This window comes from Caloenas nicobarica, chromosome 3 (assembly GCF_036013445.1).
Source record: "Caloenas nicobarica isolate bCalNic1 chromosome 3, bCalNic1.hap1, whole genome shotgun sequence".
NCBI classification, from domain to species: domain Eukaryota; kingdom Metazoa; phylum Chordata; class Aves; order Columbiformes; family Columbidae; genus Caloenas; species Caloenas nicobarica.
This window is the reverse complement of record NC_088247.1, coordinates 105,434,305-105,578,483: the sequence shown is the minus strand read 5'-3', so window position 1 is coordinate 105,578,483 and position 144,179 is coordinate 105,434,305. Positions and strand designations below refer to the sequence as shown.

Genomic DNA, 144,179 nt, shown 5'->3' with positions numbered 1-144,179 from the left:
ATGTATCAAACTCTGCCTGGGGTGATGAAAAACGAGTCAAGAGCTTATGGGTAAAAATAAAGGGACAGGGTAACAAGGGGGACATGTGGTGGGTGTTTACTACAGGCCACCTGATCAGGAAGAGGAAGTCGATGAGGAGTTCTACAGACAGCTGGAAGTAGCCTCACCATCACAGGCCCTGGTTGTCATGGGAGACCCCAAGCACCCTGGTATCTGCTGGGAAGACAACACAGCTAAGCACACACAGTCCAGGAGGTTCCTGCAGGGCACTGATGATAACTTTTTGACACAGGTGGTGGAGGATCCAACACGGAGAGCTGGGCTGCTGGGCCTTGTCCTAACAATATCTTTAATAACTTCATCAATGATCGGATTGAGAGGATTGAGTGCATCCTCAGTAAGCTTGCAGATGTCTTGTATCAGGAATAGTGTGCCCAGCGGGACTAGGGAAGTGATTGACCCAGTGTACTCAGCACTGGTGAGGCCCCACCTTGAACCCTGTGTTGAGTTTTGGGCCCCTCACTACAGGAAAGACATTGAGGTGCTGGAGAGAGTTCAGAGAAGGGCAACGAAGCTGGTGAGGGGTCTGGAGCACAAGTCTGATGAGGAGCGGCTGAGGGAACTGGGGCTGTTCAGCCTGGAGAAAAGGAGGCTGAGGGGAGACCAGATCGCTGTCTACAACTACCTGAAAGGAGGTTGGAGCGTGGAGGGTGTTGGTCTCTTCTCCCTTGTTGATGGACAAGAGCTTGACCGTGAATCAGCAATGTGCTCTTGTGGCCAAGAAGACCAAGGGTATCCTGGGGCGCATTAGGAATAGTGTGACCAGTAGGCCTAGGCAGGTTATCTCCCCTCCCTGCTCTGCCCTGGTGAAGCCACAACTGGAGCACTGTGTCCAGTTCTGGGCTCCTCAGTTTAAGAAGGATAAGGAATTACTGGAGAGAGTCCAGCGGAGGTCTACAAAGTTGATAAGGTGTATGGAACTTCTTTCTTATGAGGAAAAGCTGAAAGAGCCAGGTCTATTCAGCCTGGAGAAGAGAAGGCTGAGAGGGGATCTTACTTATGCTTATAAATATCTCAAGGGTGGGTGTCAAGAGGATGGGACCAGACTCTTTTCAGTGGTGCCCAATGACAGGATGAGGGGCAACCGACTCAGACTGAAACACAGGAGGTTCCACCTAAACATGAGGAGAAACTTCTTTACTTTGAGGGTGCCAGCGCACTGGAACAGGCTGCCCAGGGAGGTTGTGGAGTCTCCTTCTCTGCAGACATTCAAAACCCACCTGGATGCCATCCTGTGTTATCTGCTCTGGGTGAACCTGTGTTAGCAGGTGGGTTGGACTGGATGATCTCCAGAGGTCCCTTCCAACCCCAACCACTCTGTGATTCTGTGTTGACTCCCTTGAGGGACGGGGGGCCTTGCAGAGGGATCTGGATAGACTGGAGCATTTGGCAACGATGTATGGGCTGAAGTGTAACAAACCCAAATGCCGGGTTTTGCCCCTGGGAGGGGTTAACAGCAGGCACAAGTCTAAATGGGGAGAGGAGTGGCTGGAGAGCAGCCCTGCGGAAAGGGATCTGGGGTGCTGGGGGGCAGCAGTTTAAGAGAATCCAGCAGTGTGCCTGGGTCCTGAGAGGGCAAACCATGTCCTGGGGATATGAAACACAGCCTGAGCAGCCAGCCAAAAGAGGGGATTGTCCTGTGGGGTCTCGAGGTGGCATGGCCTCACCCGAAGCACTGCGTGCCGGGCTGGGCCACACCATCAGACAAGGACGTGAAGGTCGTTGAATGTGTCCAGAGGAGAGCAACAGCTCCCACTGGTTCCAGCCCTGCTGCTTCTGCCAGGCAGCAGCAGCCCTAGTCCTGACACCAGCCTGGTGGGGGGCAGCTCAAAAGCCCTGAGTATGTGCAGGTTCAGAGCCTTAAACATCAGCACCAACAGCTGCAAAATCTTCTCCCCTTGTCATGGCACCAGCCATTCCCAAGGCTCTCATGGGTTGCTCGAGGTTAGTCAGGATTTTCAATCTTGATGGTTTGATCCCAGCTCTTCATGATGAGTCGTCGTTCTTTTCCTCCACCAGGAAGGGCTTGGTCACGTCAAAGCTCGCTCATTGCTGCTGACAGCTTTGCTGTTGGGGACATGACTCTCCAGCAGCCCATGAACCCCACTGGTGCCCAGTGCCCTGACCTCTGCAAGTGGGATCTGCTCTGTGCACAGGGACCCCCTGTCCCCCAGACGGCCGTGGCAGCACCCCCAGCTGCCTCCAGTGCCGGGAACCCAGAGCAAGCGGAAACCACAGCCCAGCAAATACAAGAAAAAGACAGAGAGCTCAGGTCTGGAAAAACATAAATATATTTATTTACAAAAAAACCCCAACTAAATATAACAAACCCAAAAACTCCCTCTAGGAAAGCCCACCCCAGCCCACCCAGCCACGCAACATCAACAGCAACTATCAATCTACTTCCATCTCTTCGTCCATCAATAAATCTACCGCCATATCTTCTTCCATCTGTACATCCATGTCCATCTCTTCATCCATATCTATATCCACCTCCATCTCTTCATCTATATCTATATCCACCTCCGTCATTCCCTCTATCTTCACCCCCACATCGACCTCCATTGCTTCCTCCGTTATCACCTCCACTCTCAACTTCTTCATCTCCTCTTCCACGAGCCCGAATATGGCTCTGCAGCCCTGAACACAAGATGGTGTATCCTAAGGGAAAAGCAAAGCAGAAAAGTACATTGATCCTGCCCTGGCCGGCCCAGCAGATCTGTGGGATGGGGGTCTCAGCACACCTGCCCCCTCTTGTCTCCCGAGAAGAGCCATGGGGCAATGGGGCCTCTGGGTATGTCCCCAGCAGGAATGCCCTGGACACTGGGCAGCTCCTGGGCCACCAGCACCCATGAGCCAGCACCCACAGGACAGCACCTGCAGCTGGAAGATCCTCTGCTTCAGCAGCTTTGGGAGCGGCGCGTTCTTGCGAATCTGCTACAAAACTCCCTCTAGTAATGCGTACCCCACCCCACCAAGCCCCGCAACATCACCAGCACTGCAACTACTCATCAACTTCCATTTCTTCATCCATCAATAAATCCAGCTCCATCTCTTCGTCCACATCTATATCCACCTCCATTGCTTCCTCTGTCTTCACCTCCACTTTCATCTTCTTTATCTCCCCTTCCACGAACCCAGCAGCCGGCTCTGCAGACTGGTACACAAGGTGGTGTATCCTAAGGAAAAAGCCAGGCAGAACAGTGCATTAGTCCTGCACTGGCCAGTCCAGCAGACGAATGGGATGGGGGTCTTGGCACTCCTGTCCCCTCTTGCTACCCTGGAAGAGCCATCGGGCGATGGGGCCTCTGGGCGTGTCCCCAGCAGGAGCTCCCTGGAAGCTGGGCAGCTCCTGGGCCACCAGCACCCATGAGTCATCATGCACAGGACAGCACCTGCAGCTGGAGGATCCTCCTCTCCCGTGCACCTCGGCAGCTTCAGGAGCAGCACGTTCTTGCGGATCTGCTGGAGGAGAGAGGGCAGGGTTGAGCAGGCATTTCCCAGCCCTGTGCAGGGGTCCTGGGCACAGACCATGGCCTGGCACCTGCATTGGTGCCCAGAAGCTCCTTACCCTGCACAGGTGGCTCTTTGGCTCCATGGTGGGCTGCCCTGGCTCCAGCCTGGAAAGTGGTAGCAGAGGCACCGGTTCAAGTTCCAGGCAACACCAGCTGCTCCCGTCGAGCATCCCTCCAGCAGGAGCCGGGTGCACCCCGGGCTCCCCTGGGGATGTGTTCCCCCAGGCAGGGATGCTCAATTTCAGCAGGGGACCAGCAGGCCACAAGGGCTTCTCCCAGCCCGTGGCCTTGCAGGGGTGGGTGGAGAGGATGAGCCAAGCTCCCGGTGCCCCGAGCTCCCCAGAGTGGGGTCCGCACCCCATGCTATCCCCACAGCAAGTGCTCCAGCCTGCCTGGGCAATGAGGATGCCCACCAGCATGGAGCGGGCCTGTACCTCCAGCAGCAGAAGTGTTCTCTTCCTCCGGATCTTCATGATGCCAACATGGTGGCAGCAGCGAGATTGCACTGAGGCACTGGGAGCAGGCGAGAAGGTCTGGGCCGCACATCTGAGGCACTGGGAGCAGAGGAGAAGGGCTGCATTGTGCTCGTCGATGGGCACCAGCAGTAGCAGCTGGAACATGGACCAGGACCTGTGTGACATGGGAGCTTTGGTGCCTGGCCAGGTCCCTTCCAGCAGGAACAGCCCAAGGGTGTTTGCAGGGTCATGCCTTCAGAAGACCCCAGCTCCTGTTTTCAGGGAGGGACAGACTGCAGTGGGGGCTCCGGTAAAGCGGCTTCCAGCTGGGTGTGGAAAGGCCTTTGACAGGTCATCAATCCCTGGCAACGTTTCAGGAAAGCATCCTCTGTTGGGGTTCACTTTGCTGCACAGCAGCTCAGGTGCTGCCTCAGACCATCCCTGGGGCTGCCCAGGAAAGCTTCATGAGGCCACAGCCCATGTTTTCTATCCATAAGGCTGCTCATCTCTGCCACTGAGAGCCACACCATATGCACACATCTCAGGCCACTTTCTGCACAAGCGTTTGCCCCTTTGGTTTTAAAATCAGGAGTTTTCCCTCTCTACAGCCTCACGGGATTGGGGGTGATGGGCCCAAGGACACTTTGGGCCCAGCTGTAGGGATGCCCATATTTTCTGCACTCCTTGGCCGGTAAAATGGTTCCCCTTCTTTCTCTTTGGTGTCAGAGGAACACCAAACCCAGGAATCAGCACACTCTGCATGTTTTTTTGCCACAGTTGTCTCATCTGCATGTCTCCAAGGCCAGGCCTGCATCCTGAGAGCACATCCAAGGCAACAAGGACACTCTCTAAGTTAGAGCATTGAAGCACTTGAGTAAATTTGCCAAATTACAAATGGTCTCCATGGTTTAGGGTGTGCAGCGCCACTTGTCTTCTCATCTGGTCTTGTATTCTTTTGTTGAGAAGTTGACCTAGCAATATGAAAATGTAAGCTCTTGTTAGCAAGCTTCAGTCATTTACATCTTAATTTCTGACAAATGAAAGTCCCTGCCTGATTATTCAAGCTATGCAACTATTTAATGAAATAAAAAAGTGTATGAATTCTAGAAAACTTAAATGTATGTGGATTATTTTTACAAAAGAAAGAATATTTAAAGTTATTTCACTTTCCTTTGTCCACATTAGCTCTATCTTCAGCTACACCAATACTTTCGTGATTTAATCATTAGGTCAGTGACTTCCTTTAGGCACACTGTAGTTCTCAGCTCATTTCAGTATAAGGTTGAGAAGAGTCAAATACCTGAAACATAGGTGCACAATAAAGATTTGGAGCAAACCTGTCCTGCCACATGGCCACCCTGCTCTGCTGCTGTGGGGCACTGATGGGGGCACTGATGGGGGCACCGACCAAGGGCAGGGGAGTCAGCTCTTCTTCTCGCTCTACCCCAAAGCCGCTTTGCCTGCAGATTGCGGGGAGCTGGAAGTCCCTCCAGCCGGGCTCCGGGCAGGGTCTTTCCTGCTCCCTGGGGTTCTTGCACTACAATTAGTGTGGTGTGATCAAGTGGACTATAGGTTGAAACCGAGGTGGGAGAGAACAGTGTTTTTAAGGAATAGGAGAGTTTCCTGACCTCCTATTTACAATCTCCGCAGGAAAATCTCCTGGGGAGAAACCCCTGGGCCCAGCACAGGAGTCTGAGCAACCCCTGTTTGTAGGGCTGCTGCCATTTTCTGCATTCCTGGGCCAGTAAAATGGGTCCCTTCTTGCTCTCCAGGGTCAGGGGAACACTAAACCCAGGAATTAGCAGCTCTCTGCAGTTTTGCAGGACTCTGAGCAATCCCCATTCTTCAGCCTTAGAAACCCAATGTCGGGCAGTGGGGGCTGAGCAGCCAGTTCAGAGCAGGTTCTGCAGGAACTGAACCTTGTCAATTGAAGCTCCTGCGGCTTTGCTGGATGAGCCTGGTATCCCCGGCTCTGTGGTGGAGTGGAGGGTCTGACCCTTGTCTCAGCCCCTTGGCCAGCAAGGCCTGCTGCGGTGGCAATGAAACTGTCACCTGGCCCATCCCTGTGCCCGGGCTGTTGTGATTCTTGCAGGCAGGATACTCGAAGGACTCCAGAAGGGTCCCAGCTCCTTAGGGGAGGAAAAGGTTAAAAACAAACAAACAAAAAACCAAAGAATAAAACCAAGCACTCATCTCCTGAGTCCACAAGAGGTTTGGGCATTCCCCAGAAGACAGAACTTGGACTCGGCTGCCTGTGAGCCAAGAGAGTTCTGAGCTGGCTCGTCTTTGGCTTTGGGGCCCTCAGAAAGCTGAGGGAACATGAGGCCAAGGCCTGGGCAAGGCAAAGGGGCAGCAGGGGAGGTTGGGGTGTCCCCCAGAACACACAGATTCATCTTCATCCCCCGAAAAGCCAAGTTTGCTGATGATAGACACTGGGAGGGGCTGTTGACTCTCTTGAGGGCCTTGCAGAGGGATCTGGATAGACTGGAGCATTTGGCAATGATGTATGGGCTGAAGTGTAACAAGCCCAAATGCCAGGTTTTGCCCCTGGAAGGGGGTAACAGCAGGCACAAGTCTAAATGGGGAGAGGAGTGGCTGGAGAGCAGCCCTGCAGAAAGGGATCTGGGGTGCTGGGGGGCAGCAGTTTAAGAGAATCCAGCAGTGTGCCCGGCCCCCAAGAGGGCAAACCGTGTCCTGGGGCCATCAAAACCAGCCCAACCAGCTGGCCAAGAGAGAGGATTGTCCCACTGGGTCTTGGGTTGGTGTGGCCTCACTGGAGCACTGTGTGCCAGGCTGGGCCCCACCATTTAAGCAGGACGTGAAGGTCCTTGAATGTGTCCAGAGGAGGGCAACTGCTCTGGTGAAGGTCTGGAAGGCACAGTCACTTCTGGTCAGTCCTGAAGTGATCGTGCAGTTGGACTCAATGATCGTATACATCCCTTCCAACTGAACTATTCGATTCTATTCACCCATGGAGATGTCTCCACAGTGTGATCCCATCTTTCAGAGGTCTCCAACTGAGCCAACTTTCATTTGGCTAAAGAAAAGCCTTTTAATTCTAGTTTCCCTTAATTTCCTCCCTTTCTTTATATTCTGAGTTCACACTAAGATAAGCATTTGCTTACCGCTGGCGTGACAGCCAGCCAGGACACATGGCAGGGGAGAAGACCACTGTCGCGGTTCCTTTGGACCTCTCAAATTTACAGGACAACGTACCCTGTGATTTAAACTTTATTTCATGAGCTCATTCAGAAGTATGACAAACAATCAGGACATACAGAGGCTCAGTCCCCTTTTCCCAGACTAGACCCTGACCTGAATGCATTTACCATTCAAGTCCTAAGGTTTCAGAACTCTTAATTTATGCACCTATGAGCAAAAAACACATAACATACCCAGCCAACAGTGCTCATTCTTCATCCTCTGTCACGCTGTGGGCGTCCCCTGTATCACATGGGGAAGCAGAAAAGCCTCAGCAGCTCAGCTGCTGCTGCAGCCACTGCAACAGCTTTTTGGGAAAGGTGATGTTTTATACTCTCCAGCTTAGAGGTTTGCTCTATACAACTAAACACAACAAACTACAACACTGCCTCTTCTAATGTAAACCCCACCCTCCCAAGCCCCAGACCTCCATCAGCCCTGGGAAAAGGCAACAGCACAAACCTTTGACTGACAAGCAGCCCCTCCCTGAGCAGAGCTGGGGATTCCTGAGCTGGGTCAGTGGCAGCAGCTGCTTCAGGCTGGGGTTCATCTTTATGGTCACAAGATTTGTCACAGCCCTGGGACATGCTGGACACAGTGGGACTCTGCCACCAGCGTGAAGTCCCAGCTGGAGATGGGAGCTGGGCACTACACAATCACCCACCTCAGCCTGGCAACAGGTAGCCCCCTCCTCTCTGCACGCAGTGGGTGGGGAGCATGTGCATGTCCTGCTGCTGGTAGGTCCATCTCCATTCCCATCTTCAGCTAGCTGTCCACCTCCATCTCTTCCTCCATCTTCTTCTCCACTTCCATCTTCTCCATCTCCACTTCCACAACCCCAGCAGCTGGATCTGCAGAGCCCAGCATGAGCTGGAGTATCCTAAGGCAAAAGCCTGTAGTAATGCGTACCCCACCCCACCAAGTCCCCAACATCACCAGCGCTGCAACTACTCATCAACTTCCATTTCTTCATCCATCAAAAAATCCAGCTCCATCTCTTTGTCCATGTCTATATCCACCTCCATTGCTTCCTCTGTCTTCACCTCCACATCGACCTCCATTGCTTCCTCCATTATCAACTCCACTTTCACCTTCTTTATCTCCCCATCCATGAACCCAGCAGCTGGCTCTGCAGCCTGGAACACAAGGTGGGGTATCCTAAGGCAAAAGCCAAGCAGAAAAGTACATTGATCCTGCCCTGGCCGGCCCGGCAGATCTGTGGGATGGGGGTCTCAGCACACCTGCCCCTCTTGCCACCCGGGAAGAGCCATGGGGCAATGGGGCCTCTGGGCATGTCCCCAGCAGGAATGCCCTGGAAGCTGGGCAGCTCCTGGGCCACCAGCACCCATGAACCAGCACCCACAGGACAGCACCTGCAGATGGAAGATCCTCTGCTTCAGCAGCTTTGGGAGCAGCGTGTTCTTGTGGATCTGCTAGAGCAGGGAGTGCAGGGCTGAGCAGCCATGTCTCTCCCCTGTGGTTGGTCCCGGGCACAGACCCCAGCCTCCTGCCTGCCTTGGTGCCCAGGATGTTTGACTCTGCGCTGCTCTGCAGGCAGGGCTGGGCTGCTCAGGCTCCAGCCTGGAAAGGGGCAGAGGATGTACCAACTCAGGCTCCAGGCAACACCAGCTGCTGCCGGCGAGCATCCCTGCAGCACGAGGCCAGGGCACCCCGGGCTCCCCTGGGGATGTTTCACCCCAGGCAGGGATGCTTGATTTCAGCAGGGGACCAGCAGCCCACAAGGGCTTCTCCCAGCCTGTGGCCTTGCAGGGGTGGGTGGAGAGGATGAGCCAAGCTCCCGGTGCCCCGAACTCCCCAGAGCGGGGTCCCCACCCCATGCCATCCCCACGGTGCCTTCTTCAGCCTGCCTGGGCGGTGGGGGTGCCCACTGCCATGGAGCAGGGCTGTACCTCCAGCAGCAGAAGTGTTCTCTTCCTCCGGATCTTTATGATGCCAACGTGGTGGCAGCAGCAAGATTGCACTGAGGCACTGGGAGCAGGCGAGAAGGTCTGGGCCGCACATCTGAGGCACCGGGAGCAGAGGAGAAGGGCTGCATTGTGCTCGTCGATGGGCACCAGCAGTAGCAGCTGGAACATGGAGCAGGACCTGTGTGATATGGGAGCTTTGGTGCCTGGCCAGGTCCCTTCCAGCAGGAACAGCCCAAGGGTGTTTGCAGGGTCATGCCTTCAGAAGACCCCAGCTCCTGTTTTCAGGGAGGGACAGACTGCAGTGGGGGCTCCGGTAAAGCGGCTTTCAGCTGGGTGTGGAAAGGCCTTTGACAGGTCATCAATCCCTGGCAACATTTCAGGAAAGCATCCTCTGTTGGGGTTCACTTTGCTGCACAGCAGCTCAGGTGCTGCCTCAGACCATCCCTGGGGCTGCCCAGGAAAGCTTCATGAGGCCACAGCCCATGTTTTCTATCCATAAGGCTGCTCATCTCTGCCACTGGGAGCCGCACCATATGCACACATCTCAGGCCACTTTCTGCACAAGCGTTTGCCCCTTTGGTTTTAAAATCAGGAGTTTTCCCTCTCTGCAGCCTCACGGGATTGGGGGTGATGGGCCCAAGGACACTTTGGGCCCAGCTGTAGGGATGCCCATATTTTCTGCATTCCTTGGCTGGTAAAATGGGTCCTCTTCTTGCAAACTCCTGCAGGAGCCAAGCAGGAGATGGATGGAGGGACGTCACCATGTGTGTCTGAAATTGGAGAAAAATGAGGAGCAGATCTGCATGTACATAGACCCTTGGGATCCAGGAGTGCAGGAGAAGAGTTCAGAGAGCAGTGCCCGGCACAGGGGCAATGCCAAAAAGCCACACTGGCTGTGCGGCACAGATAAGCCCTGAATCCTCCCTTCTCTGAGGAGCAGCCCCACAGGCTGGGACATGCAGGGGTCCCTGGCACGGGGCTGTGCTCACCCACAGATGCGGTGCAACCCCTGTAGTTCGATGCCGTCTGCCTCCTTGTATGTGGCCATATTTTCCCCTAACTTGAGGACGCAGTCTGGGAAGCCTTGGCAAACGTTGGCACAGGTGGTGCCCGATGCCAGCAGCCCGGCCAGGTGCCCTGCCAAGCCACCAAGGGGGTCGGTGTGAGCACCCAGACCTTTGAGGACAGAACCCACCTCATTCCCGGAGTGACATGAGTACCCCGGGGCTGCCACAGTGCCGGTGCCACCCAGGCACGGTGAGCTCCCTCTTCTGTGCAGGGCACACTGTCAGAGACTGGAAAGAATTATGTCTCAAACATTGTGCCAAAACCGGTTCCTCCCGCCTCAGGAGATGGGTCACTCAGGCTAAGGCGATAAGGGTAACTGTAATTTCCGTACCAACAACAAGCTAAGGGGCACAAAGGCCCTTAGCCTTACTCCAGCCCTTGACTGTGCCCAGCCCTACCTGCGTTTCCAGAGAGCCCGAAAGACCCGCTCTGCCAGGGCAGGGAGCAGATGCGGGGGCAATTGGGGTGCCCGCTCCCAGCCTGCCCTGGCTGCTCACCCGTACCCAGCACCTGCACCCCTGGCCTGGGGAGCCAGCAGGGACAGGTGGGGGGACACGGCCAGCTCAGCACGGGCAGCCAGGACCCACCGGGGAGAGACACACGGCACCGACACAGCGAGGAGGGAGGGGACGGACCCCGCATCGCCCCCCACCTGGACACCCACCCCAAAGGCCACTGGGGAGGTGGCCCCTCCCCAGCCTAGCCATCCCCAAATCCCATCCCGAGCACCCCAGCACCCACCCAGGCAGCCTTACCCAGGACAAGGAGCAGCATGGCCAGGCCTGGCTGCTGCCACATCCCACTGCTGGGTCCGCCAGCCCCAGGCTCCAGCCCCGCTGCTGCTGGTGCCGCTGCCCGTAGCCTCATGGCCGGCAGTGCTCCCCGCCCGCCTCCGTGGGGAGGACACCCGACCTGGCGCCTTTCAGGTAGTTGTAGACAGTGATAAGGTCTCCCCTCAGCCTGCTTTTCTCCAGGCTGAACAGCCCCAGTTCCCTCACCGCTCCTCATCAGACTTGTGCTCCAGGCCCCTCACCAGCTTCGTTGCCCTTCTCTGAACTCTCTCCAGCACCTCAATGTCTTTCCTGTAGTGAGGGGCCCAAAACTCAACACAGGGTTCAAGGTGGGGCCTCACCAGTGCTGAGTACAGGGGGACAATCGCTTCCCTAGTCCTGCTGGCCACACTATTCCTGATACAAGCCAGGATGCCCTTGGCCTTTTTGGCCACCTGGGCACACTGCTGGCTCACGTTCAGCTGCTGTCAGTCAACATCCCCAGATCCTTTCCCACCAAGCGGCTTTCCAGCCACTCTTCCCTGAGACGGTAGCGCTGCCTGGGGTTGTTGTGACCCAAGTGCAGGACCCAGCACTTGGCCTTGTTGAATCTCATACAATTGGCCTCAACCCATTGATCCAGCCGGTCCAGATCCCTCTGTATGGCCTTCCTACCCTCCAGCAGATCAACACTGCCACCCAACTTGGTGTCATCTGCAAACTTAATGAGGGTGCACTCAATCCCCTCATCCAGATCATTGGAAAGTTTTTAAAGATATTATTAGGACAAGGCCCAGCAGCCCAGCTCTCCGTGTTGGATCCTCCACCACCTGTGTCAAAAAGTTATCATCAGTGCCCTGCAGGAACCTCCTGGGCTGTGTGTGCTTAGCTGTGTTGTCTTCCCAGCAGACACCAGGGTGCTTGGGGTCCCCCATGACAACCAGGGCCTGTGATGGTGAGGCTGCTTCCAGCTGTCTGTAGAACTCCTCATCGACTTCCTCTTCCTGATCAGGTGGCCTGTAGTAAACACCCACCACATGTCCCCCTTGTTACCCTGTCCCTTTATTTTTACCCATAAGCTTTTGACTCGTTTTTAATCTGTAGTAAACACTCACAACATGTCACCCTTGTTACCCTGTCCATTAATTTTTACCCAAAAGCTCTTGACTCATTTTTAATCTGTAGTAAACACCCACCACATGTCCCCCTTGTTACCCTGTCCATTAATTTTTACCCATAAGCTCTTGACTCGTTTTTCATCACCCCAGGCAGGGTGTGATACATTCAAATTGCTCTCTGCCACAAAGAGCAATTGCTCCACCTTGCCTTGCTGGTCTGTGTTTCCTAAAAAGTGCAGAGCCTCCCATGACAGCGTCCCAATCATGTGAGCTGTCCCACCATGTGTCTGTAATTGCAAAGAGATCATGGCCCTGCAACCGCACACAGATCTCTAATTCCTCCTCTTTGTTCCCCATGCTGCATGCGTTGGTGCACAGAGAAGTGATCAGGCATGTGGGTTTCCAATGAGGTGTGTAGAAGGATTCACCACAGCATTACACACCCTGGAGGTGGTTGGCCTTCTGGTTCTCACCTTGGGCGGCAGCTCAGGAACATCTGTTGCTGCTCTGGTGGGCCTGGCTTATTCCTCAGTTGGATGTGGTGGCGTGAGCGTTGCCACTTTGGACACAGTCCCCAAGCCCTTCAGTTTAAAGCCCACCTCACCAGGTTGGCCAGCCTGCTGCCAAATATTCCCTTGCTGCTTCTTCTAGACAGGTGAATCACACCCCTCCCTGGACAGGTTACAGTCCTCAAAGAATGTCACATTGTCACAAAAGCCAAAAGCCTCAGGATGTCACCAGCCACAAAGCCAGGAGTTAATGTGCATTATACATCTATTTCTGGCTGCCCCGTTTCCTCTGACTAGTAGAATGGAGGAAAAGATGACTTGGGCACCAGTTATATTCACTTGCAGCCCCAGGGCTTGATATCTTCCTTGATTCTACCCAGATTCCGCTTGCGGTGTCATTCATGCATACCGGGAAGAGTAGCTGTGCTGTGCAGATGCAGAGGGAGATCAGAGACTGGAAAGGGATGACCATTAACTGTGAGGTGAACTTCAGCTACTGCCTGAACCGGCTGGAGAAGAACCTTTCTGAGGGGTGAGGATGGCTGCCAGGCATGATGGGATGGTTGGGAAGAACCTCTTAAGGCAACATGGGAGAATAATTGGTTGGGATTATGAATTTGGTGGAGGGGGCAGATTAGTACACCCATAAGCACCATTAAGGGGTGTCGTCCCCATCCCCTGCTGCCCAGCCCGCTCTGGAGTGCCCGTGTCACAGAGGTGTGATGTCACGGCCCGTGTTCCAGCTGCAACGCTGGTGCCCGGCAACGAGCACAACGCAGCCCCTTCTCCCCACGTCGCAGCACGGCCCGTCTTTTCTTGTCCTCTTGCTTTCTTCTCTTTTGCCCTATTCCCAATCCAGCCCTTTTCTCCTGCTCCCACTTCCTTGGCTACTCAACCCAACTCTTTTCACTAGATCCCACCACCTCAGCCCCATCTTGCGACTGCTGTTGTGCTTCTAAATTGCAAAGGTCCGGAGGAAGAGCACACTTCAGCTACTGCAGGTACAGCCCCGCTCCATGGCAGTGGGCAGCCCCACCACCCAGGCAGGCTGAAGAAGGCACCGTGGGGATGGCATGGGACAGGGACCCCGCTCTGGGGAGCTTCGGGGGCACCGGGAGCTTGGCTCATCCTCTCTACCCACCCCTGCAAAGCCACAGGCTGGGAGAAGCCCTTGTGGGCTGCTGGTCCCCTGCTGAAATCGACCATCCCTGCCTGGGGAGACACATCCCCAGGCGAGCCCAGGGTGCCCTGGTCTCGTGCTGCAGGGATGCTCTCCGGGAGCAGCTGGTGTTGCCTGGAGCCTGAGCTGGTACATCCTCTGCCCCTTTCCAGGCTGGAGCCAGGGCAGCCCAGCCCTGCCTGCAGAGCAGCGCAGAGCCAAAAAGCCACCTGTGCAGGGTAAGGAGCTTCTGGGCACTGAGGCAGGCTGGGGACTGGGGTCTGTGCCCAGGATCCCCCAACAGGGCAGGGACATGGCTGCCTACCCCTGCCTTCTGTGCTCAAGTTGATCCGCAAGATCCGCAAGAATGCTCCCACTCCCAATGTTGCTGAGGCACATGGGAGCACAGGATCTTCCATCTGCAGGCCCTGTCCTGTGGGTGCTGGTGGCCCAGGAGCTGCCAAGCCTCCAGGCCACTCCTGCTGGGGACATGCCCAGAGGCCCCATTGCCCCACGGCTCTTCCCGGGTGGCAGGAGGGGGCAGGGGTGCCGAGACCCCCATCCCACAGATCTGCTGGGCTGGCCAGGGCAGGACAAATGCACTTTTCTGATTGGCTTTTGCCTTAGGATACACCACCTTGTGTTCAGGGCTGCAGAGCCATATTCAGGGTCGTGGAAGAGGAGATGAAGAAGGTGAGAGTGGAGGTGATAGCGGAGGAAGCAATGGAGGTCGATGTGGAGGTGAAGAGAGAGGAAATGATGGAGGTGGATATAACTATGGATGAAGAGATGGAGGTGGATATAGATATGGATGAAGAGATGGACGTGGATGTACAGTTGGAAGAAGAAATGGAGGTGGATTTATTGATGGACGAAGAGATGGAAGTAGATTGAGAGTTGCAGGGCTGGGTGGGATGGGGTGGGCTTTACTAGAGGGTGGTTTTGGGTTTGTTATATTTAGTTGGTTTCTTTTCTGTAAATAAATATATTTATGTTTTTCCAGACCTGAGCTCTCTGTCTTTTTCTTGTATTTGCTGGGCTGTGGTTTCCGCTTGCTCTGGTTTCCCGGCACTGGAGGCAGCTGGGGGTGCTGCCACGGCCGTCTGGGGGACAGGGGGTCCCTGTGCACAGAGCAGATCCCACTTGCAGAGGTCAGGGCACTGGGCACCAGTGGGGTTCATGGGCTGCTGGAGAGTCATGTCCCCAACAGCAAAGCTGTCACCAGCAACAACTGAGCTCTGATGTGACCAAGCCCTGCATTGACGCTGTCAGAGTAAACAGAGAAGGACTCATGGGCAACGTGTCTGTTGGAGCTCACCTTGGGCATAGTGGTCGTGAAATGATTGAGTTTTCTATTCTTGGAGAAGTTAGAAGAGTGGTCAGCAGAACTGCTACTTTGGACTTCTGAAGGGCAGACGTTGACCTGTTGGCAGAGTCCCTTGAGAGGCAGACCCGAAGGACAAGGGATTCCAGGAACGCTGGTCTCTCTTCAAGAAGGTAATCTTAGAGGCACAGGAGCAGGCTGTCCCCATGGGCCGAAAGGCGAGCTTGCAAGGATAAAGAGCCGCCTGGCTGAAGAGAGAGCTGCGGCTGGAAGTTAGGAATAAACGGAGAATTTATAACCTTTGGAGGGAGAGGCAGGCCACTCAAGAGGAATACAAGAATGCTGCAAAGTTATGCACAGAGAAAATCAGAAGGGCCATAGACCAACTAGAGCTGAGCCTGGCCACCGCACTGAAAGGCAACACAAAATGTTTCCATAAACATCTCAGCAACAAAAGGAGGGCTAAGGAGAATTTCCATTCCCTGATGCACGTGGGGGGAAACATAGTGACAGAGGATGAGGGAAAGGCTGAGGTACTAAATGCCTTCTTTGCCTCAGTCTTTAATAGTCAGAACAGTTGTGCTTCAGGTACCCAACTCCCTGAGCTGGAAGAAAGGGATGGGGAGCAGAGTGAAGCTCCAATAATCCAAGGGGAAATGGTTAGTGACCTGATACCCCACTTAAACACCCACAAGTCTATGGTGTCAGATGGGATACATCCTAGGGTGCCAAGGGAGCTGATGAAGGTGATCACTAAGCCACTTTCCATTACCTATCAGCAAGCCTTGTGTGATGCCCATCTACAAGAAGGGCTGGAAGGAGGATCCGGGGAATTACAGGCCAGCCAGTCTGACCCCTGTGCCAGGCAAGGTCATGGAGCAGATCACCCTGAGTGCCATCACAGGACACATACAAGACAAACAAGCCATCAGGCCCAGTCAACACGAGTTTATGAAAGGCAGGTCTTTCTTGACCAACCTGATCTCCTCCTGTGACAAGGTGACCCACCTAGTAGATGAGGGAAAGGCTGTGGATGGTGTGTGCTTAGACTTTGACACCGTATCCCACAGCATTCTCCTGGAGAAGCTGGCAGCTCATGGCCTGGATGGGTGCACTCTGCGATGGATAAAGAACTGGACGGCCGAGCCCAAATAGTGGTGGTGAACACAGACAACTCCAGTTGGCGGCCAGTCATGAGTGGTGTTCCACAGGGCTGAGTATTGGGGCCAGGTCTGTTTAATCTCTTTATCAATGATCTGGATTAGGGGATTGAGTGGACCTTTACTAAGTTTGCAGATGACACCAAGTTGGGTGGGAGTGTTGATCTGCTGGAAAGTAGGAAGCCTCTACGGAGGGATCCTGACAGACAGGATCTTTGGGCTGAGGCCAACTGTATGCCGTTTAACAAGGCCAAGTGCCAGGTCCTGCACTTGGGTCACAACAATCTCAGGCAGCGCTGCAGGCTCGGGGAAGAGTGGCTGGAAAGCTGCCTGGCAGAGAGGGATCTGGGGGTGTTGGTTGACAGCGGCTGAACATGAGCCAGCAATGTGCCCAAGTGGCCAAAAAGGCCAAGGGCATCCTGGCTTGTATCAGCAATAGTGTGGCCAGCAGGACTAGAGAAGTGATTTTCCCCCTCTACTCAGCACTGGTGAGGCCCCACCTTGAATCATGGGAAAGGCATTGAGGTATTAGAGAGAGTTCACAGGAGGATGACGAAGTATGTGAGGGCTCTGCAGCACAAGTCTGATGAGAAGCGGCTGAGGAACTGAGGCCGTTTAGCCTGGAGAAAAGAAGGCTGAGGGGAGACCTGATCGCTGTCTACAACTACCTGAAAGGAGGTTGTAGCGTGGAGGGTGTTGGTCTCTTCTCCCAAGTAGCAAGTGATAGGACGAGAGGAAATGGCCTCAAGTTGCACCAGGGGATTTCAGATTGGGTATTACGAAAATCTTTCTCACAGAGAGGGTGGTGAAGCACTGGAACAGGCTGCCCAGGGAAGTGGTGTAGTCACCATCCCTGGAGGTGTTTACAAGGCATTTAAATGAGGTTCTTAGGGACATGGTTTAGTGCTAGAGTTAGGTTATGGTTGGACTCGATGATCCTGAGGGTCTCTTCCAACCAAAATTATTCTAAATTCTATGATTCTATATCCCCTTTTCTTCCACCAGTGTCTTTATTTATTTTATTTTCTGACTATCTGCTTCCCTTTGTGGATGAAGGGAAAACAAGGACTGCCAATCATTACTTGGTGTCTTTTATGTCTGAGATATTTTCATGGATCCAGGCTATTTGCTCCCTTTTGAGCTGCCAAGGGAACAACCCTTTAACAATTAGTGTAAAAGGTGAGGGTTGATTGAGTTCCAGTGTAACAGTTTAGTTCTTAATCTTATCAGTGACGCTGAAGGCCATAATCCATTAGTAAAAGGGAATTTAATAGCAGAGACAAGGAGATCACTTATGGATATCACATGTCTGTTGGGAAATTACTGTGAAAGGTGCTTTATTGCAGAGGATTCGAGACTTACAGAGGTGATGGAACAGGCTGAATGCAGTGTGGTACTGCAAGTGCTGGAAGAAGGACTGAGACAGCACAGAGTTGCTCGCCCTCTGCTTTTCTAGCAAAGCTTTGCTGCTACGTAGAAGACGTTTGTGCATGAGTACTAGACAGGAACTAGGAGATACGGTGGTAGTTTCATGTTACCAAATAGGAAGCATAGCAGTAAACATTAAATCTCTTTTCTGTGAGTGTAACTGATAAAGACTCAAACTTGTTCCAAGCAGAACCTAATCTAATTACTAGTCATCTTCTCATCAAAAAGATACTAATTGAAGAGGCTGGAAGAGACTACGAAAGAGGAGATTAATCTGCAGCGATAAGAAACTAAAGGTCAATATGACTAAGTATAATAGAGCCTCTCCTAAAAATGGCAATACAGTTGTTCAGCGAACAGCTACTGCACGTGACCATCATTCCCCCATTTTTGGAGTTTCCCATCATGTTTCATTGAACTAGGTGCAGCGCCACGGACTGAACTTGGCAGCTTCCCTACTCAAGAACATTTGCACTTACCTTCCAGACTTCCAAGCGTAGAGGTCCCAGATTGGGCTTGTTTTAGAAAGCTACGTCATGACTCTAATTGCATGTATTCTGATGAAATTTGTATGTTAGTGCAGCAGAATCACACCTGCAAAAATTCAGGACCATCTGATGTTTAGAATTACAGTTTTCACTGGGGGCTCCCTGGGATTTTTGCCTTTCTTGTTCAGGAAGGAACTCGTGTTGCATTTAACAAAAACCTACCTAATATCCATTTTTTCTACTTTGTGTTATTTCTTATGCTTCTTAATCAAGCAGAAACCAACCCCCAGTGGGTCTGAAAGACAAATAATTGCTTTAAGTGTACAAAGCAGTTGTCTGCCTTGAGATGAACATTCTAGACAAATGCTGTGTTTTAAAAGATCCCTGGGTTGCAGGCTTAATATGAAGCAGTTCTCAGCAGAACGTATTTTACTGGCTTTCCGAGTAACAGTCTAACCATAAGTCTAGATCTCCTGAATATTCCCAGTGTAAAAGATCGATTAAAGAACAGACAGTTTGATGTTTGCCATCTGTCTTTTAGCAAGCATTTCTCTTTCTCCTCCTCAGTTGGAAAATTCCTGCTGAGTTCTGAATGGCGGAGACCTTGAGGAGCCTTTGATTTGGTAAAATATAACAGACATTTTTATTTTTTCTTTTTGTTTACATTTCTAGCAAAATCGTGCTAAGCCTTTCTTCCTAACTGCCTTCCCCAGCCGGCCTACAATAGTTATTTGACTTCCAAAAGTCAACATTTATTGCAGGGAAAAGAGCATAGAAGTGGGACATCCATTTTAGCAGTGATCAGGAAGAGCTAACATCTACAATGAGGCCTGTATGTTATCTACCTTAAAGTATCTGATGGTGTTTAGGAGCACTTTAGCCATTAAATTTTGTTTTCTGCTATTGCAGACATCATTTTTCATAAAACATTTCAGACTCCACCTCACAGACAGTCCAGCTTTTTGCTCTCATTCTTCCTAGTGGAAGACTGCTCAAATTGTTGATTACTTTAACAGCTAGGAACCTTCTCAGTGTATTCATAGGCAATAAACACTCATTTGCTCTTGGGCCAGCACTATACTCTTTAGATTAAATGTAGCTTTTTTCCCCCTGATCTTCATCGCTCTGATCCATGCATACACACCAGTCCTATGGAATCCAGTCTCATCTATTTAAACACGATGCAGCCTAGAAGTATAAGAGCATCCTAAGTCCAGGCAGTCCCTGGGATTCATAACCCCTATGGCTGTGAAATAATGAACTCCCGAGCTTCATCTCTTATCACCTACACGCTTCCAGTGTATGTGAGACCTGGGCATCCCCACTGGCAGCTTGTAATTATTCAATACTCAAATGATAAAATCCAGACACTTGTCTCCTCATTCATTTTCAGCTGATTACCCATCTCTCTCTATTTATAGATTTGTTTTGTTATTAGGCTGAAGCCCATAGCATAAGTTTAAACAAACTGCCATCAAGGTGACAGTTTCTGTATTGCATTGGCCCCCTTAAACTTTAGCACTTGATCATAGGTGGGAGAATTTGCTTCATGGAATTAATACACACAGTATTAATCACTGGTGTAGTGCTCCATCTTCTTCATGACCAGAAATGTGGATGTCCAGGGATGCTCTATGCTTGCAAAAATTTCAATTCAGAACAAAAATAATGTTTTGTAATACCAAACCAGGGAAAATTGTGACTGGGCCACCATGAGTCCAATCTTTGTGAACTGCCATCAGAATAAACTGCATTTTTTTTAATCTGACTCACGAGTTGAATCAGGAAAGCCTAATTTCAGGAAGACTAAACTTTGACAAATGTAACATTTTCTTACTTGAGGGTAAGCACAACGCAGGTGTGATCCACAGATAGCTCCTACAAAGTGCACAGCGTGCTGCATGTTCAGCCGGCTGGTTCATCCTGCAGCACAGACCCTGTTCTGGCAAGAGTTCTCACCAAGCTGAGCTCAAATAGCACATTCTCACCTGGAGCACTGTGTGCAGTTCTGGGCGCCACAGTATGAAAAAGATATTAAACTACTAGAGAGTGTCCAGAAGAGGGCTACACAGTTGCTGAAGGGTTTGGAGAGGAAGCCGTATGAGGAGCAGTTAAAGTCACTTGGTTTGTTCAGCCTGAAGAAGAGGAGACTGAGGGGAGACCTCATGGTGGCTGCAGCTTCCTCACAAGGGGAGGAGGAGGAGCAGGCGCTGATCTCTTCTCTTTAGCGACCAATGACAGAACCCAAGGGAACATCAGGAAGGTGTGCGAGGTGAGGTTCAGGTTGGACATGAGGAAAAGGTTCTTCACCCAGAGGGTGGTGGAGCACTGGAACAGGCTCCCCAGGGAGGTGTCACGGCCCCAAGCCTGACAGTGTTCAAGAAGAGACTGGACAACACCCTCAGACACATGGTGTGAACTGTGGGGTTGTCCTGTGCAGGGACAGGAGTTGGACTTGATGATCCCTGTGGGTCTCTTCCAGCTCAGGACATTCTATGATTTTATGATCTTGTTATGTCTAAGACCCACCGACAGTTCTCAGGTGATGCTGACAGGTCTTTCCTTCTGCTGGAAAAAACTCAAAATCATCCAGGGCTGTCCCCAGATTGTTCTGTTCTCCTGGATAGTGACAAGATGGATAACAAGTGTTTAAGGTGTGAGTTTTGTCTTTTAGTAGTGCGAGGCACAGAGAGACAAATTTAATGGTTGAGATGGAAGTCAGAATACACGGTTTGTAAGGATAATGAAAGAACCAAGTTCACATCTTTTGCTTGGGAAATGTCTTTTTTCCCTATTCTCATTCTCAACAGAAGTTGGATCTATCATTTTTATTCATATGTGAGGAAGAAAGGAAACCCAGAAAATTTTATCCAGAAAGGTGAACATTCCTCTTCTAATAATATTTCACATTGGAGAATTATCTCCCTAATTTAGTGCATACCAATTATCTAATGTGAAAAACTCAAAAGGCAGCACACTGAAATTACATAAAATAAATATTAATCTGTGATTTCTTGCCTGAGTTTGTTCTGTTACTTTCCCCAACCCAGCCCACAAAAAAAGCAGCTATTTGATTTCTATGTTATACACTGGCTGTTGTTCGTCAGCAGGAAAAATTCAGAGTACTAAAAATGTTTATTGCTTTGGGAGCAATAATAAAATGTGTGCTTGTCTTCAGATTAGCTATCACTGTTTTTTCCTGCAGAGACTGAGAGAAATATGGAGAGGTGAAATTCCATGTTGCTATGTATAAAATAGTCTTTAAAGAAGGGCATGGGGAGTTAGCTGTATTGATGTTAATGGGTCTCATGTAGCTAAATCCCTGCTCACTACTTATTAAACATAAAAGATAGGAAATCTAGAATCTTGATCATAAAACACGAATTATATCAACACAGTCTACTTCAGAGAGTACGAATATATTTCACTTCATTAGAAAATAATGAGCTGCACTCACATTTGGACAGCAATGAAGCCTGCTTTCTAGACCACACATCTTTTTCCCAGTAGAGTTTTATACCCTTATATCATTATCGGCATGACAAGGTCTCCCCAGTACACTGGTTCTCACACCAGCAGGATACTCCTTATTTCCTTTGTGGATGGTGGGAAGCTTGCCATAATCCCAGCCATTATTTCATTGTGAACACAGTGGAGCTATGATAATGCATTAAAATAAAATAAAGTCTATTCTGGAATATTTCTCAACATAAGGAGAGGAACAAGACCAAGGCCAGCAGGGTAGAGTAAGGCAAGTGGAAGAGAAATTGTTGGCTCAAGGTTATGTAATATACCAGCTTAGAGCTGGTGAGAAACCCCACATTTTCTAAGCGTGAATCAGGCGACTTGGCTGTTAGGCCAGGAGGCAGCAGCTGACAGCACACCCGCAGCGGGTGGCACATGGGATGAGCCTGAATGACACAGATGCAACAAAAACAGTGATGATGGCATCTTCAGATGCAGCTGAGAGCACAGGGGAAGCCAGCAGCCCATGCCCACCGGGGGCACAATACTCAGCTGCTCAGCAGCAGTTTGAGGGGCAGATCTGATATCTCAAAAACATTGTCTAATAGCCTACTGAACATCTGATTTAGAAGAGGAAAATACAGCTCATCCAGCAATGCTTGAAAACCTGCTAAGCTCTGCATTAGACCATGCTGACTAGCTAATCTAATTGGAAGTTAACAAACCCAAAGGGCTAGCATGGAGATCATGCAGCTGGGAGGAAATCTTTTGAGAGGACTGTAAGGCTGATGGAGCTTTCAGAAATCTTTTTAAGAAAGTCTGTACTCCTTTCTATTCTCCATCCCTCTCTCCTGCGCTTCTCACAGATGCACAGCTACAGGTGTAACTTCTCAGAGTTACCATTATTTACTTTGCATCTGAAGTGTTCGCTTTCAGGTATCTTTCATCCCAATAATATTTTACATTCACTTTGTTCCTTATCTAAGGTCTTTCTTACCTGAAGCACTAGCTAAGTTCCAATGTTGCATGTTCTTCACTGTTCATTTTTATTTTTTATGTTTCCACTGATGCATTTTCACCAGATAAGTGCTTGTTATAGGCTAAATCATACCCCAGTGCTCTAAAACCAAAGTGACAGCATTGGTCACAGTACACCTACAATGGATTAAGTCCACTGTAAAAAATTAATTGCTTTCCCTTTCCACCACTTTGACTGATCATTTGTAAAATGACTGTAAAATGCTGCCAAACAGCTTCATTCAATTTGCCTCTTGTGCCCAGGTGAACACAGGCAGTGGCCAACTCTAAAAATAGGAAAACTAGAGATGTTGAAGCTCATTTCCAGGCTAAGGAAGACCACAGACGAAACTGAATCTGGTCCTGAATGCAGGTTTGTCTGTTTTCCCTGACACATTTTTGCATGCTCCATGGCACAGCAGTTGTCTTTCATTACATGCACAAAGAATGTACTGGTATTACACATAAAACATCTTTTATGTGGCTATAAATAACAGAAAATCTTAATCTGTAAAGAAAAGTCCTTTAAAACCCTCTACATAGCAAACCGGGATTTTTTTTTTGAAAGCTTGATACATTCCTATGTTTGCTCACTACATTTGAAGCAGGAATGTACAGCTGTAAAAGGGAGCCCTCCTCACCATCACATTCTTTCTTCACCTTCTGCTTCCTAGCAGAAGTTTAGCATTTGTTCAAAAGATATGTTGTTTTCCTTATATGTTCCTCATCCTCCCAGATACAGAATCCACCACATATGCACCCTTTTCCCATAATTTCTTCTCCTCTTTCACAGTGAATCACAGTCTCAATGTGCAGCATGAGGCTTGGCTAACACTGTGGAAGAGGGAGTAATCTCTCTGCTAGATACAAGGCGAGCAGGTGAGCGGCTGGGTTACTCATCTGCTGCAAGTCAGAAGGTTAGCAGGAGTGGTGAAGCAACTTGGAAAATGATCCATGCTGCTATTTCCTAGCAGTGTTTGACAAAAGCAAGAGAGGCAGGGATGAAAATGAGACGTCGTGTAGAGTTGGTCACTTAATGAAGTGAGATGAATCTCCAATGTCACAGGGACAAGTTGTGCAGTGAGGCCAGTAGCACAGTGATCCTTTGTGACCTTTCAGTGGATAAACTTACCCATATATCTAACAATACTGCCATAATGCAGGATATATTGATGATCAATCAATGGCAGGCTCAGCTTTTTCTTTCATTTCAAAAGAAATTATTCCCTTGTTTTGTATCTACATGCAGGCATTGGAACAAGCTGCCCAGGCAAGTGGTTGAATCACCATCCCTGGAGTTGTTTAAAAGACATATAGATGAGGTTCTCAGGGCCATGGTTCAGCCAGTATTAGGTTAACGGTTAGACTCCATGATCTTGAGGGTCTCTTCCAACCACAACGATTCTATGATTCTATTCCATGATTCTACGCACACACATGCACACACAGACACACATCTCGGCTGGGCTTGGTCCACTGCCTGGGAAACCCACCAGCCAGTCGGTTCCAGGAGCCTTGGGTCAGAGATGGTGGTGACGGAATCACAGAATTGTTTGGGTTGGAATAAACGCTAATGCCTTCCCAAACCATCACCAGCAAGCAGCCCTGATACCCACATGGGAACAGGAGCACAGTCTTCAGCCACACACCTTGACTTTTTGTGTCCTTAGGAACAAACCAAATTGTACGAAGTTGCTTCATCACAAGGGGAACCTGATTATTAAAAGCTTAGCAGGGTAAATGGCCTCAGAGGACCATCACCCAGCACCTACTTGAATGAAACAAGAGGGACAAATCCAGAGTGGAAGGGACATTTTAACTTATTTGTTGATGACTGACAGGTGTGATCAGTACAGGATCACTATCTGCAGTGCAAATCCGACAGGTCAAAGGTGTTGACAATGTTTTCTTCAGTGCTGTGATCAAATGCTGCCTGTCCTGCAGTTCTGTAAAGTCTCAGCCTGACAGAGGGAGCATCAGCAGAGCAGCTTTTGTTTCGATGCCGCTGGCTGGAAAGATTTGAGAGAGGCAGGGTTTGTAAAGTACACACAGTAAGTCTTCAGATGGCATGAAAAAGGTGTGTGTTCACCATTTTGTAACTTTGCTTGATAAATTCCTCAAGCCGTCCTTGGCTTTTATGTCAACAAGATAAAGTAGGCTTTCCTGTCTTGAAACTTCGTCTGCCTAGGAGCCCCATTTCCAGATCCCCTTGAGGAGGGTGAACCCTGGGGAGGGTGTGCAGAGTTACCTTTGTGCTGTTCATCAAGCTAGCTAGGTTAAAGCATTCACCTGCCAAATGCAGGATGGGATGTGAAATGGTAGGACCCATTCTCATTAATGATTTTCTCTGTGGAAGCATGAGGTACAGGGCTCCCAGCTCCCAGAAAGACATTTCTGTGCTGCAGCAAGGCAAGTGCTTCTGGGAACATGTGGGAGACTGGATCCCAGCTGAAAGTAGCCCTTCAAAAATAGCAATTTTTAAACTGAAGCATTTTTCAGATCACACTCTAAAATGAATTCCCTTCCTGGCAAGCTCCCTGTAGCTCTTTAGTACACAGGCAAGCATGGATTTGGAGGATGCAGGTTTCTCAAGTGCTGCACCAATCCCATTCTGCAGGTTCCTGCATCCATCCATCCATGCACCTGTCCATCCGTCCCTCCTCTCTGCAGCACTATGAAACTCAACCCCTTTTTGAATACCAGGACCACTTCTCTCACCTTAACAGATAGAATTACAAAGAGCTTTTTCCCTCTTTCCTCCAAATTATTGTCAAGAGGTATGGCAGGCTACAGAACACTTTTCTGACTAATTGGCCATTGAGTCCTTTCAAAAATTCAGCTGGCCACTTGGAGAGCTGAAGGATGCTGACCTCTTCTGGGAGGCCTGGCCCTGGTTGTGCTGACCAAAGTGAGATCCAAAAAAAACCAAGGAGACTGGTTTGTTGCCTAATAGTCTACACAAACTCGACAGTGAGTTGTGTATTCAGAAATTATCCTTTGTATGGTCTCAGAAATATTACAGAGCTGCTTCTCCCCAAATTGTAGAATACTATCTTTCCATTATTAAAATGTATTAAAAAACCTTTGCATGCCAAGACACTGAGATTTCCCTGTGCAAAGCAAAAATAGAAAACAAATTAGCAAATCTATGCAGGAAGAACATAACCCACCAGAGTGGAAGGTTTGCCTGTAAAAGGTGCAGTTTCATACCACCAAAGACTGAGATGAAAATAAGTCATCTGAATACAAAACAAACTGCACAAGATGCTGGGTGCTTTCAGTTTCCATTGACATTACCGGCAAGTAAGAACACATTAATGGGCTCAGTGAGCTCAGAGCACTATACAGGATCAGGCCTTTTGAAACTGGCTATTCATCAAATTTAAATTGAACGTAATTGTCAGGGTTGAATAGCTAATTAGATGATTCTTTCTCAGTGAGAACAGCGAAAGTGAGAAAGCGCAGTTAGATTATTACCAGGCCTCAGGAAAAATTAAAAAAAAAAGGCCATTGCATAACAATTCATAAATTTCCACGACGAATGCATGAATCTCTCGATTTAAGCAACAATTGTTTGCTATTTCTCTTAAACCTGTGGAAATACTCTCCCAGTCAAATCGCCTCTTTAGTTTACAGTACTCTTGTTTCAATACAGCTTAGCATCACCTGGCGGTCAGACCTAGCAAGTTAAAACTTGCACATGGCTGACTCCTACCTCTCACCCTGACTTGGTTTTGAGTTTGGGAGGACAAGAAAGGGTTCCCAAAGGTTTCCCAGGTTTATCTCATCAGCCTCTTCAGCTCTGCTCTCATGAAAGCCAGAGTGCTACTGACAGCGTAACCAGGGCTTACACAGCCCAGCTGCCCGACAACCATTTCAGCCCAAGACTGAAGACGGATCACCTGCTTGGTTTTCAACCCAGCTGGCTGCAGTAGGCTACCTGTAGCTTCAAGACCAGCTGCAAGCCTTCCTGTTTTCTTTCTCCCCTCCCCAAAAAGTTGCCCTGATACAGACAGAGAGAGACAAGACAGAGAGAGACAAGAGAGCATAAATGGCCATTTGGGTCACCAGGCTGGTCTTTCCTTCAAAACCCACAAAAGGACTCTGAGAGGATGAGAAGACACTAGTAACATCTAAGGCTCCAGGGAAACACATACTTTCCCCCTAATACTTTGTAGTTACTATAGTTTTCACTGTCTCAATCTGTCGTCACGCTAAGTCGAGTACTGAGAAGAACTCGCCCTCCATCTCAAAGTATCCGGACTTCTAACTTCTATGCATTATGACTGAAGTCCTTGCTTACAATGTTACCAACACTCTGCATAGACTACAGACTACTTCATCTATATCTTATAATTGCAAAGTAATACCAAAGCAGATATTGTCCCCTTAAATCCAGCAGGAGATGAAAGTGAAGAAGAGGACCATCACATTGCCTGTGCAGTTTGTCAAGCAGCCAGACTAACCATAAGGCCACTCATTGAAAAGTAATTTCCTTGGCACACATTACAGATGAAAAACTAAACCATATTGGGCTGTGTAAAGAGCAGCACAAAACATCTGCATGCTAATCCCAGCTGCAGTGGCATTTACAAATCTCTGATTTGTCTTCGGTCACTGTCAAGGTAGAAAATATGTCCAGCTACGTCAATCCAGCTGTTCAATCCAGGTCAGGGGCTGTATGGCATGTTTACATTCAAATTGCATGAGACACTTCCAAGTAATTACCTGAGACATTTCCATGCCAATACAGTGGTACAAAGCTCCTAAATAACCTAGCTGACTTTTTTTGCTCAGCAGATACTAGCTGAAAAGTCAGTGGGGACACATACAAGTGAAGCTTGTGATGAAACCAGGCGTCCAGCAGTGGATGTCCTGGTATCGTCGAAGTCAAGAGAAGTGGTCTTGCTCACTTGTAAGTCACATGGCCAAAACATGGTTGAGAATTTAAGGATTTTACCCACAAACGAAAAAAGAACTGTTCCTTTCAAAGGATTAACAGTAACAGGGCTGTTTAAGTTTTAAAATACCATATTAAACTTTATTCTTTAATAATGAGATGTGCTGTTCAGTGTTACGACCTATTTTCAGACAATGGTTTAATTATACATTTAATGAATGCATCTCATTTCTTTGCACGAGCTTCACTCTAAACAACCAAGCTGATAATGTAAACATCACTGTTTGATTATTAAAATAATTGCTTTCATGAACACCAGCCTTCTGGCAAACAGAATGGCTGGCACCGTGCATACCAACGGAGGGGCTGGGCCCCAACATACCCACAGCAGAGGAGTCCAATTTTAGCATAAAACCTGATTTACAGTTGACCATAAGCTTTTTAAAAAAATTCCTAGGCAAACGTTTTTAAAGATGTTGACATTTTGGCCAAATGCCTGGAGATTTGATTCAATGAATCAAGCACATTGATAAACACATCATTCATTTAACCAAAAGACCGCCTTTAGGAGTTTTCCCCAAGCAGCAGCTCCAGGACGTTTCCTCAAACAAACTCTGATATTGTCCTGGTTTTGTTAAAAACAAGACCAGTTTCTCTTTTAGTGAATTTTCCTTTCAGCTAAGTTCTTCTAAGTAACTACACTTTTCTAAATTTGGCGCCATGTTTTTGCAGACAGGAGCTGATAAACTGAAGCAATGGTATGCAAGGTTGCTGATAAAAACGCACGTCCCATAAGTGAGAGGGGCGTATTTGCAAGGAGGGGTGAACAGAACAGGTGACTAAAATTGACCAACTAAGTATTCCATCCCATACACGTCATATACCCTATAAAAGTAGGAGATCACGAGTATCTCACTCTCTTCAACTACGGCCGACATCTGAAGAGGATCCTGCCTGTTGTCCCTGCGATCTGAGGCCTGGTTCCAGACCCTGCATCCCTGAATCCAGTTCCGTTTTGCTGTGGAGTCCAGCCCAGGACTCCCGGGTGCCTGCCCTGCAGCTGCTGGAGCAGCCAGCTCTGCCGGGGAACGCTGAGCTGCCCCAGGAAATTCAAGATTGGTTTTGTATATTTTGTATTCTTTTCTCTATTTTATTAGTAGCATTAGTAAAGCATTTTTGACTTTTTTCACCTTGCAAGTCTCTCTCTCTTTTTCTCCCATTGCCTTTTCCTTGGGGGGGGGGTGGGGAAGGAGGAGGTTAACAGAGAACATTTGCCGTGGTTTATTGTCACCCTGCAGTAAACGGTGATAGGTATCTAGGTCAGATTAACCAAAACGGTGACCTTCCTTGAAGCCTGTAACTGTGGAGGATTTGTGTCCAGCTAATGGAGTTTTTCCAGGAGTTAGGTACTTTGGAAAAGACCATATATTTTCAGCAAGACTTTAATGAAAAAATAGACAGACCGTTCTTTTTTTTTTCCCCCCCCTAGCTTTTAAACAAAAAAATATAAGTATTTTTGCAAAATTGTGACAAATCTTCAAGACTCTAAGTAAAAAATTCTTAGTGAAATGAGTTGTCAAAACATTTTGAATATCTGTCAACAGCTCTAATTCTTAGAAGCCATGATTTGGTGATGCTTGAAATATTGTCTTGTCCTTACTGAAGCAGCTAAACCATGTTCATTGCTCCTTAAGCTTAGCTTTTTTTTCTTCATGGAAAGTTACCAGTACATTTTCATATCTCTTACATGACTCTTCAAGCTAATCAGCTTCCCAGCAGCATCATCCTTTCATGGGCAGGTCATCTCCAGAAAGGTCACCACAGACTCCAGAGTCAGTCAGCTTCTACTGCTTGGAAAAGATTCAGTCCTGTCACCAAAGGAAACAGGCAATTTTTCAGTCTTCATCTATGCCCCAACCACCACCCAAGAGGGGACAATGGTGAGCATATGAGTTACACAAATTTTTCTCACCATCTTCCCACTAAAAACATCACTGGCCTTTCAGAGTAGCTGAAATTGCTGAGCACTCCAGAGAACTTGACACTCATTATTTAACATTTTCAACAGAAAAAAAAAAGTATCAGAATTATTTCCTCTACAAACACAAAAATAACAGGAATCCAAACCCCAATATCCAACTGCAGCAGCATAATTCCCATGTATTCAGGTAAATTAGCTTAGATTTACAGCATCTGAAACAGTGGATTATACATAATCGCTCCTGGATTACCGGAGTGGAAAGTATTTCTAACTATAGCCATAGGCACTAAACGGTCCATATCTGACCTATTACATTAAGATCTTGACTACCCATGGGAGACTCTCCACTCATGTGAATGGGCTTTTGATTAGGTCTGATATACTTTCCTGGGATTTTTCCACTTCTATTGTCCCTGAGGTCTGCTATTGTTTCCCACAGCCTATTGAGTTTGTGATGTATTGGTTTAATTATTTTATTTTTATTTGAGTCTAGTATTTATAATAGGACAAAACTACTAACACTTTGAAACAGAAGTCACTTTTTCTCTTAGGGGTTGCATGTGGCATCAGTCACCTTGAGCAGAACAGGAGAATGGAAATCTGTGATACTTCTGGACACTTTCATTCCACCTCCGCTGAATAAAATGCTTTAGCACAAAAGCAATAATAGCAAAAAGCAAAGTTTAGATGTCTTAGTGATATCAAAACATGATATTCAATTATTTTGTAAACTAAGTTGTTGCATTTTTTCTGTGGTCTTTTGCTGGAAAAGCCCTCTTACTTGGTAGCATGGGTGCAAACCCAAGCCAGTTTCTTCACCTGGTGATTTATGAACAGTCAGTTAGAAAGGGAGGAAATCCTCCCGTCATGAATGTGGCCAGAAGAGAACTGCAAGTAACATGAAAACTCAGGGCAGAGCAAAATCTCCCAGATCCAAAATAAGAAATAAATGTGTGAAGAAGAGCTATGGAGAAGTCCTAAGTACAGTAAATATCCATTTGCTAGAAGACATCAAGTAGCTATCTAGAGGCAGCAAGGATTTTCCTGTATTAAAAAAAAAAAAAAAAATCCTAGGTTTAAAAAAACGCCCATAAAGCAGGGAAAAAAAACCCATCCAGATGAGACTGACATTGGCAACTGCAAATTGTGGGGGGCATTTGCTCTTTGAAGTCCAGATCTTTCCTACATGTGTTATCGTCTCCTGCACGTTTGCAGGACTGGTATCACTCCCATCCTCTTTGTCAGTGTGAATTATTTTAAAAAGAAAAAAAAAAATCACACACAAAACCACAAAAACCGAATGTTATTATTTACTACAAGTCTCTCAGGAAAGGACTGCAGTTATCACTGCAACCTAACAGATAAGAAAGGATATAGTGTTTGTTTCAAGCCAAACTGCAAAGAAAGAATCCACCAGCTTCGGGGTGGGGGGGGGGGGGGAAATCACCTTTGAGTCTCCAGCTATGATTGAATGGGCATTTGGCACCGAAAACAAAATTTGTAATTTTCTTGGGTCTAACTTTGTGCAGCCCAGAAACTGGAGTCAGATCAGAAACAACAATCTGTGCACCGAGAACTGGCTGAAATTAATTAATTAGCGCCCTACCGAACACCACTAGCTCCCTCAAAACCGCCTCTCGTGGCACCGGGCATAGATAAAAGGTTTTAAAGCTAAAAAGTCTCCGCACCGACAAGGCGCACGGCACGCATGACGAGAGGGCAGCCGCGTTTGCCTCGTCCCCCCTCCCCGGGCGTGCCCGGGGGCGCCAGCCGTCCGGTGCCGCGGCGGGGAGCGGAGCCCCGGGGCCCCGCGGGCAGAGCGGGGCAGAGCAGGGCAGGGCCGCCCCGCCCCTCCCGCGGGTCGGGCGCGGCGGCGTCCCGGGGGCGCGACACCGGCGCCCCGGCCCGGGCGGCGGCAGCGCGGCCGGGGGAGCCTTCTCGCCGGGGATGCGGCTCCCCGGGGGCCGCGCCGCACGCTCCCGCCCTCCGCCCACCGGGCGCCGCGCGGAGCCTCCGCCTCCGCCTCCCCGTGGCGGTCTCCCCCGCGGCGGGGCCGCCGCCGCCGCCGCCCCGCATGGCCAGAGCGAACCGGCCGGGGCGCGCCGGCGAGGCCGCTCCGCAGCAGCCCACGGCGCCGGGGGCGCGGGGCGTCGGGCTGAGGGCGGGCGGGCGAGGCCGGCGGCCCCGGGGCGCCGCCGCCAGCCGGGCGGGCAGCTCCGCCGGGGGATGACTCAGAGCCGCGGCCCCTGCAGCAAAGCCGCCGCCGCACCGGGCTCCGCGCCGCGCTGCCCCATGCCCGCGTCCCCCGCCGGGGGCCGCGCTCCGCCCGCCGCGCCCGCCGCGCCGCGCATCGGATGATGCCCCCGCGGGGAGCGGCGGGCTCCTGCCGCCGGCGGCGCCTGGCGCCCCTCAACGAGGACAACGGGCGGTTCCTGCTGCTGGCCGCTCTCATCGCGGCGTACCTGAGCGCCGGCGCCACCGTCTTCTCGGCCCTCGAGAGCCCGTCGGAGGCGGCGGCGCAGCTCCGCTGGAACCGGACCCTGCACAACTTCAGCCGCATCTTCAACATCAGCCTGCCGGAGCTGCGTGCCTTCCTGCGGAGCTACGAGGCGGCCATGGCCGCGGGCATCCGCGTCGACGCCCTGCGGCCCCGCTGGGACTTCCCCGGCGCCTTCTACTTCGTGGGCACCGTCGTCTCCACCATAGGTGAGCGCCGCCCCGACGGCCCCGCGGCGGAGGCGCCCGCCCGGGGTGGCTGCGGCCGCGGCCCCGGGGAGGTCGTTATAGCGACCAAAGTTTGGGGAGAGGCGCCGCCGCGTTCCTATGGCAACCGGGGCCTTGCAGCCGGGGGAGGGGGTCCCGGGTCCCTGTCCCCTCATCACCCCCCACCCCGGGGGGTGGCGATCACACCGCTCGCCCTCCGATCCCGCTCTCCCCGGTGCACGGAGCTGGGTCGCGGCGCTGCGCTCCAGATCCCGCTGGGGCCGCAGGACCTCAGACCCTCGCGGTGCCCCGGGCCGGCTGCGGCGGGACTCCCGTCAAACCCCAGCAAACTTTGCCTGCCGGCTGTGCAGCTGCTTGGTTGGGCTTCAGCCGGCCCGCAGCAGCGAGCGGGGCTGATCGCCCCCCGAGCAGCCCTGCCCGCTCCCCTGCCCGCGGCGGGATGCGCCTGATGGTCGGATCGCTCGTCACCGGGACAGGCGGCGCGGGGGCTGGCAGGCAATGGGCTACCGGAGGCGCTGGGCGCTGGACAGGCTTCCGCGGTGCCTGGCCGCTGAACTGGATGCTGGTTTTAACTGCTGGCAAAGTTAAGATGCAGATGGGATTGAAGACATAAACTACACGAAGCTGTATGTCTTCTCGCTGTACCATAATGCACATTCTCAGTGCATTGCTGGCTACAGCTCACTGCAGTTATTTGTATCTGATCGGTGCTGAGGAAGAACAGCACTTTATGAGCAAATGGTGAGGTGGAGGGGATAAATGTATATTTTCTTTTACTCCAAAATTACTGTTTCTGGTGGGTTTTTTTTTACCTCTAAATCTTTTACTCTAAAAGTACCATTAAGAACTGTTGTGTGGGAGATTTACTTGAAGTAAAACTGTGGCTATCTGTGGCTCTCGGGAGTATTGCTTGAGAAATCCTCTCCCTGCGGACACAAGGTCTCACCGATTTTCTCTACTGGTTTTTAAGTTTTGTAACGAGCCAATTGTCTTGGGGCTTCTAAGCAGAAATGTCGTGCTTTCCCTTTATTAGAGAGGAAGAAATGCACAACTCGTTATTGCACTTACATTCATTAGGTTCGGAAAATGTTTTATCAATAGTGACTAATCTCTGTAATAGAGTCGTGACGGTGACTACAGCAATGTTGTCAAGTATTGTTACTTTTTGCATTGAATAATTCAGTTAACTTTTCGAGTACATTGAACAGTTCAGTCATTAAAACACAATTTTAATTAAACGTTAGGCCTTCTTCATCACAAGAACATGTATTTTTAAGAGATCATTAGGACTGACCTGAGTGGATGGAGAAAAAAGTCAATACATTAACAAACCCACTCTTTCCTTACACCTGCTGTAGCAAACAGAAATCTTCAGGAGATGTGTAAACACAGATCCATCCACTTCTCCTCCAACCCTGGTTTATCCACTCTGTGATTATTGAAATGTAAAATGTTTCCTCTTCATTTGCAAGCATTTGTTTGCGTCTCCACTTCATCGCCCTGTCTGTGGTCATTTGTGCCTGGGCAGAGGGAATGAGAAGCTCAGCAGTGTTTTTTTGGCAGTCTTGACAGGTGTAAATGGCTGAACCAAGAATTGTGTTTCTCGTATTCCTGTAGCACAACCCAGGGCACCACTCTCTCTTTGTAGCAAATAATGTCTACATCTCTCACATGCGAGATGGAAGCTGAAGATTGTTTTTCCCAAGCTACAACAGAGGCCAGATTCTGCCAAGTGTTCTCCTGACTAGTACCTCCACTTGGCCTACTACCTGCTAGTACTTCTGGATTACTTACAGCACTTAGTGTGAGTTCAGCACTGCTGCTGTAGAGCAAGGTTTTTTGCTCTGGGTGACATGCGGCAGGAGGTGGCTCGAGGAGAAGCTGAGTTGTGCCTTTGGGCACAGTGAAGGCCATGTCAGAGCTGCTGTGCTGAGGATGCGAAGCTGCACAGCCCTGGCAGGAGTAGTGTCTCCGGGAGTACAGGCATTCCCAAAGTTGTTGCACCCCACTCCAGTAGAGCTTTTACCAGCTACGTGTGCAGCTCCTGCTGCCCCCACCTCATCACTTCTCATTCGCCCCTTCAAGCTCCTGCAGCTTGTAGAGAGGCAAAGCCCTCGTGGAGCTCAGCAGCTTGTCCATGGACAAGGTTTCTCCCACTGCACAGTTGCATTCAGTTATTACTGGCAGCTGGTTTTGCCCAGCATAAGCAAAAAAAAAAAACCCAAAACCCACAAACAAAACCCTGCGAGTTAACTAGCTGTCCAGCTAAAACCCAAAAGCTGTACTCATAATGAAACGCACACAAGGCTTTCTTGCTCACAGCCACAGCATGGGAGAAACCAAGTGGTAGACATCAAATGTTACCTGAGGGAGCAGTTCCTGAGCTGTTCTTTCACGGTCCCTTTGTTCCTTCCCAGTCAGCTCATTTCTGTACCTACCTACCTTGATACCTTTGATTCCACTATCAGCTCAAACACCATATTATCCTGGTTCAGAGCAATTTCACTTGCCTTTGTGTCACAGTTCATTGACAAGGAGAATGCTGTTGTTACTCAACCTCGCCAAGAGCTACCAGACACCCAGAGTCAAAACAGCTTGCCTTCCTCAACAACTTCATCGGTTACGCGTGTCAAAACAACTTTATCACTCCTGCTAAACACACTCCTATCCTAGCGATGCATCAGAAAACTTTCTTACTCACTGCTTAACAAACAACGAGTAGATGCCGTGTCTGTTAAGAGTAAATCACCCACAAATTACTCAGCCTCTAATCGGTAGAAGATACCAAGTTACAGAAAACTTGCTGGGTCTTTTGAAGTCCTCAGTGCTATCACTGGTTTTAATAAAACTATAAAATCCTTCATATGTACTCATTGAAATACAGTCACCCAGGGATAGGGCTGCAAGTTCTCCCAGGGTTTGTGTAACCTGAACAGCGGGAGGGAGACTCCACTTCTTCATCCTTCTCTGACCACAAGAGTTAAGCACAGTCAGGCTTGGAGAAACCTGCTCCATCACCTCCTTGAGCAGGGCCTTCAAAGAGCCAAGCAGGTCCCCTTCATTAGGTGCTTAGTCTTCCCTGGCTGCAGTTCTGCGTCTTCCCTAATTACACAGGGATGTGATCAAACCATCTGGGTGAGAAACATGTTAGTGGGGTCTTTAAGAAATAGGAGAGAGTGTTAAAATGAAATGTTGAGTCTAATCTTAAAGCATTTTCCTGAATAGTCCACAGTAAGCGAGTGGCTTACTGTCCATAAAACACACTGTGGATAGCACTCTGGGCGTTCACTTTTTTATTATTGCATTGTTTGTGGTTGAATAATGAAATGATAAGTCTATTTTTTATTAGACACTTTGCGATTTTCAGAGCTGTGTAAGAAAATTCTTCAGTCTAATTTCTGATTGCTTGCTGTCATTCTACACCATTTATTCAGTCATTATTTTGCACTCCAAGAGGTATTTTATTATAGGCATGTATTATTAATTTTATACCGATTTCTTTAAGAAGCAGCTAGGTTAAATTTTTTCTTGATTCATTGGTCTAACTGGCAGAAGACTTTTTTTTTCAGTTGAGTTTTTTTCCTTCCTTCCCCAAATACAAATCACAAATAGTTCTCAGCACTTTGTTAAAGACTGAAAGCAAAGCATAACTCAGACTAGTTTTCTTCCTGGTGAATGCCGCAAAGTACAGCATCATCAATCATAGCTTTCCCCGTATTCTAGTAGCACAAATTTATTCTGCCTGACGCATAAGACAACTCTGGGATGCCTGAAGCTCTGGATTTCTGACTCAGTCCATGAGTCTAGACTCTGTATCCAGATTTTTTTCCTCTCTTAATTGTTAGAATAAACATTATGTACCTACATATTAAAACATATTGAGACATTGACTTACTATTAAATTTGGATTTTAAGATTCCTATGTGTAAGTACACATTGCAAAATCTTTTAGAAAATCAAATGATACCATCCATACTAGGCACTTAAAAATGAGGTCAAAAGAAGTAGTCCAATGCATAAAAGTGATTTTTCAACGTAGTATTTTTAAAAAGCACCCTTACTGCGGACAGACTGTTTTGGGAGGGGCATGCGAGGGTTATAGGTGCTTTGAGAAGGGAAGAAGTTGTGCAAAGATCTTCCCTCTGTACAGCTGTGCAAGGGTTACAGGTTGTTAGGGCACGGTGTATAGGTGTGAGCGGGACTATACATCCTTTCCTTATCCCTGAGGTACCCATTAATTGACTTGGTATTAGTGTGGACTGACAGCTCCACCCAAAGGGATGGGGCATGCTCTTCTCTGCTGTTATTTCAAAGAGGTAAGGCACAGCCCTGCAGTGAGGTGGGCTTTGAACCCATATGAAGGGAGGCCACATGATGAGAGATGTACCGCTTGGTATTTTCTACCAGCTAACTAGCTCCTGCCAGCTGTGGTCTCCTTGTGTAGGATGTCGGCTGGGTTCGACCCCCTTCTCTCTCTGGTCCTCTGTAGGGACATTGGAACAGGCTGCCCAGGGAAGTGGTGCAGTCACCATCCTTGGAGGTGTTTAAAAGACGTTTAGACAAGGTTCTTAGGGACATGGTTTAGTGCTAGAGTTAGGCTAGGTTATGGTTGGACTCGATGATCCTGAGGGTCTCTTCCAACTGAAATGATTCTATGATTCTAAGCCCCAGCATACCGAGCACATAATTTCTGCTCGTGCTCCACAACTTAGGCACCATTACCACTCACTTCTAACATCTCCTCTGGCTCTATGTTGTAGTCTTTTGAGAAAATCTGGAGGTACAGATGTGCTGAAGGTGATAATTCAGTGGAAGTGATGTGCAGCCAGGCAGCTCAGCAAGCTCATGGTCAGCTGTTGGACTGCACTGCTAGGAGCCAGGGAGCAAGCCTGCCCTAGAGCAGGCACTTCACATGGTAATTTAGCAAGAAATTCCACAGATAACCGAGTTGGTCTGAAGGCTTTAATGCGAAAATATATTTGCCCTGTCTTCTTCAACGGTATGTTTCAGGATATGAATTTGAGCTGCAGCTGGGGAAGGTTCTGGCTCTCTGCTCTCCATGAATGCAATTTCATTGTCTCTACGGCCAATGCAAACCAAAAGGCGACAGTCAAATGAGAGTGTGCACCTGATCAGCATCAGTGTTATGTCTTCTCTCGGCTCTGCAATTCTCTGAGGCTTGTAGAGGCAGCTTTTGCAGAGGGTTCAAATTAGGGGGCAGTTGCCTCCAGAGTTGACCTTGAAGTAAAAAGAAAAAAAAACAGTCAAAAACCGAACGAGAAAGCATTTGGGAGACCAAGCAGTATTATTAAGCTGCAGTGTCAGGTTATTTGTCTTTGCCAGCCTGTATGCGGTCTGCAGCCAGCATGAGCGTCTGTTCCAGCTTGGTCTGCTGCGGCCAGATCTGATTCCTTTGGTGCGTGGTGTTTTGATCAATGTGCCAGTTGATATCTGAAAGTTGTTTTCTCACCCTGGCAGTCTTCATAAAGAATGGAGAGCAAGAGGTTCGAAGGTCAGCAAGTCAATCAATGGTCAGAATATTTCTGTGAAGTCATCCTACAGTGATTTCTGCAGATGAAGACCCAGCACCATAGCAATGTTTTCTATTTGCTGTAGCTTCATTAGAGTATTAACTTCTTTGGGTACCACTGGTGGGAATTTCCTAAATGTGTGGGCATAGGTTGGGTGCTCCGAGCAGGAAAGTATTCTAAATCCCAGCTTGTCTTCTTGTAGTTGAGAGCAACAACAGGAAGCTTTACTTGGAATACCTCCATGTAATTATGCGGGTGACTTGAGGTGTCCCTGCTGAAGGATTGTGATGAAATAATTTTGATCCTAAATTTGTTGGGTTTGTGTTCTAGATGGTGGGAGGGGGAACTCCGGTACTTTAAATAAAATCCTTTTTAAAAGAAAACAAGTTTTCTGAAAACATTATTTTAATCAGTCTCAGTACTGCTTAGGGTTTACCTGCCCCTGTAGAGTTATGGCAGACCCAGAGAGCAAAGCTTTTACTGTCATTCGATCACCTAAACTGAGTGATTTCTACAGAGCACATCGGCTCAGATTACTTACCCTAACAGTTTCAGGGGTTTCTTAAATATTAAATGCTATCTATGGAACCTTATGTTTCCAAACACTAACATCAGTACAGTGGAGATCTATTTGTCGTTTTGCATCTAGAGACGTTAAGCCAAGGGATGACCAAATTGCACTTCTTTTTGCTGTGGGTCTGGACTTTGGGGTGCTCAGGTAGAGCACTGAAACCTGGTGTCTCTGAACTGAATGTCGAGCACCACAGCACCTCAGAGCAGTCACCCAAAAAACAAAGCCCGTCTGTAACATCAGGGAATGAAGAATTTGCCTGACATCACATGAGATATGGTCCTGCATCTCAGAAATCGGGGGAAGTTTTATATTGACTTACTGTGTGCTGGTTCAGGTTTGAAACAAAGACAAACTGGAGTTTATCATCAAGGATTCTCTGGTTTTGCAGCTTTCAGGGTCCCTCTAGCTCAGATAAATGAAGGAACAATGTCTGCTTAGTGGGTACGTATTTCCCACTTAGCACAACATTGAGTTTGATCTTCAGTGCTATTTCTGCTGGGCGGCAAATACCTGTATTTCAGTGCTCTACATATTTACAAGAGCCTGGCAATGTGATTGCAAACCAAATGGTGGTGGGCCAAAATACCACTTGGACAGCTCTCCGGCCACAGAGGTGGCCTCTGCCCTTCCCCTTTGCTCTCCTCCCAATTCGCTTGCCCTCCTCTACAGATGATTTGTTTGCTTGATTAAACGTTGAATATTTGTTTCACATCATTGTAGTCTTTCAAGCTAGTAACTACCAAAGAAGTCAGAAGTAAATCTTTACAGTTTCTTTCTGCTTCTCATCACACCTGTTCCTCTTCTCTACTGTTAATTCTGTTATTGACCTTCATTTCTTTTTTTAGTCTTAAATCTTTCTCCGTTCTCTGATTGCCTTCAGTTTGACACAGATCATATACACTTCATAATTTTTTCTCACTTTTACAGATGGGTCATCTTTGCAAGAACACTGTCTTGCTTTTCTGCAAACTTTAGTTGCTCTTCATCATGGAGAGAAGAGGAAAACAATTATAGGATAGATTTGTTGGCCTTCATGTAACAATGTCCACTCCTGGTGTCGTGCTGGAAAATACGATGTAATTTCTTTATTTTAATGAATACGGTATTGCTTTATCTTTGCAGCTGTTGAAGTCAATGAGAGTTGTACTTTTTGCTGTTGTAGCATCAGGCTTAGAGCAACAGAAAACAAAAATGGAGCATTTAATCTGCAATTTTTAGTGTGAAGACAGCCTGATATTATTGGAAACGTGGCCTGTACTCATGATCCATATGAGGCTTGCTTACCTTTATTGAAAGAGACAGTCTTCATAGTGTGTCAGCACCAAGTGCATACCTGAGTGCATTTTGGGAGAAGGTAGATGAGGACAAAGATTAGGGTTCATTCTGGTAAACATTTGAAACGTGAAAGTCCTCCTGAGTGCAGTAAATCTTAGAAGTGATAATAAAACCTTTTGTGAATAGAAACACTTAAATTACGAACAGAATTATAACCAAAGGGGCAATTGCATAGAAATCCAGACAAATCACGTATGTTTAATTTTATATTTCCTCAATAGACTGCTTCTGCTGAAGTCAACAGTAGACCAATCTACAGAGCTTTAGGAAATCCCACCTAACTTACTGTGTTAGCACGCTAGGTTTATAAAAGAACTGTGGGTCTGATGTTGCCAGCACGTACTGGTGCAGGACATGACTGTAAGTGACACGTCCCTGACCTCAGTGGGTCTGTTCGTGGCAGTGGGCAGCAAACCTGGCTATAGACAGCAGCAGGTTTCGATACAATCTTTCTTAAACCAACAGAAGCAGAATGAAAATTAAATCTAATTGCATGAGATGAGGCAAAGCATTAGCAGCCTTTTCAAGTAATTCAAGCTTTGGAGTGCAATAAGATAAGAAACTGAACGGTTTGATGTTAACATGTGGGTGAAGCACCACTATTGCTTGCATTTAAAAATCCACGGTAAGTTGTCCTTAGTCATTAATGAAAAAAGTGATAATACCTTGATGATAAATATAACCCCACAGTGATTACTCAATGAACTTCAAACTTAGAAATGATGGGCCAAATATTCACATTTGTTCTCAAGTCTTAGGCAGGCAAATTTAATCAAGGCAGCAACAAAAATTAGGAGAAATTTGCCTGTGTGAGAACTGGATGAGAAACTAATTCAGTAAATTTCAATTAAAAGAAAACTGGATAGAATCCTTTTAGTTATTCATTATTGAATACTCTGTCATCTCTTTGCTCAGACCGAATATTGTGCAAGCAATATATTTATCTCATGAGAATAAATAAAAAATATGGTGACACTCATGCTCGATGTGTATGGAGTTGAGCCTACTTTAAGCCTTTGATGATGGAAATTACTGCGGTGTAAAGATCACAGGATCACAGAATGGTTGGGGTTGGAAGGGACCTCTGGAGATCATCTAGTCCAACCCACCTGCTAAAGCAGGTTCAACTAGAGTATGGTGATTTTCATGTGGAGTGCGGGAAAGACTTCTGTGATAAAATGGTTTGTCTGTTTACAAAAACTGCTACTGGAGCTGTGAGGACCAAGAAAATCTCAGATGAAATTGAAAGCTCAAAATGATCTTGATAAAGTAGCAAAGTTGTTCAGTATCATTGAATTTAAAAGTAGTCAAGGGAAATGCATACTAAGGAAGAAAAAGTTAAATGCAGAAATAGAAAATGAGAAATAACTGGTGTTTCAGCAGTCCTGTCACCCTATATTTCTATTACAGTTACTTAAAATCAGGCCTTTGTGCCTTCGTGAATGAATTAGAACAGCTGCCTGAGCTAAAAAGATACTTAAGAATTTGCTTCTTTTCGTTCTGCTGGAACTTTTTGAAATAAGGGACTCAGGAAGCATATTTAAACCATTAAAAAGTTGAGGTAGATTGGTGAGGTTTCTTTCATTGTCATAACTGTAGGAGTTTGCACAGAAATTCAGGAAAAATTGGCCAAACAGCGTAAAAGATTTTGCCCTGCATGTTTACGTTCTTTTTGTCCTACAGGTTGGTCTTTATAGACTGACTCTTTGTAAAGCAGGAGAGCTGAGAGACCTATCAAGAAATAAATGTTCTCTGAATACCTGCAGAAACACCAATGGCAGAAAATAATGCTGCAAGTCTGTTGTTTTATCCAGTCAAAAGATAAGCTGAGAACTGTTTGACAGCCTTTCCCATCCGTAAGGCTTAGAAAGGCCAGGAGCGACGTCTGGATTTAGCAGACTTCTCCTGGGGGGAAATATGACATACACCCAGGATCACTTGTGAAGTTCAGATAATGCTATTTCTTAGCCTGAAAGGAGAAGTATCGTGAGCTGTACTGGCACTGGGGTGGCAGTACACGTGCAAGTACTCTTTCAAAGCCCATAATGTCTTAAGAGTATAAAAAAATTTAGACGCATTTTTCTTGTCGCAGCTCAGAAAACAATCTTGCACAACCCTGGGTCTACTCAGGCGTCTGAAATGCAAGTTTCAATGAACAGCAAAAGCAGGTGTGAATGCTAATGTTTGAAACACTCCATTTAAAATGACAGGGCATAAGCTTTTTCCTGTTAGGGTGTTGCTTAGATACACAATCATCCACACAAAAAATATTCTCAAAACCACAGGAGGAAAATAAGAGTGGAAGCAGCTTTAAAGGATGAAAAAATAAGATTGCGAGAGAAATCAACTTTTGAAACAATGTTCACCTGGAATCATGTCATCAGCTACATGAGGACCGTAGGAAGGTCAGAGGAGGTGACAGTGTGGACTTTCAGATATTGGACACATCTCAAGAGAGAAAAGGACGTGGCTGCTCCTGGGGTCCGTGAGCTACACCTTCATCTGTGTCCCTAGTTACTGAGACGGACTTTATGTATTTCTTGGTTATCATGCTTTTTGTTTTCTCCAGATTTTTTGAAATAGTTACTCTAAATTCAGGCATGTTTCTTCTGTCTGATAGCGTCTCAGAAACCTCAGTGTTTTAGCCAGGGTTCCGCAGTGCAGGGAGCCAAGGCAGATGCTTCTGCACACACCCTGGTTTGATAGGGCCCCGACGGTCATTAAGGCAGGATTTTAAAGACCATAGCCTCTAGTGCAAGGAAGTGTTTTTCCACAGTAATGTAACTTAAATAACTGAGGAGTTTGTGGGCTATATTTTTCCATTATTAACACCACCACCATTTCAGACACAATTATAACAAAATGGCTTTCACCCAGCTGTTATACTAGAATAAGGAAAGAAACCAAACCAGAAATAGGACTTTCTGATCATCAGGTGTGGAGACAGCCATGAGAAGCAGCTCTGGACCAGCTTAGGTCAATTCACAAGGAGTCAGGCTGCAACCAAAAGAAAGAACATCCCAATTTCATCCCCTTTTCCTGGAAGTTTTCTTTTGCAAGATGGGTTAGCGCTAATTTGGCCGAGATTAACTTGTATTCTTTCAATTTTAACAAGCTATCAGAGCACTCCAGCTGTCCCAAGGGGCAGAATTACTGACAAAACAATGGGGGTTTAGTATCTTGCTTAAGATTTGCCCAAGAAAGGTAACATAAAATGAAGAAAATAGTTTCAGTCTTAAATTTTATGACTGTAAACCAGAGTCTGGCCCCAAGAGTTTAGCAGAAAATAAGATTATATTATTTATAAGAGCAAGAAAACCTGAAGCACTGGAAGTTTATTTGTGAACAATATGTTGATGGAGAAGTTAAGGAAGACTGTTGCACCATAGGACACCTCCGTGCCTTTAGAGCTGAGTGTCAGCAAGAACAATGCCAGGTTGTAGGTCCCAACTTTCTTTTTCTGTGTGCGGTTTGAATTCATGCTCCTCTGATTTTCATATTCCTCTGAACTTCATTCTCCATCATCTCCTTTAGGAGAGGGTCCCTGTCCATCATTAGAAAGATTTCTAGCCTCAAGCCCATGACTTTCCTCATGTGTTCCCTCTTCAGGGGCCTGCTTAGCAAGACCTGGGGCCAGAGCTACTGGTTGGCTGGTGACACTGGTGGCTTGGCACAAATCAGTCCCCATTTGCTTGTACAAGGGGCATAGAGTCGCAGCCAGTCCCAGCCAAGGAACTGTAAAACTGATTTAGAGACACTTCTGCTTCTTCCTTGCCTTGGTTCTGCACCAAAGCGGCTTGGCCAGAACAGATGATCAGCCTCCTTCTGTATTTGTTGGGCTACATGTTTGCAATAATGTCATTTAGTAGTGAGCAAGGGTGGGGATTTTTGGTTAGTCTTTGGTATGTACTTTCTTCTCATACTGTACACAAAAAGGGCAACATGCAATACAACTTGGAAAAAAAGCTTCCCTGCTTCTAGTAAATGAATAGAGCAAGGGTACTGCTGCTGCTGGCGAAACTGAAGCTCCAGTGTTTCTCTTTCTAAAGGTCATTTATCACTCAAATTTACAAGTTAGACCACTTGAGCTGATAAATGTCCCTGCTGAGCACTCACTAGAAACTGAAGATCTTTCTTGGAAAGCTCGACTAGAAGGTGTCAGCATAGAAAAACACACTTGGGAAACTGGCTGTGAGGAGAAGGTGAACGGATACGAGCAGACAGGGTTTTTTATTCCTCTCGTCTTTCCTGAGGAATCTTACTAGGGAGTACCCCTAATACCTTAGACTCCTGTCAAGCTGGTAACACTTGGAGTTTCTTTGAAGAAACCTCACCCTTTACTCCGCTCAGGTCTGGCATATGCTTCACCCTAAATACATTGCTCCAGCTCTGTCACGCATGACACCTTCTCCATAGGACACGGGGTCCCCTCCTCACCTGCCTGCTGATGTGGCCAGATATCAGCTGCACATGGCAGCACCTCCATGTGCAAGTACCCTGCATCCGGGGCCAGGCTTCATATTTCCATCTTCAGGGGATTTCACAAGACAGCGGTTTCCTTGCAGCTTCTTAGCCCCTGACCATCTCATCTGTACCCTTCCTAGCAGAGGAGATTCTTTGCCACCTTCTCCGCTCCAAAATTTCCTCTCCAGAGCACCCGAGTCCTCTCTTCAACCCCAGGATCACAGCCACCAGCACCTCTGGTTACCTCCATAACCTTCTCCATCACGCAGCATCCTGCTGCTCTCTGGGGATGCCTGTGGGAGCGCAAACCCCTTGCTGATGAGCAGAAATGAAGGTTGCCAGAGGAGCTGGAGAGTCCCGGCATCACTGCCCTGATGGAGCTGCCCTGCTGCCTCCCAGCCCTGGGCATAAGGAGCTGCTGCCCAGCCCTGTCTCTCATCCTCACCCCAGTCACTGTTTCACATAATTTTAGGCTCATCTTTGTCATGAACCTCTGCTGAAAAATGTTGGTACCTCTCAGTCTCTTCATATGCCCTCCACATGCACCTCGTAACTAACAACTATATATTAGCTTTACCTTTTAGTTAGTTATTGTCATCATTGCCGATTTAATCACATTTTTGTCAAAGAAGCATAGATTATCTTAGGCTGACTATTCTATTAACCATTTTTAAAAAGAATGTACTTTAAAGAAGAATGAAAATGTGGCCATGACCTTTTAGGCTGTGGTGTATATCACAGCCAGCAGACAAATGCTGAGGGTGATTGATTCTGGTGTTCACTGATGTTATGCGTAGCAGTGTTTTGGATAACTGATAACCTGATCACAGTTGTGTGTAAACACAATAAAATTGCTACTGTGGAAAGCTCCTTGAAACTCAATGTTCAATTAATCATCTCTTGGCTACATTCTGCCGGCATGGCTCCTTTCAAGTAGCAGTTGTCTCAAACACCTGGCTGATGTTTCACCAGTGGAGATGTAACAAGGAGCAACAGCAGTGACCTGCATGGTTTTTAACTACATTTATTAAGTTTATCATGGTGCTCTTTCAGGTCTTAGAGCAGACTGGGCATCTTTTCTGGCAGTCTCTGGTGGATTGGGAGCACATATGCACATTTTTATGCACTCAACAGTCATGGGAGTTAGCAAAAAAAAAAAAAAAAAAGACCTGGTGTAGCCCACCTTGATTCAACAAAGCAAATTTACAGCACCATTGACCATCTATTTAGTGTAGGCTTTGGGGGGAACAAGTCCATGTTAAAAGAATGTTATTAAAGTTACAAAATAAGTTAAGAAATGCCAGAAGCAGCCTCCTGTTTCAACTTGAAGTGGTACATATATTACCAAGTACATATATATATATATATATATATATATATATATATATATATATATAGGAAGTCAGTGTTTGGTTGCATCGTTACTCATTATTTTCTCCATGGGATATCTGCTCCAGTAGATGGGTCACGGAGGACTGCAAGCTTGTGTGCAATACGGGTTAGGCCAGCCCTAAAAGCTGCAGTGGCATCTCGTGTCTTCAGACTCAGTTGGGTCTAACTTAAAGTGTCTTAATGCACACCATGCTGGACAGACCACTACTGTTCAGGAGCCAGGAGCTCTGTTTCCAGATCCTAATTGAAACTAAATGTGATTGTACAGCAACGTTTATATTGGCTCTAGCAGTGGAAAAGCTCTAAAAGAATTAGTTTGAGCCCAAAGAAGGGTATTTTAATAAAACATTCTGGCAATTTTTAAAGGGAAAGTAGCTTTTTCATTTTCATAGTCTGAAAATGCAAAGCTCGGTGGAAGAACTGCCTCGTATTCTCACTCCTTGGGTGAAAGCACTGGATGCAGCAGAGGGTTTCAATCTGTGGTGGTTTTGTTGGCTCTGAGCTGTGACCCTGTATCCAAGCAACTGTTTCAGGATGCTAGGTGGTAAGGAGCTATAGAATAAATGAGAGGTAGTTGTGAAATATACAGATATGACTCTGTCAGAGGCAATAAAGATGAAATGCTAACAGGTAGAATAGAGGTTGAAGGGAGCACCAGAACCCAAATACGGAATTTCAGTCTCAAATTTCCGAATATGATAATGTCTTCCTTGGTGCAGTATACATGTTAGTCCATAAAGACTAAGTAAGACTATGGAAAGCCATGAACTAAAGCAAGCATGGAACAGACATAAAACAAAATTGGCTAATCTTAGTTTATCTATCTATGTTCTGTAAACCCCATCTCTTGGGGATATACCCTGTAAGAGCGTAGACTTTATATTGTAAGAGCTTCTTTCCTTCTGGAAGCACCATTCTGGTTGTAGGGGTTTTGTTTATTTTGAGAAATCATTTGTTTAAAAAGATATCTTCAACAATTTTAGTTTCTTTTGATTCCTTTAAGTATAATAGCATTATTAAGAGGTGATAAAGGTGATCCTACTCTCTTGATCTAAGTGCTGTTGCGCTCTGGGGTTATAAATCATTGCTCAGTTGTGCTGACTTGGTGTGTGAGGCAACACTATGGCAGGACATCTGCATAAGAGCTTAGAGGCAGGCTGAAAGAAGCAGGGACACACGATGCTATGCTAAAGGCTGAAAGACTTTCTTGTGTTCAGTTTTCGAGGTGGCCAAAACTTTCCACCATCTCTGGGTAAATACATCTTTACTTGAAAACTGTCACCTCCTTTAATCTCAAAATATGGTAAGACAAGGTAATTGCCAAACCAATTGGCCTGAGGGAAGAGTTCACAGGTACTAAAGCTGCTATTCCTTTTTGGTTTCTGGCACCAAACATCTCTTTTACCCATAAAAAAATGGGTAAAATAAAAGAATGGAAGAGCAATTAGAAGGCACGTAAGCCTTCCCACGTTTGCCCAGTTGCACTACCTGTTGAATCCATCACTAGTTTAAGTAAATTAAAAATCCAGATCGGCACAGTAGTAACCACAAAATCTATTATGCAAGTCAGGATGAGGGACTCATTAATTGCCAGCACTTACCTGTGAGAGGCTGCTGAAGGATAAATGCTGTCTGAGAGTTTTTATCAACTCAGCTCTACTAATTCTGTGTGTTTGGGGAGAAGTATCAAACAGCTGAAATTAATGCTGCCACAGAGTTTGTATCTGAAGTGGTGGGTCGGAGTGGGGCTGAATTAGCACGAGGGAGGTTGAAATATTGTATCTGAGTCACACAAAATCAACCCCAAAGTACCTGTACAGTATGTGTCAGGGCTATGAAAAATGCAAAGCGTCGTTGTGGTTCTTTTCTTGTTCTGTCTTCGAAGCACAGGCAGTTCTGGATGAATTTGTTTCGTGCAGGTGTCAGGATGTACTTAGCCTTGAGCGGGGGCCGAGCTCGGGTGTGTTGTACAGAAGGCACCAGGACTAACCGCTCGTGGTCCAGGTGGTGCCGCAGGGACAAGCACAGCTGGCAAAGGAAGACCCTGTACGGAGAGTACAAGCGCACTTCTGGCTGCTGGCTGCTGAATGAAGTCAAAATGTCCGTCTTGGTCGTACTCTTCTGCCTGTTTTATTTAAGTCTTATCGCTCCCATTGCTGTGATGGGTCCTTTCACAATGCATAGCTGCGTACCGAATTTTGGTAAAATTATGCCTCAGAAATCTTCTTAAACAAACCGCATCAAAAATATAAAACTTCACCACATCTCATGAATGATCACCAGAAAGTACTAAAAAGCTTCAGCACGTTTACAACTTAATCCAAACTGTCACTATCTCTTCTTTTTTTTTTTTTTTTGAATTAATAAATGTGTCTAGACATATGTGTGACAATAAACCCATTTATTTTGATGTTGATGTTCGCATGCTTGCTGTGAAGCACATGCTCAGATGCTTTGCTGACGAGGCATGGGTGAACAGATGCCTTCTCCATAACGAGCTGGCTGGCTATCTCTAGCTGGCAACTGCAACAGGTTCCCCAGCTTCTGCTGGGGACAAGGCACTAATGGGTATTCGTCACCAAATCAGAAGGCTCCCATGAGCAGCCAGCCCGACCCAGGTAACAGCTTCACCCCACAGAGGAGGAGGAACCGAGAGCTTCCCGTTCCCCTGTGGTAGGCCTGGCACCCCAAGGTCAGCATTGCGAGACCTGCTCAAAGGTGATCTTCTCGCACGACAAAATGGAGAGACTGTGGGTCCAGAAGACAAAATCTACCGACCCATTTGGTAATTTTATTTTCTGGTAGAACCGTGCAAGTTTTTCACTATCTCTTAGAGAAAAGACTGTTTCTACTGACTGTACAGATGATGCAGCGCAGTCCGAATTGCTGGCATACAGATGTTTCCAAGCATTCCAAATCTGTTGTGAGAGTGGGACCACCTGTTTCCTTACACACCTTTGTGTCATTTGAAAGATATTTCCAAGTTTACTTGTCAAGAGCATTTACATTCTTTTATCAACAAATGCAAAATTCTGTATCAATGAAGTATGAAGGTAGCAGAAATAGATTACCCAGAAAAATACAGCCATTACAAAAATAAATTAATAGATTTCAAGCAGGAATCTCAACTCATTATCATAGGGAATATTTTCCTGTTGCCGTTTAAAGGTGTGTCATGATAATAAATTGGATTTAATGATTTCATTATGCTCTATGCTAAAATTGCCCTTTTCTTTGCAAACTTTAATTGATGTGGTCTGATGTTGATATTTACCTCCCTGAATGTTACTTGCTCAGCATTTTTGTGGAACAATAAGGTAAAGAAATTTCGTCATGTGGATTTTTCGCAAACCATTAATTTAGATTAGATGTGGTTATTTATTCGTGGAACATGGGTAGTCACCTCAATCCCATCAATATGCTTTTTGACTGAACTACTGAGCATTTTTACAGGGAACAATAGCAGAACAAGGGCAATACCTACAGAATTGAGTTTCAGAAGAATCTTCCTGATAGTATGTGAAATATATGTCATTCTTTTTCATAAAGTAATTGGCATCAGCATATAACATGGAGCAAACTTGCTGTATTTATTTGCATGCAAATTTAAGATCACTTTTGCTGTTATTTAAGCATCTGTAGCCACAAGGCATTGCTGTTCATATATAAGATTATGTGTATGAGTAATGTCAAAAGACAATTCTTGTAAAGAAGAGGTGAATCAATATTGCTACTGGATCTTTCCAGAGTTTGTATACTCTGCTTTTTCTATTTAACTGTGCAGCAGTGTTTTTCCCTGCTGTAATTACTCTGCAAGATTCTAGTGCTCCCAGTCTGCAGCAGGGGTATCTCACCGATGGGGCTGGTTGAAGTTGGGATTTGGTTAAGACTTTAAAGTGCTGTTATTTTTAAAACAATATTCAATATTTGGGAGGTTTGGAGTTTAGCTTTTTTTGGGGGGAGGCGGGGCGGGTTTGGGGTTGGTTGTTTGTGTTTGTTTGGGAGTTGGTTTGTTTGGTTTTTTGGTTTTGCTTTTGGTTTTTTTTTTCCTGTTGCAGTATCACAGAATCACAGAACGTTAGGGATTGGAAGGGACCTCGAAAGATCATCTAGTCCAATCCCCCTGCCAGGGCAGGAACACCCAGATGAGGTTACACAGGAAGGTGTCCAGGCGGGTTTTGAATGTCTCCAGAGAAGGAGACTCCACAACCTCCCTGGGCAGCCTGTTCCAGTGTTCCGTCACCCTCACTGAGAAGAAGTTTCTTCTCAAATTTAAGTGGAACCTCTTGTGTTCCAGCTTGAAACCATTACCCCTTGTCTTACTGTTGGTTGTCACCGAGAAGAGCCTGGCTCCATCCTCGTGACACCCACCCTTTATATATTTATAAACATTGATGAGGTCACCCCTCAGTCTCCTCTTCTCCAAGCTAAAGAGACCCAGCTCCTCAGCCTTTCCTCATAAGGGAGATGCTCCACGCCCTTCATCATCTTTGTGGCCCTGTGCTGGACTCTCTCCAGCAGTTCCCTGTCCTTCCTGAACTGAGGGGCCCAGAACTGGACACAATATTCCAGATGTGGTCTCACCAGGGCAGAGTAGAGGGGAAGGAGAACCTCTCTCGACCTACTAACCACCCCCCTTCTAATACACCCCAGGATGCCATTGGCCTTCTTGGCCACAAGGGCACAGTGCTGGCTCATGGTCATCCTGCTGTCCACCAGGACCCCCAGGTCCCTTTCCCCTGCACTGCTCTCCAACAGGTCATTCCCCAACCTATACTGGAACCTGGGGTTGTTCCTGCCCAGATGCAAGACTCTACATTTTCCCTTGTTATATTTCATTACGCAACCAGACAACTTTGTCTTCTCAGCAGGAATGGTATAATCAGACCTGGATAACAGAAGTGTTATGCTGGGTTACAGCCTGTGAACAGAGAGCTTAAACTTTCTGTCAGGCCACGCTGGCTCGCACGCATGGAGCAGGGAAGCGGCCTCCACCTCATCCCACCACAAAGGGGTTTGGGCTCAGGAATGCTTCCACCTGCATTTGCAGAGTCCTGTTGCTCTCTTAATGTGCTGCTTTTCATCTCTGCGAGGATTTTTTGCTCGTTCTTGAGTTTTAGTCATCTCTTTGAGCTTTCTGGTGCCTTCTTCACTTGGTTTCGTGCTGGCCTAAGCTGACTTAGAGACAGCACTCCCTGTCCAGTGAGACAGGACCTTCGTTAAGTTACATATGTCCTGAGTTTACACATGAAAAACTATATGTCATTAACATTACCCATTTATCTCCACACCTTAGGTTTTGGAATGACCACACCAGCAACCGTGGCTGGAAAAGTATTTCTAATTGTTTATGGCCTTTTTGGGTGTGCCGGAACTATCCTTTTCTTCAACCTCTTCTTGGAGCGCATTATCTCCCTCCTGGCGTTTATCATGAAGGCGTGCCATGAAAGACAGCTGCGAAGAAGTGGTCTCCTACCTCCCAACTTCCGAAGGGGCCCAGCTGTGTCGGGGGCGGGCAGCCTCGTGGGGTGGAAGCCATCCGTCTACCACGTGATGCTGATTCTGGGGATTTTTGCTATTACCCTTTCGTGCTGCGCCTCTGCCATGTACACGGCGGTGGAAGGATGGAACTACGTTGACTCCTTGTATTATTGCTTTGTCACCTTCAGCACCATCGGCTTTGGAGATTTTGTAAGCAGCCAAAATGCTGCGTATCAAAATCAGGGATTATACAGATTCGGAAACTTCATATTTATATTAATGGGGGTATGTTGCATATACTCTCTTTTTAATGTCATCTCAATCGTAATCAAGCAAGTTTTGAACTGGGTGTTGAAAAAATTTGAATGCAGATGTTGCCCAAAGTGCCATAAATCAAGTGCCCGCCTCGGACGTCGCAACGCCATCACTCCAGGAGCCCGCCTACGTCGACATAACATCTCAATGGATGCTGATGGACAGTACGACAGCGACACGGAGGGGAGGAGGCTCTCTGGAGAGATGATCTCCATGAGGGAGCTCACGGCATCAAATAAAGTCTCCCTGGCCATTTTGCAAAAGCAGTTGTCCGAGACAGCCAACGGCTACCCAAGGAACGTTTGTATCAATACGAGACAAAACGGTTTCTCTGCAGGGGTGGGTGCTCTAGCCATCATGAACAACCGCTTGGCAGAAACGAGTGATTCTAGGTAGAGTTTTTGAAATTCGTTTTGTTTATTTAATAAAAATACAATGGCGATTAGGGTGGAATTGTCACTGTAAGCTACTGGAAAGTTTTAAATTCAGAGACAGTCTTGGTCTTCATTGGGCGTTCAGCATTTTAGTTTCTGGAGGTTTTATAAGTCTTCTCTAATATGCAGTAACATCTTTACTGTAATGTTATAATTTTCCCCAAAGGGGTTTTTGGAAGAGACTTGGATGTCTTTGATGCAGAATGTGATGCAATTATAGGAGGATGGTGTGCATGGTTAGGATGGTATCAAAACCAACATATTCTTCTCCAGAACACAGCCTGAACACAAACTCGATTAAAATACATTAAATGGGCAATTTCGGCTCCAGATTCAAACTTGGGGTTGATAAGGTTTGGCTAAACCAGTATCTCACAGTTTGTTGAAGTCTGGATCTGGCCCTGAACTTTGTGCTCAATACTCTTCAGCAATTCCTCATAGCAGGCCTGTATATAACATACACATAGGTGACTGCAGTTACACCAGCTTTAGGGTGACTGTTCTTCACTTGAATAATCCTACTGACTTCAATGGCAGAGGATTGAATGGGCTGAATTCCCCTGGCTAGAAATGATGGTTTTTAGCCAGTCTCGTCTGAAACGCTACCTACTACCTAACTCTTAAAAGCCAGGGGATTATCAAGAACAATGTTAAAATGTGCAAAACTGTTCCTACCTACTGAATTACTGAAAACGGGCAATTGTCAGCTTCAGTACTGACTTCATTTAATGCAAGAGAAGCCAGTATGCACATCTAGTGTCAAATAATTTCTTTTACATTAAAATAAGCAGTTAAAATGAATGTAATGTTGTCCTAAATTTGTATCTTTTACTTCGGCAGTATTGCTGCAGATATTCACAGAAATTATTTCCTTGCAGTTCTTTGGGGGCCCCAGTCCTGTACTTATTTCCTACGTTGTGTAGGTTATACAGAAGAGCATTGCTTTGGAGCTCCCCTAGAAGCTGGCTTCCACCAAAACATAGGTGTTGTCATAAATTGTCCTTAGGCTGTTGCTACTGTCTTAAGTCATATTTAACCTGTGCTAGCCCAAACCACTGAAGAACCAGAAGCAAACCTGGTCTAAGTGTCTAGTTTAGCATGACAAACGGGTGCAGAGGAATTGCTGCAAATCTCCTTCAGAAATACATGCACAGCTCTGGATTGTTTCTCTATACTATGCCACTCCTTTAATGCTGTGAAGGTGATGAAAAGGCTTCTGTTGATTTCAGCAAGAAATAAAACTTAAGCTTAAAGTCTGAGAAGCCACAATTGCCTGCTTTTGAAAACTGCTTGGGAAATTATAGACAAGACCATGAGTACTAGGTCGATCGTTGAATAAAGTGAAAAAGTTGATGCAAACAAACTAAGAATATTAGAAATGTTTGAAAATATTTCCATGAAGTTTCACATACATGTTTTACTCTGTTTACTTACTTTGTTTTTGCATGGGTTTGGGGGATCCATCATTTTGCTTTTCTTTAAATTTGCAGTAGTGGAAAACATTTTGAAATTTAACCTTGGAAAACTAACTTTTCATTTGAGGTCTTGCACACTTGTGCCTGCCAGCTGAATTATGGCAGTGGTTGTATCTTTTGGCTAAAGGAGAAGGAATCAGAGCAGCAGATAAACCATCACACCTGGATCTGCATCATACTAGAAACATAATCACAGCTTTTATCAAGATGCATTTGGCCAGAAACACGCAATGATGTTCGTGTTCTGTTGGTAGCTGATACAGACTCATACTTAAGAGTACGTGGTATGGCAGAGACAGCATTCAAGAGACATTCATCTGGCAGGAGCTTCCTTGGTGGCAGAGAGACTCCCTAAGGTCCATGTGTCTGAGTGCCTCTATCTCAGATGCTACATTTGTCTGGCCCTTTGAAGAATCAGACAGGGGTCAAAGTGTTTGGTGATCCTAATTTGAAGCCCAGTGAAGGCAAAATTTAAGCAGGACGTGTAGGGGCAGGTCGTGGTTTGGGAGAGACTCAAAGACTGACCACAAAGACCCAGTTCAGGAAGGCTTCTTCCAGAGATGCAGGAGACATCTTTGGAACAGCAGGGGCAGGGAATGAAAATTTGTTCTTTTCCCTCAGGATTACCCCCAAGGGTAGATCTCTTTAATGATGAAGATTTATATGTTTGTTTCTTACGAGATCGAATGGGACACTATTCTCTTTTTGCAGCAAGACATCTCTTAGGGTTGCGCCTTGGTATATTTGCCATTACAAAGACTATTACTCATTAGAATGGATGCCGCTGTGTGAAGTGCTGTGCAAATCAAGGCAGACAGACTCTGTCCCGAAGGACTTACGAGTTTGAAGAGATAGGACCCCAGGTCACAGCAGAATTACTGAGGTTTATTATTTTACTCATAAAACATGTTCAAATGTATTAACATTCTGTGAACTCAAGAACTATATTTTTATGATAACAAATTTGCAAATTAAGGGGTTTTATTTTTTCAGTAAACTGTTTTTAAAGGATAAATATTATAACTATGATAGGGACCTGTTTAAATGTTTATAAATTGTTTTCAAACTACCTGTTCCTGCCTGGGGAATACAGTGTAGTAATACAAAATTGTACATACCTCCTCTGCTATTTCTGTACTTACTTCTGAGTCCAGTCAAAGGCAGACGTGCCATCTGGTGTAATATGATTTAAATGTTTCCAAGTCTTTTTGGTACTACTGGTCACAGTGGTGCCATTGCAGGACCCTTTGTAGTTCCTATAGACTCCAAGAGGAGTTGGATTAGCTCCTAGAGCTGGGTTCCCCAAGGGATTTGGGCATCTGTTTGCTACTCTGTGCACTTACATCTAATGTTTCTTTAGTCCCAAGATCATTGATAAACTCCATTCTGCATCTCCTTAGCCTCATAGGTATATAAAAGGCATGCCCAGGTGTGTACCAGTGCCCCTGTTTCTTGCAGTGCACGTATCTCCAGAAGCTGACACAACTCAACCACAGTGAACCCCAGCTCATATATGAGCCTCCACAAAAAAATCCCCAAACCCATCTGGCTCAGCAAGGTCAGTTTATGAGAGGGTACAGAGCATGGTTACTGAGCTGGGTCTCACTGGGGAGCATCTGACAAGGGGTGGCCTTACAGTTCACTCATATTCAGTAGCCAAGTTATTTTTCAAGGATGCATGAAAACCAAGCTCCAAATCTCTACTCTCCTGCCTGCTAGCCATCACCCGTGTGCATGAGTACATGAGCCAAGATGATGTAGGAGATTCGAGATCAGTCTTTCCTAGTCCTCCCTGCTCTTTCTCTTTAAACTTGCCAGACTTGGGCACCAAACTCCTGTCTTTGGTTGTGCATGTTCCAACTCAGGATTCCCCAGGGCAGCCTGCTCCTTTTGTGAATTAAATGCTAAACATGCACCAGCTGCACCAAGTGCAATTCCTCCTGGTATTTCATTTTCACAGACAAAGCAGATACCTGCAATACCCAGACACAGGCTGAAGCACAAGAAATCAGAAGGAAACTGAAGGAAGAGAGTGGGACAGTGAAAGCACACTGCACTAGATTGCACTTTCTTTTCAGGTAACTTGGGAGTTGTATTACATTCTTGAAATGTTTTTTTTTTTCCGGGTTTTATTTTTGGACAGCCTCGAAAGAGTGCAATTAACTTAAGACTTAAAAGTTCATCTTCCCTGGTACAACCCCCTCTGCACCACCCTGCAACACAGCAGCAGTGACTCCTACCTGGCACAGACCCAGACATCCCAGTTGCCCTCTGGGCAGGTGGGCAGCACAGAGGGGAGTTCAGATCCCGTGCCCCTAATTGGACTTTTGCTGTCTGAGCCTGAGAAGAGCATCCAGGAGCAGGAGAAAGCTGCAGGACTTAGGACTTCCCTGTGAGCCAGGCTCTAGTGAGAGCAACAATTGCACAGGCGTGAGCTGCTCAGACCTCCAATGAGAAGGGAGGAGGTATTGTTTTCGCCTGGCCCATGTGCAGATGAGAATTAAAATTTAAGTAAAAATTTATAAGGGACAATGACAATTCAACCAACGTCTTATCTTTCCCCTGGAACTCAGGGCAGAATGGTTACCAGGAACAGTTCCTTGTGAAACCTGTAGTGTTTGGCAAGTCACTACATTTACTTCTTGGGGTTGGTCTTCCCTGTGTGTGTCTTGGACAAAATTTGGAGTCGCACTGAGATGTCACCTGATTCTCTTTGGTTTCTTCCCATCCGCAAACACAATTCTCATTTTGTGCAAAAAATTCAGGTCGCTTTTTATTTCCTTGCAATGCAAAGGATGTCCTTCAGATGCCATAGATGTTCAGAGATGCAATCTCATTGACCTCAGTTACAGATAAAAGTTTCTGAAGGATGAGGCTATAGTTTGCCTGTCTCCCTGTGGAAGAAGCATTGCACAAATAACTCCATTACCGCTAGCAAGATGTACAAAGGTACTTTAGGCAGTGGTTGGGGGCCATGCAGGATTAGGCACAACTGAAAATGGAAAGAAGAAGGTCTGTTATAAAGGATATCTGTGCCTCTTTGACATGTACATGCTAACTAACAACTCAATTGCCAGCTCTGGTTGCAGCAAAATTTACTCATGGAAGAGAGGCAAGGAAACCACACTAAAGCTCTCGGTGACCGCCCCATGCCATGCTGGGGTTACCCAGAGATACACAGGGTTGCTGCCCATTGCTGTAGCACTGGTGTCCCAGCACGGCTTCAGCCCCGGCCCGTAGTCTCTTCTCCTCCCAGCTTTCTGTGGGTGAAAATTTGGGTATACTATGACCATTTGACTGTATTTCAGTCATGTCTTGACTTGCTACTGAAAGGAGGACTTCAGCAGCATTGGAGGCCATATAGCCAGGCACATGGGCTTGCTATGAACCTGATTGCCTATGTGGGCTGAATTTATAATCATGTGGAAATTAGCTGTAACAATGAGACCATTCTCACTTTTTTGTGTTTTTCTAACCTTTAACTTGAAAAATATTCAGTGACTAATTATTACAATGAATGCTCAGAGCTAATCTAAACAAAATCATACTTTGCTGATTGCTAGCAAATCTATGGATATGGCTTCTGCTCTAACTGGATTACTAATGTGCCTTTCCAAACCAACACACATTTTCAATGTTATATTTAAATAATACAATAAATGCTCTGTTACATAATAAATTCAGTTAGGGCATATTAATACTTGAGTCACACAAAATAACTAATGAAGTGTGCATTACGTATTGTACAACCAATATGTGATTTCTTTTTTGTGAATACATCCATATTTGAGCTCATATTTTGCTTTTGTGAATACTCATGCAAGGAAAACAGAAGCATTACATTTTGGAAAATGCAGGAAGGTATAGCCAGTTCCACTGGAATCTGACACACAGGATATGCACAGCAAGTGGTTCATTATGCATTGTAAATACGTTGTGTAGCAATGGCATAGAGGAAGGACTACTTCAGTTTACATGGCCACACTCTGAATGCAGCTATCAATAAAGACACATGCCATTTTTCTTAATCTTTTTGTTTATTAAATAGATAATATCCACCCTTGAATTAGAATATACCTTTGGACCTCAAAAAAAAAAAAAAGGCAATTTCCTAAATATTGCGTAGCCAAAAAGAGGTATAGGATCAAATCCAAACTTTCAACTCTCAGGAACCAACATGGTGTAGGTTTGCTTTGAGGTGGGGTTGCAAACCTGCAGCCTTTCTATCTGTTGTGTTTAGTCCTTCCTTGCAATAGGAAAGAGACAGTAAATATGGATACAGTTTATAGCAGAATACCCAATAGCCTGGCAATTTAGCATGAGAGAAAAAAAATACAAGCTTTTCCTAAGGTACAGCAAGTGTACTGTTATCAAGGAATGAGAAGTTTGGGGAAAGGGAAAGGCTCAGGAGTGTTTTCCAGCAAATCCAGCAGAAAAACAAAGACTTGCTTTGCTCTCCACATGCATGTGGATGGTGCCCCCGTCACAAAATGGTTGAGACACTGTCACAGCCCCGAGTAGCTCTCATGGCACCAGAGGCTCAGCTACGTTGTCTGGAACATGCAGTATTTCGTGAGATACAGGAGGAAGAGAGAAGGACCACATGCTTGCACTCACCATTCACACTTCGTTTAGGAGGTGAACACTGTCAAGGGCTGATTTTGGGAAGAAGATCACCCAGCCTAGAACTGGAAAAGCAGCCATACTGATCCCTTCAGTGATGAACAATATTTTGGGTCCATCGTAGGTGCAGATTCCCATGCCTCCAGTCCCCCCAGCCCCAGGCCATGCCGTGCCCAGGTGTGTCCCAGCCAGCTGTCAAGCCTGGGCTCAGCATGACCATGTGAGTGGATTTTAAATTGTGTAACATCATTGTCCCAAGTGTTTTCAGGATTGGGCCTCCAGCAGGTGATGCTTTATCAGACTGTCTGAGAAGTACAAAAACGTTCCTGTAATCTCTTTGTACTTCGCAGACCGTAAGAGTACTTTGTAAAGGCAGTGAGTCAATGCAAAATTAATGCTTTTATAATAATACACAATAAACGTGAAAAAGAATGACCGATATTTCTGACAGTGTGCAATTCAAACCCCAAGTTTTGTCTCAATGGCTGTCATTTCCTAATTTTTGTATTAGTGAATTGGTTTTATTCCCTGAAAGTAAAATGATGTCTAGAAAATTTTTACTTGTAGTAACATCCATGGGCTGTACAGGCAGCGCAAAAATTAAGTTCCAATTTTATTGTAAAACCTCAGTATCCAAAAGCACAACATCTGAAAAACAGTTTTTTGTGTGTATAGGCATTATTTATTTATAAAAATTAAAAATTCAGTTTTTCTGCATATATGGACATCCTTTTATCTCACTAGAATACTACCTTGTTGTATACCCTCTACAAAAATATTAGTTCCAAATTTCAAGCCAATTTAAAATACTCGAATTACAATTTATCTGCTCGAAAGTATTCCTGTTTATATTATTTCTTTTTAAAGGGGCACAGCTTGGTAGATATCTTCAACTGAGCTGGCATTATTATCTCCTTTTACAAACATCAAGAACTTTACTTCTGCAGTTAATTCTACTGGTTTTGGTATTTGCTTACTTCTGTATTCTACTAAGTGTGAATTACAAAATGAATGATCAGTGTTCTGCTAATTTCTGCTTGGTATCACTTTACCATTTGCATTGATTACAAGCAGCTGAAGTATTAACACTAGCAAATTAATCAGCAAATGTTCCCAGACACACCAAAATTAGACACTTTTCTGAACATTTTTGTTTTAAAAATTGTTTTGCAAAATCTAAGTTATGAGTTTAAATTACTCGTCATGGTTGGAATTAGCAGATAAATAATTTTTCCTTCCGACAGAAATCCTTGACATGAACCCAATGAAAGATGCTAAAGATCGAGTTTTAAGTAAAAACACTTTCCTATTTTATTTGCCCATTTTATCTAATTTGTTTAAAAATTTTAAAAGAAAGTCAGAAGGATGAAAATCCCACTTGGAAAATGCCCTATGCTGTACGTTCACTCCTATGAATCAAACTCCTAGAAGGATTAAAACTGAGGCTACCAGATCGCTGCAAACACAATTACATGTACAGACCTTCCAAACTTGAATATTTTTACCTGCTTGGCAATTGCAAACTAAGGGCATGCTAATGTAATTCTAATTCAGGCAAAGAAACATAAATAACAGAGCTCCACTCCCCACTAACCACTGGTACACAGCTACGACGTCAAGGATAATTTACTGACCCTTGATGCACCAAGATGTTATTTCGTAGGTTGGTTTGGAGGCTGGGAGCTGACACCGGGGTGGTTACAGCAGCTTGGCTAGGTGGTCATGGGCAATTCCCTTCGCTCTGCCTCGGGACACTGTGGCTCCAAAGGATGGTCCTTGTCTTTAGGCATCATACTCGCCTGCCGCTGCCCTTGAATCGGGGCTAGCAACTGTGCTATTGGAATTGTCAAGATCCAAAAAAAAAAAAAAAAGGAGAAAGAGAAAAAAGACTGACATTATATTGAGCCACTTTCGAAACACACATCAAAGTTCTGTAGCCTGCACTAGACTGTTCCTGGCCACCTTTGAACCTCGGTTTGTTCCCAACACTGGAGTGTTTGGGATCCAGGTGCAGTTATCAACTCATGTTATCTTCAGCCTCTGTGCTGGCAAAGCAGTAATGCTGTGATCCTGCTTTCTTCGTAGAATCTATAGAGAGATTTGTTTAGGCTTTCTGTGTGATCACAGCACATACAAATATTACAAGATGAATCAGTTACCAATCCTGATTATATTTGCTAAGAGATCTTTATCAGTCAAAAAGGGAAAAAATTATCTTACCATCCTACAAGTACAGCGAAGCAACAAAAGTGCTGCTCTGATCAGAAAGTAAGGTGCTAAAATACACAACTGGGCCCCAAAGCTCAGGCACGCCCCCCAAAATTACTGTAGCAATGTTTCTAATGCTCAATGCACCTGCATATCAAGGGGAAAGCCTCTGTTTCTGACAGCACTGGTGTAGTCAAGAGTTGTATTTTCTTCACTGTACGCAATCAAAATGTATTTGAGGACATGCCTTGGTCTGAATAGTGCTCAGGGATGGAGTTGCCTCCATCCTCAAATGTAAGCGTGCCCGTGGTCAAGGGACCCTGAATACTGGTCCAGTCCCCACCAGAAAATGGACCTGCCTCAGGGTGTCTGTGGTTTTTGGAGAGGAGCTGATTGTCATGGCAACCTGCAGCTGCCTCCTTCGGCCAAGTGTCCTGGGGCATGGGACCCATCCCACCGCCAGCCCCTGGTCTGCGGCCAGCAAATGTTCTGCCAGGAAAGCGGTGCGGATCATCAGCAGTGCGGTCATATCCCTGCCTTCTTGATGGGCTAAAAACATCAGAAAGTATAGAGAGCATTTCCTGTTTTAATGATCAAAAGTGTGTTGCCCATTATTCATAGCCTACACACAAGATGTCATAATTTTCAATTTTCCTATGCTGATCATTCAATCCATTTGACAGCCGACCTTCAAGTGGTCATGGTTTTTCTAAAAAAAAGAGGGAAAAAACCTAAACAAAGCAAAACACCCAATATTAGCATATCAGAAAAGCAAAAATAATCCTAAATGAGGCCATAATGAGCTCATATGCAAAAGCTGTGAGCAGAGCTGCCTCTGTTTGTAGCAGCCTGCTGCTTCCCCAGCAGTGGGAGAAATTTGGGTTCAGGAGAGCATCAGGTGGATGTTTGGGGTGCTGAACATTGCCCCGTGAACAGCTGCAGCACCAAAAATGGCACTTTCTGAAAAAGTTTCCGCAGCTGTTTCTACGACTGTTAGGGAAATTTCCAGTACTGAAATCAGAGGATGGCAGAAAGTCTTATATAAGATTTTTAGTGTCACCCATGGATATGGGTATTAGCCAGAGGCTATTGTAACACCCAAGAGGAGTTTCAGCTAAGTGTTGGTCAGAAAAAATGGCATTTCTCTGGCCAGCAACAGTCACGGCAGGTTCCGGTGCCTTGCATCACTCAACCTACTCCCAAAGGGTTGAATGATACAGAAATTATCTAAACAAGCTGAAAGAGCTGGTAGGTTCTATGAAGTAAATGCTGCCGTTGCCTGAGTCTGGAATAACTCAGTTAAATTGCAGGTAGTAAATAGCCTAATTAAGCAGATGTAATGACTTTTAAATGCCTGCTAGAAGTCAAAAGGAGCTGCATGTATTTTTCCAGCACAATTTCAGTTCCGTTTACTGAGTCAAGAAGTGAAATGAAGCAGCATAAATTCCTGTAAATCATTGATTAGAAAGCATAGGTTTTTACTCTTTCAGATGTTGTTTCCCAGCAAAATATCAAACTGGAATAAATTTCAAGGTTATAATCTATTTAATCAAGTGGCATCTTTTAAAATGCTTTAATTCTGTGTTGACAGGAACCTTGCCTCCAGCACATACCATAATTGTAAGTGCTTTTAATGAAATGGTCCCATTTTTGATGTCAGCTCAGGATATTTCCACTGTAAGATCTTTGAATGAAGAGGACTAAAAGCCATATACTAAGCCAATTAAATACAGATCACATTTCTACTAGTATGTTATATACAGTTTGCAAACAAAAATTGATATTTTTGACTTGGCACCCCTTCATTCACAGAAGCACAGTTATGGAGCTGGGATGGAGAGACGGCTGATGTGCAGCCGCATTACAAAGCGATGCAGAGGTGTTGGTGGAGGATGTGCAGAGCTGGTAGTTCATGAGACCATGGAAGAACCCACTGATGGTGTTCAGGGTACATTCCTGTGTGTTTTTAATGCTGTGATACACAACCAAGTATGAGTTCTGTACATCTGGGAGGATGTAAAATTCCAGGTGACATTCAGATTGTTGCAATTAAGCTATTATAAAGGCTCTTGAAATAAAGAGGAGAAAAAAATGTTGCCTGGGCTGTGTATGCAAGTACTCTTCTTTTCTGAGCATGGGGAACAGGGGTAAGGCAGAAGCACCTCCTGACTAAGAGATCCTCTATGAAATGTTTGGGCTTGGAGACCAGGGAGCTGTAAGGGGAGACCCCACAGCCCCCCCAGATGCTGACTAAACTGTGTACGGTCAAGCAGAGCTGGGGAGGATAATAACTAGTGTGACATGCTTCTAATGTACGTGATGGTCATCTATTAAAGTCTGCAGCTGACTGATCCTTTGCTTTACAGTAAAATACAAGAGCAGATGGAAACTGTTTGCTCTGTAAACAGTTATAAAGAACTCCCTATATATCTCCTCTCCCCAGCTCCCATTCAAATCGATAGGATCCATCTGTCCAAGGTATTAAGATAAATCCTGGAAATTTCGGTATTGACTAGAAAGGTGCTTAAAAAAATCAATCACACTACAAACAAAGAAATGTCACTGCACCAAACTTGGAGGCTTGCTAATCTTGCTAAATAACATGGACCCAAAGTGCAAACCTTTCAGGTTTATAAACCCAGCCAAACCCCATTTTTCTGTCCCAGATCTCCTTAGCTAATTATAACAAACCCTAGTGAGAGTTGGTGCTGGGTGCGTGCTCTACATGGCACCCGCTGCTACAGAGTCCCAGCCAGACACAACCCGCGAGCACTGGTGTGACAGCCCCTGCTTGCCAGCGCACACACAAATTTTTTTTCCAGTAGAAAGTCTAAAGGCTGATGAGTTGCAGCCACCAGACGTGACACTGGGCCAGGCAGCAAAGGTGAGAGGGAAGCTGTTGGCTGCTTAGCACTGACTCCACTGATAGTAGGTGTCCTCAGAGATGCTGACATTAGGACTAGCAATTCCCCTGGGATCTATTTGGGATCTCCTATGCTTCAAAGAAGTTAAGATTTACAGAATATTTCAATTTATTCAGAATTCAAACCAGAAAGTTCTCCGTCACAGAGTACGGGGGGGGAACCCGCTCTATCCTAATCTGATGGATATTCAAACTTACAGAAAATACTTTTTTTTTTTCTTTTTTTCTTTTCTTTTTTCAAATAACAATTACACTCTCTACACCACTCCATTTTGATATTACTGTTCTGGTGCCTTCCTGATTTGCAAATATATCCCTTCCTGGAGGAGCCACCAGATACCTCAGCACATTTCCTAATGGGAAAAACAAACGAAAAAAGGTACTGAGCTCTTCTCTCCAAGAAGGCAGCAAAGCAAATAAAGGGAAGAGAAAACTCACATGGACAGGCAGTACCAGAAGCTCCCACAACTGCTCCTGAGATCTCTCAAGTGGCTTGTGCTGGCATAGGCAAAAGGCCACTGTGAAATCATCTGCCCTTGGTGCGTCTCACGAGGTGGGAGAAGGCAACTGGCTGGCTGGGAGCCAATGTCCCTTGTTTCTGCCACTGTGGGAAAGCTCATCCATGCTGCCCTCTGGTCAGATCGGGCTGGCTCGCTCAGCCCCTCGGTGACCCCTTTAGGAGCAGACACGGTGCTGGTACGCAGCAGGGCATGCATCTGCCTCCAGCCCCCCAAAAACCTTTCCAGGGGCAGGAGCGTAAAAACAGCCCTTCATCCAACTTATTGCAGCAGGATCCAGCCCTCACATAAGGGCTGCATTTATATTTATATTTATATTTATGTTTATGTTTATGTTTATGTTTATGTTTATGTTTGGTTGGTGCAAAAGTAATTGCGGTTTTGGACCATTAATTTGAAATCATCGTAACTAGGCTCAAACACATGCTCAAACACAACCCCTGCCTCTGCCAGGCAGCTTTCCAGCCACTCTTCCCCAAGCCCGTAGCGCTGCCTGGGGTTGTTATGACCCAAGTGCAGGACTCAGCACTTGGCCTTGTTGAACCTCATACAATTGGGCTCAGCCCAACGATCCAGACGGTCCAGATCCCACTATATGGCCTTCCTACCCTCCAGCAGATCAACACTGCCACCCAATTTAGTGTCTTCTGCAAACTTACTGAGGGTGCACTCGATCCCCTCCTCCGGATCATTGATAAGGAGATTAAACAGAACTGGACCCAGTACCGAGCCCTGGGGAACACCACTTTTATTTTTATTAACATTGTGTTACATTGCAAGGCATTTACATTACAGTGATGATAGGGCCACCTCAAGTTCCCAAACGTGTTGCTGGGGTCTTATCATATACACGTACCAGTACCAGCTTGTCATCGGGCTGTCCGCTGGCATCTCACCGCTGTGCTGCGCTGGCTTCCCTCCCTTCCAGCATCCACCGCAATGGGCACACGTGCATTTTTGACACCCCCACCCTGCTCCCAGCTCACTGAGGCACGACAGGAGACATGGCCTTAATTTCAAGAGAAGTGGGTGCAATCCTGCACAAGGCGTGATACATACATGATGAGGCAATTTGAGATGTTTCCTTAGACCCCGTGCAGCATGATTTGGCGTTTAATGATGTACTACATTTTTCGGTGGTTTCAGCCACTAATCTGCAAAATTCATTGGATTAAGATGATAGCTGTTGCGTTTTCCTGGGTCCGAGTTTCCTTCTACTTCCACCTCCAGTGGGCATTGGGTCACACACCATGTACAACTATTTCATTTATATAGGAAGATTACATGAAGGTTAAAATCTTGCTCACCCTAGTCATGTAACCAGTTATTTTGGTAGAAATTAGGCTATTTAAATGAGCGAGCCAAAAAAGGTTTCACCTGAGAAATACCCTTGAAATGTGCTGTGGAAGTCATTAAAGCCCTCACCATGCTCCCTGTTTGTCTCTTTGCTTTTGTCCGGTTTAATTGGTCTCTTACCCCACTTATTCCTCTGCCTGCTTCTAGGTCTCCCATTTCCTTCCCACTGCTTTATTCTCATTACTAATTCAAAAGTAATGTGTGAATTTGTGACCTGCTAAAATCGGTGACAGAACCTCTGCAGCTGATCTGATCATCACACCAGCTCTAAAAATAAATCACGCCCTCGCATTTGCACTAAACCTCCCTGTTCCTCTCTGCTCCTTTGCAGATTCCTTCAAAGGATGAAATACTGTCTCTGGGGGTAATTAAAAGCAGTTCATACCCTGTTAGGATTACAGGTTCAAAAATCTGAGTGCCAGGGAAACAAGGAGCTTACAGTTTTTGTAGGAAACTAACTCCCACAAGAAACATATAACTTGATTTTGCTGTCAGATGTTCCCACAGACTTCTCTTGAAAGTCAGCCAAAGCTGTACATATGTGCCTGAAATCAGTTTAAAAAAAAAAAAAAAAAGTTAGATTTATATTTAGATCGTCACCTTCCAGTCATTCAAAATGGTTCATGTATGAAGTTTTCAACACAGTGATGAAAGCCTTTATCTTGGAATTTACTGACATTTGGGTGTCTATAATCACAGCTATACTGCTGCATTGACTTGGAGGCTGCCGGTCTCCCTGCAACCCATGAAGTCTTGCACAGACATAAGGTCCCTTTCCAGGAGATACATCATCTGCCACATCCCCAAATGGCCAGTGAACCTGTGTGAGAGACCCTACAAAAAAGATGTCAGGTGCCATCAAAATTGAGAAGAGTTGGCCCTAAGTCTCACCTTCCCAGGGTTACAAACTGCTTTCTTTCACAGAATCACAGAATCACAGAATGTTAGCGATTGGAAGGGACCTCAAAAGATCATCTAGTCCAATCCCCCCGCCGGAGCAGGAACACCCAGATGAGGTTACACAGGAAGGCGTCCAGGCGGGTTTTGAATGTCTCCAGAGAAGGAGAATCCACAACCTCCCTGGGCAGCCTGTTCCAGTGCTCCAGCACCCTCACTGAGAAGAAGTTTCTTCTCAAATTTAAGTGGAACCTCCTGTGTTCCAGCTTGAACCCATTACCCCTTGTCTTACCATTGGTTGTCACCGAGAAGAGCCTGGCTCCATCCTCGTGACACCCACCCTTTATATATTTATAAACATTGATGAGGTCACCCCTCAGTCTCCTCTTCTCCAAGCTCAAGAGCCCCAGCTCCCTCAGCCTTTCCTCATAAGGGAGATGCTCCACTCCCTTCATCATCTTCGTTGCCCTGCGCTGGACTCTCTCCAGCAGTTCCCTGTCCTTCCTGAACTGAGGGGCCCAGAACTGGACACAATATTCCAGAGGAGGTCTCACCAGGGCAGAGTAGAGGGGAAGGAGAACCTCTCTCGACCTACTAACCACCCCCCTTCTAATACACCCCAGGATGCCATTGACCTTTTTGGCCACAAGGGCACAGTGCTGGCTCATGGTCATCCTGCTGTCCTCAGGACCCCCAGGTCCCTTTCCCCTACACTGCTGTCTAATAGGTCATTCCCCAACATGTACTGGAACCTGGGGTTGTTCCTGCCCAGATGCAAGACTCTACATTTTCCCTTGTTATATTTCATTAAATTTTTCCCCGCCCAACTCTCTAGCCTGTCCAGATCTCACTGGATGGCAGCACAGCCTTCTGGTGTGTCAGCCACTCCTCCCAGCTTGGTGTCACCAGCAAACTTGCTGATAGTACACTCAATTCCCTCATCCAAGTCATTGATGAATATATTGAATAGTATTGGTCCGCCATAGCATTATTCTGTTTTAATTGTAAACTAAGTGCGTAGAACCTGAAGCAACACATTCACATGCCTCAGGAGAGATGTGCTTGCAGGGAAAACTTATTTCCTATGCAACCTTCCATGTGAAAACTTCTGATTGCCTCTAACACAACGCATCATGTTGACACCAAGAGGGATGGCTTCCTGAGTGATTCAGCCCCGGAGTGATGGCAGATGATTGGGGATACTTTCTCTTTGGGCATGTTTGCAGGAACAGGAGAAGCAGCTCCCTTCCCTCACCCCAGTAGCTGCAGTTATTGCAGGTGGACGCATGTTGTGCAAAATTTTGTGTCCGTATGTCCATCACAACTGAAATGGCAATCAGTTGGCAAAATAATGCATGTACAGCTCTCTTGGCCAAGGAAATTTTTCTGGTCTTCTTATGCTCCCAGTAAACTACAGAAAATAATAACAAAACACCCAGTGGAGTGGATCTAACTGATGTGCTTGGGTTTGCTTTGATAGGAGTAGCCATCTAACTGCATCTCTCTGCTTTCAGTATGGTTTGATCTTCTATCGCATATTACACTGACAGCAGGCACGTGCGCTGGAGACACTTGGATACTGACAGACCAATATAAGCGTGCCAGTCCTTCTGGCACATGAGTTCTGTGCTGTTCCTCAGATCTTCTGTCTGCTACCAGAGATAAACCCTCCATCCTTGCTGAGCCATGGACCAGCGGCCACCTCTGCCCTTTCCTGAGAAACTGTATGGGATAAGTGACTCCAAGTCTCTGCTCTTTCAGTAGAAAATATGTGGGGATTTGACAGTAAGCATCTTTCAAATGAGGAATTTCTGCTAACCAGTGATGTCTAGAAAAAGAAAACTGTTTAGCCTAACAAGCTACAGCAGCTTAATTACATGACAAAACAAGTGATGAAATCAATGGAGGGACCAAACCCAGCAGGAGTACTCTGGGGTAACGTGAAGGGGACACTTTGCCCTACCCGTGTGCTTTGGGCTCTCCCCAGCTCACTCCCACCCTGGTCAGGCCAGGTCTGAAGTCTTCTCCTGCACTCCTGGCCAAAGACATGTCCATACCAGGAGCTGCAACAGTCCACGTCTCGTTACATGAGCTGGGTTGGCAATGCAAAATCAAACCAATTCATCTGCAATATACAGGGAGAGAAACACTTGCTCTGAATTCTCTGCAAATCAGGTAAAATCCATCAGTAATTAGAAAGGAACAAGCCAATATTGGACGAGATTGTTCATACCCATATAATTATGTTGAATCTTTGCTCTTGGCTCTTCATGACTGCAAGTAAAATCTTGATTTGTACCAATATTTGTTTTTATCTTTCATCTTCCAAAATGTAGGTATAATTAAGCAACCTCTCATGAGCATCAGCTGTGCTATTACAGAATAAATGAAATATTCCAATGTAGATCTAATAGATGATGGTAAATATTAGCATATCCTTGAGATCTGCAAGATCATTTAAGCAGGAATTACATTATATTAAAAATGAGCTATAGGCAGTTACAGGCTGTATCCACAGCCCTTTAGAGAAAAAAATGAACCATCAAGAATAATTTTTTAGTGACTGTTCCCATCTGAAGTGCAATCACCTTTTTTCTAACTCCTCAGAGCATTATCAATAACAAGGAGCTCATGGATGTTCTAAATACTCTGTCTTTGCTGCTTTCTGTCTCTGGTACTTCTACTGCCCATGATTTCCAAGTGTCTCATAACCAGCCATAAGCTTATCTTCAAGTTTCTGAATGAGAAGCTTTTGGCATCCTCATTTCCTATGTGTTTCTCCATGATCTTAAGGGTCTTTTCCAGCCTAAATGATCTTGTGATTTTATGATTCTATATGCAGAAACTCAGACACTGGAGAGTCAAGGACTTTTCCATGATAACATGGAGATCTGTGCAGGAATTAACAGCAAATCCAATCCCAGACCAATCTTGTAGGCAGCATTTTTTTCCATATGGTTTCTCCCAAAGATGATGAGGATGAGACTCTCAATCCTGCAAATCTTGACCACCTTGGCTCCAACAGAAATTGAGAGTATTTGGCATTTTCCAAATTGTTTCCCAAACTGCTTCCCTTGTGCATGAAAAGCTGGTAAAAGCAAATATCAGGCCACAGCACTGAAAACTTGAGAGTATTATTAAAGGCAAATGAAAGAGCTGAAAGGAGATTTTGCCATGCATGAAGCTTGTGGGGACAAATTCTCCCATCACACAGGTATCAGAATTAGGAAGCAGAAGTCAGAAAGCAGCTCAGCTCAGTGGGATTTTAACAAAACATCCATTTATCAAAGTAGTCTAAAAAAAGCCTAGCTCTAGGTTTTGAAACTGCCAGTGAAAAGATTGCAACTCTCAGCAACTTTAAAAGCTATCTTAAGAATTACTGTATTATTTGCTTTGCACCCAAGCATTGAAAAGTTGATGAGCTAACTTTTTAGAAGTTTATTTTGGTATCACCTCCCAACCTGAAAGCGTTTTGATCTACACTGCTTTGCTGTAAAAATGTTACTTCAAAAGTGCACGTGAAAACAACCATGAGGGATTGTTCACTTTTTTTCGGCTGGTTTCACCTATGAAAGAGATGACAGAGAAATCTGGGGCCACAGACTGACATCGCTGGAAGTCCCCAGAAGCATCATAACCACTTTCCTGCTAGAGCACATCAGTTTATTTTCCAAAGCCAGAGGAAAAATCACCAGTGCAAAATTCTGCCTCAAGTCATGGGTGCTTTTACATGCTTTTCCACAGAGATGCTAAAGACTGGTGCAGGCAGAAAGTACTGTCAGAGAAGGCTTATACACACTCCTCGCACCTCTGCAGCAGAAAATGCAGCTTTAGACAGGCAGAGGTAACAGCTAATGCAGCCGAGGGGTAACACACGCTCACTGTGCATTGCAACACGCAGGGATTGATACCCAAAGCATCCCTGGGCATCATACACACGCCAGTACAGCTCCTGATATTTAGACCTCCTTAAGGTAAACGTGGGGAGACACAGATGCCTCTGAGGGGATTTGGGCTGAATTTGGGGTCTCTCCAGGGTCCCTCTTGGCAGCCCCTTCTCCCATGGTTGCTCCTGCACAGACCTAGCCGAGAGGGGCAGGAGCATTGTGGGGGTCTCAGCATATTAGCTGGGGTGTTTTACTCATCTCTCCCCTTCCTTCCCTTCACTTTGATCAAATCTGCAGGCCACCTTGGGACCAAAACCCTGAGGCAGGGAACAGGGGCCACCATGACTATAGAATCATAAAATAGTTTGGGTCAGAAGGCACCACCACAGGTGATCCAGTCCAACCCCCCTGCAAGGAGCAGGGGCATCTTCACCCAGATCAGGTTGCTCAGAGCCCCGTCCAGCCCGGCCTGGAATGTCTCCAGGGATGGGGCATCTACCACCTCTCTGAGCGACCTGGGCCAGCGTTTCACCACCCTCATTGTAAAAGATTTCTTCCTCATGTCTCCCCTCCTTTAGTTTTAAACCATTACCCCTGGTCCTATCGCAACAAGCCCTGCTAATAAGTCTGTCTCCATCTTTCTTGTAGGCCCCTTTTAGGTACTGGAAGGCTGCTATAAGATCTCCCTGGAGCCTTCTCTTCTCCAGGCCGAACAACCCCAACTCTCTCAGCCTGTCCTCACGGCAGAGCTGTTCCAGCCTCTGATCATTTCTGTGGCTCCTCTGGCCCCTCTCCAACAGGTCCATGTCTTTACTGAGGGCTCCAGAGCTGGACACAGGACTCCAGGTGGTCCCATGAGAATGATGCCCAGGTCTCCCTCTCAACCTGGCTCCTGAGCATCTGTGTCACCTGCAGCACCGCAGGGCCCAGACCATGGCTCTCAGGGCTGAGAAGCCCAAACACTTTGCAAAGGAGCTGCATCACTGCTCAGTTCCATCGCAAGCCCCGGGGCAGCATCCAGAGCACCACCAGCATCCATCCCATTTGCTAGCAGAAGATGGTTTGGCACTGGTGCCCAGAGAAGTGCTCCTGGATGCCCTTCAAGCAAATAAATACGGAACAACTCCAGCAGAGGAGACTCAGGAGCCGTTTTTTTTAAAGAATGTAATTTGATTAAAGGGATTTAAAGAAATTGTCTTTGCCTGACAAGAGGAGAGAGGGCCGGTTCGTTGGCAGGACCCTGGTGTTCAGGGTGACACTGCCGGTCACAGCAGCTCTTTGCCTATCAGCCCTTTGGCTCAGCAGCAGGCACCGTCCCCACATCTCCCACTTTTGATGAAGATCTGGTGCCATGACATGAGTGTTCTCCATGACCTGCCAGGAAGGAAACAACCACCACAAAGCAAATCATTCCAACCCACTGCGGGTATCCACAGATGCCCAGGGCCAAAGAAAAGGTTTCCTAGTGCTGGAGGTGATTTGGATACGCCCAAGGCAGCACCAGTAGCACCCCACACAGTCAGAAGACGAGGTATCCACTGCATCGTTCAGCGTTGTCCATCATCTTTGCTCTAAAGTCTTTTAAAACTCCAGAAACTGTAGCTGGGCATCATTAGCACCAGCCCTATACCCTTCAGTATCTTTCTAGTACCCCATTAATGTTTAATGCACCACGTCTGCAGCTCTGGGAGTCTGGGAGCATCATTCTTCAGGAAGCTCGTCCCCGCCTGGTTCAGTGCTTTCTCTTGTGGGCAGGAAATTTGTTGTGAATGTTATCAAAGCGCCTGCAAGGCAGATGCTGAGGACACAAGGAGAGAGCCTGAGTAAATAATATTCGCCTTTTGAGTGGTGCGGTGTTTAATTCAAACCACAAAGGTTTTCGCTGCTGCAGTTAAATGCCATGGACCGTGAAGCTGCCCCTGGGAGAGCGAAGTGACATGTCCCCACATGGATTTTCTTCCTCTGCTGCTCAATAAATTCAGTCTTTCACATCCTAATATATTATTGATGGGCACTTCTACCTGGAGAGTACACAGAGCTGCAAGCCACTAAAAATACAAGTTAGAATAACTTCTGCTCTCCCCAGATAGGGGCTGAATATGGAGGTGAGTGTGACACCCAAGTGGTCTTATTGAAAGGTGCTGTCACCCACAGCAGTGACTGGTCCTGCTTTGGGGGGAGAAGCAAAGAGCCCATCTCCTTTCAGGACATCAACAAGGATGCCTGTTTGGATCCATGTACTTTTCCACTATGAACTGGGTGAAGACCAATATCTTCCTAAACAGTTTTTCCAGCATTTTTGGCCACTCAGCCCATTTTAAAGTGGGAACTGCTGACTTTCAGGGAGCACTGAAGCTGAGAATGTTTGTTAGGCTGGTTTCTGGCTGGTCTCTCTGAAACCACTACAAGCAGAGCTGGGCTTACCCCAGCTGAGCTCATGTTCTGCCATCAGGGCTCATCCTTATTTATCACAGCTTGTCTGCTAATGTGTACATTTTTAACATGACCGGACAGGAGGGTGCAGAATGGTGGAGGAAAAAAATATTATTTTCAGAAAGTTGTCCCTAGAAACATGAATTTGATACATTTTTATCTATACACTCATTTTTATTTTTTTAAAATACATATTAGTTTTTCCAAGCATTTCCTAACTCTCGGTCAAGAGTGTCAACATAAGCTAAATATGAGGAGGCATTTATGCTAAGCTTACATAAGCACCCAACATACTGCCATGGTTATATTACTATTACATCTTATGGGGTGATTATAAGCGACTTTTAACAGACCACACAAGTCTCCTAAAATACCAAAGGTTTCCTGCTGGCTTTTCATTCTAGCCCAACCACTGAGGGAACGTGAAGGCATCTGAGGAACAGCCTCAGAACAGCCTCATCTGAGGAACACCTCTGTGAATCCACACAGCCTTCAGGTCACCTATTCCAAACATCATCTCAAGCCTAAATTTTCCCTGATTGCATTTCTAGAAATGTGAATTTTTTAGCAGGCACAACACGACCTGATTGTATCAAGTTTTTTGCCATCCAGGTCCCAAAGGTGTTCTGCCTGCACACATTCAGGAGCATCGATCTTTGCAGCCACTTTCCTCGTTAGCTGGAATTGAAAGACTTTGCTAGTGTAGATGTTTTTCAAAAATAATAAATAGGACTATTTCCGAGGACAAACAGCCTTTTTGTTGTTTATTTATTTGGCCTTTCTAGAGGACCATGTGAAGGGCATCCAAAAATCACAGCCTGTTCCTCTCCCACCTTCCCATGGAGGATTCACCCCCTGCTGAGCTGCAGCAGGCACTTCCCTCATCACCAGCCTCTGTTTCTGACCAACATCTACACTGTCTCCACATGGGGAAGGGAAGATAATGAGAGACAGGTACTGATGAGATAGAGAAGACAGGCAATAGTCATGAAGTCGGGGAGAAACAGGCAGATAAGAGCGCAGTGCTTATAAAGGTATCTGGTACACAGCAGCTCTCCTGGTGCCTAATTAATAACTGATGTCTAATTGAGATGCTTTCAGTGGTGGTCTCTGTGCTGTGCCAGTCCCCCTGCAGCAGGAGCCTGGACAGGGCTACTGCAGCCCCACACCTCAGCCTTCGGGTTTAGGATCACACTCAGCCCCAAAGGCTTCAGGACTGTGTTTTCAGTACACGAGGAAGTGATAAATGAAACATCACGTGAGTGCACGGTCACCTTGTCCTGCTCTACTCAAACAGATGCAAGCTTTGCTACTAACTCCCATAGCAGCAACACTGAGCAGACTGTGGTATATGAAGTGAAAACCCTGTGGTTTTCCATTTGTACTGTTGCAGTTGAAGCTCTCGGATGAGCTCATCCTATCCCTGTTTCTCTATCCAATTCTACAGTGCTAAAACCAGAGGAATTTAGGTTGCCCGTTTGCACACGTACTTGATACACTGCATTTGGGGATATGCTTGACTGCAGGAGATGCAGAGAACAGCATCCCATGCTTCAGCAATCAAAGGTGTCAAGTACCATCTCATGGAATCATAGAATGGTTTGGGTTGAAAGGCACCTTAAAGATCATCCGGTTCCTACCTCCCTGCCATGGGCAGGGGTAGCTTCCACTAGACCAGGTTGCTCGAAGTCCCATCCAACCTGACCTTGAACACTTCCAGGGAATCCACAGCTTCTCTGGGCAGTCTGTTCCATTGCCTCACCACCCTCACAGTGAAGAATTTCTTCCTTATATCTAATCTCCATCTACTTTTCAGTTTAAAGCCATTACCCTTTGTCCTATCACTACATACCCTTGTAAAAAGTCCCTCTCCAGTTTTCTTGTAGGTCCTTTTCAGGTACTAGAAGGCTGCTATAAGGTCTCCATGGAGCCTTCTCTTCTCCAGGTTGAATAACGTCAACTGTCTCAGCCTGTCTTCATAGGAGAGCTGTTCCAGCCCTCTGATCATTTTCATGGCTTTCCTCTGGACCTTCTCCAATGGGTCCATCTCCTTCTTACGTTGAGGGCCCCAGAGCTGGATGCAGCACTGCAACTCAGGTTTCACAAGAGTAGAGTAGAGGGGGAGAATCACCTCCCTTGACCTGCTGGTCACAATTCTCTTGATTCAGCCCAGAATACAGTTGGGTTTTGTGGCTTGAAGTGTACATTGCTGGATCACGTTGAGCTTCTCATCAACTAACACCCCCAAGTCTTTCTCCTCAGGGCTGCTCTCAATCCATCCTGTGCCCAGCCTGTATTTGTGCTTGGGATTGCCCCAACCCATGTGCAGGACCTTGCACTTGACCTTGTTGAACTTCACCAGGTTCACACAGCAAAGGCAGACAAGGCACTTGACCTCTACAGCCACAGGAGAGTTTCCCAAAACCACCCTGACTTACAGTTATGGAGGTTTCTTTCTACTGCCTGTCAAATGCATCAAGGGTCATCTGTTCCCTAGAGACTAGGTGTGTTACAAACCATTTCCCAGACTAAATTTCTCAATTTGAATAAAGATCATACCTAGACAGAATTCGTAACAGGAGATTGCTGTCTTTTAGGAGAGGTGGGAGATAATGAACTGCAGACAGAGCCAGCCTAGAGTGACAAACTGAACATCAACCAGAAACACACAAGCCCTGAAGACCAGGAAATAATTTTCGCAATTCTTTTAAAAGATTAGCAACAATCTGCACTAAGCCTGTTTCACTCTGCAGTCATAAGCCACAAGCAGCTGATTTCTATTTATACAGTCTCGGTAGAGTGAGCCCCAGCTGTTTGCTGTTGGCCATCCCAAAGTCTTGCAGGTGAACAGCTGTGCTAGAGCTGAGCTCCCCTTTGCAAAGGACAAAAGCTATTTTTAGCGCTATTTCTCTATTTTTCCAGTGCTCCAGGCTGTGATGAGCAGCAGAGTGATTGGAAACAGGGATCGCCGTTATCCGTGTTTTGGTGGTGGGGAGGTGGATGTTTGAAGGTAAGAAAATACACCTTTCTGAGAGCATCCAGGGCTGGGTTGAAGGCATGTCAGGAGGTGCTTTCCCAGGCTGAGACCTGGCTACACTGAGCCCAGGGATCTGAGCTGGACTGGCACCTACGACCTCACTTTCCTGTGGGCATCTCAGCCACAGCACAGCAACCCTGCGCCAGCAGATGAAGCCAAGCTGGAAAGCAGTGAAACTGGTCAGCAGAAAATATGCCCAGCATTGGTGAACCCCTTGGCCAGTGAGCTCTGCTGCAGCGGGGTTTCCTGATGTGGAGGGGGAAACAGTGCCTGAGCAGAAGAAAAAACAGCCATTGTCCTCCACCAGCAAAGCAGCCCATCACAGCTGGTAAATGTGTGTAAACCAGATCCTACAAGCCTGGGGGAACAAGTGCAAAAGGAGGGGATTTGTTTGCACCAGGCAGCATGCTTTGCTGGTCTGTTCCACTTGCATGACATGTCTAGACAAAGCACAACAGCCCTAGAACACGAGGGGTTATTCATTTCCACCTAACCAGGCATTCAGTTATGTGACTGCTACAACATGCCACCTCCTCTGACTCTGGGAAGAGCAGCAAGTGACAGGCAGTGGATCATCCGTCTGTCTGTCAGAGCCACTGCTGTTGTGTTCACTTCTGCCTTACAGCTCTGAAGCAGTGAAATTTGTTATATTCCAACAGGAGACCGATACGTAATTTAATTAACATAGATATTTTCAGGTTCTCTGTGCCAGCATTGCCTCTGTCAAGGGCTGCTGAGAGACCTGCTCTCCATGCCCATCTGCTTGCGAGTGCCATACCAGGAGCTCCCTCCTTCTCTCCACCCCGTTTGGTGGTATTGCTGCATTTACAGTACATTACAATGAGGATTTTTTTTGAGAAGTCAAGAGGCCCATGGATGTGCATGCTTCATATGTTCATTTAATTACTGCTTTCCTGCTTTCTTCTTCTTAATCAACCAAGAAGTTCTTATCTGGTGGACTGAGCAAGACAGAGGCGAGAGCAAGTAGCGGTTCCCACTAAGCATCCTCCAAAGGGCAGCCAGGAGCAAGGAGTGACTCCTGTGTATTCACAGCAGTTTGACATTGTGGGATGATGACTTCAGAGGCTGAAGTTAAGCTACACAACCCCCAGAGCACCACACTTCCATTGCACACGCAGTACGGGCTGAAGCTTCAGAGCTGCCCTGATGCTGACATGTTGTATCCTCCCATACCTACAGACCCCCATCACGCCTGCACCAAAAGACGTGCCTAAATCTCTGTTGAGTGGAAGATCAGCTGTATGCCTAGTCAACAGCAGGCTGACTCCAAGGACAGTACTATGCACTGCCTCTCAGCTCTGAATTTAAAAGAATAAAAGCAAGAGACCCTACTGTTTGCTCAAGCAGCTGCTGCACCAGTTACTCCCAGTTCCCTTCGGTGTACTGAGTGGGTGGGTGGGTTTGCTCCATCCCTGTGATGCACTGATGCACTGCGTGTCCACAGTCACTACTACAGCTGCCGGCAGCCCAGTGGCCACGATGCCACAGATTGGTGGCCAAAATCCCCCCTGAAGGGAGACTGGCCAAGTGCTGTGCCCACAGCTCCCAGGGCAGGTGCAGCAGCTCTGGGGTTCATACCAGGCACCCCTCACGTGCCACCTTGTCCTCCTGGAAGTGCCAAAGAGCAAGTTTATAGGCATTATCTGCAAATGTCAGATTATTGCACTAGTTACTGTACTCCCCCAAAAACTCTCTTGTTCACGTAAAATATCTTCAAGCAGCCTGACACCTTACCTGATTCCTTTGACAGGGGGAACAGGTGAAAAAGATCCTAAGTACATCCGTCGGGATGGACAGGAGGTGCAGCGAAGTCTTGGATGGTTTTATTTTCTCTCATATGCACAGAATAAATTAGCATCTAGTCACTGACAGAGGCCAGTTCTCACTGCATGGCTGGAATCTCTTAAAAATCAGCAAAACTAAACTTTGCAATACAAATGGGTAAGATGTTCATCAGCTTCCAAAGTTTTCCTGCAAGAAAATTACACTTTTACCTACAGACAAACTACAAGAGAGAGAGAGAGAGAGATTAAACCACTAAGAACTACCAAGAGCACAACAGCGTTAGCATGGATCCATGGGCCAAATCAACAGTGAGTCTAATCTCAGGAAAAAACAAAACAAAACAAAAATATTTGGTTTATGTGGCTCCTTCAGTTCACACTGGATGAGCACATCTCTTACAAGGGAGATTACAGAGAGCTAATCCTCCATCTCTCTCTAGAGCAGAAAGATGAACAGCCCTGTGATTTTCTCATAATCAGTGTTGCACAATAATATATTGTGATTGAAACCCAGCCCCTGCAGCACAGAAAGAGGGACTTTGGTGAGATTTCTCTTTTGCAAATTGATTTCCTTCCTGGAGGAAAAAAAATAACCATTAAAATGCAGCCATAAGTGAAAATGTATGTCAGAACTCTAGGAATAAGACTCAGGTTGGCTAGAGCCAGTTTAGCTCTGCTTTAGCTGCTGCTTTGCCCAACCGCAAGCCAGCTTTGCTGCAGCGGGGCAGGCAAGTCCGAGCTGGGGTCCCGCAGGAGCTGCAGAGCATCATCCACCCAGCGCCTTCAGCATCAACAGCATTTTGGGGAGGCCATACTTCCCCCTCAGAAGAACAAATATCTTAAGCAAGCTACCCAGCCATGCAAGTGTTGATAGTGCTGGCAGTCCACCGCCTGCTTAAATAAGTGCTACTTATGTAGAAACCTCGAACAGGTGATTTTGCTCTCAGATGACTGTTTAAATTAAAGGTAATAACTAGAACAAAATGTCAGTGGCCAAAGGACTGCTGAAATAGCATCTTCAAGAGCCCTTGCAGAGAAAGGAGAACCTGCGCTGGAGACCAGGGCTCCTACAGCAACTAAGATGCCCCCAAATTGGACCAAAGGAGGCAACACCAGGTAGCCAGTGTTACCAGAGCTGCCCCAGGTAGCTGCTCCTGGCTGCTGCAGCCACTCGTGCAGGCTCGGGCTTTCGTGCCAGACCAGAGAAGTCCCAAGCTGCCTGACAGCCAAGCCCTGCTATGCAATTTGTTCCGGTTGTTTGGTTTTGCAGTAATCAGGGTACCATCACGGTGACCAACATATGGGTGGTGAAACACTGGCCCAGGTTGCCCAGAGAGGTGGTAGATGCCCCATCCCTGGAGACATCCAAGGCCAGGCTGGACGGGGCTCTGAGCAACCTGATCTGGTTGAAGATGTCCCTGCTCATTGCAGGGGGTTGGACTGGATGGGCTTTGAAGGTCCCTTCCAACCCCAACTTTTCTATGATTCTATAATCAAGTAATGCTGCTGGCATCTCTCATGCTTACTGCATGGAGGGAGTTGGAACTAAGTGCGTTGGTTCCCAGCTGGAGGTAGAGTAACAAGACATTTACTGCAGCCCCCCCTCCCAAACTCTCCCTCACCCTTGCTGATGTGTGCAACATCTGGTATCCTGGGAGACTGGCATCCCTTGTGGCAAAGCTGCAAAGCCACCAAGGTTGGGACTTGTGTGAAAATGCTACCTTCAGCAAGTTCATGCACAGCCGGCAGACTAGGAGCCTGGTTTGTTTTGTTTTTTTAAAGCCGGGGGGCTGCTTGAGTTTCAGTGTGGACATACATCCACAGAAAGAGGGGGCATCTCGCACAGCTCATGTGCACTTCCCTGTGTTCCCACACCTAGATCACCAGACTTTTGTGTGTTAATAAACGTCCTTTTATACAGCACACAGGCAAAAAGGCGCTGGGTTTTTTTTTCTTTTAATGCCATCAATCACTATTAATGTGCAGGTGAATTGTTACACTGCATCCCAGGGTCTCCGAATTGAATGATAATGCCACAGTAGAATGGAGATATGAGAGACAACTTAATGTAAGCAGGAAGAGAGTATAAGCTTGAAAAATCTATTACTGCCCGAGGTGAAAAGAGCAGCAATCAGTGGGTAGAGAAACTGGAACTCCTACACTGCTTTCTTAGGTCACAGCGAAAAAAAGTCTTTGTACAGCCAGAGCATCTGCACTAAAATCAGCATCATTATCATCTTGCTGGTAATTTTGGGGTTGAACATTGATACGAAGCTTGATTTTTATTTTTACCTTCTTTATTGGCACATCAAAGCGTAAGGAAACTACTTGCCATCATGTTGGGACCCTGAACACCAAAGAAGGGACATTTAAGTCAGCAACAACCTACAGCAGAAATATGTGAGGAATTGTTACTGAAAATATTGAGGGAGAAGAGAATTGCTTCTAAATGGACTTTCCAACGACCACCTAAAATCTGCAAGGCTTGCACTATGGTAACACACCTTGTAATTCCTTGCATGGCTTGGGACCATGTTGTGACGACAGCTGTTTTTGGAGAGTATTTGTTGAACCCACAGGCCCCGAGGAGGAGGTACAGCATGGGGCCAGGTTTGCTGGACTCGCTCCAGCTCCCCACAACACCAGCCCGGCCGCCCCTGGGCAGGAACAGCGGGTCCCTGGGCAGCCCTGGGCAGGAACAGCGGGTCCCTGGGCAGCCCTGGGCAGGAACAGCGGGTCCCTGGGCAGCCCTGGGCAGGAACAGCGGGTCCCTGGGCAGCCCTGGACAGGTTTGGGAGGGTGCAGAGAGGTTTACGAGTTTGGACTGTCGGATGTCAGAGGCATCACGGTGGCGTGGGAACAGCCACGCAAGGGGAACCTGTAGGCATGCTGAAAAGACCAACAATCTCCAATCTAGATCCCACAGTGGTGTGTATTTTCCTGAAGTTTGTTTTTTTTTTTTTTCCCCACCATTTCCATGCACAAATAGAAAGATGCAAGACAGAGGAAGACAAGATATTATTTCAAAATCTCGGTATGAAAAAAATCTGTGTCCCTCAGGGTGTAAACCAGCAACCTCAGGCGGGCACAGACACTCTTTAGGAGTGCTGGCCAGGCTCCTGCTGCCCCCACTTCATGGTCCAGCAGTGGGCTGGAGGTGGGACCAGACTGCCAGCATCATCTGCTACAGCCCTCCCTGCTCAAGCTACAGGTCTGGCAGAGCTCACAGCGACCCACATGGGAATGGTTACGTCCTTTTCGAGAAAAAAAAAAAGCACTTTGAAGCCACCCCTTGTGTGAGCGCATTGCTCTGACAAGCAACGGCATTGCAGTATGCAGCGGGACCAGGTAGATCAGCAGGGGAAATGTTCTCGTAAGCACAGGCTATTTACTCTCAGTTTTTCCCTCAGCTCACTTTTTTTAGCACAGCTGTTTCCAGCTTTCCAACTATCCCTACAAGGACAGAACGATTACATCCTTATGGAAACTGCCACAAGCATTCAGCAGCTTAACCCAGGTGCCAAGGCACCTTTTTCTACAATAGCAAGAAGGCAAATACATTTTCCCACCTCTCGAAAAGCACGACTTGCTCCAGCTGCTTGAGGAAAGCCAATCTGCCATCCGCTTTACGGTGTTGTTTCCTTTAGCTACAGCCACTGCTGCTGGTTGGGGTGGCAGGGGACACTGTGTCAAGAGGGCTAAGTCCCAGCTGCCACTGAGAATCATTAGAAATTGTCACTTCCCTCTTCCACATGAGAGGTTGCTTCCTCCCAATTTGACCGGCACAGCAGCACATGCAGGGATGTAGCTACTCCTGTCCCACCCCATGCAAAGGGTAAAAAGCATTGCTGATAGCTAAAATAAGAGACACACATACATGTCAATGCAAGGTGCTGCCCTGTGTGCAGGAACAGCGCAGACCCCTGCCAGGAGTGGGGAAAGGGAAGGCAACGGCCTGGGAAAGGCAGCTGCAAGGCTGGGAGAGGAACCGCAACACCCAAGATACAACTGCAAACAAGGCTTCTTCAGCAAACAGGCAGCATCAAGAGGGAAGTTTTACCTGCAAGGGTTGCAGCCACCTCACAGAGACAACAGCACCTCCCCCATGGTCTTTTAAGGCTTCAGGCTCCTATAGCCACTTGTTTACCTTGTTCCCAGGTCAGCAAGACGCAGAGCATTCAATGCATGACCTCACGCTACCTTGGATGCAGAACGGCAACTGCTCTCCCTTGATTTTTCAAATAAATGTCACACTGCAGAACAGCAGGGTCAATTGTCATACTGTTTTGTAGCCACAGACATCTCTCAGCCTAGGTACTGGTCATGTATTTGAAAATTCTTCAAATGCCATGAAAACCAGTTTAAACTGTCATCCTAATCTTTCAGCAAATCAGATCAAACTTCTCACACAAGCCAAGACCTCAGCAGAGCTGCAAAGGCAGCATCTCCACCAGGAAAGCAATGAGCTCTCATGTAGCCTCCTCTAAATCTGGAAAAATTAGACCACAAGCACTCCCAGATACTCACAGACTAGTTACCAACCTGAGCTAGTGCAAAATCATTGTGTTCAACAAAGCCGAAGCCAGTAACGGGCCTGCTTTCCATAAGCAGGTATGTCAAGTTCTCCTGGAGGCTCCTCAAGCCAGCTTCAGGGCATCTTGGTCATGTTCCTACCATTTCTGATTCCAAAACTACCTCAGTTCCAATGGAGCAAAGAGATACACAGCAACCTGTCAACAGCCCTGTTTGAGAACTTTCACAGCTGCAAGCAGGAGCAGGCAGAGCCGAGTCCCAGAGCCAGCAGGCTGCTTGCCCAGGGGTTGTGGGCTCAGACCCCAAGTCCTCCAACCATAACCAGAGCCCTCCGAGCACCTCACCAGCTTTTGACCACAAACCAAGAGGTAAACCCAGCATTTCCTCAGCAGGCTGTTACCAGGTGCTCCTGCACACAAATAGGTTGCTTGAACTCCTAAGAGGTGGGCAGTCAGGTAACCAAAGGAAAATAATTCCTTTAGTGTTTCATCATGTCTGCTCTTTTCTTTTACCCCACCTAATGCAGTTTACTTCCCAAAGAGCCTTCTAGATGAACAGTAATGGCACAGACTAAAAAGCCCGCACCTGCAGCAAGTGTTCAGTGCCAAGCTTCCTCAAGCGAATGAGAAACTTTGCATCTTCATTCAAAGTGACAGTTAAGTGGCCCCACTGCTCCTCAAAAGCCACATTATTTTGCTCCAAAGCTTTGATAATCTTTGTGAAGCTTTGATAATCTTTGCGTCCTTGGCACAACTCTGTAATAACCAGGCAAGTTCTGGAATTGTTCCTGTCTCATAGGTACATTTCTGAACTAAAAGCTAGCAAAAATAGCCTGCGTGAAATCACACTACCTGTATCCCAGTTTACAAGCAGCACTGGCATATGGAGACTAAACTGCCTGATCCTCTCTTGCCTATATCTGGCAGCAGCAGTACACTTGTAGGGGGGAAAGTGCAGTGTGCAAGAGAAAATAGCTGGAACGATGCCTTAAAATCCCATTAAGTCGCACCTTTCTTCCTTATGAGTGTTGAAGGGCATGAGAAAAAATGAATCCTTTTTGTTGCAGATGTACCCCTCAGGGAGCAGCACATCTGGTTACGTGGGAGCAGCTGTCAGCCTCCAGCCGCAACACAAAAACAAAAGCTGCCTTTCCTCAGCATACTGCAGACATGCTGTACCGAGGTACCACATCCAGAGAGGAAAGAGTGGACACTTAAATCATAAAGAGGCACTGAGTGAAACCAGGAATCGGGTTCAAAGCAAAGAAGTGGTCCCTCTTGCAGGTGGCAGCTCAGTGAGGAATTCCTTGACTGGGTGCTGTAGACAGCGAGTGTTCACACAGGGTCAAGGGGAAAACAGGGAAGCTTTTGGAAGAGAAAACCAACGATGGTTTTATGCATGTCCCCATGATTAGGGACAGGAGACCAGGCAAGGAGCATCTTTGATCAGACCACGGATATCGCAGCATATGTAGGAAGAGGCTGGAAGTAGCAACCGCTCCAGTCACAAGAACTGTCTGTTTCTAGCGACAGTTAAAGCAGCTTGATCTAATAAAAATCATGTGTCATGGCAGTATTTGATACTCTAAGTTGACTCTCATTGTCTACTTTATGTATAATTCTGTATTTTAGAACAGCTTGAACCAAATGAATTTGCACAAACATTACTTTATGCAACAGATTTTTCATTCACACACTTTCCATACACAGCTACTGAAAGTAAACGCATATACTGACTGCTTGTAAATGCAAGTCTATTTTTGTCTCTATAAGTAGAATGCTTTCTAATTTAAACCCTAGAAAGGTGTTATGCAGAACCTGAATGACTCTCACAAACCAACCTTTATTTGCTTCTGTTGAGATGTCTCTTTTCCATGTTCTAGTCGAACTACAAACAAACGCTATCCAACAGCAAGTTGAACAAGACACCTTTCACGACTACTGTTGGAGCATTTAAATGCAGACCACTGCAACAGCTTAATCCCTGACGACGAGCTATGGCCCAGCTTTACCAGCAGCACTGCTGGCCCCAGCACGCACCCACTGACGCAACAGAACACAGCAAGGGTTTGCAGGGCATCCCCGGCCTGACTTTATTCCTATAATCTCATGTGATAAACACCTTTTCCCATTAATCTCTCAACACTGACAGTTTTAAATATAGGTAAAGTGTTCCAGAGCTACAATTTAAAATGCTAAACTTCAAGAATATAAATTCATACCTGCACGCTTTCAAAATGTCTGTGTGAGAATTATATTAGATAAAAATCAAAGTGTTCTTTCTTTGTAGACAGACCTCACAAATCATGACCAACTCAGAAGTTACAGTTTAACTGGAACTTCACTCCAGCCTCTGCTTACATTACAAAACCATCAAAAAACGCAAGAGAATTACCACCACTCAAGCATGAAGAGCAGACCTGTAGTATGTTTGACTCAAGCATTACCATCCACACAGCAAACAAAAAATTCCCCCGCTCCCCAGCCTCCACACAGGTACACATACAAAAGCTTTATGACAAATCACTTAGACTAGATCCTTTTTTTCTAATGGAGCACTAATCTAGCATTACTAAAACTTCGCTGAATTAATTAACATAATTGCATCACACACAAAAGAATCATGATATAGGACAAAGATTTTGTGTATGCACTGTTGCTTTTCAAGGCTGTGGTAGTTGTGTGCCATCTCAATTGTTATACTTTGTAGAACACTTCTTTTTCTGGTAAAACATTACGGATTTTGTCAGTACAGTCAATAATTCTCTCAATACTAAAACCGCATTTTATTGAAAACTTCTAAAAGCAAACAATCCTCACAACTAAAGCAAGAATCTGGCACAGAACGTGCTCAGAATCTTTTACAAAATAATTACAATCCAAGAAAAAAAAAAGCCTACATAAATTAGTACAAGTATCATAAAGCATAAAAGCTACAAGACAAGAAAATGATAGTTCTTGCAATGTAAAAAAATGCTTCATGAGCTGTATCCTCTTCTCACACCTTTCACGATGTAACTTTCGTTCGGGAGATTATTTCATTCACAAAACTGTTGTTCTTTGCCAACACATCGTTTCTCAACTCTTTCAGCTTCATTTTGATGTCTTCTTCTGACATATCTGTCAGAGGCAATGCTTTCACTTGACAAAGAAATTCCTGAATTATCTTTTCTCCTTCCTGAAACAGAGGGAGGAGAAGGAAAACAGAAAGGATGTTTAGATTGCAAGCGGGATTTTTCCAAATTCTGTCAAAGATACAAAGTATTATTTAGCATCAGAAACTTTTTGCAGGCAAAAAACACCATTATTTTTGCACTTACTCTCATGTTCTCAATACCAGAATGATCTAGTTATACTGGGATCCATTCTTTCCCCTTTCAACCCATAAGAAAACAGCATCATTTGATCAGCAGAAATACAATATTTAACAGAGAGCTCCTATATGTGTTCCACATTTAATTCCAGCATGCAACTGCATTAGGTGAGGATTGCTAACTATAATAGCATCAGAGTGGCCATATTACCCAAACTTTTTTTGAGGAACTGTAAATGAAAACCAATGTTTCAATATGCAAAAGGAAAGAACAAAGTGTAACCAAGCAACTGGAGAGTGGCCGTCACCAAGGAGAACAGATGATAATTAAGCTTTATGCATATGCTTTTACACAAACAGGCAAAGTGGAACTTCTAAACAATCTGAATTGAACAGCAAGAACAAACACTTCGATGAACAATATTCAGGATCCCTGTATGAGAAACAATTTGCCCAGAATACAGAATTTTGTCTAAGTCCTCCCCATTTTGAATTTTAGGACACTACTGCAAAGCTTTCTTAGTTTTATCATTTAGGACTAACGCAGTGTGTTTTCAGTGTAGAAGGCTCCAGTGGACCTGGAAATGTACTAGCATGCATTTCCCTCTAAACGTGATGTTAGCAAAGGCAGATAAATTGCCCGGGTGAGACATCTAAAGCTATGCCATTCTATTGCCTAGAGAGCTTATGAAATATCACGTATTACTGAAATATCCAAGAATAAAACATGATACTGTATTTGTCAGAAGTGTTTGCCATGTCAATTTAATTTACACCAACTTAAGACCACAAAGCCATGTCCAACTAATCTGAAAAATCCTTCGTCGTGACATCTAGCAAGCTGGCAAAGGAAAGGTAATGGTGGAGCAACTGAGGTGATTGGAGGGGGAACCTCCTGGAACTAAGAGGTATGACAAACCAGAGATAGTTCATCCACAACATCAGATCCACTTACTGATCCAGGAACAAATGCAGTAGCCTTCTGAAACTGAAAACAAAGGCACAGGTAACAGCCTCTGTCTAGAGCAAAGGCTTTTTAAACGTATAAAGTGCTTTGGATGTGGACTAACGCTTCAAGGCTTCCATATACTGGAGTATTACAAACATTGCCACTGAGCTACAGGAGGAGACAATGAGTTACAAGGCTGCAGAGTTTCAAGCCAACTGCTGGGACACAGAACTAAGATTGGTGAGCAGATGCATATGCACGCAGCAAGGAGGACCTGACTACTGGCAAAAAACAATGCAAGTCATAAGGCAGTAGGTGGCTTTCCCAGGAGGCTCCGACAGAAGTCACTGGACGGACTCCTAATGCAGCAACAAGACAACATGGGCTATTCTGGAAAAGCTTCCTGCAAGCCATTTTTCTCCTCTACACCACCTGGCAATGAAGTTTCTTTTAAGAGAAAGTGAAGGGAGAAGAGAAAAAACAGTTCACTCAGATGGCTTTACACAATGTAGACATGATCAGGTCCATGCTGAGATGTGGGTTCCTGAACTTGTGCTTGAAGCCGGTGCAAAGCCAAGAGCATTTTACTTCAGTTGAGAAGAGAGAACCAAGCTGAAATTCTCATATGTGAAATGGGAAGAGCTTTATGACACCTGTAAATCAGACATTCCAGGTCCAAATTGTTGTGTCCTTCAATATGATCAGCTTGTGAGACGTGTTAGCACTGATGGGGCATGGAAGGGCACAAAGGAGAAAGCCGTGCACTCAGCTTTTCCCTGATGGGAACAGATCTGAACATGTTCACCTTGAGCTTCAAGAAATCAGCACTAACGAGCCCTCAAAGTAAGAGGCAGCAAAACCAGATGCAACACACATGCAGAGCCAAGAATAACCTAAACAACAATTAAAACAAAAACTGTAACTTAAGTCCAAAGAAACATCGCAGAGAAACTAAATAGCCAACAAAAGTGATGAACACAAAATACTGGCTTGGTTCCTGCATAAAGAAAACCCCACAGGACAGCCAGAGACATGGTCCCTTTTATGACTCCAGTTGCAGGCCAATCACAGTAACTGCTGATCATTAGTCTTTAAGAAAAAAAATTAGTTTCGCTCTCATGGCTGTTTTTAGATAAAATTCTTGTCTATGTTAACTTAAAATGAATCTATACCAAAATCCACTATCCTTGAACATCTCTTATACTCCTAATGAACTTCACAGCTAAAACACTTTGTTATGGAAAAATAAGATTATAGTTAATTATCCTCAAGCTTTTAGGGAATCTGAATCATTAAACTGTCTTGCTTGGGCTATTCAAGCTAAAAAAGAATTTAAAAGCATTCCTGATAGCAAACCTCTCTTTCTCTGTAGAATTTCTTGGCTGGTGGTTCTCCATCAGATTCGTTGGACTTGCCAATGTTTTGAAATTCCTCCAGCTCCAGTGCTTTCTCTCTCGCACTTTCTATCACATGTTTTGGGAAAGCCGCCAACTCTGCTACGTGTATTCCAAAACTCTGGTCACAAACACCTAGATGCAGAGAGAAAAAAAAAACAGCAAAGAATTCTCAAGAGATAATATGGCTACACAGAGATTATATGAGCAAACTTGTAATTCTTCTCTGTTCTGAAAAATTAAGGGTGTGAGTTCATTTGGTTCTCCTAACATTTTCTGATTTACCTTCTGGAGTATACACAATAACACAGACTAAAGAATATGCTCTTATTTAATTAAGCTCTCTTACAGCAGTAATTGCAGAGCTCCAGAAGTGCTTCAGGAAGAAAGGACAAACTCTTCAGGCAGAAAGAATTTCCCTCTAGTACGTGAATGAAATTGAATAATGGTTTTTATTAAAGTACTTTAGTGCAGTCTGTAGAATCTGGTAATTCACGTAATTTATTTTTTAATATCTCTCTTGCATTTTTCTGTATTTATGTGAACATATGTGTGTATATAAATATAAATATTAAAAATGTTGCATTTTCAATCATCGTTCTCCTCCTTTACATCAGTACCATGTAACTCCTCAGTCTCCAGGAGTTGTCTTTAATCATATCAAAAGCTTTCAACTTTAACTTTACACTTACTTCAATTAATACACTGTTTATAACATTTGGTTGAGAAAGAAAAGTTCCCATAATTGCTCAAAATATGCAAATTATACACAGTTACATAAAATAATTTTCACTTCAATATCAAAAACCCTCTGATACGATCTGCCAACTCCATTTGTTTACATTACCATAATTCCGATTGGCCACCCACAAATATTACTACATCCTTTTATTTCTGGTCTCCAGCAAGGAGTTATGAATAAATGAATTACGCATGTAAAATGATACTTAACTAATCATCCATGAAATACTGAATAACTGAAGCACAGGTAAAGGAAAAAGCTTCAGATTTTTTTCTGTTTTACTAACTTTTAATATCTCGCGTTTCTTAAAGGAATTTAATATTTTTAAGCAGAAATTAGTCGTCTTGATTTTATATTAAAAAAGCACACCTCCCCAGACACAAAGCTAACTCAGGCCTCTGCTCAGAGAATCCTGAGCAGAGGCCTGGAGAACAGTACTTTCTGTGTCTCCTCTTCCAGCAATTCTGTCACACTCTGGAAGCATGAAGACAGGGATGAAAATAATGTTTCAAACTTCCTTGTCATGCATTTCAGATTTAGTTACACATTTCAAATGACATGAAACCTGTTGTTTCAAAACACAGCTGCATCCGAGCTGCCTATACGCACATCCTGGCCTGAAGAACATAACCCTTCCAAAAGGGAAAGAGCGCAACACTAAATGCAAAAACTTACATGAAAGACATCAAATTTGAGACCAAGTATTTTAGGATGAAGATTTCATAATGTTGTGTCTCATCTGACAGAGGCTTAAGTAGATAGAAACAAACTATTGTGCCTCTATGCTCAATAGCACTTCCAAGAAAATGGATTGAACGACACTGCATACACAAAGAAAAGATGTGTATGACTGAAAATGGCAAAAACTGATTGGAGAAAAATAGGAAACTGGGCTTCCAGAGTTATATTCAGGACTAGAATGGGTGAGTTAATACAGGTTTAAAAATTGGGGTGGGGGTCTGAAGAAAGATAATTCCCGCAACCATCTGGGGAATATTAGGGGTATTTATCATAAAAGTTGCTATTCCAAAGGATTTAGAAGGTAGAAGGTTTAGAATCGGTGTATGTTTCTTCCCTCCCCAATGTAAGTACTCAAAATAAGGCATCTAAATAAGGATGGCTTGTTTGAAGATACTGTACATCGCCAGCTCTCGCTGCATTGAAAACACTCATAGCTTCAATGTACACTTGCAGTAATTTATGACTATACTTGTCTTCAGTTCCCATGCCACATCAAGTCACGTTTTAAACACTGATTTGAGCAAGGCCTTCAGAGGGCTGTGGACCTTCACTTGGTGGAAGGAGCTCAGCATGTGCTGGAGAAGATGGGAAAAGGGGAACTAGGAAAGAACCCCAGGTGCCACCTCTCCACAGGAACAGGCTAGGGACCAGGGCCACAGCACTTTGGGGACTGATACTCAGAAGCAAAGCCTGGGGATTGCCTGGAAAAGTGCATGAACAGTGAGAACAGAGGCCATTTCTAAGGAATAAAGACCTCAAAAGACAAGGACACAGAGTTATAAGAAAGAAGACTGCGGCAGCCAGAGATATTCTAAGCAGCTTTAAGTAGACTCTCAGTAAAGGCAGAGGAGAGCAGTTGTTCTGGTAGTGCTTTGATTCCCCTTGTTCAGAGCAGTCTCCCAGCTTCACAGAAAAGTACCCGAAGCCTAATTGCAAGACCACAGCCATAGGGCAATACAAAATTAGAAGTGGTTATACAAGCAAAGGCCAAGAAATGAAGTAATTTCACAGATTTAAAACCAGAATAAATGAGTAAGATATGGTCAATTAGGAATGTCATAAGAGTAAAACTAGCATGGTACCATTTGAGTGAGGCTCAGATCAGGATATAATAAAAACACATTTACCTATTATCTAAAGTCACTTAATAGTATGGTGATAGCCTGCGAAGATTATAAAAAAAAAATCTTTAAAAGCATAATGGTAAAGTGTAATAATTGGACAGCACATTAGATTCATTTCAGAACAACATATGCCAGAAGTAATGAAGTGAAAAGTCCTGAATTGGCTAAAGAAATCAAGAAATATTGGAGAGAGTTCCAGGCTAACACATACTGAATATGCACTGATCATGAAAAGCAGAGTTATTATGATGAAATAGCCAAGCAAAAGCAAGTACTTGGTATTATGTCAACATGACAAAACAGCTTTTAAAGTGAGGAATGAAGTTCAGCAATTGTACCTGTAAGATTAAATCCTAAAGGAAGAAGATAGAACACCAGCCTGCAGGACTTTACATACGAGACCAGCTCCTTAGCCTTAACAAGGGTGGATAACAGTCATTGTTTTAGTAAAGATAATAGCCTAACTCCTCAAATAGTTATTCCTTATTTGAGAAAAAAACACCCCACAAGGTAAGTTGTTGATCAGATCCAGTATAGCCACTGTGTTCTATAGTAACCATGTTCTACCCACCTGCGTGTCATCTAACTCATTCCTTCGTTGTGGAACACAAAAAATTAAGAGGTATTTTTAAGTGAAAACATAGCATAACAGTACTCTGCCCACATTTGAAATCAAAATCTCAGCCCAAAGGTTGGCAACCAGACTGAAATGCTCTTATGGGAACAACAAAAATCACTGTAGAGTTTACAACTAAATTAGAATGCCATAAATGACGACACCTTGCAAGGCACCGTTACACAGCACTGCTTTCCTTATCAGAAATACAGGCTCCTGCTGAAAGGAGCAAGAACAAATTATTTGGGATATAGAGAAGCTGGAGAAACCGCTTATTGTGGTTAACAGATGAAGTTTTGAAATTTATGCCCAATTAAAAATTGTCTAATTTAATACCAAAAGGAATAATTGGATCCACTAAAGGATTTAATTAAAATACATTTGACTCGCCTTACACTAACGAAACAGGCTACTTGTTTTACTATTATGCCATTTGCTAACAACTAAACATATGATGTTTCCTATATCAAACTACTGCATAAATTGGAGAAAACCTTTCTTAAATGACTAAGCCTTATTACAATAGACATTATTTAAAACTGTCAGCACATAAAAGTTGCACTCATTTCTTTTAAAAGAACAGTTTAAGGAACAGAAGTCTTGTCTATCAGCAGGTTAAAATAGCTGATTTAGGAAAACAGAAAATAACCTTTTCAAACCCTTCTCTCCACTCTTTAAAAAAACAAAATGGGATCAACCTCAAAAGCATTGACTTGAGTGACAGAAATAACCTAGAAGTCTTAACAAATAATCATCAATATCATTACCAACTGTGTGCACACACAGACAGAGCTCCTGCCATACACACCCTCTATGGACACAGAAGATGTCTATTGTAAACCCTAAGCCTGGAGTACGACAGGAATTTTTTTTATGATGTTGTTTTGGTCCCCTCCCTAAAGATTTCTTCCTCTCTCAAGGCAAAATGGAGTTTCCTCTATTCACCATTTACAGAGTCTTACCTTCCTTGACACGATAAAGCATCGTCAGTGTGTCATCACTGGTCAGAGCAGTAACATGTAGGTTATTTACGGTTGGCACTTGGTCAGCAAGAGCTGTCAGTTCATGGAAATGTGTAGCAAACATACAGAAAGCACAGATTTTGCTAGCAATGTATTCTGAAATAGCCCATGCTAAGCCAAAGCCATCATAGGTAGAAGTTCCTCTTCCCAGCTCATCAATGATTATCAGGGAGTTTTCAGATGCTGTCCTGAAAACACAAGGGTATTTCATAAACACCTGAGAACAGCATGAACTCTGGATATCGGAGTACCGCAAGTTATGTTGTAGAGGCAAAGCATAAAAGAAGCAAAAGATCTTTCCTATTTACATAACGACAAATGAATAAAGTGCACACACATATCTTTCCAAATTAGTTTCTCTGTCCCATTTAGACTTTGGCCTGGTAGCAGCTCTCTGTGACCACTGAAATAAACAGAAGGCTACTTCAAGAACTTACGAGCCTGCTTAAAAGGACTTGAGATCCTCCCTAAAATGAAATCTTAAATCCTTCTTTCTTCGAGCACCTCCTTTCCCATCAACCCCAACCAACCAAACCAAATAAGCACGGGACTTACCTAAGGATTGAAGCCGTTTCTAACATTTCAGCCATGAAAGTAGAGACACCTTTCAGCTGACTGTCTCCAGCCCCAACACGAGCCAGGATACAATCCACGATGGTGACTTCTGCAGACTCGCATGGCACAAAACACCCAATTTGGGCCATAAGAACAATCACACCTGTCTGTCGGATGTATGTTGATTTTCCCCCCATGTTAGGGCCTGGAGAAGAAATTTTGCAAATGAATTAAAAAGAACAGTCATCTTTTAGAATTCAACAGTTCTTTTAAAGAACAAGCTCTAAATTAAAACAAAGCATGTTTAAACTTATTATTCTCTTGCCAGGAAAGAGCAGCAGACCTGTCTAACAGGTGCAACAAGTAGCTCCACTACTACTAAGGCTCGCTCGTCTTACTGAAAGCTGTTTTTTCAAAATAAAAGTGATCAGAGAGCATTAGGGGCTTCATAAGTTGTAGAGTTTTCAGAAGTACAAGCAGTCATCTAAAACAAATAAGCTTTAAATTAAAAGTCATCAGTATTGCTGCTTAAGAATGAAAATAATTTGCTTTCACCTCAAACAACAATTACAATTTGTCTGTAAAAATGAAATATCTTGGTTATAGACTGGGTACAAGCTAATGGGTGATTTAAATTACAATCTAAAGGGATTCTGAGTCAGCAAAAACAGATATTAAAAAGCTAATTTCAACTGAAGTATTTTCCAGAAAACTGTTCATTAAAACCAATTTTATACCTTAGCTAACCAGAAAAACAGGCATATTACCATGCATTTATTAAGATTTTTAGTTTTTATTTATTTATTATGTCAGAAGTGTTCATTAATCATTCTCTAATTTCAGATCTTTGCTACTCAGAATGTATGTCAAGGACATCTGGATGGAAATTAAAATTCAATTAAATGTATAAACACTAAAAATGTTTTCCTGTGTCGTAAAATTATCTTAATTACACCAGAGAATAAGGAAAAAATGGTACAGCATTAAAACATGTTTCGTATTTGAAATCAACCTTAATACTAAACAAAGAAAACTTTAACAGAGAGGCTGCTTAAAATCTTCCTACAGACGGTGCCTACGTGGCTACAGTACAACTGATGCCTGGTGGAATTTTCCAAATCACTTAAGCAGGTTTAGATTGTCCAGCTCCTGAGGTCCCCTGGCTTATGGAGATACAGTCACTAGGGCAAAGACGACATATATTAAGGAAGGACTGATTTCTTATTTCCTACTGCCCTAACATTCTTTCTCTTCTTCCCAAATGACTATTTCTAAATTAGTAATCACCTTCTCCAAACACTGCATTTTAACTACAATTTAACAACTGATTCTATGACTGTTAGTTTGGAAGATGAGAAATATGTCTGCATGTGCATAAGCACATAGAATATCCACTATCAAAGGAAACATTTCACAAGAACATGGTGGATATTTTCTTTTTCTAATATAATACATAACGATCGCTTATATCCTCCCTTCTTTTCCAGAGCTAAATTTTATCCCCCATACAGGAACACGAACAAGTTACTAGGCTGATCACGCTTTGTTGATTAGAGAAATTGTTTTGATAGAGTTTTATTGGGTTGTTCATTTGTTTACTTTTTTTTTTTTTAAGACATCATTACTGGAAATACTTGAGATATTTAAAACATATTAGAAATGACAAATGAAAAAGAGAACGGAAACATTACCAGTAATAATGTGGAACATCTGCTTGCCCTTCTCAAATGTAACGTCATTGGGGATGAAGGCCACCTCATCTTGCACTTCGACGCAAGGATGTCTGGCACCTTTCAGCACAATCCTTCCCTGTCCTTTGTCCAGAATGACAGGACGGACATACGGCACTGGTGCTCCATTTGACACGTGAGCAAAACTGACAATTGCATCTAACTGAGCTATCACATCATTCATTGTCTGTATTGGTTCTGCATAACCTGTTTTTGATTAGAGACATAAAAATTCAACACAGTTAGAAATTTTTTTGGTTTTTGCTGAAAAGACATCTTAAAGCCTGTATTGAGCCCATAAAATTAATTAATCTGTATTAGAAGTCAATTTTTATTCAAGACAGCAGTCACCTTCTTTGAGAGTCTAAGATGTAATCCTAAAGTTTCCCTGCTTTTGGACTACAAAGGGAATTTCTTCAGACCAGGAAAAGGAAGAAGTGAGGCCGTGTTGATTGTTTTGCCTTAGCACAAGACACGGAGAAACGGCAAGTGCTGGAAATCCAGTACGTTTCCTTCCTCAATGACACGCTGCATCTTGACGCCCGTGCAAGCAAAGACAACAGAGATACAGCACTGACAATTCAGACACAGCAAGCATTGGTGTTCATGTGAATGCTAGGATGGAGAGGTCTCTAAGTGCCTGTGACACCAGACAACTGGACTATGTGGCTCAGCACCCCCAGGACCAGTTTAAGTTTTGTTGTTTGTTTGTTTCAGTGAAAGGGATGAGGGACAGGAGTTTACAGAGGCAAACCATCTAACAACTGCAGGTGGAAGCATGTGTCAGGAGAGGTGAGGAGTGACCTGCACAAAGAGTCCTGCCTTTACAAAGTACATTTACCCTTCTGACATCATCTCTTGAACTGGCTAGGTGTAGATAATTAAGAGGACTTGAAGTCACTTTCTTTCATGAATTACACACATAATCCAGTCTTCTTGATTAAATTGCCCCCACTTGGGGAAGAAAAATGCTTTTTAGATACACTTGTAAGTCTATGACTGCACACCAGAGAAGCTTTAAGCAGCAGCAAAAGACTTCATTAAACATACTAGGCATTTATAAATGACATATTCAAGCTAATCCCACTATATAATACCCACTTAGCTTTCCACATAAATATACAAACCTTCATATGCTATACACAAAAAACACCACTTGAAAATTACCAAGATACCAAAAAAAAAAAAAAATTATCTAACAAGCTGATTTTGTAATATACTGGCAAATTCTTTATCATGACAACAGGTCAAAGCTTATGAAGATTTCCACCGTAACTTAATACATACTCAAATATATTGATACATCAGCTTCAAAAGTGTTTGTCTTCAATCTATTTCCCCTTAGCTTAAAAATCATTAGTGCTTTCACTTTCCACTTCCCTCTTTCAAAGAACCAAGATTGTCCTGCTGGAACTAGTGCCTTTGGGAGAGGCAATATTTACAGAATCCTCCAGCCCAAATTCCCAGATGCCTCTTCTCCGTTTGGTGAAGGATAGTAAAGAATGCCCTGCAAGAGGCAATCTTGGAGCAAAATATAGGGAAATTAATTAGGAAAACAATAATTTTTTCTTGTACCATACAGACAATGACTAACTTGATCTTATATTGCACACCAACGTTCTTTCTTCACCATCCTTCACAGACCTTAGGTCCCACTCCTCACTTCTTTGTAGCCCTTTACCTCTTCTACCTTCTACTTAGCCTACTGTTTGGGTGGAAATGCCCAGAGTCGGGGAGGTGGAGGAAGGATAGATGTGGCCTTTATGGGCATATTTTTTTCCTTGTATGGGATTAGCATTTGCACACACCCCATCATGGCACATTTGTAGCAATGCCAGGAAAGGGTCTGACGGCAGTCTGACGTATTTCAAACTTTCAACAACTGCTTGAAAGCCAAAACTAATTTTTCACACTAATTCTTTTGGGGAATGTTACGGTTCTTCTCTATAGAAGGACCTAGAAAGTAACTGCAAGTCCTCTCAGCATTCTAGACTGTGATACACATCAACATTGACACATTCACCTGAAGCAATGTTAATGATTTCCTTAACAATTGCATCCTGAGCCTCTTCATACTCTTCTCTGTTCTTTATGTATTCGTCATTGACGGAGCTCAGTTTGCTGTGAACAAAACCACAATATTTAGAAGCTGTGATGTTCTGTCTTCACTGCTGTAATGCCAAACTTCTGGACTCCTCATCTATGAGTCAATACCAGTTGTCCCCACCTGTTTTAACAGCAAGGTTCAGCACAAAGCAACTGCTCTATGATTCATCCACACCAGGATATCCATAAGATTAATTCCAAGTTTAAGATCATCCACAAGGGCCAAAGAAGCAATTCTAGCATCTCTGAACATATCATTAAAAATCTTTCAGTAGTTATTTGTTATGGACACACTAGGTGACAAGGACTTGCTCTTAAAGCTGAATTTCTGACCATTTTGCAACAAGATGTAGCACATTATAGAACTGGCAGAGGAGAATTGCTGCTAAGCAACTGTGTAATTAGCCCAGAGTCCTACAACAGGCTTATCAGAGATTAAGGCACTGACTTCTTTCATTTACTAAAAACCTCAGTGAACTACTGTCACTAAGAATGGGCTTTAGTCTTCAAAATAAGGTAAGCTAAAATCAAGAGAGAGTTTAAAGAAACGTTTATTCTTCTCAATCTTGTCTCTGAACATGAAGTAGAGTCTGCAGGACTGAATATGAAACATATGCAAGGAGTGCACCCACACTATAAGCAGAAGTCAGCCTTGTGCTTCTAGTACTATCTACAGAAGCAACTGTAACTTAACTAAGCACAGAGAAGTCTGTTGTATTAGTGATCCAAGGGCTTCTTCCCTAAGGGAAAGTAACAGATGACACAGTAGAGATTTTAAGTACCGTCCTCTCAGTTACAGAAAAGCTTAACTTCATCACTATGCTTAGAATCATAGCATATTTAGAAGGAAAAAGCACTGTTTTAAATTTCAGAGATGTTTTGAAAAATTATCCTCTGAGTAAATGTTAAAACAAAATGCAATTAAGGTTCACACTTTGTTCATTTAAGCAAATTGGTGTGAAATACACCAACATATTGGTTGGTGTGAACCAATATCTTTGCCCTCCTTTCCAAAGCAAAGGATTTATTACTATGAAAGTGAGTGACTAACAGAAACAGTCACTATTGGTAATAGCACTGGCTTGAAACCAGCTTTGCCCTGTAAGCAGTGCTTCTCACACGTCTGTCAATCAAGATCTCTTTCTCAAACTCACTTCTCTGATGCTAACTCCAGCAGAAACTGTTATACAAAAAGCAGTAGCACCATGGTTGGTTTGAAACAGACTGTACGATGTGTTAATCTGCTATTTTTACCCTTCCGTATATAACACACACATGAGACTTAAAGACTAGTTTTCTCCTGGACCTGCCCTAGGCAGACAAGGAGGAACTTGTCAGGAGGTTGAAGTCCAGTTAGGGGCTGATCATTAGCAGCACTTCTTAGGTCTGTTAATCAAGGCATAAATAGTATCAATCTGAATGACGGGACTGAATGCACTCTCAGCAAGGCTGTGAACACCAGCACATTAAGGGGAGCTGTCAGTATGCAGGAAGACAGGGCTGCCATTCACTGAGATATCTACAGAGTAGAGAAATAGGTGGCAAATCCAAAGTCCTGCACCTGGGATGCAATAACTCCATGCAATAGTACAGACTGGGGTCCAACTGGCTATAAAACAGCTGTGAAGTGACTTTGTTTTCACAAAGAGTGGTTCAGCACTGGAACCTGTGCCTCATGAGGTTATAAAGGATGCTTGGAGGATGGGCACCTGGGCAAGGCCTTGAGCTGCCTCATCTAGTTTTGAGAGAGGATCAAATTCCTAAGGTGGCTTTGCTTTGAGTGAGGGGTTAGACCAGCAACCTTCAAGAGATTGCCTTAAATCTAAGTCATTTCTTGATTCTGCATATGCAACTTTCTACTTTGTTCTGTGTAAAAATAATGAAGTACAGAAAGAGATTCATCTGATGAATGAGGTAGTCCTTGCTCCTTCTAAAAAGCTCTAAAAGTGCTAAAAAGTCAACAAAAAGTACAGATTTCTTGCTTGGCTGACCTGTGACAGAACTGCTGTCTAGACACGGAGACACTGAAACAGCATTGATGCCATTAGCCTGAAGACTGAAATTTTTAAATAGCTTAATCTATAGAGCCACAGAATGTAAGTCAAATACATAGAAATAACAGAAATTACAGTGTAATTTGGAACAACAAAAAAAAGGTCATCACCAACAAAACTGCTGCATGTCATATTTGGTAATAAAACATAAATAGCTCTTTTCCTGTTGCAGTTTGTGAAAGTGTCTGTATAAACACTCATAATGAATGCAATTATGCTACTAGGTGCAGCTAAAACAGAGGAATTAGCCCAAGTCAAAGGACCAAAAATAGCTAACAGTTGGCAAAGTAAATGGGAAATGCAGCTTTTAACAGAAACTGTATGACTACTCCTCCCTCATGCCAGTCTTGCTCAAAATCTGTGAACCCAGTAAAAGGGTGAAAATTCAGCCTTTCAAAATGTAGGGAAACCAGTTTGACAGGAAAATTATAAAGAAAGGAACAACTTTATTTCTTTCACAACAGGCTTGAAAAACTAGCAAGATGATCTCATACCTGTTAGTAAATTTAACACCGTTCTTCTGTGTATCAACTATTACGTATTTTGAATTGTTACGGAGAACTTTTTCCTCCTTGCAGGTTATTCGGAAGTGGTGTCCAAACTGTGAATTTGTCTCCAGTTTGATACTCTTGCCAGCTTCCAAACCTTTTAGGTGAAAGAAAAAAAAAAGAAAACAACTGTATTATCAAAAATCCTGCAGTTTGTGCTAATTCTGCTCACTAACCCCCGTTTGTATGATGTAGCCTCTCTTAGATACACTATCCAGTACAATTGCTTTGGTTCTGTACAGCTATGAGAAATACCTGGACCTAACAAGGTTACTGATTTATTCTCTGCTCTTGCTTTGATATGCTCTCAAACTGCATATTCAAATTAGATTCATGATTATTGTATTGGCACATATTCTCCAGAAATGTGAAAAAAGTTCATAGCACACTGCAAGGCCATTCTACATTGCTGCTGTAAAGGAGAGCACCTGTAGTCTTGTGATCCTTTTACTAACATATACTTCTGCTGGTGAGAGTTCTCGTTCCATCCCTACATAACCTTGCCTTTCCTTCTTTTTATCCAGGTATCTTGTTCAGACTACAAAAATCAAGCCTAAAAAACCACGCAAGCCTTAAAGGTATAGCCTAAAGTAACTACAGTGTTGCCAGTTTCCTTGTCATATATGCATTAAAAATTGGGTTTTTTTTTTTAAAGTTGGTCTTTAAATGCCCGATTCATCAGCTGCACACAGATTTTTTTGCATAGGATAATCAATTCTTTAAATGTCTCATTTGCTTACATATCATATTTTGCAAAGAACGTCAAAAGAAAACTACTGTGTCCTGAATCAACACTCAAGAGAACACACAGGGGGGAAAGGGAGATGGAGAGGGATGGGGAGTGTGGAAAAAGTTTCCATGCATGTCCTCAAAGGAGGTAAAACAGAACTAGGCTTAGCCAAGACTTAGATGAGTTACAGTTCTATAAAATGAATTACTGCAGTATCTTGCAATGTACAGGACAATTTCTGAAATATTCTGGAATGCTCTCCTTAAAAAAAAAAGAGCCAAAACACACCCAGTTTTCAACAGATTGTACTGTGACAACTAAAGTCACCCCAAACTACTAATAAAATAACACATTCTTTAACTCCTCTACGCCAGTTTTCATCACTTGTTCTCAAAACATTTTACAAAGGAGCTAAGAATCAACAGAAGTTTCATAACCTACCTAGTTCTTTGGCTGCACTCTTTAAAAAGGACTGCATTTTTTCTTCCAGTTCATTCATTTTCTCTCTTAATTCTGTCAAGTTAGGATCAAAAGAAGCCTTGACAAGAAATTCATGATTCTCCACCTAGGAAAATTAACAAGAAACAATTCATGTGAACACAGACAGTAAAAATTTTTTAAAAATCACTGCCCTGATCATACAAAATGAAATGAATTTACTTAATTTATTCAATTTATTTTTATGTATAATTTTGTACTGCAATGCTGTTTGTGACAACTGGTGTCTGATTCAACTACGAAAAAAATACATCTCAAACACTTGTTTTCTCAAATAATATATTTTATACAAGCAAAATACACCAATTTAAAAGACTCCTTTACTGTGAAATGGAGTTGTCTGCACATCTATTTGCATACAAATAACTGAGCAGTAGGCGGGATAAAAAGGCAAATCAGAGGAAACTGTCATGTACATAATCTGTATGCTAGCCTGGACTTACGCAGCTAATCAAGACAGGTGTAAAAGGATGGGTTGTTTCAAAACAAGTCTGTTGAAATACAAGTTTCTGAAACACTAATTTCTGCCCAAAACACACTCAAGAGCTCGTGGAAGAAGGCTACACAGTATCACCAAAAACCCTATCCAATTTCAACCCAGTTATTTTGAGTTGAAAAGCATATACATTTCCTCTCAAGATACGTTTTCAGAGGCACAGATGAAGTTGTATTTCATCTTTTGCCCCTCTCTTCCCCATGCTTCCCCTGCCAGGTGGGTGTTTCTGATGACCTTACAAGCTTCACGTTGAATTTGCAAGCACAGTTTGTAACTGCTAAATAAAAGAAACTCCACTTTCAACATACAAACTTCTACAATCAACAGAAAATTAGCACTGCTGTCCAACATGGAAACCAAGCACTGGATTTCGTATTAGTGATATATTTCATCTAAGTTAAAAAAAACTTCCATGAAGCTTCCTCCAGCTGCAAAGTTGTATGCAAAGCAGCTGCAAATACTTTGCAAGACACACCGAAACAACATAGTGGTTTACATACAATTTCACTTTTACCCACAAGTATATGTTAGTAAGAGAAGGAAAGTTCTACTAAGGACAAGAAGCACTTGAAACCTGCAGTGCATCAAAACAACTGTAAAAGCATTAGACTGAAGACTCCCAGGTTTTGCAGCAACTTGGAACCAAGACCTGGGAACGCAATCTGAAGAGGAAAGCCACACGGCTTATCCATTTTTTATTTGGAATGGGGGGAAAAAGTCAATAATTATATGAAGAAAATGCATAGCATACTGCATATTCAAAGGTTTCTAATTTTTTCTGATAATGATCATCTACCAAGAGATACTTAATCTTCCACAGAAGTTCCATCATAGAAAACCGAATCATTGGCACCTGTTTTCTGTGTGTAACTACCAGCATGGCAAGATATTACACTCAGGCACACGTTTTGGTTCCAGCTGTGTTGTCTGCAAACACATTGCAATGGCAAAGGTCTCCAACAGCTTAACCATTTTGTGGACTCCACAAAATAACAGATTATGAGATTTTGGAGGACCATCTTGAATCTTGGAGGCATTAAGGAAGGCGTATGAATGAATTCATTCTGTTACATCCCTGTTGATAGGCTTTCTCTTGCCTTTCCCTTAATAATTCTGCAAGAACAGCAAAGAACACGCAGCAGAAGAGACTGTTCCCGGTTTTATAGGGCAGATCCTGGATCTGCATCCGAAGCTGGAATGGCCGGGCTGCAACAACACACACACCAGCCCTTGTCATGACTGGCTTCATGAGACAAGCAAGGCTGACAGTCAAGTGAAAAGTTATTTTGTTACAGAGCTCCAAATAACTATGTGAAGCCTGGCATAAACTGCAGCAACCCCATAACCTCAGGAGAAGGCAGGCAGCACTGCGAAGGACCCGGTCTGGCTGTGCTTCCAGCCTTTGCCCCAGCTGCCATGTCAGAGAGGCTGACAGGCCCAAAACCAGGCCCCGAACTTCACCCCTCAGGGCCTCCTCGCCGCAGACAAGCTCTCATCACACCGCAGGCAAAGATCCGTACGTGGCTAGAGCTTATAATGTGCAGAAAAGCTACGTTACTGCCTCACCCACCGCTCAGTCCAGCTGTCCTGGGGATGGAGTTGGTTTTCATGTGTTTGTTGCTAATTCCACTACAGCTCCAACAGACCTGTGATGACAAATAAACCCAGTGGCGGCTGGTGTGCAAGAAATTAATCATAAACTGCCATGAAGCTTTGAGACAGGAGCATTAAAATAAAATTACTTCAGCTTCTGCTTACATTAATAGCCTGGATTAGGGACTACAGCAGTTCCAGATCACATTCGCAGCAGACCAGGCACTGCAGCCCCAGAGTAAGTGGCCGGTGGCTTTTCCAGGTGTAGATACCAAGTCTTTGGGACATCTAGCAGCCTACATCCCATTACCTCAGCCTGAAAATCTGAACTTAAAAGTGTATAAAATCCAGGTGTGAAGGCAGCTTCAAATATATTTAATTACACACTCCAACTGCTATAGGGCAGCTCCTTTCTCATTGAGGCCTCCTGAAGTAACCCTTAGCAGGAGACAAGCAGAACTGCTCCATCTGACCACGCTCGCCAAGTGAAAGTGTGATCGAGCACATAGAAAACATTTTAAAATTAAATTAAAAGTTCAGCTAAACTGCTAAGGAAGTAAAATGATTATGGTTTACTAAAAATATTAAAAACCAGTGCTACTAATTAATCTATAAAAACATCAGGCACCCACAACTATATTACCCTCCAACATTCTTGTCAAGCTGTGCTCCTCCTACAGCAGGATCTCAGCTATAATTAGGTAAGTTACTTAAAGCAAACTTTTGCTTTTCTCTTCCGCAACCCTCAGTGTGAACACGGCCAACAATCTGGCAGGACAAGCGTTAACAGGAATGTGGTATTTGAGTTCTTCCTGCTTTGTGCCTAATGAATTTACCATCCCTTAGAGCCCAGCAAGGCTACACTTCACCAGAAAAATGGAAGAACACACCAGTGAACCCAACTCGCTCTCCTATCATCTCCCCAAAAGAAGAATGAAAATACTCATCATCGTGACATTTCACTGATAAATTGATCACTGAAATTAGAGCTCAGTACTGCATTAAATACAAATGTGAAATTTGTTTTAGACATTAAGGAATGCAACAGACACATGTCACAGATTGGTGTGAACACTCTTCCTACCACCTTCGCCCTATATATAACCTTTTACTGGCAAAAGTCATGCAAAGCGTTATAATGAAAGCAAATGCCTTAACGCAATGTGGGTAAAAAACAGCTAGACATTTCCTTTTGTTCTACTAAACACACTGCATTTTTTTAGTGCAAGTTTTTGCTCAAAGCTACTCTGAAATGAATGTTCAAAGTATAAAATACTTGATGTAGTAAATAGCAGATTAATATCCCAGCAGTGACAACACTTTGATAGTTGCATATGTTTACTTACATGAAATGAGACCCAAGTGAGTCGCATTTCCAAGGGGTGCTCAAACGAATGAGGTGATTGCAAATAATTTGCAGACTCTGGGACTATGTTGAGCTAGTTAGCTAACCTGAAAAACAAGTCCTTCTGAAAAGGGCTGTGCTTTTAATACTCGAACCAAAATACTATATACCATAAGTGCTAACAAACTTTGAAGCTGCCCTGACTTGAGGAGGTGGTTGGAGTAGATGGTTTTCCAAAGGCTCTTTATGATTCTGTGAAAGACAGGAATGGAAGTGACAGTTTCTCAACTTTTATTACAGCTAGGTAAATGAATAACCACATCCCACACTTTTTGATCTCAGATGTTTGGTTTTATATTAGAATGGATTATTGACATAATTTAGTTGCTATGACAACCTCTCCTTCAATCACACTCAGAATAGAGCTGGGTATTTTGTTTGAGCTCCCTAAAAATCTAAGAGAAATTTCAAGTCAAGGTTGAAGTTTTAACATTCATATGGAGAAGGTTTATTCTTCTGGTAAAACCAGTGTTGGCTTATCTATAGCAATCTTCCAGTATCTTGAAAGGGGAAAAAAAAATATCCCACACAGCGGATTCTATGGAAATAACTGACTTGTTATTCTGTTTAGAAGGACAACAAATTTTAAAGTAGAAGCTGAAAAGAAATTTGAAGGGCTGGACTAGGAAGGGTGAAAGCTTACAACAGCTGTTAGTTTTAAAGAAAACAGAGTCCCAGGGCACACAAACTGCATCAACAGATGGTCTGTAACTAGTATAAAGCTATAAATTTCTTCATTAGCATATATCACAAATTACAGCAACACATCAATCAAACAGTCTTTCCTTAAACAGTAAAACACAGTTGATGAATGCATACACAGTACAAAGAGATAAAAAGCAGCACTTCTGCCTTTGGAGAAAAATACGCATATTTAAAATTTTAAAGCCACTACAGTTTTCAAAAGTTCAACATCTTGCCCTTACTACCATGCGTGGCACATGGTTAGGTATATCTCATATTTCTACAGTCAGCCAAGACTGACATTTACGACAATCCTAAAAGCCTCCCAAGTTTTCCAAAATAAGTGAAACATCTTATTGAGAAAAGAACACTAAATATATTTCTAACCAAGCAGAGGAAACAGTGGTATTATAGAAGCGTGTACATTTCAAAATGCATCTCACCAGTTCTCTAATATAATGAGAAAAAATGACACACGAAACTAAAACACTTGGCATTGGTTTACCCAGTTAAGCAATGGTTCCTGGGTTTGCTTGTGTCCTAAGCGTTCAATGTTAAACAACAATAATCCAGCTATTTATAGTCATCCCTGCTCCTTTCTGCTACAGATTTAAGGAACAGGACTGTTCCCTCCAGCTTGTTTTCACCAATTTTTTCCTCTTAAAAAAAAATGCCATCCTTCCCTTGCAAGCATAGCTCTAGCAATAGTAATCTTTTATAAGCAGCTGTAGATACAAGGCTAAGTTAATTGTAGTAGCTTTCTCTCTAGCGAGAAATGTCTTTACACTGGAAAGTAAAGTTGATCTTTATACCTAGGTCAATAATTTTTCAGAGGCAAACTTAGTTTTGAAGACTTAATCCTACCAAATAGAACCAAGTCTAATGAACTTTATAGAAGCAGAGAAATGTGTAAGTAATAAACATATTCTGGCTACGTTGTAGATTTAAGATGTATCACAGTAACTTTGAAAATAGAAGAAAGAAGCAGAAAAGTGACAAAATAACTTCCCCACTTTTAACACTCTTGAGGTTTTTAAAAAAACGTTTCAGGTCCACAGCAAGTACCCAAAGCATTTTTTCATTGGCTAGATAATTTCAGACAGTCAGTGAACATCCTCTTGATATTCAACTGCTATACTAATACAGTCTATATATTCCATGGCTAAACTATCACTAACTACTTAATATAGATGATCAATTAAATTTAGTGAGCATGGAGCAGATTGCAAAGTTCAATAAGAAACTTTAATTGCTAAGTAAACCCCCTCCCACACACCAGCCCATACCTTATCCATGTCCAATGTTGTTTCTATCATCTCCAGAAACTTTGAGAAGTCAGAGAAGATATCATTAAGAGGTGTTATAAATACTGCCAACAACAACATCTGGTGAGCTCCTGTTAAGAATAAACAAGAAAAATCGTCATTCACAAAACCCCACAACTTCACTAGAATTCACTTATCCAAGAAAAACAACACAACTATACAGATGGTTAATTTTTATTAAGATTGGTTATGATTATATCACTGATACACATATATCATTTTCCAAAATTGGCATTATCCGATTTATATTCCAATTAAGCTTGTACCTATTCTATCATCTTTGTTTATATCTGGTGGTATTAATTCCCTCCTCCTATGAGTAAAACTACAGACAAACAACAGTTTGAAAGCAAACCTGCTGTCTGAACATTACCTGTTCTTGCACACAAAAAGTTGAAGTGGCTTTACTAAACAGTGTCTTCTACAGCAACCAGTTTTAAAGATGCAAAGTCTATCATCATCTGCCCTCAGAGTTTTTATTTTTTCTTAATTAAAGATTAACCTACCAAATATTCCTATTTTTTGGTACAATATGGACATGAACAGAAATCAAGGTGTATGGTTTTTGGTCTTGTTTTCCTTAAAAAAAGACCATCTACTCTAACCTGGTCTTTATATAGTCACTGATCTTTCCACTAAACAGGAAGTCACCAAAATTAAATTAGTCTTTTCCAATGCACTTTGTTAGCACAGATACTCTGTAACACCAAGTATAAGTGCATAGCACACATATTGGTTGGAAGTCCACAGAACACTGTAAGCATCAAATGCAAAATGCAGTTCACAGTTAAGTTAGTGTGCACAGATATTGCCAATTTTGTGAAAGAAGTATTTTCTTCAGGCCTACAAATAAGCACCTATCCAGCAGCCAGCTGTGAAAACACCCTGTTACTAAATGAATGTTTACATCTTTGCAGCCACTTCAAGTTATGATTTAATCACAGGAAGATTACCATTATTGACTATACCATTCATGCAAAACGCCTCAAGAAGAATCCAATACTATGAGCTTATAGTCATTGGATTATGTGCAGAATTACAATATTTGCCTCCAATGTTCACAGGCAACGCTTTGCACATTAACAGAAAAATACAGAATAAAGCTCTGGCTATTCCAAAGCCTCTCAATTTCTTACCAGACTAGGGAAAAATTCTTAATCTTTCCAAAGAAAAATTTCAGTCCGAATTTACAAAAGTCACACAGTGATTACCCAAGTGAATCTCTCTTCTCTCTCAGCACTGTAACTCAGGTAGAAAGAAAAATTTTGGTTTGTTTCCTTTTCTTCCTGTGCCTTTTTGCTTCCCAGCTCCCCCAAGCTTTTAAAGTTAAAGCTCTCAACTGATGAGTATCTATTAATAGAGAAAAAAATTACATATTGTTGAGAGGCTTCTGCTGGCTAAAAATCTTCAAAACTGAGAGATCTGAAATAAAGCACAGCTTGTTTTTTATTCCAGATCTCTTGCTTGCTCCCTATTATATCTTTTTTTCCCCCTCTTGTAAGAATATAGATCTAAACCAACCTAGAAAATAAAAGGAAGAGAGTGAAGAGCAGAAAAGAAGTTTCACACACATTCTTCAGAGTGGACTTAGCATTTCCCAGTGCGCCAGCTGACAAAGTACCTGGCACACACAATGAAATGATCCTCAGTAATCTTGAATCAATGAAAAATGATTGTTCTTGAACTTAGAAGCAGCAATTACAATTTCTTTTCTTGGAAGGATTAAACTGGGAAGTTTCATGATACCACTTAATTATTTAAGTTTGGTACAACTTCAGACACCATAGGAAGACGTCACATTCAAAAATTAGAAAATATTAATTCATTAAGTAAATAAAATACTAGTGTATTTACATATATTTATGGTGTGGTTCAAACTGATACAATGTAAAATTGCTTTACACTTTCAATCCAACTTCATATTCAGTATCCAACAATTGAAGGAAGTAAAATAGTAGAGTTAGTGAACACTGAGGATTTATCTAAGTTGTATGTATATGCTTTCGTTAAAAGCATAACATTTGGCATTAAGAGAATATGAGAAAAAAAAATGATTGAAAAATTCTAAATTAAACTCAAACTTGTCTTGCACCTGCATTCATAAACTCATACAAAAGATGCATGGTAAAGAAAAAAAAACCACCACTTTTGCACCTACTCAACATTAATGTAAGCTAACCATTGACAGAAAGAATAATAGACCTAAGTACTGTCAAAAGCAGAGAGGCATATTGATCACAAAGCCTATCTGCTCCCAGGTACAGTTTTTAATTTAAACAATAATTTATTTATTGAAGCACAGATAAGTGTTTATTAGATGCATTAAAGACTTTACCATTAACATGGTTTAAAATGTTGTAAAGCAAGCACTAATGTTCCAACTTGAAACATTTATATAGTTAGCCTTGCAAACAGAAGTATGAAAACTGAGGCTATTCCATCAAGGGAAAACAGATAAATCTCGATGACTAAATGCACTTAAACCAGCCACTTTGATGGTACAAAGGGTCTTAGAAAAAATGATGAGGAAAGAACAAAGAGTAAAAAGGAAATTAGGATAAAATACAGAACAGATCATACCTGTATAGCGCAACATCTGTCTAAGTGACTGCCTAAGACAAAGGGAAACCTGCAGCGCTAATCTGGGCTCTGCTAAAGCATTCAATACGGTGTCACATGGGATGCTAAGATGCAAGATCCATGTTTAACACAACGAGCAGAAGGCAGAAGAGGACATCACCAGAAGGCAGATAAAGAGGACATCACCGACTTGCAAAACATGAATGAGCTGGAAGGACGTTAGCAATACAGTTCCTCCAGGGCTCATACAAGCATTTGTCTTTTTACAATGTGTGAGTTAAGTGATATTAATGCACAAAAGAAGGCTACTTATAAAATTCACTAATATATACAATGTGGAAGATATCAGTAGAGGAAACTAGAACAAAATAAATTAGGAGCATAGTAACTGACCTTGAAAACTGGGCTAATAGAAATGAAGTAAAATTTAACAGTAAGATGATGCATTGATAGATAAATGAATTTCCTGTATGAGTAGTGAAATAACCAGCTGGAAACGACAAAGGATGGGAAACAGTCAAGTTTGATCACAAGATGGTTATAACACACCAGTGCAACAGTCATGGAAAGACCAGTACTGGAACACACAGTAAGGTATTTCCACAGCAGTAAGGAGGTATTCAAGCCACTTTATATAAGATGGTAAAAATACACCTTAAACCAATAATGCAATTTTTGTATCCTGCATATTTACAGGCTTGAAATAAGGGGTGTCAGTATGAGATGAGATGGAAGATGCTTCAGCAGCTTCTTGAAGACAGACATCTTATAAGTACCTAGATTTTATGCCCCAGCAATTTGACTAATGAACAACTGCTTCCTTTTGCCAGCAATAGCAAAATGATTTGATGACTCAGAGTCCTTTCCTGTCTTATACAGGTTTCTTCTGTTTAAAAAATAAAAGTCATCTTCACTTATTGCCCCCCCAGCCTTCATCATCCATAAAAACAAGCCTCTCATCTTCATACCCATGGAAAGGCAATCACTGCTGATCATCACTTCATGGTGTAGTTGCTCTATATCCCCATAGCTATTCATGAGAAAATAAAGTTCTGAAACTGGCAAATACTCAGAACTGTCAAAAATCTTTCTGACTTTCCATCTCTTGATGAGTTTTTGTACAGTCTTAGACAGGAAAATGACCAGATCCAGTCTGAATCAGTCACATACATTCAAAACTACCAGTCCATTCTTGTACTTTAAACAAGGGCATACAAGTACAAAGAAAATAAAAATAACATATTTCACCTATTTTAAATTATCTTAGGTATACTGCTGATAAATGCCCTACTAAGACCAACTGATTCACATGTAAAAACAGCAAGCACCTTTTGCAGTCTATTAATTTCTCCATATGGCGATCTTAGCAGTTTGCCTCACACAGCTTGCTCCTTTGAACTTCTAAAAATTGGATTGTTTCCCCACCTCAACATTACGACAGAGAAACTCTGTTGATCCAAATGCCAACTAATAGAAAAAGCAGCAAAGACAGGAAGCGTTTTGAAAAAATACCTCAGTTTAAGATGGAAATCCAGGAGCTTCATGCCAGAGCAAAACCAAGCAGAGTCTATTTTAAGATTAATATTTTAGAAGTTAAGTTCCCTTACTTCAAGTCTTAAAACTATAGTACAGAGAAGAAGATGATACTGGGTAATACTACTGTCTACTCAAATACATGAAATAAATTTTTGCAACCATACCATTTCAAAAATTATTTCTCTTTAAGGCTTTGGTGCTTGCTTTATGCAAAGAGATTTTCAAACAAATTAATGGGCTTCTACAAAAATATGCTTTCTGACAGGCTAGGACCACTATTGCTGTATTGAATCAACCTCCTGTTATTCTGACACTAATCTTATTCTGCGTTTTCTTGGCAACACATACAAAAAAAACCCAAGAAATAGCAAGCTTTGTATTTCCGAGACTTGCTTGTCATAGCATGGAGCTTCCCACTAATGAAGATCAAAAGAAACCCTGCCATGTCACTCTTCCTAAATACAGGAACATTACGATTAAAAAAAGCACCATTCAAATTATACCAATAACGCTTAAACTGGGTTTTTTTGCTTTTAAATACAACTCGAAGTGCAAATTGTCTTCAAAAGGAACATAACTGGATTGTATGAACAGTTATCTTGTTTTTAGGATCATAATACACGTGCAATTGGTCAGTCAACATCAAAGATTACGAGGCCATCACCCAAAATTTCAAGTATTTCGGCTACACACTAATTGGAATGCTTTTTTATATAAAGATTTGGCTATGTTTAAGTATGTGGTTGGTATTTCAGAATTTCAGCTCATTTCAAATTCAAATGTCTTTAAGCTTTATTCCTGCAATAAAAGTACACAGGACAAAAGTAATCTTTGGAAGTCTACACACTATTTCTTTGTATCATCAATATAGTAGAAAACATTGAAAACAGACAGGGGTAACATTACCTTCATGTTTTTCTAGTGCTTGTATAACATTAGGCAGCTGATTAATAGCTTGATACATTCGGTAGCAGTCCTGTAAGGTTGCTGCTTGTCTCTGAAATTTCTTTGCCAGGCGGTTAAGATCTGGGAAGCGACGCAAGAGGTCTTCTTGAAGGCATTGACGTAGTTCTGGATCCACCACAAAAGCTTCAACCAAATTCAACCTAAATAAGAAGTTTCATAACAATTATTAGCATGGCATGGTCTAGAATTTTTTCATATCACTAATTAGAATGAAAACATTTATCTGGCAGTTTCTTTCCTTTCTCTACGGCTGTATCCATTGGCCAACTTTCCTGACAAAAGAACAAGCGAAGCTAGGACAATGCATGAGCTGAGAAAGCAAGGACATTTAGCCTATGTCATGCTTCTGTAGTTTTTAACTGTTGGGGTATCTAATGAACAGCATTGGAGTGAAACTGTTTCATGTGCAAATGCCAACATCTGTTCTGCAGGTATGTCAAAGCTCAGCATCTACTTTGAGATTAATCCTTTCCCCGCACCATAAAAAAAAGCCATTCAGTAGTCTATGAAAGAACAGATATTAAGTAGTAAAAACCCACACTGTAAGAAAAAAAACCACACTCATGCCAGAGTTTAGCTGCCTGTGGTCAAAGTCAACACTGACACTGTGCAGCTGTGCAACCCTGGATCACAGAATCAGAATCCTTGAGGTTGCAAAGCACCTCTGGACATTGACTACACCAACCCCTTTACTCAAAGTAGGGTCACCTAGAGCCAGCTGCCCAGGACTGTGCCCAGTCACATTTTGGGTATCTCCAAGGATGGCCTCAGTATCAACCCCTGGGATACACCACTAGTGACTGGCCTCTAGCTGGACTTCACGCCCCTGATCACAATCCTTTGCACCTGGCAGTTCAACTGGTTTTCAGTCTACCACAGCCTACTTATGTAGTCCATACTTCCATCATATGTCATGGAAGACAGCAACAAAAGCCTGCTGAAGTTAAGACAAAGAATATTCACTGCTCTCCCCTTATCCAACGACCTCGTCAATTTATTGTAGAATGCTATCAAGTTGGTCAGGCATAATTTTGCCTTCATAAATCCATACCAACTACTTCCAATAACCATCCTGCCCTTTGTACGTTTAGCAATGGTTTACAGGATTATTTGCTCAATCACATTTCCAAGGATGAAGATGAAGCTGACCAACCTGTAATTCCCTGAATAGTCCCTTCTGCCCTTCTTGAGGATTGGAAGAAAGCAAATGTCATTCCTATCTTGAGAAGCCTCTTCCAACCACCATGATCTTTCTGAGACACACAAGATTGGTCCCACAACAACTTTAGCCAGCTACCTCAGCACTTCCGGGTGTAAGGGACTTCTGTGTGTTCAATTTTTTTAAATGTTTGTTAACCTGATCCTCCTCTAATGAGGTTGTGCCTTCTTTACTCCAGACTTTGCCACTGCTTTCAAGCACTTGGGATTCCTGAAGGCAAATCCTACCAGTAAAGACCATTGTGAAGATTTGTGTAAGAAAAAGGTGTAAGAAGCCTCTGGGGCCTCCTCCCCTTCACCCAAGAGCTGCATTCAACCTAAGGCACTCATCCTTGGTTCTCACCTGAGCTATGCTGCAGCCATGCCTGTGCCTGGCCATGCACCCCACCGATCCAGATCGTGACCCACTGACTCAACTTCCTTGCTTCACCTCAGGTCATCACTATGGACTTGCCTGGAGATCCAGACTGTTGGCTGAACCTGGTTACCATCACCAGACATCACTCTGTTTGCCTCATGCAGGTATTGGAGGACTGTGTCCTCGTCAGTGAGGGCACTGTCTCTACCTGCCTTGTTGTCACCATTGACTCCCATATTGCCTTCCCTTCAGACTGCTCTTGCTGCTGCTCTCTGACACTTAGGGTTGGTTGATCGGTTGTTTTTTTTAAATAGCGAAATAAATATTCTTTAAATGCTGAAAGCAAGCATTAATCTCAATGAGAAATGACAGAACATTAAATTCTATTTTCCCCACCAGAAGGTAAGAGAACATTCATCCATTTCTTGCTTCCTTTTTTGCATCAGTTAACACTGTCATCCTTACATAGTTCATATTACTTGGCATTCACAGTTAAACAAAGAAAGTCAGATATCGCTCATTTTGGAATGCCACAGAGCTCAGCATTCCTTGGTCACACTTTAGGAATACAAAGGAAGAACTCTGCCCCTTTCAGAGATCTCCATACAAGGTATACTGTGTTGATTTCTGGTTAAGCACATTAACATGCTATCAATATATTGCCTTCATCAGGGAAGTCAATTAAATTTAGAGATATGCAAGCAGAGAAATGACAGCTTTCACCATATTATTTCTGCGGTTTTGCTTATTGGCAGAAAAATGCAGCAGTTTCAATAACAGGAACATTTGCATTTGCAAAGTGCATTGGGAATGACTTCTTTGTCATTTTGAAAGCAGCGATCTCTACATTACACCATGCAGCGTTCTGCAGAGAGAGCTAGACACCTGAAACAGTACACAGAGGTTAACATGCTACGCTGCCTCAGCTAATTACTAGAAGACAGTCACTCAAGAAACAAAGGCTTTGTCTAAGGTAACAAGAGATAGAGAGCCCTGGACACGTAGAAGTACATTTCTGTACACAAAAAATTCAAAAGGCATGTCCTCTGTTGCATAAAGTGTTCCACTCACACCACTGCAGTGAACCTTCTGTATAACACTGAACAGAATCAATAAAAATCATCTACAAGAAGAATGATCTGGAAAATTACAGGCCTGTCAAACTGACCTCGGTGCCAAGGAAGGTCATGGAGCAGATCACCCTGAGTGATACCACACAGCACATACCAGACAAACAAGTGATCAGGCCCAGTCAGCACGGGTTTATGAAAGGCAGGTCCTGCCTGACTAACCTGATCTCCTTCTATGACAAGGTGACCCCCTCAGTGGATGAGGGAAAGGCTGTGGATGGTGTGTGCTTAGACTTTGACACCGTATCCCACAGCATTCTCCTGGAGAAGCTGGCAGCTCATGGCCTGGATGGGTGCACGCTGCGATGGATCAAGAACTGGCTGGAGAGCTGGGCCCAAAGAGTTGTGGTGAATGGAGCCAAATCCAATTGGTGGCCGGTCATGAGTGGTGTTCCCCAGGGCTCAGCATTGGGGCCAGCTCTGTTTAATCTCTTTATCAATGATCTGGATGAGGGGATTGAGTGCACCCTCAGTAAGTCTGCAGAAGACACTAAACTGGGTGAGAATGTTGATCTGCTGGAGGGTAGGAAGGCCACACAGAGGGATCTGGACCAGCTGGATCATTGGGCTGAGGCCAGTTGTATGAGGTTCAACAAGGCCAAGTGCCGGGTCCTGCACTTGGGTCACAACAACCCCAGGCAGCGCTACGGGCTCGGGGAAGAGTGGCTGGAAAGCTGCCTGGCAGAGAGGGATCTGGGGGTGTTGGTTGACAGCAGCTGAACATGAGCCAGCAGTGTGCCCAGGTGGCCAAAAAGGCCAAGGGCATCCTGGCTTGTATCAGGAATAGTGTGGCCAGCAGGACTAGAGGAGTGATTGTTCCCCTGTACTCAGCACTGGCGAGGCCCCACCTTGAATCCTGTGTTGAGTTTTGGGCCCCTCACTACAGGAAAGACATTGAGGTGCTGGAGAGAGTTCAGAGAAGGGCAACGAAGCTGGTGAGGGGCCTGGAGCACAAGTGTGATGAGGAGCGGCTGAGGGAACTGGGGCTGTTCAGCCTGGAGAAAAGGAGGCTGAGGGGAGACCTGATCGCTGTCTGCAACTACCTGAAAGGAGGTTGTAGCGTGGAGGGTGTTGGTCTCTTCTCTCAAGTAACAAGTGATAGGATGAGAGGAAATGGCCACAACTTGTACTAAGGGAGGTTCAGATTGGATATCAGGACAAACTTCTTCACGGAAAGGTTTGTCAGGTATTGGAACAGGCTGCCCAGGGAAGCGGTGGAGTCACCATCCCTGGAGCTGTTTAAAAGGCATTTAGATGAGGTTCTTAGGGACATGGTTTAGTGCTAGAGTTAGGTTAATGGCTGGACTCGATGATCTAGAGGGTCTCTTCCAACTGAAATTATTCTATGATTCTATGAAAAAGAGAAGAATCCTACCTCTACATTTATCCATCCAACTATTGCCTTAATAAATAAGTTTAAAGATTGACATTGCTGACGCATAATGGTGCTTCATTTTTAAATAAGATAGGAAACATGGGGAATCTCTAAAAGATACACTGAAGTTTCAGCATGTATACAGAACTTGTGAGAAGTAGATAGGAATATACTTAAGGTACCTACTGCAAGAATACAGAACAAGATTTGTACAAGTAACGTCATAATAGCCAAACAAGTTCCAACTCTGATCCTTGTTGGTGTTTTTGAACACAGTTTCTAGCTTTCAGGCTTCTGTAAAATGCTTTGGAGGAATAACAAGAATTACATGATTCTACCACAGCAGATACACTGCCATCTTTATTAAAATTCCCCACAATTTACCTAGAAGACCTGACTTAAAGACTCACATCACAAACTTTTCTCAGAAGCACCAGCAGCAACTTTGTAAACACACTTTGTAAAGACTACATTTTTTTCACATTAAAAAAAAAAAAGACAGTCAACTCAACTGCTTAACAGTCTAAATATCAGCTCACTAACCAAACGTCTACCTACTTTCCCAAGGGATTACAGAAGGAATAAATCCCATCTGCAGATCTTCCCCTCAAAGCATCTTCAGCCCTGTCAGAGCTTACTGAAAGTAGAGGCAGTATCTGCCAACTTGTTCCGCTTCATAGGAACCAAGTCAGTCGGTATTTTAGTCCTGTAATCTGGAAACAATTCCTTTGGCAAAACCAAGACAGGATTCACCGAAAACTTACTCATAAAGCGTACCCACGTGTTCTTACCCTGCTTGGTCTTTAGCAGTTACAGTCATGGCAAACATATGCAAGAGGTTGCACTATTCTGATGTTACGCCCTCTCACTTCCCAGTGATACACAGGATTTGTAAACCGATTAATTACTTCTCAATTATCAAAACCTCACCACACATAAAGAAGCAGTAGTCACAGACACCTTCGTATTTTCTTACCTGCAAAGCTGCATGAATTTCTAATTTAAAACACTCTTTCTTCACTTAATAAAAGTACTAAGAAGAAAGCAATACACACATTTGGAGGGTTTATCAAATTATAAAACTGAATTTTAGTCTAGAAAAATACTGCTCTTGCCTGGGGTAGGAAACCGGGGTTGGGTGGTTTTATCCAACCTGCTGAAGTTACAGACTACTCCATGATTTCCACATTAAAATTTCCAGTATAAAAACTACTTTCTCTGACTTTGATGACCAATCTCGGACATGGAAGAACGTGCAAAATTCAATTTTGTCCTCTACATTAGATCCCAACTTGCCCTTTGACAGCTTATGTTTAAGGCCAGAGCATTTAGTTTCTCTTCCAAGAGGTCCTTCCTTACACAATCACTAATCCTAACAGTCACATACACATGGAATCACTTCTCGAAAACTACTAAATTTCGCAGTTGGAAAAGACCAGCAGCAACAGTTTCTATAACGTCACCGAAACTTATCTTGAAAACCCAAGTGCACAGAGAGTTGCCTTCATCCTGAGACAAAGATGCACAACACCCTTTATGACTCCATGTGAAGCTCTGTAAGACACAGGCAGATTATGTTCTTTCTTTCTATACACATTGCTTTATACTTATTCTCATTAAAATCCAAACCGTCCCTGTTCTGTCCAGTCAGCCAGCCTGTTTTGGTTTTCATTAAAAGTTTGATCCTTAATTTGTCACCTATAAAAGTGTCAGTATCTCACCAGACAGTTGCCATCCTGATCATTAGAGAATATCTCCAGTGCAGCTTCTGGACTGGAGCTTTGCCAAGATTAAAACTTTTTTTGTTTTTTGCTTGTGCTTTTTACGAACAAACCTTTCACTTTCATCCCGCGACTCAGTTTGTTCAACAGCCTCTTGGATAAGAACTTGTCAATGGCATTTTGAAAGCTCTAATTTATTCTTTTTTTCCTCCTTTGTCCACAACAATGACAAGTTCAAAGAATTCTCAGATCAGCATGATACAGTTTTCCTCTGCCAAAACCATGCTAATTAGACTGACATCTCATGACCTTCCTAGTACTGTTCTATTTTCCACCCCTATATCTGCCAAGGCTGACAGGTTTGTGTTCGGGCAACATTTTGCAGAGCAATTTCCTGTATGGTAAGAAATACATACGAGCCTGCTGAACAGAAAGCGTTACATTAAGACAATGCAACTATAAGCCATGCTTAATGCTCACAAGTAATAAGACATCAATTGACAGCTTGTTTTTAATATAAATACAAAAAGAAACAAATAAAAAAAAATCCAAGGAAGTGTAATGAAACAACAGCTGACAACGTTGCATCACTTGTTTCTGTCACACAGCCGAAAGAGAAAGAAAATAAGGCAAAACTTTCCACCACAGATTTAAGACAGTACAGTCAAGATAACAGAAACAATTATAACTAGTGAAACCACAGTAGAACATAAATGAAATCTTTTTTTCAAGACAGTTATTTAAATTTGCAAATTAAACCACAAAAACAGCAAACACAATTTCCAAGTAGTTTTCTTGAACTTTGAAATGATATCCCCCCCTTTTTTTTCCTGCTATTCAAAACCATAGCTATTTATTAGCTTTGAATTCTGTGCAATAAGAAGTAACATTAGGCTTAAGATGCTCTTTGAGACGCATGGGGAAAAACAAAACAAAAAACCAACCACCTATTTCCAAGTTTCTGTTGGAAATGCTGGAATCCAACCAAAAGCATTTCATTCTTTCTCAGGTTTTATTGTTGATAAAAGGTCTCTCTTGGATCTACTATTAACAGACAAAAGACTAACACTCTACACCAAAAAAAGAAAGCAAAAATCTGTTTTCTATCTAATAAATGGCACACACTTTCCCAAGTCTCATCACAATGCTTCTGTTCCACCAAGGTTTACATCCCGTTTGACATCAGAAAAGATTGCTTCTTCCTTTCCTAATGTGAAAACATTAATCAAGCCTGATTTGTATACAAATTTCATGGAAGGATTAAAAGAATTGTCTGTAGAAATAATACATAAACAAACAGATTAAAATAAAAGACCAGAGTTAGAATGAAGAGAATGGTTTTAATGCCTGATTAGGATGGACCAGCACCAAAAAAAACCAAAAAACAACCAACCAACAACAAAAAACCCACTAACAAATTAGTGAGCTGTACAACAAGATGAGTAACAAAGAACCTAGGTTTTCATCTCTCCTGCACCAATGTCCTGCAGTTCTGCACCTCTCCGTGCATGCAGGAAGGAGAACGCTTCCCCCAAGAACTTCTGCTTAGAAAAAGGGCTCTGTGGCTTTTTATATTATGGAACTCGGATCCGTGTATTGATCAGTAATATACAGGGTGTTTCAAAAAGATGAACACAATTTGAAATGATACTGCTTTGAAATTGGATCTGTCTTTTCGAAACACTCTGTATATATATTTAATAATGAGTAATACATATATTTAATTACTACTACAGAGTAATAACTTAAAATGCCAAACTCTGGTAGACATTTTCATGGCAAAAACAGTACCAACTAAAAATTCCGTGTGACACATGGAAAAAAGTGTTAACACTGAAATCAAATTAAGAATGAACTTTTCACAGGAGAAGCTGACTTAAGAAGATCTTAAAGGCTGTAACTCCCCTGGCTATACAACAGCCAAGTCTTCTGAAGAGCATACATTTGCATTCTCCACTTGCTAAAGGTTTTCTGTGCCTGCAGAACAGGATCAACTTTTCTGTCCAACTGTTAAACTTGATTACAGAGAATTTTATCAGAGAAATGCCACTTACAAAAGCAGCATATTAAGGACTGCTTTAGGATACACCAAGACTTTCACCTCACCACAAAAGTTTCTGAATATACACAGTTATACCAGTTTAATTTCATATTTTCTTTATACAAAGGAAAGCGGGAAACACTTCATGTATCATTATTTTGGTTTCCCTTGGATTTCTTTCAAACTCAGATCTCTTTTAAATCCAAGGCAGCAGAAGTAAACCTCCCCTGGACACGCTTAACCCAGACATATAAAACTGATAAATTCTTCTTTTCCAATCCCATGGAAATTACCAGAATAATGTAATAAACTACAGCGTCAGATACTGCCTCCTCAATAGGAGGGCAAAGTAAAGCCAAGCCACTATCTTACCTGTTCTAATTGGGGTTTCTTTTCCACACAAAGCACTTGGGATTTCAACACCCTGAAAGAAATCCACACTAGAGCAACAGCTGATTAATACCAGCATTTGTGTTTTCCAGCCAGAAATGAGCAAGGCACTTTCCTAACCTCCCTTTACAAACTTCTCCCTGGTGACCCAGTTGTTCCCCAGACAAACACCATCTTTCACCAAAACCATCTGAAGTCCAGTTGTCACTGCCTCAGGCAAGCAGTAACTATCACCCTAAATTTGCAAAGCTCTTTTCATGACAGAGAACCCCAGCATGCTTTACAGCCTTTGAAGTATTAAGGCAGACACCTAAGATGGGCACACGGGAGCCTCAATCAAACAGCTGAAGCCCACTATTAGGAATGACTTTATTCCAGCACACATCTTAGCAGCACAAAAATCACACTGACCATGCCAGGTAATTTTGCCCAATGCTATCAGAGTTGTTACATGAATTTATAAAAATAACAACCAAAATTTCTCAGACAAGCATAAAGAAATAACAACACAAAAAGATGTAGACAACCCACGCATGCTTTTGGAAGTGCTTAGTATTGCAAATCTTTCAGATAAAAGATTTTGTTATGAAACTGAAGCAACCTTTGTAAACCATTTCAAATAAAAATAACACAAAACATGAGGAACAAGAGACCAGCAGCTTTAGAGAGACTAACACAGGCAAAAGCCTTACCTTACTCAAACACCATAGGCTTGATGTCACTGATCTTTCCAACCCTCTACTGTTGCTGTTTAACCCCAATTAGCAATCTAACCACAATAGCCACCCACTCACTCCCCTTCCCCAACCCCAAATACGGGAGAGGATTAAAACGGAAGGGAAAAACCTCATAGATTGAGATAAACACAGTTTAAGAAAATAAGAAAATAATACTAATATACCACCACTACTACTAATCTATATTAAATGGAAATAGAATGTAAAATAAAAGATACTCAGTGCAATTTCTCACAAACTCCGTCCTCACCGAGCAGCCAGTCCCAGGCAGCAGCACCTGGTCCCAAACAGTTGATCCCAGAGAGAGAACAGAGAAAAAGGCAGAAAGCCCCAGAGGCCTCTGCAAAACAGCAGGATGGCAAAAGGCTGAAATAAAAGAACTCTCAAACAGAACTTCACTGAAACAGAGCACAACTGGAATGTGTCTGTCTCCCCAGCTTCCCATGCTGCATATTTACAGCATGATGCTAATGTGATGGAATATTCTTATTGATCAGTGTGGATGTCAGTCAAGCTCTGCCCCATCTCTGCCTCCCTTCCCAGCCGCCTCGCACCTGTGGGCAGAGCTCAGAAAGACCTTGGCTCCCAGACAACAACTAAGATAACAACAAGCTCTTCCATTATCTTTATTGCAACTCAAAACCACTGGAAACGTGCTTAAAGAAAAACATTAACCCTGTCCTGGGGTGTCATCTTCTTGTTCTCAAACTAAATCCAAACAACGACCGTGCTAGCTATGAAATAGAAAAGCTTCTAACTGCATGAAGAAAATCAACGCACTTTCAGTCATGTACTCAGTTGAGACCAGACATTGCGCAGATAGAAGTTGCTCTGATTTTTGGCTGCAAGCCTCCAGCTGCTGCCAATATTTACCCAAACAGCAGGAGCAGATTTGCAGGGGACTCCCCACAAACACCAGTTCTTCCAGTACTTTGAAGACACAAGATCTGAATCCAGGTTTTTGCTTCATCAACAACTCTGAACACTGCTCTCTGGATGAGTTGTATACATACCTCTCTAGCAAACCTTACACATGAGCAAGCATATCCCAAGCAAGAGGTCAAAATATTCCCGTTATTTTGATGAAATTGGTACAATTTTGCCCTACAATATCAAGATGTTCATCTGAGTAAGGTCTCTTTCAGCTCTCCCAAATATGTGTGCATGCACAAGGGCCTGTAGTTCAGAAACAGACAACCCAGCCAATTCCAACAGTCCCGTGCAAGGGGCTTGTGCCCAGGTAAGCAAGGCTGCTTCTGACTCTGTCTGCCAAAAAAAACAGCCTGCGCCTTCAGACGTATTCCCCTCCACACTTAACAGTTCAAGTTCTTCTTCCGTTTCCCACCCGCTCTTGCCCAAACCGTGCAACCTGTTATCTTTCTTCTTAGCATGCTAGCACAAAATTGTTTTGTTTCCTCGGTTAAGAACATAAGTGCTTCTGTAATATCAAATGACTTCACAGCTTCCTCTCCTGAAAACCACTGTTACAACCTAAAAAAAGCACAGAGCTAAACTAAAAGATACAGTTTGCCTAAAAAACAAAACTTTCAAGATGACAGTGAAGGAGTACAACAGCTTATATGAATCCTCAATTCAGAATTTAAAGTCCATTACTGTTTCATGTGGGGGATGTGAAATTACAAGCTTCTAGCAATGAAGTGATATTGTATAACAGGGCAGACTAACAGAAACAGCGAACTGGGAACAAGCAGTGCCACAGTGACACACTGATGCATCTTAAAATTTATCTGTAACATGTATGTTCTTGAAGACAATGCCATCATCCCAGTAAAATTATAGCAATCTTTGTACTCCGATAACCTTAGAATCATAGAATCATTTCAGTTTGAAGAGACTCTCAGGCTCATCTCCAGACAATTATCTGATACCCATAGGATGTATTTAGTACTAGGAACTGGCTTTCATTCCACTGTTAAGGGCAAGTTTTTTGAGTGAACTCACTACTACTGTCTTTTAATCTCAAATTATAACTTGAAGCACTCATGAATATGCTGAATATTTCTTGCACCTCCACTGAAATATTTTCTTGTAATGCAGAAGCCAAGGTTTGAAGGGCAGGTTTAGACCCTGAAAGAGCCACACAAATCACGTTGCATGCACTTCCAGAGCACTGGCTACACAAAATGTGCTATTAAGCAACCAGAGAGAAATGCTCTGCATCAGGGTCCCTGCTGTTTAACCTGAAAGATTAAGCAACATAAAAGAAAGCCACATCCAAGCATCAGTCTCCTGCCTCTTCTAATTTTCCTAATTAGTCCCCAAATCATCCTACTATGAAAACAATACTGGCTATTTGCAAGCCCAGAACAGCCCACTTACAAAAGAATTTAAAATTCTTTTAAATTCAATAAATGTATTATTCCAAATAACCAAAGTTCACTCCTCTACATCAGTTACATTTACATAACATAAAATTAATATGTATCAGGGAAGCAATAGACTCCCACCCTACATGACGTCTTGCATATACCATTTCAGTATAATGTCAAAGCCTAGACATAGTAAATTAAACCTCCGAGATTATATCAGGGGTATCAGGCACAAAATAACTATTTTCTATAACAATCAAGCAAAGCTTTGGAAACTGTATGTATTGACTGTGAGGCTGCAAGTTAATGAGCTCAGAATAAAAAACAAAACAGGAGTATCAGAAAAGGCACCGTTAACTCCAACATAATGGTTTTTTTCTACTAAAGGTACTCATTGCAGTCTTATGTATTCTAAAATAGGTCACCAATAATTAATTATTTTTGCACCAGTGTTTAAACATTTTACATCCCCAACAGATTATACAAGGTAAAGAAGAAAACAATTCTTCAGCAGAAAAGTAAAATCTGGGGTCTTATCCTCGCTAGCAGGGTACAACTTGGTGCAATTAAGATCCTGCTCCCAAAGCAGACTGCTGCAACAGCAATATTTTTAGAGCCTGAGGGAATAGAGTGCCTGGCATAACTCTCAAGCATATGCAAAAAAGCAGCACACTAGCAGAGCTCTGCTTTTCCTCCTCTAGCCAGAAAGCATGTCAAAGCAAAGAACCGCAGGGCTCTGAGGCACGCATGCGAATTCCTCACTACGAAGAGATGCAGAAAGGAAACGTTTTTTCTTCATTTATAAAGCAAAGCTGGCAGCGCTCCTGATGGTACCCATCGCACACCTCTCTCTTCCCATGGCCAAGACCTGTAGGCTGCAAGTTGTGTTTCAGTGCAATAAAGAGAGGGATCTTCAGGAGCATTTCCACAGGTAGCTGATGAGGAGAGCTTGTCAAGGGTCGCACCATTTCCCTCCAGACAGGACAGAAGGCCACCCGTGCCCTGCAGCAGAGACCCAAAGAGCCCTACCAGCATCTCCCTCTCACCGGCTTGCACCAATGGTCCAGTCTGTGGTTGGGACCGCTACACACTCCCACAGCAGACCAGCCCTGCTCTACAAGACTTGGGTCCTGAAAATATTAAAACATTTAAAGCAAAAAAGTATCGTTCCTGTCTATATTCTAAAGACCCGTTCATACACCTGTGCATTAAACCTATACCTTCACAATCACCCCAGTCACAGGTAAAACCAACACCAAGCATCTTTTATTTCCCATTCCACAGCCTGGGTATATTACTTACAGTAACAGTCAGCTATACAAGTTATCGAAAAGGAAAAGAAGCCTTCACTTATGTATCTCAAAAGTTATGTTTCCCGATAAGAGTAAAGCTTATTTTTTAATTATTACTGAGAACTACCATTCAGACTAGAGCTTTATGTAACAGCACTATTTAGATTTGATTCACCACTCCCCATGTTCAGTTAAGAAATAACAAAATTATTACCCTTAAAGAATTAAACAGTTCCACAGAAAAGGAGCTGGGATAAAAAGGGAAAATTCTCACCTTACAGCAACCTGCTGCTTCACAGAATGATAAACACCATCCCCAACTTTTAAACATGCATGCTTATTGAAGAAAAAAACATACAGAAGATCTATCAGCAAAGTTTTGAATATAAGATGTTTTACACAGCAAATCTTCCCCCACCTCAAAAACCCAGCACAGTCTTGCTGGACTAAACAGACTCTTCCCCTCGAGGAACTTTACAGACAAAAGTGGTAAGAGGATATTTCATAAAACAATATTAGGTATCTCCTAAACACTTTGGCAGAAACGTGTTTTCTGTTTCCCCAATGTTACAAGATAATTGATTAATTTATTTCCATGCATACGTTGTTTTCCATAAAATTTCCATAGTCTGTCTTCTGTAAGAGCTACAAAATGTACAAGTAGCATCTTCATAGTGACTGTGAGAAAGACAGCAGGTCTATTTAGCAACGGTAGTGAACAGCTCCCTTCCACAGATTCGGGCACTTTTCTAAGTAGAGGATAGGCAGATATCCAATTTACCCTCCTGTAGCAAGTTGGGTAATCCAACTCATGATATAAATCAATTAGTGTAATCTCTAAAAATTCAAGATATCAAGAGAAAGTAAACACAAGTCAGATCATTAAATGTGAAAAAGAGGCTTTTCGTATTGCTCGATCTGCATTTACGAAGATGTTAATCTTCTCTTGTTTATGATGACAGCAGGTCATGGATCAGCTGCAGAGGAGCAAAAGGATTAATTTCAGATGACAAATTTCCTCACTTTTTCACGGATTAGTTTTCATCAGGTGAACAAGCCGAACGAAATTATTCTGAGACCAAAATAAAGGGAGCAGCAGGAGCTGAAGGCCAGGAAGTGGAACTGGGATTGCCCCTTTTGGCAACTACTAGATTTACTAGATTAGATGCTATACAACGTTACACCCTTGATTGCTTTAGCATGCTAAATTCCCCATGAAAAGAAGAACCAAGCAGTTAGGTGGACTCTAAGGGCAGTGCCAATAACAAAGGAACTGGTGACAATCCATGGTCAGGGAAGCACAGCTACACCTTTTCATTTAAATAGTTACAGATAGTGTCGGCCAACTACAAAACAACTCAGTGTTACAGGCTGCTGCGTGATACATAAGAGTCGAAAACAAACAAAAAACTTTCACACTGAATTCTGGCCAACGAAGACCAAGGAAATCCTACATACAGAACCAGTGCGAGCAAGTATCAAGGACACGAAAGCAAAAATACCCTCATTTAAATAAAATACAAGAATAACCAGCTTCACAATACTTTTTTTTTTAACATTGTCATTCCATCAACAAACATAGTAGTTAGGCTTCTGGAAAACAAATGCCCGTCTTTTAAGAATTACTAATAAACCCCCATTTTCACATGATAACAAAGAACAATGGAGATGGCAAAGCAAGAACTCATCTAGCACAGCACAGTCATGGGCAGGTTCATAAACTCCATCTAGTGAAACCGCCCCACCCAAAACCTTCCACAGAAGCTGAGGATGGAAAGTAGCTAAAGCTGCTTCTCAGCATAACGCCTTACATGGCAGAGGTTTTGTGCCAATCTTCCTTTTTAATTAAATACAGCATTTTGGGACCCAGTCATAAAACAGTATTACTGCATGGTCTTCAAAGACAACAGACAGCTGAGGAAAGGTATTTCCATTACTACACTCCATCAACACTATACTCTTTTAAATTGCTAACCTATGCATTTCCTTAAACTACTGCAGACCAAGAGCATACTAAACAAGTTCTATTTCTTTGCTGTAAAAAACAAATATTTCTTCATTTGCATTCATTTTGTACAGAGGAGAAACCCAAAACTGCATCTAAACAAAGACTTTCACAACCCTTATGCATGATAAATGAAATTAAATTACAAGTCAAGACAAAATTATCTTGCCAAGAGCTTTCATTGCAGTTTCCTAACATATCACCTTTCTAATGTTTGCAGCTATAAATTAAACAGAGCAGAAACAATATGTTCACTGTTCTTTCATGGTGAATATACCATTCTCCTGCATACAATGTTCAAATTAGTGACCACCGAGGATACTGTGACAAACCAGAGAGCTTTGCACACACACACAGCAAAGGGTTTCTTTTGGTCACAGTCTTTAACTGGAAACTTCATTAACATAAGGATGTGATTTAAAAAAAAAAAAAAATCCTGAATAATTAAACACAGATTCTAACTAAAATTTAACTACTGCAGTAATGACCATTCACCTCCTTGTGGCAGGCTGAGAGCAAGCAAACAGTATGGCAGCTACAGATTCACTTCTCGCTAAATAAATAGTAATTTGATTATTTCTTAAAAAACCTGAAAAACACTTTGACGCCTCACCCAAATTTTAGTTTAATTTTCATTTCCCTTGAGCTTCAAAATTCAGATGCAAAGGAAACTGACTAAGAGATTAATTCTTTTATTTATTTTGCAGTAAGTGAAGACTTGTCAGGAAGAAGTGGGCGAGCTGGAAGTATCAACTAGGAGATATTACGACTATCTGTTCCAGTGCTGCACCACTGAACGCCACCTAGAATTTATAGATTTGTAACACTGATTGCTGATCCTTGACGTAGAAGACAAATGATGTGGATAACATGCAGAATACAAACAGCTCTTAGGTACTTCTCCAGCTCAGACAGCAACACTGTCTTCCCCACATCTGAAGGTGTCGTGAAGAGTCTTTTTTTTCAGCTCTTATTTACTTCCCCCGTTCCCTCCTCAAACAAGAAAACTAAAACCAAGCCTCTTGCAACACAAGAACCTAAGCTTTTTAAAAGGTTTCAAGTGCCTGGGATTTTGATGGAAATTCCTTCCTAAAGACGTGGCCTGTCTGACATGTGCTTGACTAGTACAGCTTTTGTTTAATGTTTCTAGACAGCGCTGGCTGTCAACCTCAGTTTTACAAGCAGACCCAACTGAACATACAGGTTATCTAGCAGTTTTGAAAAAGTAAATATAGGTGAAGGGAGAGGAGAGAGTTCAAGAAGCATTGAGAGCTTCAGGCTCTAAATATTTCTCTAGGGAATTTAGAGACGATAACTTTTGGAATGACAAAGATGACATTTTTCTAACATTTCCAGAGGCTTACTGGGAAGTCAGCACCATTTTCGTGTCACTGGAATGACAACTTCTTTCATGCAAAATATTTATTGCATCATGATCTGCATGATAATAACAAATCACATTTCTGTCTTCCAACCAGCTCAGATTCAACCTGTATTTCAGAAGCTGCTTTAAAGGCATTAGGTGCGCTCCCAGCATTTAAAGTGCATTTTCATTAAGCCATTTAGACAAAGGTCCAAGTTGGTCACATTCTCCCCTCCCTCACTGAGGATACAGGCAGCCACCTACTCATTTGACTGCCTGAATCAGCCTGATGCTGTGGAGAAGTACTGACCTGTACTTGGAAAAGTACAGAAGGTCTTTCCAGAGCTGTTCACCACAATGACAGAAGCAACAAAGCCCATCTGCACTGCTTTGCAGGGACAGTTGCAGGTTAGAAAAGAACACAAAAGTACCGCAAACCTATCAGAGAACACTTTACGTTGGAAGGGAACTCAAGGCCTCTAGGTTCTAGCCCTTGCTCAAAAAAAGGCTAATTTCAGTTGAACACTGAACAAGAACAGAGTTCCCTCCATGTCTCTGAGCACACATTTCAGGGTCTGACCATCCTCATGGTGAAGGTTTTTTTTGCTTTATATCCAGCTGGGGAGTCCTTTGGTGAAGCTGGTATCTGTCTTGCCTCATGCTTTTGCTGTGCCCTTGCCAGAAGCACGCGGCTTCACCTTCTCTCTGACTTGCACCCACAGGCAGCTGAAACCAGCAGCCAAGTCCATCCATTAGTCCTCTCCAGACTACAAACCCAGCTCCCTCAGCCTCATACACCACATGCTGCAGCCCACGGTCCTACCCAGCGACTTTCTCCTGGACCAGCTCCTGTTTGTCCATCTATCTGCACTGCAAAGCCCCGTGCTAGATACAGGACTTCAGATGCAGCTTCACGGCTACCAAGCAGATATGAACTATCATGTTCCTCAATCTGCTCTTCCCAGTGGAGCCCAGTGTGTGGTCACCCTTTGCTGCTGCAGGGACACGCTGATGACTTGTCTGCCAGCATGTTGAAAGTGCAAGTATCGTGCTTCACTCCAGCAAGTGCCAGGGTGGCTTAAGTCCTCCAAGAGAGTCAGAGCCTATGATCATGGTGGTTCTTGTTGTCTCAAGGTGGCTTTGACCACCTCTTCATCTTGATGGGGCAGGTGTGCTGCAGATGCTCACCGTAATGCCCCACTTTCCCTTGCTGTCCCCGTAATCCTGACCCATAAGCTCTTGATGTCCTCTCCACAGCAGAGCTCTGGGCGTTCAAGCTGTACCTTTGCAGAAACATAACTTTGCCCATTTTCCCTGCCTGGCCTTTTTAAGGTGCATGCACTACAGCACTCCAGCTACATGATCACACTTCTGCAATCCGAGGGAGATCAGAGGCCTGCACTGCACAGACTTCTCATTTCACCCAGATGTTTCACATCCATGCTGTGTATTTGTGTGCACCTGAGACGAGCCCCCAATGCACAGCTTCTGAGGTATCCCATATGCATTACCCCACTCTGTCCCTCCATTTATCTGCTAGAGAAAGTATATGTAAGGTTAACTGATTACTAAATAAAGCACTGTAAAGGCATTCAAGTCTGCCTACACTAGCCAGCAACGAGTTGCCTTTTTTTTTCATTTTTAAACAAGCTGCTACTTTAATTGTCATTCAAGACTGATTCATGAGAATGTTCTACAAACTTGGAAATTTTTCCCTGCTAGCCATTGATCCACCTCAAGCTTCCTAAAAATCTATTACTTTCTGACTTTGCCAGAGACAGAACTGGTTTCTACAATTTGGCCCCCATGCAGCACAGTATTCAGGAACGCAAGAGAAAAGCTCAAACCAGGCTTGAATCAGAACAAGTGATGTTAGAGCGCAGCCTGCAACTCCTCTGGAACTGGGACCCCTGCACTGCACCTTTTCTGCTACAGGCCATAGACATATAAGAGGTTTGGCCAGACTATGCACAGAAGACTAAAAAAGTCAGCTGGAATTTCAAATTTATGTTGTACACAAGTGTCGGAGTTTCCTCCCCCAAAAAATATATTAAAAAAAATTCTGCATGACTTCCCTTAATTCCCTTTTCAGGGCATAACAAGCACTATTTTACATTCTGCCATATTTCTCAGACTTTACAGTATTGGAAAAACAAACATTACCTACTAAAGTTACTTGCTGTATTACAGTTAATCACGTTATGCAATTAATCGATGTATTTGCACTTCCTGTCTCTGCAACTACATTTTAATTTCAGAAATCTGCTGACTATAAGGCGAGGAACAAGACCCTCATGTACTTGCCTTCTCAACATACCACATGGGAGAAGTAGGGCTGTATCTTGTATACTTATGACTTATAATTATTTTTTTATTCATGGAAAACCAGCCAGACATGGACAGAAGCCCATGTCTTTCAAGACATAGAAGTATCAGGAAATCCGTTTTCTTAGTTCTTACTAGGACCTGTTCCAGTAGATAAACTTTATTTTATCTAAAGCATATGCACTATGTACATTAATTTGAATTGTTACTTTATGTACGGTTAATATGGACTAGTGGCATAACATTTATGGATAAATAGAACACAATGTTAACAACACATTGCAGGCAACAAACTACTAAAAGATGATCCATTTAGCTCCAAAAGATGACTTGCACCACCTACAGGTCTTAGCAGAGGGTTGCAAGAGTGTAACTTTTTAAAATAAACAAGTCAGTCATTCATTCTGTGCTACTGGAATAAAAGTTAAAATAACTCCTGAATAAGCAAAACAATAGATGACAGTGTCTTGGAGTAAGCCTAACATCTGGGTAGTTTAGCCCAGTTTTATAAGAGGTTTGCACTGGCTACTGTTAAACAGGGTGCTTTAATGTGGCACACTTCAAGCTAAGAAATAAAATAGTAACTCACCTTGACAACAAAGGAAGCACTGCTTTTCTGCGAATAGTAGAGGAACAGAAGTCCAGGTATTTCCTTCTCAAACTATCCATATTGTCTAAATTATAGTTTGTAATTCTTAAAACAGCCACAATATACAGCAGAGCATAAAGAAAACAAATTGGTGACCACCAATCTTTCCAAACATATTTGAATCTCTCAGTACATCTCATCAGTCCCACTAACAGCTTCTCTTATTATGCTTGTTCCTTTGGATTAAAAAAAGAACAGTCCTACATGCTTTGAACAGCATTAAGATTGGGAAGATGGCACACCAAGGTTTTACAAGTAAAATGCATTACTTTCATCCCAAAACCAAAAGAATTACATTCATCGAAGTAGTACTTGAAAGCAAGATGCATTAAGACAGGCTTAGCTATGCTGTGGAATAAACTGAAGAACATGACTATAGTCACACTGTAGTATTTGAGTGTCTAGAAGTACATATTAAAACAAACTACTTTTAACAAATTGCAACGCTGATGATTTTGTGGCTGTGCAGGATACCGGAGGTTATCAATGGACCTCTTTCAACCTCATAACGCATGAATGCATCAACCTTTACAAGATTCACTCCATTGAATTACTCCCCTCCTCCTCTAAATACAGCTTATCTTAAATGCAGTCAACATCGGCCATACAGAATGGCAACACAAACCTCATAAGCTCTACAAAGCAGGTCAAGTTATGCTTTCTCCCTATAATTTAACCGCAGCTTTATAAAGAAAACACCATCTGTCTTCCAAACTTGCAGGATTCCTGATGCACAGTAACGAGCAAACAAGTCTGATACAAATGTTAAAATTTCCAATGTTTACTTTGACATAAGAAAACTATAAATGGGAGACGAAAAACTTTCAAAGTCTTAAAACCAACATAACCATAAAATTGAAGTCAGCTTAGATCTTAGGATCCAAACCTGACAAGAATAGGTGATCCTGGGCATATAACGATGAAAGAACTAATAATGAAAGCTCTTGTAACACACACAAGATTCGGCATTCAATAAACCTGGGGACAAATATTTCAGTGTCACATTAATAACATTTCTAGGTGTGCTCTGATCAAGTTACCAGGTACCATTTTGCAAGCTATTAGAGAAAGTCGAAAAATTTGTTGAAGAGAAGCAGAATTACTCAAGTCTCCACAAATCTAGAGAGAAAACTACTCTTTGCATAACTTCTTTAAATGTCAATGTGCCCAAGCCAAAATTTCTTTTTTGGTAGTAACGATCCGTGCCTAAGCTCAACAGCATACACAAACATACCTGTAATGTCTTATTTGAAGTACCAGCCTTATAGAAGGTACCAAAATTAAATTCAGTTTTCTGGCCTCTTCTGCTTTGTGAAGATACATATTAACATACATTTGGTAATGCATTAACCTGCTGTTCACTAGAGTCACATGAAGTTTGGTTTCAGATGATAAGAATATAGTTATATTTAGCACAAATTTAAAAAAAGCATAACGTTTTTTTGCATGGTGAACACGAGAGATAAAGACACACACCCCGTGTAGAAATACGGCCATTGCAGTTTTCCTTTCTGAAGGACTGAGAATTATCTATACATTCTCAGAGATTTCCCAGATTGTCTAAGTCTTCATATCACAGAATCACAGAACGTTAGGGATTGAAAGGGACCTCAAAAGATCATCCAGACCAATCCCCCTGCTGGAGCAGGAACACCCAGATGAGGTTACACAGGAAGGCATCCAGGCGGGTTTGAACGTCTGCAGAGAAGGAGACTCCACAACCTCCCTGGGCAGCCTGTTCCAGTGTTCCGTCACCCTCACTGTGAAGAAGTTTCTTCTCATACTTAAGTGGAACCTCCTGTGTTCCAGTTTATACCCATTGCCCCTTGTCCTATCATTGGTTGTCACCGAGAAGAGCCTGGCTCCATCCTCGTGACACCCACCCTTTATGTATTTATAAACATGAATGAGGTCACCCCTCAGTCTCCTCTTCTCCAAGCTAAAGAGCCCCAGCTCCCTCAGCCTTTCCTCATAAGGGAGATGCTCCACTCCCTTCATCATCTTTGTTGCCCTGTGCTGGACTCTCTCCAGCAGTTCCCTGTCCTTCCTGAACTGAGGGGCCCAGCACTGGACACAATATTCCAGATGAGGTCTCACCAGAGCAGAGTAGAGGGGAAGGAGAACCTCTCTCGACCTACTAACCAACCCCCTTCTAATACACCCCAGGATGCCATTGGCCTTCCTGGCCACAAGGGCCCAGTGCTGGCTCATGGTCATCCTGCTGTCCACCAGGACCCCCAGGTCCCTTTCTCCTACACTGCTCTCTAACAGGTCGCTCCCCAACTTATACCGGAACCTGGGGTTGTTCTCGCCCAGATGCAAGACTCTACACTTACCCTTGTTATATTTCATTAAATTTTTCCCTGCCCACCTCTCAACGGATACTGCTCCCTACTGGTATGCATGGTGACATGCCGCATGCACTGCTATACCTGCTGACAGGCAGCAGTACCAAATGGCAAGGAAGAAAAAGACTATTCATATTTGGGCCACAATATCTAGCTAAGATATGGTAAGAGTGCCTCACTACAACCAAAGGCAGGCTTTTTTTCTGGAACTAGGAAGAGGTCACTACTGCTTACACTGGGTGTTTCGCTGGGCTTTTTAGTTAGTTTGGTTGGGTTTTGGGTTTTTTTGGTTTTTGTTTTTTTGTTGTTTTTCTTTTTTTTTTTTAATTTTAATTGGTGAACTGGGAATAACATCAAAATATTGTTACACAGACTGAGGATTTGCAGTATCAATAATATGAATAATAGTTAAGAAGTGGTTGCTACATTGCCTTAGCCTGTAACATGAATTATTTGACCACCTAAACATATCGCACCTCCTCTTTAAAACATCATTTAATCAATGGTAACTTGTCAGTTTGCATCTCAGGGAAAAACGTTTTCTGCTCTGTTTAACTTCAACGTGTTACAGGATAGCACACAAAAACCTCCAACCACCATTATTTCTTGGTTGTAGTATTTTGTGCTCAAGAAGAAAGAGCCTTATCTAGAACAGTTATTAACGTGTAAGTCCATCAAACACATAATACTGTTACCTTTCTTCAATTCTATTTTTGTCCATAAGTGGTTGTTTGATCCACTGATTAACTAGTCTTTGTCCTTGAGGGGTTCTGCATTTATTTAGTAAACCAGCTAGAGACTGTGCAGTGTTAGCATTTTCCACAGAACTCTGGAAAAAAGAAGAAAAAAAAAAAAGAGTCAGTGAAGCTTGTTGACATCCACTGAATGACACCCAACTTCGTTACCTAGGAAGAGATCAGTGTTTTCTGTATTCAACTAGGCACCCATCAAAAAAGACAATGAAACAGCAGGGCATTAAAACACTTAAGCTCTGGTCCCTGGAACATGGGGAACAAGGAAAAGGTTTGTCCATTTTGAAACCAGCTGACTGAACAGGAAAGTTAGAAACATACCTAATCACTGGGCAGCTTGCCCTTCGAACAGGAAAAGCAGAAATATGTCTAGATATTTGCTAGTTTGCCTTTTGTAACATCAAAAAATAGGGGTCCTGTCTATCAAAAAAAGCAGCAAGAAACAAGACTTGGGTTCAAGGGTTTGGTTAGAGATCTTTGAGGGGTGCTGGGGCGGGAACACAACAAAATGAGGCCATGGGGAGAACACAGTTACACAAATTCTGTCAAGCTTCCCCAAGTCATCTTTGGAGTACACTATAAACATCTCTAAACTTATTCTGTTCAGACTATAGCTTATTATCTATAATTTAGGTTTAATATTAGCTGGACACAAGACAGCCTTTTGGACATTTTTCTTGATGTTTTGTTCGATTTGTGCACAGACAGCTAGGAAGCAAAAATTTTACATAACATTGAAAAACAGCAAAAAAGCTTGCTTCAGATCTTAACTTTGAAATTAAAATCTCAAACCTCCCTAGCCAAGAACACCTACAAATAAAACAGCAGGCAAGCTTTTAACCAGGAGCGGGTGTGGATGCCTGTAAACAACTGGGATGTAGAACTAGCGTCACCACAACAGTGAGAAGGTATACTGACACATATAACCCCTGGAAGATCTAATCTCTAAAGTGGATGTGTCTATTTTCAGTGTTCTGAACAGTATTACACACAAAAAACTTCTGAATCCAAGAAAGTGTCACAGAGTACACATATTATACACGAACACACTACTTCAGCGCATCCAAGTTGGAAGGCTACAGTTTCATATAATCAGCTGCATCTGCGCCACCATATGAACTTTACCTACATACCTCACAGAGCAGCTCAAATTACAAAATATTTTGTAATTTCCTCCCCACAGACAGCTTGCCACACAGGCAACAACGCAGCTTCCTGCTACACAGCAAGCCCCTTGCTCCAAGGCTCACATCAGCCCCTAAAGACAGACGTGGCAGTGTATTTCCTATCACAAAATGCATAACACCTGCGAGGATTTATACAGGGATGTAGCTAAACTTCCTAGAACATCTCCATAAAGCTTGAGAAGACATAGAATTTTTGCTTCATTCCCTAGACAGTGGGACAGAATCAGGAAATAAAGCAAAGAAAAAAAAAAAATCAGAACGTCTCTCTCTCTGGGGTTAACCAGCTCAGATGCTGAATATATGCTCTTTTTTATTTCTAGAAATCCCTCTAAGCTAAACAGGGGACCATACTTGGGATTTCTTCCTATAAAAGTGGTTTAGCTCCAAGCAAAGATCATTAAGCAGAGCTTACAACATGAAAACAACAGAAAAAGCTGATAAAACGCAGCACTTTGTCCATTTTCCCACAGCCATAAAAAACAGCAAAGAAGAAAACCAGACATGGCGGAAAGTATGGAGGAGACAGGTAACCTGCTCGGATTTGTCCACCCCCATGCTCCTGCCATATGCCTCCTGTTCCCCTAATACTACCGAATTCAGGCTTCTATTCCCTTTCTCAAAACCAGCACTACTGTATAAAGCAACTCTGCTTTCAAGTTCCCCATCATACCACAAAATTACAGAACTCTCCTCCCCCACCACACCCCAAGTCTGCTCCTGCCACTGCAGATGTGAACTCCTCTGACTAAAACTGACTAAAAAAGACAAAGCATCATTCCCTGCACTGCTCAGCCAGACTCCTCAGCAGCTACAACCACGAGGTACTTCTAAGGCTCTTCCCATATCTGCATTTGACACAGACACTTGTTTGTGGCCACTTCCCACCTCCTTGTTGATCTTCTCTTCTACATTCAAAGTAAGCTAGCAAAAAACAGAACCAAAAAAGGTGGCGACAGTGGCTAACGGTGTTTAAAACACATTGTACAGGAGCAGCTGAAAGCAAAGCTAAAATGTAGAAGCTGCCATTAAGCAGGATCTGTGGAGTTGTGATTAGGCAACCGGGGTATTTATCAAGCAGCTAAGTAAGTATATTGAAACACACCAATTCAAGTGTACATTTCTTACCTGGAAAAGGTTGAGGGCTTGAACAGCTGCGTTATCTAGAACCATGTATTGACTAAGATCAAAAGTAGTCAGTTCAAATTGTCCAAAATTAGACTCATCTGACAGCAACTCTAAAAACTTGATAATGGCTGACAAAGATGAAACAGCAACCTGAAGTTTAAAACATAAAACAAAACCCACCATATTCTGGTTAGAAACACTACTGAACTGGGGAGTATTTGATAAATACCCCTGGAAAATTACAATTGGGGAAGACTGATCCATGTCAATTCCAGCAGGGCCATGACAGACTCATCCTGTTTGACAAGACTTCATTTTCACAGGGATATCCTATGGCACTGCACAGTCTTTCTAGGTAGTTGCAAGAACAGGGAACTAGACATCTGCATAATCTGATAAACAAACTGTGAAATACACGCCTCACCAGCTTTCCAAAGCTGTTATCGGGATGTTTCTGGCTCAGGATCACAAACAAAGTTACTGCAGATAAGATATCATGGATCATCTCAGGCCATGGTTTCAGGGTTAGTTTTCAGCCAGAACAAGCATCTGTTCTGACTCACCGCATGGCCTTACAAACACTAGTGCCAGGACAAAAGAGGGAGCAGCATGACTGACTTGTTCAGCTGCAACACTCCAAACAATTTTAACCTGTTATGCAATCACACATTAAGTGAGAATAACTCTGTATCTTAAACTTGCAGTGAGCATCAGCACTGAAGGGCATTTTAAAACACATTAAAACATGTTTATCTCAAGCAAATTACCTTTTGTTTGCAGCTAAGAGAACAAACATGCTCAGTTGACATGCAGGCACTAAATCATATGTTTGAGTCACAAGATGATACAAAACACAAAAATATTATCATAAACATTATTTTGTTTTCAAATAGCAATTTTCCTGTCATGCAAATTAATCAAAGTTTTATATTTCGGTCCTTAGGCTAGATAGATTACAAATAGGAAGTACCTCTTGTGCATGGTCTATTTGTTTACCAGAATTTACTACTTTAAAGAGGTAAGTGCAGGGTCTTCTCATTTTTTTTTCCGGGACCCTGGAATCCAACTTTGACACAGACTCAAGCTAAGCAGGACTGGTAAGCACTTCAGCAAGAACATAGCTTAATATACCACTGGTTGTACAATACACTTTCCTAGAAGTATAGGAATCTAGCATACGACAGGACCGGCGAGGAGAAAGGAGACCAGCTCACAACAGGAGCACATTAAACATTGTTCTGCTCTCTGCCCTCACCTGTTTTTCCATCTCTGGCAATGCTGCGCTATTGATTTGTTCTTCTTTTTTTGATTTCAACAAGCGATTGAGATCCTGAACAATATCTTTTGTTGTGAAATCCGCCTTCTTCCTGTCTGTAATTAGGATTCCTCCTCGCTGAATGACCTGTTGTCCATAAACACAGTTATCGATTACTTTCAATATCCAGGGGACAGATGTTCATCACACCAAAGCAAACCCTGAAGAGATACTGGATTACTGCTAGGTTGCAGAGAGAATGACAGCCAAGATTTTACTCTTAGAACAACTTTTCCTGATCAAAATACAAATCAGTCAGAGAAATAATATATTTTGTATTAATAAATCAACACTTCTTCCAATTAACATATTGCTCCTTCATTTCTCCGTAAATCATGGAGCCCAGCTAATAGGCTAGACTACAGCTTTTTAGACAGTTTTTTCTAACTGTAAGCCGCAATGGTTCCCTTACTTGTCGTAGTTTTCCCATCTCTCCTGCAGTCTCTCCTCCTGGTAGTACACACTCCTTCGGTCCTAGTTGAACCAGCAGAGCTTCAAGGTTTGAGAACTGATCATTATCTGGAAACTCACAGACGCTCAGTTTTCTCAGCGTAGTGTCAACATACCCCACTCCTACAACTCTTTGTCCATCAGTAGTAGACAGCTTAACCCCCACAACCCCAATGGCCGATGACATATCATTGTTGGCAAAGAGAACTTCCTCAAACTGGGCGAGATTTCCTGGAGAACCCTATTTAGAAAAGAAATGTATTTTAAAGAGTGTGTGTGCACACGCATACTATTTTTTTAAAAAAGATAACAACAGATAAAACTAAGTAATGAACAGTCCACTAATATAAAACACAAAGCTGTTCTGGTTTTTTAACCATTAAAATTTTACATATCATCTATACAAAGTGAACTACCTCAGGCTTCCTTAATTTCCCAACCTGTGGCAAAGATACAGGACAAGCTCTTACAGCAGTAGAAGACACAGGGATATGTAACAGACCACACAATTTACCATCACACCTCCAATGTCAGTCCCTGAAAATCCCAAAATTCCAAGCTGAGGGACTCAGGAAAGAGCTGGGTTTTTTTTCTTTCATCACACAATTATAAAAAAAAGGTAGAAAATGTGTACCTTGTATGCTAAATACCAGTCATTTTCTTTGATAGATTTACTCCCTGCTTTGTTCTTGTAAACTTCAACTCTGTAATGACGAACCAGAAGCAGATCTCTCACGAAAGATTCAAAGTTCATTTTACTAAGCACAACACTCTCAAGTTTCTGAGTTCCTACAAAAAAAAAAAAAAAAAAAAAGGAAAAAACTGTCAGTTATCCAAATATGTTCATAAGGTTTATTTTCTGTAACTGAAATCCCCAAGAAACAGAGTTAACAGCCTTCGGGAAGGACATTATCCTGATATTGACAGAGCAAGCATGTAAAATCCACGCAACACCACAAAAACACAAGACTCAATGGATTAGCTGATTAAGAATGATGAATGCATACACCATATACAAATGAAAGCAACGTTCATGTCAAAATTTCACTAAAGCTAGATATACATGTATATTCAAAGATACATTCCTTTCGCCATTTCCCTTTCCTTATAACACTCTTGATTTGTTTTTCTAATTAATCCTTCACACGTTTTAATTTAATGAGTGGTGGAAGCCAGCTGCAAGTTTTCCTTCCAGATAACATCTTTTCTTTCCTGGACAAGACACTTTTGTTGACAGAATGGACTGTCACCCTAGTCACACTCAGAAGATGGCAAGAAACATGTGCCAAGACATTTCTCTTTTATTGCACTATATAGTGGAAAACTGAGTATTCTCAAGAAAGTTTAAAAGTTTATATTAACACTTAAATTAAAAAGTGCCTAATTTACAAACTTCTTGCTTCTGCTCCCATGGGGTGCAGGCAGATGGTACAGTTGAACAAATTCAACTCCATGCAGCTGCCAAGAAGAGCAATACCACTTCTACCTCCCCACCACCAGCACCAGCCTACTCAAAGAACAAGATAATTCCACTACTAAACAAACTGGGGTTTTGGGTGGGCATATTAAGTTTTCTGCCATACCAGCAAGTCAGACTGGTGTCAGATACATTAGAGATAGACAACATATAAAGTAAGCGCAAGCAATATACAGGGATTATCACATCCCTGTTTTCAGCATCATGCCTTCATCACATTTGAGGGTCTTCCTCTCTTTATGTGAAAGATGTTAAACAGTGAATTTCCATATCCATAAGAATTTATGGGTTTATTTTAAATAGGATATTTTCATTTTCTTTCCCCAGATCTCTAGTAAGACTTTTTTTGGAAGCAATTGAAAAACTAATTCCACATAATTAGGTTATATTTCCCAGTACGGAACTGTCCAACAAAACACAACTTTTCTTTCTTTTCACATGAGACAACACACCTGCAAAGGGTGAGGGGCAGCTGAAGCTACATGCACTTTAAAGTCATCCTGAAAGCAAAAATGTAGCTTTATACTGACTCTTAGTTGGATATGCTAGAAAATGCTATAGTTTGCAGTGTTTTAAAACCAGAGCTGATCGTCATAGGCTTTTATCTGTGAAATGACCACTTTCAAACATAATTTAAAAAAATATACTGATTCATGTGTTTCTAGTCTGGAACATGTATCAAATTCTACACTTGAAACTACCAAGCTCTACGATTTCTCCACAAGTTTTGTTTTTTCTTTTGTGGCTTGGTGGGGGGAGGCCAGTGCTTCGGGTGAAGGTTTGTTTGTTTTGAGGAGTTTTGTTTGGGTTGGTTTGTGGTTCCTTCTGGTTTTAGGGGGGGGGTTGTGGGTTTTTTGTTTGGTGGTTTGTTGGTTTGGGTTTTTTTTTACATATTAGCTCATCACTTGCAATAGAAAGTGAAAAGTCTGAGAGAATGCCATTGTTTTTTTAATGTCAGTGCACTAAAAAAACCCACCAAATCATTCATAACAAACAGGTTCCAATCAGTTTATTTTGCAAAGTATGAGCCAATAACTTTGCAACATTATGTTCCTCGAGATTAAGGATAATACTAAGGTTTGCCTCTTCTGACAAGATAACTTATCTCAATGCTCTGCATCCAACATCTGCAAGCTCCACTGCCTCATACCAAGTGATAAATCATAAACAACAGGGGGTGGATGGAAGAGAAAATCTTATGCAATACATAACTAAATATGCGATTTACTTCTGCAGGCCATTGTTAGTCAAGTGTTAGGTTACCATTGTTTACTTATCACCTGCACTATAGAACTGTATTAGCCCAGTCCTCATTTATCACAGAAAACGTCACGCAATCATTATCACTAACTACCAATGCTCTGGAAAAACGTGATGAACTGCTGTCAGCCTATACAATATGTTGTGTTCAACTAACTATCCACACCTGACAGTGCGAATTTAGACGAAGAGAAGGAACACTCGGACCCACAATTTCTGCTGCAGACACCTTCCCACGTTTGCACACCCACATCTGTCACACGCATCCCGCTCAGAGCGGCGACTGGTTATCATTTCAAAGCTGCCAGAGGCTGAAGAAAGATCTGCATTCAGTCACGCTCGCTTCGAAGCAGCAATGAATCAAAGCGCCCATTAAAATCCAGGGACCTTTTAGCATCTCCCCTCCCGCGTTGTCCACAGCGGGCACAGCAGCGGTGCCGCCGCCCCGGGCTCGGCCGTGCCCGGTACCCGCCAGCAGCGCTGCCGGCACCCGCAGCGGGGAGGGAACGGCGGCACCTCACGCCCTCACAAGGTCCCATCCTTGAAACACGCCGCCACAGAGAACTTAAGCCCGACGGAGCCACGAAACGCGACGACCGGCAGCGTCCCGACCCGAGCGACACCCCGCAGGCCCTGCCCTTGAGAACACCGGCGCCCAGCGCCGCGGGCGGCCCTGCCGCCCCTCCGGCCACCCGAGGCCGGGCGCCCCTCCGCAGCAAGGCCCCCGGGAGGGGCGCGTCCACCCCGCCGCAGCCGCGCTGGCCCCCGCCGCCCCTCAGGCCCCGGGCCCGGCCTCGCCCCGCACCCACCCGGCGCCCCCGCCAGCTGTCGGATGACGGCGCGGGTGCGGAAGAGCTCGCGGGCGGCCAGCCGCGCGTCCGCCCCGTGCGCCGTGTAGTAGTCGCCGCGCTCGAAGAAGCGCACGGTGGTGTCGGGCTTGTCGGGCAGCGAGAGCACGGCGCGCACGAATCCCGCCTCGGCCCCCGCGCCCTCCGGCCACACCGCGTCCCGCGGCGGCTCCACCGCCATGCCGCCGCCTCGCGCCACGGGCCGCCGCGCGCGCGCGCACCGGCCCTCCCGGCACGCACGCGCGCGCGCGCCGAGCGACGGCAGCCAATCGCTGCGGGGTCTGAGCGGCACGTCACGCCCGCCCCGCCCCTGTGTGGCGCGCCACGCGGAGGGACCAGCTGCCTTGCGGGAGCGGGGCGGGCTGGGCCTTTCCGCGCGCCGTACGCTGCCATGGCAACGGCGCGGCGGGGCCGGGGCTGAGCCCGCCGGGGCGCTGAGGCCGCGGCCCTTGGGCTGCCTCCCGCCGGGCCGCAAGGGGCTGCTCCCTCCCCGCAGCGCCAGGGGAGGCCCGTGCGATGGCAGCAGTCGTGTGTGTCTGTACCACCGCCTGCCCGGGCCGAGCCGCGCAGGCCTCGTTCACACAGGCGTGTGGGAACGGCTCCAGCCACCCGGATGATAAAAGATCAATACTAACATGACCATCCAGACGGTGAAAGAAGACTGATACTAACATAATCAAAACACAGCAATCAGTCAAAAGAAAGCGGCCTTGACGGGTTACACAGCATTATATGTTTGTGAGGAGTAAGAGCGTGGGGGTGTGAATGTTGGGCCAGAAGACGGCCCCACAGATCTGTGAGAGAATGAGTGTGGTGCGTGTGGAATAACATTTTTTGAAAAAGAATCCTGTTTAACCTCTTGGTCCAGGCCCGTAAGGCTATAAATTGAGAAAGAGTTAATTAAGGAGGGCTTGCTTGCTGGCTGCCTTTCGCTGGGCCCAGCTCAGCTCTGCCCGGCTGTGCTCTCGCTGCTGACACGAACTCGGTGCGCCTGTGTCTCCGTGTGCGCCGCTCTCCATCGCCACACGGGCACGCAGCCACGGAGGGGCTGCCGGCACAGGAGAGGACGCCCAGGCAGCCGCGCTGAGGTGTCGGCTGCACTTGCTCCCTGAGGAGGAGCGGGGTGCGCAGTGTGTGCCCAGCGTGCCAAGCAGCAGGGGGGTCGCTCTTCCCAGGCAGCACAAGGAGCAACATGACAAGTGGCCAAAAAAATGATGACCTGGCCACCATTGACACACTGGGGTCTCCAGCTCAGGGACAGAAGGGGCACTGTCTGCCCCATGGTGCTTGGAGAGAACCTGAGCCCTGGCTACAGGGTGGTCCCTGCGCCCAAAACACTTGTTTTTGTTTATTTTTCATCATATTTTCCTTGCACTGTCCTATGCATTTTTAAATTTTGTTTTCCCTTCTGATGGAAAGACACAAAGCAATAGAAACAGTATAGGTATGTGGCAGACTACAGTGGGTCCGCGGATTCCCTGGCAGAGGATATGGGAACATAAATTAGCCTCGAAGATATTAAGGCCTACCCGTGAGAAAGATGGAAGTAAAGGAGTATCTGGAGATATTAAGGTGTGCCTGTGAGAAAGAAGGGAGTAAAAGAGTAACATCGACATTAGGAAAATTAGCCAATGATATGTTATTATTGCAGCCTGTAACCAATAGCAAAAAGACACATGAACTGGTAAAGACTATATAAAAAGGCGTTTGTGGCGATAAATGGAGACTACTGTTTGTACTAAAGAACTTGGTCTACGTCGTTTGTCTGTCTGAACAGCGACATAGGTACCTTCTAGCAATCTTTCTTTTAGTGGTTATTAAGAATAATGGGAAACCCCGGGTTCATCAGCTAAATCAAGCTGGGTTTTAATTTTTTTTTTGTCTTGAACCACTATTTTTTTTCCCAGTGAGTTCTGAATCATGATTCTTTTACCCTAATTCCGCTGTCTGCACCTTAGCACCTATGGTCAAAACACATCTTAAAACTGAAGAAATGCCTTAGGATTTATTGTGTAAACGCTTATCCCTCTTTCTGGTTTGTCCACCTTGCTGCTTCGGAATATCCCCTCATCTGTGTCCCATTGCTTTCTCTGTCCTTTCCACCCTACATCACCTCAGCATCTTCCACCTCATCTCTCACCCTTCCTTCTCCTCCCAGCCCACCCCGGCCCCAGCTGTGCTTTTGGGACCTCTTTGACCAGATTCCTCACCTAGCTTCTGTCTTCTTTCCCCTTGGTGAATCAATGTGCTCACCTTTCCTACTTCTTGGTGTCAATAGGTACTTTGCAAAAGGCGCTCAGTAAGGAATACTTCAGGTTTTCACACCAAACCATCGTTTTATCACCAGGGCCACCCCGATCTGAAGGTGTTGCCATGTGCTGGCTGTTCCTCCACAGGGAACGCTTTTGTGTCCCCACCTCTGCCCCATTCCTGCCAGGTGTCACCCTGGGCTGCCTGTCCTCAGCCCAGCCTTCCCCACCCAAACCCCAGTCCCGTACCCCTGAACTAGCATGGCTTTTCCAGAAAGGGCCTTCAAAGCCCTTTTGCAAATGCACTCACTGAAGGACGACAGGCAGTTCTTGTGGAGAGGAGAAAGTCCAGTCTGCCTCCATTTGACTTAGGAAGTAAGAAGCAAAGCATAAGGTCACTAGAGCCTCAACAGCTTTGTAGTTGCTGAAAATCTTCCTCTTATCTCCATAACAGTTGTAAAAATAACATTGCTCTGGCAGTTGGATATATTCTCAGTGTGAATAAGTGTACTTTTCCTAAACTTATTTTCAGAAATGGCTAACCTATCTGCTCTGATACTTCCCTCCTTGCAGCAGTACTCACATAGGAAAATTCAGCCTAAATAATTATAATTTAGCAAATACATAGCCTTCTGCAGGCACTCACAATGTCAGGCAACCTTGCCAAGAGGTGATAATACCAGGTCAACCCAAAATAGAGATGAATAGCTGGCAGTGCCTGTCTTTGAACATAATGGTGACTACAGATAAAGCAGAAGATAAAACAAGAAAAAAAAAGTGTCCTGTACAACCAGCAGGAGAGCAGGTGGGCTCCAGGGACCTCATTACCACCTTCAAAAGAGATAAAATTATGTTTGTAATTGCTGCATGTTGCAGTGCTTCCTTCTCTCTCCCCTGGCCTGGTGACACCTCTTCATGCAGCACTTTGCTCAGGGCAGCTCTGCTGAGCTGCGGGTTCCCATTTACAGGAACCCATCACCTAAACCAGGTGCTAACGCTCTTAGTGTGGTGACCGCAGCCCAGGAAAAACATTTTTATTGTGACACCTCTTGCAGAAAACATCACCGGCTCTATGACCTTTCCTCCGAGTTGCTGCTGTTTTCCCTGCCCTGTCTTTTCCTCTGGGGCAGCTGGACGCACCGGCTGAGCTGCACAGGTCTCACTGAGCAGGGCTTGGTTGCTGCACCATGCTGGGACTAACACAGCACTCCTGCTTTCTCCCTTGCCTACCAGGAGGGATGGGAATGAGAAGGTGGCTGTAATTGTTAAGCACATTGCAGATGGGATGCTAATCCAGATCTTAATTAATTTTGTTGCCTTCCTATGCATAACTAGCATATACAGAAAAGTTGCAATGGCTTTTCAGTTGGGAACATGGATGTCCTTTGACCACTCTAAAGAAAAAAAATCCCTTTTCACCGGAGATTAGTTAATATTCAAGTGTTATCAGTCACAGCTCTAATACTTTTGAGTTGGTGGGGATGTTACCTGAAAATTTTGTGTTAGACTGGTGTGTGTGTGCATGTATAATGCAGCAGAAACTTGAGATTAACAAGATAAGAATATTTAGTTAATGTAAATTCAAAAACAGAAAACGTGGCTGTTAACTTGTAAAGGACTTTTTAACTTTCTTGTAGGTGCTCTTGTCACTCAGATCAATTTGGCACAGCTGTGCTTCCACTTTGCAGGTGCCTGAACGAGTAAGGATTCCGCAGTGCATTTAGAGGTTAGTAGGGAAAAAAACCCACTTCTTACATGTATGAAGTTTTTACATGCTGTAACCTGGTAAGTGTTGCCTCTAACATTACACACCACCTCCTTTTTATCTGCCACCCTCTCCCTTGCATACAGCTGCCATTGCGTGTCACTGCTAAGACAAGGAGGACAGAGATTTTAGGAAAGTTAATAAAACTCGGTGGGGATGGGCCCAACTATCCCCAGCTTACAAGCCACCTCTACAGCCTGCCTGTGTGCCCAGCAATGCACCTTGGTAATACCAGACTGCAGCCTCTCCTGGGAGCTGTGCGAATTCGGAAA

The 144,179-nt window shown here is 43.9% G+C and overlaps 2 protein-coding genes across 2 annotated transcripts; one reads left to right on the top strand and one right to left on the bottom strand.

Moving 5' to 3' along the window:
- Positions 1 to 31,900: 31,900 nt before the first annotated feature.
- On the top strand, positions 31,901 to 51,758 carry KCNK12 (potassium two pore domain channel subfamily K member 12). The gene is made up of 2 exons (XM_065632579.1): positions 31,901 to 32,252; positions 50,863 to 51,758. The coding sequence occupies exons 1-2, from the start codon at positions 31,901 to 31,903 to the stop codon at positions 51,756 to 51,758; spliced, it is 1,248 nt and encodes a 415-aa protein (XP_065488651.1).
- A 31,394-nt stretch (positions 51,759 to 83,152) lies between these two features.
- On the bottom strand, positions 83,153 to 140,118 carry MSH2 (mutS homolog 2). The gene is made up of 16 exons (XM_065631307.1): positions 139,855 to 140,118; positions 136,943 to 137,097; positions 136,271 to 136,549; positions 135,799 to 135,945; positions 134,544 to 134,693; positions 132,175 to 132,308; positions 110,138 to 110,337; positions 105,077 to 105,186; positions 99,556 to 99,679; positions 98,331 to 98,481; positions 95,700 to 95,797; positions 93,638 to 93,883; positions 91,947 to 92,151; positions 91,332 to 91,579; positions 87,109 to 87,281; positions 83,153 to 84,668 (listed from the first exon to the last, which is right to left on the bottom strand). Exons 1-16 carry the CDS (start codon positions 140,072 to 140,074, stop codon positions 84,498 to 84,500), a joined length of 2,811 nt encoding a protein of 936 aa, XP_065487379.1. The 5' UTR covers positions 140,075 to 140,118; the 3' UTR covers positions 83,153 to 84,497.
- Positions 140,119 to 144,179: the final 4,061 nt, after the last annotated feature.

Excerpts from the sequence above, each read along its gene's own strand:
- MSH2 (XM_065631307.1), bottom strand. The coding sequence starts at position 140,074 with ATGGCGGTGGAGCCGCCGCGGGACGCGGTGTGGCCGGAGGGCGCGGGG. Across the intron at positions 132,309-134,543 it reads AAGCCCTCAACCTTTTCCAG|AGTTCTGTGGAAAATGCTAA; the intron begins GTAAGAAATGTA and ends TCTTTTTTCCAG. Across the intron at positions 98,482-99,555 it reads GAGTGCAGCCAAAGAACTAG|GTTTGGAAGCTGGCAAGAGT; the intron begins GTAGGTTATGAA and ends TTCACCTAAAAG.
- KCNK12 (XM_065632579.1), top strand. The coding sequence starts at position 31,901 with ATGATGCCCCCGCGGGGAGCGGCGGGCTCCTGCCGCCGGCGGCGCCTG. Across the intron at positions 32,253-50,862 it reads CACCGTCGTCTCCACCATAG|GTTTTGGAATGACCACACCA; the intron begins GTGAGCGCCGCC and ends TCCACACCTTAG.